The sequence below is a fragment of the Mustela putorius genome, unplaced genomic scaffold, assembly GCF_011764305.1.
Source record: "Mustela putorius furo isolate JIRA1106 unplaced genomic scaffold, ASM1176430v1.1 tig00003853_pilon_pilon_pilon, whole genome shotgun sequence".
Lineage (NCBI taxonomy): Eukaryota > Metazoa > Chordata > Mammalia > Carnivora > Mustelidae > Mustela > Mustela putorius.
The window spans coordinates 29,123,228-29,267,406 of NW_025422005.1; the positions used below are offsets into that span (position 1 = coordinate 29,123,228).

Sequence of the window (144,179 nt, forward strand, 5' to 3'; positions counted from 1 at the left end):
ACACCTTTGGAGTGGGGAGTCCTTCTCCCCTTCCTTGAGGGCAGAGTACCTGTACAAACTATTTGGAATTCTTCTGCGTGGGAGATTTATCTTTCCTCAATCCTTTATTAATTTTTTCAATCACTTATTTATATTGATAGAGATTCAACTGAGGTGACTTTGGTCCACACCTTGTCCCCTTAGGCTTTTCTGTGAGGTGATTTCATACATTTGTAATACTGTTAGTGTCTCTTGTCATAGTTTGCATTCCTTTCTGGTATCCCTGACTTAATAGTTGAGTTTTTTTTTAGGGGGGGGTGTTGGGGCAGAGAGAGAGGGAGAGAGAGAATCACAAGCAAGCTCCATGTCCTAGCGCGGAGCCCGAGCCAGGCTCAATCTTATTACCCCGAGATCATGATCTGAGCCAAAATCAAGAGTCTAATGCTTAACTGAATGAGCCAGGCAGGCATCCTTTAATAACTGAATTTTTTAAAAAAATGTTTGCATGCATTAGGTTTCATTCATCATGCTGTAAAGGTTGACAAGTGCACCATTACACTGTCACACCAGCTAGTCTCACTGCTCTGAAATACCCTCTGTGCTCCCACTGGCTCATGGCTTGCCCCTTCTCCCAAGCTCCCAAGGTTGCCCCTTCCAAGTGGCAACCACTGATCATTATATTATTTCAGTATTTTGCCTTTTCCAGATTGTCACAGAATTGAACTCATACAATACGTAGTCTTTTCATAGGGTCTACTTTGAGTTGTGTGTATTTGAGTTTCCATGCAATCTTTTTGTGGCTTGATAGCCCATTTCTTTTTTATTCTAAATTCTATTCTATTGTATGGATGTGCCACAGTTTGCTTACCCATTCACCTATTGAAGGACATCTTGGTTGCTTCCAGTGTTTGAAGGTTTTGAAGAAAACTGCTGTAAACTTCCATGTGCAAGTCTTTGTATAAATATACATTTTCAAATCAATTGGGTTAATCCCTTAGGAGTGTGCTTGTTGGTGTGCTTGTTGGTATAAGAAGGCGATGCTTAAGTTTGTAAGAGACTGCCAAACTGTCTTCCAAAGTGTACCATTTGACATTTCTACCATCAAAGGATGAGAGTTTGTTATTCCACATCCTCCTCAGCATTTGATGTTTTAGGTATGACTTTTTTTTTCTAAAAAATGTATAGTGGTATCTCATTGTTTTAATTTGCAATTCTCTGATGATAAATGATGCGAAACATATTTTTGTATGCTCATTTGCCATTTGTATTTCATCTTTGGTATGGTGTCTGTTCAGATCGGTTTCCCATTTTTATTTATTTATTTATTTATTATTTTTATTTTTACTTTTTATTTTGTTTAAGATTTTATTTATTTATTTGACAGGCAGAGATCACAAGTAGGCAGAGAGGCGGCAAATAGAGAGAGAGGTGGAAGCAGGCTTCCTGCTGAGCAGAGAGCCCAATTCAGGGCTTGATCCCAGGATCCTGGGATCATGACCCAAGCCAAAGGCAGAGACTTTAACCCACTGAGCCACCCAGGCGCCCCAGGTTTCCCATTTTTAAATGAGGTTGTTTGTTTTCTTATTGTTAAGTTTTAAGTGATCTTTGTATATTTTGGATCTATAGATACATGTGTTACAAATATTTTCTCTCAGTCTGTGGCTTGTCTTTTGATTGTCTTTAGAGTGTCTTTCACAGAGCAGAACACTTTAATTTTAGTAAAATTTAAGATTAATTTTGTCATTTGTTGGTCACCTTTTTGGTGTGGTATCTAAAATCCCATTGTCAAATCCAGTGTCACATAGATGTGGTTTGTCACGTAGATCTACGTTTTCCTCTAGAAATCTTATAGAATTACATTTTATATTTAGGTCTATGATTCATTTTGAGTTAATTTTTCTGAAAAATGTGAGATCTGAATCAAGATCTTTTTTTAAATTTGGAAATCCATTTGTTCTAGCACCGTTTATTGAAAAGGCAATCCTTTCTCCATTAAAATGCCTTTGTTCACTTTATCAAAGATTAGTTGGCTATAATTGTGTGGATTTATTTTTGGGCTCTCTATTCCTTTGATCTCTGTGTCTATTCTTCCCCCCCCCCCATCTCTGGGTCTATTCTTTTCTTTTTTTTAACACTATCCTGTCTTGATTAGTGTAGATTTATAGTAAGTTGTGAAATCAGGTAATTGTCAGTCCTACAGTTTTGTTCTTTATGTGTTGACCGTTCTTGGTCTTTTGCCTTTCCATAGACTTTCCAGCTCCACATTCTGATCTTGGCTTTGTCAATATCCATAAACTAGCTTTTTGGATATTGACTGGGACTGTGTTGCCTCCATACATGGAGTTGGGGAGAACTGACATCTTAATGATTTGGAGTCTTGCTATCCATAAATATGGAATATCTCTCCATTTGTTTAGATCTTGTTTGATTTCGTTCATCAGGATTTTATAGTTCTTCCTTATATAGATCCTATACATATTTTCTTAAGTTTATATCTAAATATTTAATTTTTTCATACTCATCAATGATATTGTGTTTTAAGTTTCAAATTCCAATTATTAATTGTTAGTATATAAAGAAGCCATTGATTTTTGTATATTAGCCTGTATCCAGCAAATTGTCATAATTACTTATTAGTTCCAGGTGTTTTTTGTTTGGTTCTTTGGAATTTTCCACCTAGGCAATCACGTCACCTACAAAAACAGGTAGTTTTCTTTCTTCTTTGCAAATCTGTACACCTTTCATTTCCTTCTTTGTCTTATTGTATGCATGAAGACTTCCAGTACAAATGGTAAGAGGGAACATATTCACCTTTTTCCCAATGTTAGGGAAAAATATTCAATTTTTTTTTGCCTTTAAGTTAATTTGGTTTGTATTTCTTAATCATATGTGAGCATACATTAATATATTTATAAGCCATTCATATTTCAATTTTTCTGAAAACACTAAGCTTTTAAGTTAAAAAATATTTCCATCTTCATTGAGATGTATGTATGTACATGATGTATGTATGGTTGACAAGTGAAAAATTGCATATATTTAAGAGGCACAACATGATGTTTTGATATATGTATACACTTATGAAATGATTAGCACAACGAAGCTGAATAATATATCCATCACTTCACATAGTCACCTTTTTTTTGTGTGTGGTGGTGTTGAGAACACTTATGATTACTCTCTTAGCAAATTTCAAGTATACAGCACATTATTATTTAACTATAGTCACCATGCTGTACATTAGGTCTCCAGCACTTATTCATCTTGTAACTGAATTTCTTTCTTTTTTTAAATAGCCATTTTTTATTATGTCTACTATTGAGATTTTGATCAGCATTGCATTGAACTTGTAGATTTATTGGGACCTTGACGATATCGTTATATGGTACATGAGCAAGATATTGCTCTCTGTTTATTCACTTATTTATTTATGTCTTACCTTGAATAAAATTAATCTTTTTACCGTTTAACAATATCTCCCCTTTGTCCCATTCCCCTGCCTGTGGTAATCACCATTATATTCTCTGTTACTATGAGTAAAACTTTTTTTTTTAAAGATATCACATATAAGTGGGATCCTGCTTTATTTGTCTCTCTGTGTCTGGCTTATTTCACTTAGCATAATGCCCTTCAGCTTCATCCATGTTGTTGCAAATGGCAGGATTTCCTTCTTTTTAAAGGGTAAATAATATTCCATTTTACACACACACACACATACATATGCACCACACTTTATCCATTCATCTGTTGATGAACACTTAGGTTGTTTTCATATCTTGGCTACTGTGAATAATGTAACACAATAGTGTAGATATCCCTCTGAGATAGTGATTTTATTTCTTTTGGATTTATACCCAGAAATGGGATTGCTGGATTATATGGTAGCTCTAATTTTAATTTTTTGAGGAACTTCCATACTCTTTTCCATAATGACTGTACTAATTTACACCTCCACTAACAGTGCATGAGGGTTCCTTTTTCCCCACATCCTCACCGACACCTATTATTTTCTGATTTTTTGATAATAGACATCCTAACAGATGTATGGTGATATCTCATTGTGGTTTTGGTTTCCATTTGCCTGATGATTAGTGATGTTGAGTATCTTTTCATACATGTTTGGTCATTTGTATGTCTTCTTTGGGAAAAAAGTGTCTATTCAGGTCTTTTGTCTATGTTTTCAATTGGGTAATTTATTTATTTTTTGCTGTTGAGTTGTATATGTCTCTCATATACTTTGGATATTAATCCCTTATCAGATACATGGTCTGCAAATGTTGTCTCTAGTTCCCTAGGTTGCCTTTTCATTTTGTTAATTGTTTCTCTTGCTGTGTAGAAAATTTTCAGTTTGATGTAGTCCCACTTATTTAATTTTGTTGCATGTGCTTTGGTGTCAAATCCAAAAAAATCATTGCCAAGACTATGTGTATCTGCTTATTTTCCTTTATGTTTTCTTCTAGGAATTTTATGATTTTGGGTCTTGTGCTTAAAACTAATCTATTTCAAGTTGATTTTGTGTATGTTGTAAGATAAAGGTTCTATTACATTCTTTTTCAGTTGGCTATCCAGCTTTCCCAACAGCATTCACTGAAGAGACAATCCTTTTCCTATTTTGTGTTCTTGGTGCTTTTGTTGAAAATTAGTTGGCCATATGTGCCTGGGTTTATTTCAGGGCTTTCTATTCTGTTCCACTTGTCTATGTGTTTGTTTTCATGCTGATACCATGCTGTTTGATTATTATCACTTTGTAATATAATTTGAAGTCAGGAAGAGTGATATGTCCAATATTTTGTTCCTCCTACTCAAGATTGCATTAGCTATTCAGGGTCTTTTGAGGTTTCATAATTTTAGAATTTTTTTCTATTTCTGTGAAAAATACCTTTTGAATTTTGGTAGGAATTGCATTAAATCTATACCTTGTTTTAACTAGAATGGATATTTAAAAAATATTAACTTTTAATTTGTGAACATAGATTTTTTAAAATTTAATTTGTCTTCAGTTTCTTTCATCAGTGTTTAATAGTTTTCAGTATACAGATCTTTTACCTCTTTGGAAAGGGAATGTTTTCTTCTTCTTTCTTCTTCTTCTTCTTTTTTTTTTTTGGTAGTTTGTTGTCTGTATATAGAGATGCAACTGATTATTTTTTGCTGATTTTCTATCTTTCAACTTTACTAAATTTATTTATTAGTTTTAATAGTTTATTTTGGTGGAGTATTTAGGATTATATATTTATAAGACCATGTTATCTGCAAAAGCAGCAATTTTATTTCTTCTTATCTGATTTGTATGGCAAGCATTATTAATTTCAAATAACCAGCTTTTGGCTGGTTGATTTTCTCTATTTTCCTGCTTTCAATTTCACTGATATTTGCTCTAATTATTACTTCTTTCCTTATGCTTGCTTTAGGCTTCAATTTCCCTTCTTTCTCTAATTTTCTAAGTTGGAAGCTTAGATTGTTGATGTTAAGATCTTTCTTCTTTCCTAATATATGTGTTCAAAATGCTATAAATTTCCCTCTAAGTGCTACTTTCACTGCGTACCACAATTTTTTATAATTTATACCTTCAGTTAGCTCAAAATGTTTTAAAATTTCTCTTGAGATCTCTTTTTTTAACCCATGTGTTATGCACAAGTGTATTGTTTAATTTCCAAGTTTTTTAAGATTTTCTACCTATCTTTCTGTTACTGATTTTTTGTTTAATTCCATTGTTGTATTATTGAAAGCAGACATTGTATCACTTCTATTCTTTTTGATTTAAGTTGTGTTTTATAGCCCAGCATGTGGTTTGTCTTGGTGAATGCTCCAAATGAGCCTGAGAAGAGTGTGTGTTCTGCTGTCATCAGATGAAGTAGTTGATAGATGTCGATTATTCCCAGTTGACTGATGCTGTTGAGTTCCACTGTGTCCTTACTGATATTCTGCCTGCTTGATCTGTCAGTTACTAAAAGAGCCTCCAACTATAATAATGGATATGTCTATTGTCCTTACAATTCTATTGGTTTTTGTCTCACATATTTTGGTTTGCTATTATTAGGTGCATACACATTAAGGACTATTAACATCCTTATTTTTTTAAGATTTAATTTATTTATTTGAAAGAGAGAGAGAGAGAGAGAGCGAGCATGAGGTGGGGGGGCAGAGGGAGAGAGAGAAGCAGACTCCCCACTGAGCAGGGAGCCCAATGTGGAGCTCAATTCCAAGACTCCAGGATCATGACCTGAGCCAAAGGCAGACACTTAACTCACTGAACCACCCAGGTGTCCCCCATCCTTCTAGTTTTAATTGAGCATTTTTATGATCCTATTTTGTCTCTTCTTTTAGCATATCAATCATATATTTTTTCTTTTTCTTTTCTTTCTTTCTTTTTCTTTTTATTTCTTTCTTTCTTTTTTTTTTTTTTTTGGTCTTTCAAACTTCTATTTAATGGCGTTGATCTACAATGGATTTTAGATCTTGTGAAAAGTACTGCACATATTCGTCAAAAGCATTTGTAAGGGCCAATTTAGCCAGAGCGATTTCATCTCGGTTAAACAGTGATTTTGTTGTTTATGCAGTAAAACTTAAACTGACCCTGACTGCACCCCCACCCCACCCCTCCTAGGGGAACTTACTTAAAAGCAAGTCCGGGAAACCAGTAAAATGTGGTCGACTGGTCCCTGATAACAGAGCCCAAATATAAGGACCGGTCAGGTCAGGTGGAGATAACAGAGTCCGAATGCAGGGATGAGTCAGGCTAGGTGGAGACATCCAATCAGTGGGGCACGAATACGGTCTCCCTAGCTACCAAGGAGTGTGGGCCCCGCCTTTTGGGCACCTTTTGAGTGCCAGTTCTGAGCAAGGTGATAGGCTAGTTCAAATAGCTACCTTGGGGTGAATTGTAATTCAGTTGGCCACCCGTGTGTGACCTAGCGTGACTGTGCAACTTTCTCTGTGTGTTGCAATCTCATTGGCCACCTGTTTGTGGCCAGGCTCAACTACATGGCCTTTTCTCCATAAAAGTTAGTCTGTGAGGCTGGGAGTCACTCGCTCTCTCAAGAGGCGGCCCCAAACACTCGGCTTGATTCTCGATGCTTGGCGCAAAATAAAGCTTTGCTTGACCTTCGCTTTGTATCAGTCCCGCTCCTTTGATCATGGACTCAACAGCAGTGATCCACTCTTCCAGCCTATCTGTTCCAGCTTTATTGCCTTCCACTATGCACTGTTTTTAAAGTTCTGTAATTCCATCCCCCACTGAAACTAGTTTAGAAGAGCCCCCGATCATGCTGTCTGCTTGAATGTTCCTGACACCCTCCTCTGGTTTGCTGTATCTGTCTCATCCTAAGGTTTCATATCCAGTAAGCTGGAATACCTGGCAGCAAGTACAGGGTTTTCTTTCTTTCTTTTTTTCTTTCTTTCCTTTTCCTTTCACTTCTTCACTTTCCCCTTCCTTCTCAGATCCAGAAAGATCAATGTCATTATTATCTTTACTATCTGTGTCTCCACTTCCTATGATGTCCTCCGCATTAGCAGGGCCATAGTTGTCCAAAGGTTTCTTCACTCCTGGAAGGCTGGCCTTTTCCTTTTTGTCAGACTTGATGTGATTCTATGAATGTATGGCAAGATACAAGTCAGTGAGTGTGGGGCTGGAGACCCCTTCAAATACTGCTGGTCTGTTTAGGACAGCACGCACCCCTTGATGTAGCTCCTGTCTGCCAGGTAGTTGTCGAACATCTGGAGGCTAGTGGGGCTTTTCCAGTCTCCAAAACCCCTGGCATCAGCTGATCTGGAACTGGGGGATAGTAAAGGAAAAGAAGAGTGCAGGTGGTCTGCTGATCGCTAAGAGGGGAAAAAAAAAAAAAAAACCAAAAACCCCTCAATCACCTTTCTTTAAAAAAAATTTCTTAGTGTTTTCCCCAGAGTTTGCAATAAACATTTATAACTAGCCTTCATTCACTCTCAGATAACACCATATTGCCTCATGGGTAGTAAAGTTACCCTTACAATAGAGTATTACCAGTTCCTTCCTCCTGTCTTTTGTTACACTGCTGTCATGTACTTCACTTATCCATGTACTATAATCACCTAATACATTGTTACTATTATTACTTGGAGGAAATGATAATCTATTGGCTCAGTTAACAATAAGAAAAACAAAGTACTCTATTTTACCTTCAATTATTCCTTTTTTGGTGATCTTTCATTTCCTGTATAGATCCAAATTTCTGACCTATGTCATTTTTCCTCTCACTGAAGACCTGTTGCAGAGGTGGCATATTGGTGAGGAAGTCTCTGAGGTTTTGTTTGTCTGAGAAAGTCTATTTCTTCTTCACTTTCGAAGGATAATTTCATTAGATATTGAATTCTGGGTCAAGGGTTTTTCTCTTTCAACAGTCTTGTCTGTCTGTCTGTCTATCTATTTATATATTTCTGAAAGAGAGAGCATGGGCAAGTGAGGGTAGGGGCCAATGGAGAGAGGGACTCCTAAGCAGGCTCCATGCTCAGTGCAGCGCCCAAGGTGGGGCTTCACGTCACAACCCTGAGATCATGAACTGAGCCAAAATCAAGAGTAAGACACTCAAGTGACTGAGTCACCCAGGAGCCCCTCTTTCAACAATTTAAATGTTTCCTTCCACTCTCTTTTAGCTTGCATGGTTTCTTGTTGTTGTTGTTGTTTTTTAAGATTTTTTTTCCAAATTAATCTCTACACCCAATGTGGGGCTCAAACTCACAACCCTAAGATCAAGAGTTGTATGCTTCACTGATTGAGCCAGCCAGGTGCCCCAAGCCTTCATGGTCTCTGATGAGAAGTTTAATGTAGCTTTATCCTTGCTCCTCTATAGGTAAAATGTTGTTGTTGTTTTCCTCTGTTGCTTTCAAGATTTTCTCTTTGTTGTTGGTTTTCTACGGTTTGAATATGATATGCTTAAGAATAGATTTTTTAGTATTTATCTTCCTTGGTGTTCTCTAAGCCTCCTGGGTCTGTCTTTTGGTGTCTGTCATCAATTTTTGAAAATCCCCTGGCCATTACTCCTTCAAATATTTCTTCTGCTCTGTCTCCGCTTTCTTCTCCTTCTCTTTTGGTATTCCAATTATATATTTGTTACACTTTTTATAAAATTGTTCCACAGATATTGGATATTTTGTTCTCTTTTCTCATTCTCCCACCCCCCCCCCCCGCCCCAGCCCCTTGCATTTTAGTTTGGGAAATGTCTACTGACATATTTTCAGTTTCAGTGATTTTTAGCTTGGCCATGTCCTTTCTACTGATGAGCCCATGAAAGACATTCTTTATTTCTATTACAATATTTTTTAAGACTATTTTTTAAGGGGCACCTGGATGGCTTAGTCAGTTGAGTATCTGGCTCTTGGTTTTTGGTTCAGATCATGATATCATTGGTTGTGGGATCAAGCCCTGCTAGGGCTCCATGTTCTGGGTGGCATCTCCCAGAGATTCTCTGCCTCTGCCCCTCCCACTGCTCATCTGCTCACAAGCTCTCTCTCTCTCTAAAAACAAATAAATATATATTTTAAAAATACTATTCTTAAAGAGAAATTTAATGTTTACAGCAAAATAAAGAGGAAAATACAGAGATTTCTCATTTATCTCCTTCTTGTACACATTCACAACCTCTCCTACTATCAGCATCCTCCACCAGAGTGGTACATTTGTTACAATGATGAACCTATATTGACACATCATAATGACCCAAACTCCAGACTTATCATTAAGTTTCACTCTTGGTGTTGCACATTCTGTGGGTTTAGACACATGTAAAATGACATGTTTTCACTATTTTTATATCATACAGACTATTTTCACTGTCTTAAAAATCCTCTACATTCTCCTTATTCACCACCTCCCTGCAATTCTTAGCAATTACTGATCTTTTTACTGTCTGCATAGTCTTGCCTATTCCAGAATGTCATGTAGTTGGAATCATATAATATGCAGCCTTTTCAGTGGGATTCTTTCAGTTAGTAAAGTGATTTAAGATTCCTCCTTGTCTGTTTTTGGCTCGATAGTTTATTATTGTTATTATTATTATTGTACTGAATGACATTTCATTGTCTGAAGGAACCATAGTTTATTTATCCAGTCATCCATTGAAGGACATCTTTGTTGCTTCCAAGTTTTGGTAATATGAAGTTTCAACTTTATTTATTTGTTTATTTATTTATAACTTTTTAAAATTCTTTTTAAAAAATTAATTAATTAATTAATTTTTAAAAATAAACATATAATGTATTTTTATCTCCAGGGGTACAGGTCTGTGAATCGCCAGGTTTACACACTTCACAGCACTCACCTTAGCACATACCCTCCCCAATGTCCATAACCCCACCCGTCTCTCTCAACCCCCCTCCCCCCAGCAACCCTCTGTTTTGTGAGATTAAGAATCACTTATGGTTTGTCTCCCTCCCAATCCCATCTTGTTTCATTTATTCTTCTCCTACCCCCTTAACCCTCCCATGTTGCATCTCCACTTCCTCATATCAGGGAGAGCATATGATAGTTGTCTTTTTCTGATTGACTTATTTCGCTAAGCATGATACCCTCTAGTTCCATCCACATCGTCGCAAATGGTAAGATTTCATTTCTTTTGATGGCTGCATAGTATTCCATTGTGTGTATATACCACATCTTCTTTATCCATTCATCTGTTGATGGACATCTAGGTTCTTTCCATAGTTTGGCTATTGTAGACATTGCTGCTATAAACATTCAGGTGCACGTGCCCCTTCGGATCACTAGGTTTGTATCTTTAGGGTAAATACCCAGTAGTGCAATTGCTGGGTCATAGGGTAGTTCTATTATCAGCATTTTGAGGAACCTCTATGCTGTTTTCCAGAGTGGTTGCACCAGCTTGCATTCCCACCAACAATATAGGAGGGTTCCCCTTTCTCCGCATCCTCACCAGCATCTGTCATTTCCTGACTTGTTAATTTTAGCCATTCTGACTGGTGTGAGGTGATATCTCATTGTGGTTTTGATTTGTATTTCCCTGATGCCGAGTGATGTGGAGCACTTTTTCACATGTCTGTTGGCCATCTGGATGTATTCTTTGCAGAAATGTCTGTTCATGTCTTCTGCCCATTTCTTGATTGGATTATTTGTTCTTTGGGTGTTGAGTTTGCTAAGTTCTTTATAGATTTTGGACACTAGCCCTTTATCTGATATGTCGTTTGCAAATATCTTCTCCCATTCTATCAGTTGTCTTTTGGTTTTGTTAACTGTTACCTTTGGTGTGCAAAAGCTTTTGATCTTGATGAAATCTCAGTAGTTCATTTTTGCTCTTGCTTCCCTTGCTTTTGGCGATGTTCCTAGGAAGAGGTTGCTGCAGCTGAGGTTGAAGAGGTTGCTGCCTGTGTTCTCCTCAAGGATTTTGATGGGTTCCTTTCTCACATTGAGGTCCTTCATCCATTTTGAGTCTATTTTCGTGTGTGGTGTAAGGAAATGGTCCAATTTCATTTTTCTGCATGTGGCTGTCCAATTTCCCCAACACCATTTATTGAAGAGACTGTCTTTTTTCCATTGGACATTCTTCCTGCTTTGTCAAAGATTAGTTGACCATAGAGTTGAGGGTCTATTTCTGGGCTCTCTATTCTGTTCCATTGATCTATGTGTCTGTTTTTGTGCCAGTACCATGCTGTCTTGATGATGACAGCTTTGTAATAGAGTTTGAAGTCCAGAATTGTGATGCCACCAACTTTGGCTTTCTTTTTCAATATTCCTTTGGCTATTTGGGGTCTTTTCTGGTTTCATATAAATTTTAGGATTATTTGTTCCATTTCTTTGAAAAAAAAAATGGATGGTATTTTGATAGGAATTGCATTAAATGTGTAGATTGCTTTAGGTAGAATAGACATTTTCACAATATTTGTTCTTCCAATCCAGGATCATGGAACATTTTTCCATTTCTTTGTGTCTTCCTCAGTTTCTTTCATGAGTACTTTATAGTTTTCTGGGTATAGATTCTTAGCCTCTTTGGTTAGGTTTATTCCTAGGTATCTTACAGTTTGGGGCGCAATTGTAAATGGGATTGATTCCTTAATTTCTCTTTCTTCTGTCTTGTTGGTGTAGAGAAATGCAACTGATTCTGTGCATTGATTTTATATCCTGACACTTTACTGAATTCCTGTACAAGTTCTAGCAGTTTTGGAGTGGAGTCTTTTGGGTTTTCCACATATAGTATCATATCATCTGTGAAGAGTGATAGTTTGACTACTTCTTTGCCAATTTGGATGCCTTTAATTTCCTTTTGTTGTCTGATTGCTGAAGGCTAGGACTTCTAGTACTATGTTGAATAGCAGTGGGGATAATGGACATCCCTGCCATGCTCCTGACCTTAGTGGAAAAGCTTTCAGTTTTTCTCCATTGAGAATGATATTTGCGGTGGGTTTTTCATAGATGGCTTTGATAATATTGAGGTATGTGCCCTCTATCTCTACACTTTGAAGAGTTTTGATCAGGAAGGGATGCTGTACTTTGTCAAATGCTTTTTCAGCATCTATTGAGAGTATCATGTGGTTCTTGTTCTTTCTTTTATTAATGTGTTGTATCACATTGATCGATTTGTGGATGTTGAACCAACCTTGCAGCCCTGGAATAAATCCCACTCGGTCGTGGTGAATAATCCTTTTAATATACTGTTGAATCCTATTGGCTAGTATTTTGGTGAGAATTTTCACAGCTTTGTTCATCAAGGATATTGGTCTGTAGTTCTCTTTTTTGATGGGATCCGTGTCTGGTTTTGGGATCAGGGTGATGCTGCCTCATAAAATGAGTTCGGAAGTTTTCCTTCCATTTCTATTTTTTGGAACAGTTTCAGGAGAATAGGAATTAGTTCTTTAAATGTTTGGTAGAATTCCCCTGGGAAGCCGTCTGGCCCTGGGCTTTTGTTTGTTTGGAGATTTTTTTTTTTTAAAGATTTTATTTATTTATTTGACAGACAGAGATCACAAGTAGGCAGAGAGGCAGGCAGAGAGAGAGGAGGAAACAGGCTCCCTGCAGAGCAGAGAGTCCCATGCAGGGCTCCATCCCAGGACCCTGAGATCATGACCCGAGCCGAAGGCAGAGGCTTTAACCCCCTGAGCCACTCAGGTGCCCCTGTTTGGAGATTTTTGATGACTGTTTCAATCTCCTTACTGGTTATGGGTCTGTTCAGGTTTTCTATTTCTTCCTGGTTCAGTTTTGGAAGTTCATATGTCTCTAGAAATGCATCCATTTCTTCCAGATTGTCAAATTTGTTGGCGTAGAGTTGCTCATACTATGTTCTTATAACTGTCTGTATTTCTTTGGTGTTAGTTGTGATCTCTCCTCTTTCATTCATGATTTTATTTATTTGGGTTTTTTCTCTTTTCTTTTTGATAAGTCTGGCCAGGGGTTTATCAATCTTATAAATTCTTTCAAAGAACCAGCTCCTAGTTTTGTTGATTTGTTCTATTTTTTTTGTTTGTTTCTATTTCATTGATTTCTGTGCTGATCTTTTATGATTTCTCTTCTCCTGCTGGGTTTAGGGTTTCTTTCTTGTTCTTTCTCGAGCTCCTTTTGGTGTAGGGTTAGGTTGTGTTCTTGAGACCTTTCTTGTTTCTTGAGAAAGGCTTGTATTGTTATATATTTTCCTCTCAGGACTGCCTTTGTTGTGTCCGACAGATTTTGAACCATTGTGTTTTCATTATCATTTGTTTCCATGAATTTTTTCAATTATTTTTTAATTTCCTGGTTGACCCATTCATTCTTTAGAAGGATGCTGTTTAGTCTCCATGTATTTGGATTTTTTTCAAATTTCCTTTTGATGTTGAGTTCTAGCTTCAGAGCATTGTGGTCTAAAATTATGCAGGGAATGATCCCAATCTTTTGATACCTGTTGAGACCTGATTTAGGACCCAGGATGTGATCTAGTCTGGAGAATGTTCCATGTGCACTAGAGAAGAATGTGTATTCTGTTCCTTTGGGATGAAATGTTCTGAATATATCTGTGATGTCCATCTGGTCCAGTGTGTCATTTAAGGCCTTTATTTCCTTGTTGATCTTTTGCTTGGATGATCTGTCCATTTCACTGAGGGGAGTGTTAAAGTCCCCTACTATTATTGTATTATTGTTGATGTGTTTCCTTGATTTTGTTATTAATTGGTTTATATAGTTGGCTGCTCCCACGTTAGAGGCATAGATATTTAAAATTGTTAGATGCTCTTGCTGGACAGAGCCTTTGAGTATGATAGAGTGTCCTTCCTCATCTCTTATTATAGTCTTTGGCTTAAAATCCATTTGATCTGATATAAGGATTGCCACTCCTGCTTTCTTCTGATGTCCATTAGCATGGTAAATTGTTTTCCACCCCCCCCTCACTTTAAATCTGGAGGTGTCTTTGGGTCTAAAATGAGTTTCTTGTCATATAGATGGGGTTTTTTTTTTAATCCATTCTGATACTCTGTGTCTTTTGATTGGGGCATTTAGCTCATTAACATTCTGGGTAACTATTGAGAGATATGAATTTAGTGCCACTGTATTGCCTATAAAGTGACTGTTACTGTATATTGTCCCTGTTCCTTTCTGATCTACACTTTTAGGCTCTCTCTTTGCTTAGAGGGCCCCTTTCAATATTTCCTGTAGAGCTGGTTTGGTGTTTGCAAATTCTTTCAGTTTTTGTTTGTCCTGGAAGCTTTTTATCTCTCCTTCTATTTTTCAATGATAGCCTAGCTGGATATAGTATTCTTGGCTGCATGTTTTTCTCATTTAGTGCACTGAATATATCATGCCAGCTCTTTCTGTCCTGCCAGGTCTCTGTGGATGTTTGCTGCTAATCTAATATTTTTACCATTCTATGTTACAGACTTCTTTTCCTGGGCTGTTTTCAGGATTTTCTCTTTGTCACTAAGACTAGTAAATTTTACTATTAGGTGACGGGGTGTGGACCTATTCTTGTTGATTTTGTGGGGGGATTCTCTGCACCTCCTGGATTTTGATGCTTGTTCCCTTTGCTATATTAGGGAAATTCTCTCCAATAATTCTCTCCAATATATCTTTTGCTCCCTCTCTCTTTATTCTTCTTCTGGAATCCCAATTATTCTAATGTTGTTTCATCTTATGGTGTCACTTATCTCTCGAATTCTCCCATCATGGTCCAGTAGCTGTTTGTCCCTCTTTTGCTCAGCTTCTTTATTCTGTCATTTGGTCTTCTATATCACTAATTCTTTCTTTTGCCTCATTTATCATAGCAGTGAGAGCCTCCATTTTTTTTTTTATTGCACCTCATTAATAGCTTTTTTGATTTCAACTTGGTTAGATTTTAGTTCTTTTATTTCTCCAGAGAGGGCTTTTATATCTCCCGAGAGGGTTTCTCTAGTATCTACCATGCCTTTTTCGAGCCTGGCTAGAACCTTGAGAATCATCATTCTGAACTCTAGATCTGACATATTACCAATGTTTGTATTTATTAGGTCCCTAGCCTTTGGTACTGCCTCTTCTTATTTTTTTTGTGGTGAATTTTTCCGTCTTGTCATTTTGTGCAGATAAGAGTATATGAAAGAACAAGTAAAATACTAAAAGGGTGGCAAAGACCCCAGGAAAATACGCTTTAACCAAATCAGAAGAGACCCCAAATCATGGGGGGGGGGAGAAAGGAGATAAAAAGAAGTTCAGAAAAAAAAAAGAAACAATTAAAAAAGAAAACAAATAAAGAAAAAATATAAAAAAGAAAAATATATATATATTAGATAAACTTTCAGAAAGTGGTTGATTTTCTGTTTCTTGAATTTCTGTTCTTCTTCTCTTCAATCTCCCATTGGATTTGTAGGTGTTTGCTATGTTTAGATAAGCTATCTAGTTGATCTCCTGCTACCTGATGTAGTCTCAGCCTACTACTTCTCTGCCATCTTGACTCCTCCCTCCACTTTTTTTTATTCTTTCATAGATTTTCTGTCTCTGCTTTCATTATCTATGTGCTTTTGCATACTGTCTACGTTTTCCTTGAGTCTTTAACATATTAATCATAGTTACTTTACATTCTCAGTCATAATTCTAAAATTTATGCCATATATGAGTCTGGTTCTGATGATTGCTTTGTCCATTCAAATCATACATTTTTTCTTCCTTTTTATTATGCCTTATAATTTTTTGTTGAAAGCATAACATGATGTATTTGATAACATGAACTGAGATAAATAGGCCTTAGTGTGAAGTTTTATGTTAATATGGCTAGGAGCTGTGTTTAATGTTTGTTATAGCTGTAAGTGTCAAAATCTTTAATTTTCTCTAGTATCCTTGTTTGTTAAGTTATCTTTTATCTTTGGGTTTTCCTAAAAACTCTCTTAAATAGAGTCTGGGTCTTATAGCTGTTTCATTTGTAATCCACTGTTAACCTCCTGGAGCCCTACTGATGTGGTGGTAAGGTGTTGGGGAGGAGGGGACATCTATAACCCTGCGAATAAATCTTAGTCTTTGGTGAACCTGTATCCCTGAGCTGTGACCTTCATAAATGATTCTTACGCCCATTTTTCCCTTTGGGTGAGACAGAAAGACTAGAGGGAGTTTGAGTTGGATAAATTCCCTTCTCCCACAACAAATAAAGTTCTTTGCCATTGACAGATAGGCCTTTGTTAGGGAGGATGCTCTGGAATTTATTTCAGAATGATTGCTGTTCCCTTCCTTCCCCTGCCAAAGACATGAGATTGTTGTTTTGACTCTTCAGCATGACAACTTGGAGGGGTTCCTGGAGGCAAGATGTACAGAAGTGCAAGGTGCCCTATGACTGTAGTTCTGAAGAGTTTCTCACTTCACTAGATTCCTTAATGAATCTAAAAAAAGTCATGATTTTCAATTTGTTCAGCTTTTATTTTTGTTGTAAGGTTGAGAGTTATGGCTTTATGTGTTGGAGATGAAACTTCAAGTCTCTAAGCATCCTTTTAATGAGTTGGGAAACTTCTAGTCTTTGTATGTCTAAAAAAGTCTTTTCTCCCCTTTCACTTTGAATGATCATTTATCTGGGTATAAAATTCAAGATTGCCAGATATTTTCAGTCAGCATTTTACAACTACCACTTTACCATCTTTTTGTTGTATATTATTGCTACTAAGAATTTTGCTATCTCTCCATGTATCATTTCTTTGTAAATTATCTGCCTTTTGGTAGTTTTAAAGATTTAATTTTTTCCTTGAAACTTTACACACCTTCTATAATATGTCTCTGTGTATAGAATTATCTTCAGTTGATCTATTTTTTATATAATGAATTATATATTCTTTAATTCTGAAATATTTTCAGTTCTGATATTTTCAAATGTTCCATTTCTATCATTTTCTTCATTCTCCTTTTATGAAGGCCATTAGACTAATATTAGCTTGTCAGTTCATTCTCCATGTTTCCACAAATCTATATACTCAAGTCATGTTCATTCTATGTACTTGGAATATTCTTAAGCATTATTTCCTACAAATTCTCTCTTTGTTTCTTTGTACATTCTGGAGTTTCCCCCATTTATACTCTTTTTGTCCATAAGGAAGATGTTCTATTGAGCCAAAATCTTCCTTCAGTCCCAGTGTCCTCTGAAAACACCTGTTCAAATCGGCCTTCAAAAATCCCTTGAAATATTTGAAGACCAAGATGCCAGCCTCCCTCTTTTTTAGGTTAAACACCACAGTTAAAGGTCAGTGTGAACATAAATGGGCCACAGTGAATACTACCTTTTACAATATGGTATTGGGAAATTTGAAAAGTAGATCGATATCTAAATTTTAATCAATAATCCTAGAAGTGTTCATTGGGAACCTGAGGAGCAGCTTGGAAAATTTCCCTGTGGTACATAAATTTATCTTATGTGTCTCATTTGGTTTCAGTCATTTATTAAACAATAATTTATTATATGTTCAGTTTGTATTAATTATCCTTCTGAGTGCAGGAGTCATGCCAGGGATCAAGACATGGTCCTCAGTTGTGTCAGGTTGAGATTGTGAGTGGGGGGGAAAGGGATGTGACTGTCCAGGCAGAGAGTACAGAGTGATAAGAGTGCCCAGAGAGCACTTGGAAGACCATTTTCAGATTCCCATGCAACATTTAGTAGCACTCCAATCATATTAAGTGGACCCAAGTGTAGCTTCAGGGACCATCCAGTGGAAGTTATTATACCTCATTATGGAGCTACAGAGGGTCAGGCTCAGCTCTTACAGCATTTAAGCCAGTTCTGATCAAGGACAGGCAGACTAAATAACTTCAGCCCACCAGCAAGTGAGTCCAAGATTTGCTCCATTGACTTCTGCCTCAGATGCTTGTTGATTCACTCACTTTGGTAGATTAATGACACCAATGGCTCCTAGTAATGGTCTTTCTGTATCCAAAACCTTTGCATTGTAACTTTGTAATCCCCTCCTACCCTGACTCCAGGCTTGGCCACATGACTTGCTAGGGCTAATGTGATGTTAGCAAACGTGATATGGGTAGAAGCTGGAAAAGTACCTGTAGATTTCCACATCTTCTCTTGTATCTCTGTCTTCCCTGTGATAACCAGACTATTCTATTCTGGAACCTTGTCCAAGACTAGCTCTCTCTTGTTTTGGTTTCTCTTGTATCTTGTCTTGACTCCTGTTGTTGGCATGAGAAGACACTTGGGTTTTCCTCATGGAGGGATGTGAGGGATACATGAAGGAGAGATGTGTTCCAGATGAGACCATCCTAGATCATCCAGCTCCCAGCTCACTTCCAGTTCACAGTCCCCAGCTGAGGTTAGTTAAGCTTGGCTCAGATTGGTAGAAAGCAGACTCAAATCAACAGAAATATCAACTGAACCTATAGGTTTATGAGTAATATTAGATAGCTGTTGTTTTAGACTACTAAGTTTTAGGATACCTTGTTATAGAGCAGTGCTAACTGATACAGAAATGGTAGTTATCTGATGCTCAATCATTCCATGAATCTTTGTGGAATACTTTGCTCTTGGGGGCTTATGGAAAGCTCTGCAAAGACTTTTTCTATTTGCTGCCATACTGGTCCTGTTGGAATGACCAAAATTCTACCTCCATGTCCTTGTCCAGAACTTTGTATCCCTGCTGGGACTGGAGATGCCCTAATACCCCAGTTGCTTGGCTGGGCCCCTGACCCCCAAGTTCTTTTCAACACCCCTCCCTTCCTTACTGGGTTCATTCTTTGAATGGATAAATTACTTACAATCCCTATACCTCACTTGGAGTGTATTTTTTTTTTTTTTTCACCTAACTGTCCACTACTTTGCCTCCCAATCAGGTTGGACCTATTTGGGTATGGACAGTGGCCTGAAGTATATGCCTGTTTATTGCCCTCCTTTGGACTCTGCATTCACAGCTGGATGAAGAATCATCTTCTGTGAGTTTGTTCCCTGTATGGTTTGCTAGGGCCGTTCTTTGAAGTACCATAGACTGTATGGCTTAAACAACAGAAATTCATTTTCTCATAATTCAGAAGGCTGGAAGTCTGGGATCAAAGTTTTGGCAGGGTTGGTTTCTTCTGAGGCTTCTCTTCTCAACTTTTAGATGGCCACCTTCTCCCTATGTCCTCACATGGTCTTCTCCCACTGTGTGTCAATGTCCAAATTTCCTCTTCCCAGAAAGACACCAATCTTATTGGATTCAGGCCCATCCTAGAGACTTCATTTTAACTTAGTTACCTCTTTACAGACCCGCTTTCCAAATATGGTCACATTCTGAAGTACCAGGGGTGAGGAATTCAACATGGGAATTTGGTGGGGTGGTACATAATTACCCTCTTAATAGCCACTATGCTCAAATCTAGCTTTCCTTGTCTCTCTCTGGCCTATGTGTTGGAGATCTGAGTTTGCTGGGCTTCCAGCCACCTGAGCTGTGGCAGTTAAGCTCCCATGTATGTGGAGCCCAACATAGAGTCTCTTGGCCATTGCAGTTTTGAGATGATAATGCCCAGTTTTCTCCTCTTTACATTGTTTTTACCTAATTGGTTCTTATGCTTGTTAGCAACAGTAGCTTTGACTAGAGTAGCTGATGGTTCAAATGATACCACCTTGCTGGCTGACATGAAAAAGTATAAGAGAATATGAACTGCTGAGACCAAGTCCATGGAGGGGCTTCCTGGGGGACATTTTATTCTGGATGCAGTAGCTGCTCTTCCTCCTTCAGCCTGTCAGAAGGCCAGAGCCAAGGCAGTGTGTGCCTGGAGGTGGTGCTGCAGGGAGAGCTGTGCCCAGCTCCTGAGGATCCACGGCATCTCTGATAGGAGGCAGACAACACCCAGGAGGCAGCAGAGTGTTACAGAAAGGGCTTTGGAATGAGGCAAGACTATGTTTGATCTTGACCGCGCCATTTACTATTGATGACCTAGAGCAAGCCATTGAACCTTTCTGGGCCTCAGTTTCCTTATCTGTAAAACAGGGAAAGTACCCCCTACCTCACAGGGCCAAGCACTGTGCCTGACCCTATCAGGGGTCCATATATGTGCTGACCAAAAAGGGATGACCCCAAGCTGGGAAACCAGGAGGGGCCCATCTGAAACTTTTTGAGGATAGTGACATATCACAGAATGGTTGAATAATATCAGTCTGAGAGCCTACCCAGGATTTCTCTTTCCTTAAGCTCCCCTCTATGTGCATGTACTTACATGTGTGTACACACACACACACACACACACACACACACACAGGATGCATACTAAACAAGTAAGCACCATCCCCAGTCCATGGACACACACCTGTGAATACACAGAGTACCACGTAGTACCACACAGAGACACCCACGCACATAGAAGCTTGTACAGCCCCAGTGGGTCCCTCTATTATAGATAGACACACATACACAAGTGTGTGCACAAAAATACACTCCCAGACCCCTTCACGGTAGCTGGTTTCCCTCTGTAAAATGGGACCCTGAGTTCCTCACCATACAGTCTCTGATATATATATCTTAATATTGGAGACCAGACCATAACATATATCTAAATATTGAGGACCCTATATTGAGTTGTCCCCCTCAATATATCTAAAATGAAATGTGAAGAGGGGGAAAAACCCCGCAGAGAATTGGAAGCCATACACACAGATTACAATCACCCAATGTTGCTGGTGGAGAAAAATGGATGTTGAGCATTGAATGTTAAAAATTGTGTTGAATTAGATAAGAAAATCCCGTGTAGACTTTGTTAATGATTCATAATCAGCTAATAAGCTCATCTTGAGGAGAATAATGATCCGTGGACCTGTTGGCTCGTTTATCACTGTGTTTTACAACATTGGCAAAGAAACTAATTAAATCCCCGCATCATTACAGAGAATCCCTTTTAATAGAGATACAATGATGCACTAGAGGCTACAGATTACACTGCAAATTGTACCAAGAGATTTTGGACAGCGGGTTTTAATTAACATGTGAGCCAGAAGCAGCTCGCTTAAATAATAACCAGTGCTGGAACCATCTGCACGGAGGAGTCAGGCTGTAGGAGGAGAAGAGGATGGAGGCCCAGGAGGCGAGGAGAGCAGGGTCTGGACCTGGAAGAGGTTTCAGAGTCGGGGCTAGGGGGAGAGGGGAGAAACCGAGATGGGGCTTGAGTCCAGGAGGGGAGGGGAAGCAAAAACTGGTGGGTATCAAGGTCAAGAATCAGAGTAGGTGAAGGAATGTAGCTGCTTCTGGGGAAGCCGGAGATGGGGATCTACACTGTGGCATGAGAGTCAGCAGGGTCACAGGAACTCTAGACAGGGTCTCCTGCTCCCCTCCCTGCCATTTTCCATTTGGACAAACAAAACCTAGAGAGATCACCATGGGCATCATGGACCACTGTCTGGATTCCAGCCCTTGGCAGTCGAATTAGCAAGTTGCTGAGAGCTGCCGTAAAGCAGGCAGGGTGGGCGCGTCTAGAGGGACCCGGCTCTCTAGCTTCTGCTGCAGAGCAGGGGATGCCTTAAGGGGCACAGCTCACAAGGCTTTGATAGCTGGAGTCCAAGGCTTTCCTCCTATGCTCTTCTGTAGCCAGCTTTCAAGGAAATGCTTCAGCCAGTGGGCAAGCAGACAGACAGAAGGACAAGTGGGCCAGAAGGCAGGTGAGTGAAGAAGAAAGCTATGAACTGTGCTTAGCCATGAGTCGCATGTACATTCTTGGAAATGAGTTCCTGGCAAACCCAGGGAGAACTTTATTACCTTAAGGCAAATGCTGGTACCCCAAGGAGGCCTAAACGGTTCTCCTGCAAGGGCTGGTCCTTCTGAGTTGGACTTCCTGAGGGCAGAGGCCCGTGTGGGGACTGCCTGGGTCACACAGCAACTGCTTTGCCTTAGTTTGAGCAACTTGTCATCCATTTTCCCTGGTAGTCCCCGAGTCTGGGTACTTTACTGTTCCCTCCTCCCTCAGAATCCAGGCTTTCCTTCCCAGGCTGAGGCTCAACACTGAGGTGGCCTGTGCCACAGGCGGCGTCTCGGACTTCAAAGAGGCTTTTCTGACAGCTGGGAGAAGATCAAGTGTCTGTGCAGGCGAGACGCGGGAAAGAATTCTCCCCAAGTTCATGTCCTTCTCTCTGAGAAAATAAGCTGAAGGCTTCCTCCTCTGAGGCTTGTATATTAGTATTTTTTTTTAAAGATCGGCAGCAAAATGATTCATAAAACCTTGGAAACAGATTTCTTGTAAAGCCTCAAAGAACAATGGCTCATTGTGTACCGAGACTCCCACCTGATATTCTGCCAAAGGCGTGATGCGGGCTCCTTCGAGATGGAGCTGCACCCAGCAGTCATTTCCCAGCCTGCTCTTCTCCTGGGGTTCCATGGCAACACCGCAGAGATCCCAGTACCTTCCAGCATTCCCCAGGCAGCATTCACCTTTGTGCCCAGGCCCCCGGACTGCCTCACGGCTGGAGTACTGTTCATCTACCAGAAGTCCTGCCAACACTGTGCACTTGGGCTTCCAAATTAGCACACACACCCCCCACCACGTGCCCACGTATGCACACGTGGGCACGTGTGTGCTCACACACGCATATGCACGCACATGCACACTCCTGCCCTCTTCCCACCCTGGAAGCTGGCGGTCAGAGCCACTGGCACTCCTCCTCTCCCCTCAGCCCCATCCAGGTCCGCCGTCCCAGGTCCCTCACGCTTCCTTTCTTTGTCTCCTCCCCATCCACAGGGTCCCCATTCCACAGTTACAGAGTAAACAGAAGTCAGATACCCTCTAGTTCTACCTCCTCCCTTTATAGACAAGGAGAGGGAGGTGCCTCTCAGAGAGGGAGGGGACCGTGATCATGAATGTCATCTTGGGGAACAGAGCAAGCACTCAAGTGTGGCGGGCATCATTCCACTGTGCAGAAGAGGGGCCACTGTCACCCTTTCAGCTGCCTCTTTGGGACTTCTCAAGGAAGCCTGCATAATTCCTTCCTCCCTGGTCTCTGCCTTCCATCCCACCCCCTCCTCAGATCCTTGGGCTCCCACGGGGAGCCTGCCGTCCCCCAACTCTGAAGCTACGAGAGCTTCCAGCTGCACGTATGGATGGTGCCAGTCCCAGGGACTTTGGATCTGGAAGGGACTTTCAAGGGTAGCTGATCCCGCCCACTCATTCTGATGGATGAGTAAAGTGAGGCTCTATGAGGTTGATTGGGGGTGAACAGAGGGACCTGTTGGGCCGGTGCTTCGGAAGACCAAGAAATGCTGCGGCCCACATCCAGGCTTTATCGTGCTTTTATTACAAAAGCTGCTACTGGCTTTGATCCACTGAGGCAGGCGAGGTGGCTGCTAGCTAAGCCTTGCCAACTTTCTTCCTTGTGTTGCCTGCCTATGGGCAACCTCTCCTTCCTCCCCCACAGGGCCCCGGGCCACCAAGCAATTCCAGGCAGGCAGCTGGGGCCCCACCTTGCAGTACAGGCTGGTGGCCTCATGGACTCTGGAGTCAGGCAGCCCGGGTTGAAGTCCCAGCTTCCTCTGCTAACTCTGCGCCAGTATAGCCGCTGTTACCAGTGCCGTGCTGGAGCTGGCCCATGAGGGGCGCTTGTTAGACTTGAGGAATTTTGTAAACCAGTGGTTAAATACAACCATTATTAAAAATTAAATGATATAAACTCATAATTAAATAAATTATGCTTAAAACAAAGGCCATAAACACTAAAACAAAATCATTTTCTAATTATTTTATTATCATCTCTATCCTAGAGTTAATACTCCAGAGGCTGGTTATATCTGCTGCATCTGTATGCTATGCAAAGTGCTAGCCCGTGCAATGGTGCGCTCCCTGCCTCTGCGCTCCCTACCTCTCATTCCCACTCCAGGATCTGGGATGTCAGGTTAGCAGCTTGCTGCTGTCCATGGTGGGAGCATGGAAGTCAGCAGACACCACAAATCTGGGCAGGCCCTCCCCATCCTCCAGGGCTTTCTCCCCCCTTCTCAACCCCCCTCCTCCCTCTCCTCCTCCTTCTCTTTCATCTTACTTTTTTTTGGAGAACCAGCCTCTAAACATTTACCAGCATGCCCCTACTTGTGTCTGACCCTCCCAGCAACCCTATAAACTTCAGGATTCTAGCTTTACAGAGTAGGAAACTCAGACTTGCAGCATCAAATGACATCTCCCAGGTGGAACTGGTAGGGCTAACAGCAGGGACGGATGGAGTTCACCCATGACTTGCAGCTCCCTGCTTGCTTCTGCCGGGGCTTCTGCCAAGACCAGAGTCAGGCCACCGAGACCCTCAATCTCCATGTTGTGGCTGAAGACCCTCTTCCATGTCTCTCCTCCCTTCAGCTTCCCAACCAGAAACTAGCCAGGGCCACTCCTATGCCTGCCCTCCTTCCTCCTATCCAGAGACTGAGCTGTCCTTCCTGCTCTGGCGTCCTGGCCAGTCCTGACACTTTGTCCTCCACTGTCCCCACCACCTCCCCGTCCATCTTGCTCTGCCCACCACCTCCTCCCTGTCTCACACATCCTCTCCCTCTCTCCTGGATGTTGCTTCTCAGATTAGGAGCAAACTGAACATTTTTCATCTAAAAATAAAACCTCCCTCCTTCAACCCAATGATTTTTTTGTTCTCCTTCTTTGCCTTTTTTCTCTTCTGTTCAGAGCCAGACTCTTGGAAGGGTATGCACTGGGTCCACTTCCTCACCTCCACAGATACTCTCCAACCACACCTGTCTTCACTCCCGCAGACACCAATCCCAGTAAGACCTCCATATTGGTTTATCTGAATCTACTGGCCATTTTCAGCGTCTCCAGGACCTCTCTGAGCCATCTGACACCTGACCACCTTCTCTTTTATTGAAACCCTCTTCTCATGTCCAGTGTTTCTGGATCTCCTTTGTCTTTCTGACTGGTCCTTCCAAAGCTCGTCTGCTTCAACCCTCAATACCTCTTCAGTGTTGGTGGTCCTTCAGTGTTGATGATCCTGTCCTCAGCTCTCTCTCTGTCTGATAACCACTCTCCCTGAGCACGCTCATTGTCCCCACCCTGTCCTGTGACCTCAGCCCCCACCAATGTTCTGATAACTTGACAGCTCAGGTTAATCTCTCAAGCTTCAGACCTATAGACCTGTCTAGGTAACTCCCGCCAAACACACAACTTAACACCCAGTAGTACTTGCTCAGTAAATGCTTGTTGAGTGAATGAAACACTGGAAGCGGGTAACCAACCCCAAGCCTGCTTCTCCTCATACCCACCATCCTCCCCTTTCCTCAGTGACCACAGCTCCCTCCTCAGACTTCTTTTCTGATGCTTCTAACATGGTCCTTTGTGTCTTTATCATCCTTATGAAAGCTTTTTCATCCTTATGAAACAAGGGGCTGTGAACTCTGGCTGGATACAGCTGAAGATATCACTATCTACATATTCCTCTCTAGGGGACTAGGATAGTTCCCAAGACATGATCAATGGTATTGGGTTTCTCTGGTGTCTACCTCAGATGATCCATTATAGGACCCCATCTCCCTGGGGAATAAGTCCATAAGATCCAAACCAAGAATGGGCCAAGGTGAGTCTAAACTTACAGGCTGAGATTTGGGGATGCTACTGTTCTAACAAGAGCTCAGGGCACTGGTCATGGAAACTGGTGGAAACTCTGACATACGCTGGAGGAAGACTGTGACTTGGGGGCACATGGGAGCCAATAATTCATGCCAGGAATACCCGATACTACAGCTAGTGAGGCAGCACATTTAACTCTGACCCCTGTCTTCTACGAGAAGGAAAAGGTTGCTTCTGGCTTCCTTTCCCGATCATAATGGTTTCAGGGAGTGAGAAGAACCCAGTGCTAGAGTAGGACCATGTTGTTAGTCACAGAACCAGCCTGAGGTCAGTCCTGAAATCCACTGACACACACTCCCCCACCCTCCACCAAATTCCCTCGTCTTCCCATCTCCTGTTCCATTCCTCTGAACCTTGTCTTCATCCTCAACAGGCCCTCCACTCCCCTGCTTCTCTTGATCTCTTCCTCTGTCCTCCTCCTCTGTGCTCCCAACCCTGACCCTGTTGTCAGCTTTTCCATCAAATGTCTCACCACCTTTCAGCAATTTTTATGCCCTTGGCTGCCCATCGCTCCCTGCTATTCCCGAACTCTGGGGAAACCATTCTGCTGGTTCTTTTCCTTCCTGAGCAGATCTTGACAGCCTTGCTGATTGAGTCTCCTGAAGATGGTCATTCGGATACCTGAGATGTCTAAGGAGGACCCTCCCTCCTCCTGTTATGCTGACTGACCCAGGGTTGAGAGCTCTAGTGTGGCTGCTCCAAATCTTCTCCACTCTCCTCTAGGCACTGATCCAAGATGAGCGAGTTCTCCTGGTTTTCTCAGAGAACAGGACAAGGAGAAATTGAAGCTCCTTCATTCCTCTCTTTTCTACTTCAGAAACACTGGGCATCTTCATTGCTCCCTCCTACCTAAGAGCCAGGTAAGGTCTGGCTCTTGTTCTGGGAATTCCCTCCTTCTCTTCCTGTTATTCTATCCTCACCCCTCTCCTGAAACATCTGAAACCTCACTCCATCAGTCACCTTCCCTTTCTTGCATTTCCAATTTTTCCCTTTCAGTTGACATCTTTCTAGAAACTTAGAAACGTGCTCAAGTCCTCCTGACCCCCCTGAATGACTGCTCTATCTCTCTCCATCATTCAACTTGTCACTGCTGCCACTTCCTCACCACCCACTCCTTCCTTCATCCTTGTGCAATCTGGCTTCCGCCCCCATTTCTCTATGGAAACTGCTCTTCTAATTTCTCAAGCAGCATCCTCATCACCAAACTGAATGTGTTCCTGGCCCACAGGAAGCACCGAGAAGGTGGGGACTCCCTCCAAGGATTGGCTTAGGCACTGGGAAAAGTCAAGACTGGTGAGGGACCATATCCAGCAGTGGAGTCACCTACAGGTATGTTGGTCTTCAAATAGCTGCCTTCTTGTGCCTTATACCCAGTGATCTTTGTGCGACCCTGTTAGGTAAAAAAATGGTCTCTCTCAGTAGTATCACACTCGTTCACTTTTCTCCAGGCTTAATACCTTCAATTCCTTAACATTTCCATAACCCACTCCTTTTACAGAACAATGCACAGGCTCCTCCCCATTCTCACTAGCCTCCTCTGATGAAAGATCTGATGGACCTACTAAACCAGTCCCTGCTCTTTCTGTAAAATACTGGTCAACAGCAGCTTCATCTACTAAAAAGTACGAGGTGTTCTTAAGCTATCTGTCATACTGACTCTGATCAGAAGCATGTAACAGTACATCCAACAAGTATGGTGTCTTGGTATAGAAAGATTATCTTTGCAATGAGTCTGTATGCAATTGGAAGTCACATACTTCTACTTTAAAAACATCCTGGAAATTAGGTTCTTTTTTCTTTCATTCACCTGCTTGGTGAGATATTACTGTAGTTCTACTTTTTGGTGCATTTTGTCTTCAATGGGTACTTGATAAATGTTGAATAAATGGATAAATGCATGAATGAGTGAATAAGTATTACAAATATCAGGTCTTTCTAGGTTTATCCTTAACCAATTCTCCCTTGATAATGATAAGAATATGCGTTGGGCCAATCTTTGGAAGTAACACATATGAAGATTTGTCCTTGATGAGTAGAAAAATTTGACAAGATCCAACAGTGCCTGAAAGGGTCACCACTTTGTGGACTGCAGTCCCCTGGGAGGACAATGCAAGGTAAGGAAGGGAGCTGGAGGCAGATCTGTGGAGACAGGATGTGTCCTGCCTGGATATTCTTCAATACTTCGAACCTCTAAAGGGTATCGTGGGGGAAGTTACAGTGCTGCCTGGAGCACTGGTCTGGTGCCCATCGGAGTGACCAGCCTCCTGTGGAATCCTGCTGCCTTCCTCCCATTGATTTGGCCGGGATCTTTATTGTCTGCTCAAATGTAATTAAAGAGTCCTCTGATGGTGCCAATTAAAGACTCGGAGGGACGGGAGCGGGTGCTCACGGCATCACATGGTGCGGCGCAGTGAAGCTGTAAACATCCATTAGCCATTACAGTTCTCATTAGTCCTTGAAAAACAACTCATTAGTGTCCATAGAACTGACAGGTAAATACAGCTAATGGGCTAAATCTATCAATAAATTCATTGTGTGCAAAATCAGGGTTTCTGTCATTGTGCTGCTTGCGGTGACTAATCAGAAGGTTAAATACTCCTCCTGCAAAAATATATATAAGTTGCAAAGCACTTAGCCTGATAGACTGTGAAAAAATGGCATGTGAGAAACTAATGAAGACATCAAAGGCTTTATTTATACGTAGGGTGGGTTCATTTCAAGTTCAGGTTGCTATGAACTGTCACAGCTGTTTAGCTGAGACTAAATTTTAGAAAGCATATTGATTTGTTTTAATTTAAACGGGGCAGTTTACAAAAGCTGCTTGAATCTGAAGTTATTCCAGAAATGATTGCTCAGTGCGTGGTGGTGGTGGTGGGGGGGATCTCAGCAGGCTCTGTTGCCCGCCTCCCCATAGGCCATCTCCAGAGGCTGCTCATCCTGCAGATGTTGGGGTGGAGGGTCTCAGCAGTGTAGGATAGAAGAGTTGGACATGCTTTTAGGTCTCATCTAGCCCAAGCTCCTCATGGGGCAGAGGGAAAACTGAGGCCAGGGAGGGCTGGCAATAGGCACAGGGTCATTCCGTGCACTGGTGGCAGGGACCAGGTCTCTGAGGCTTCCTTCTGCCTCTTGCTTCCTGTTTCTCTCCAGAGGAACCATGATGCTCCTGGGACAGACAGGGTCACCCAAAGATGAGGGCTATCTCCTTGGGCATTTGCTGTTCTTTCACGCCCTTGGCCTTCTCCAGCCCTGCTACTTTAACCCAGAGATGCTGCATCTTCCCATTTTCTGGATTCAGTTCAGCCTCTGTCCTTTGACTTCTGTACTTGGGGAAACAGTAGAAGCTCAGCTGCCTCCTTCCAGCCAAGGATCTACTATCTCCAGCTGTTCGTTTCCTGCACCTATGCCAAAATGTCCCCTTCTCACCTTGTTAGATGGAAGGGAGCTCTTCTCGATCTCAAAAGGATAAAACAGGAGAGGTTATAATCTGCTACCAGCAAGTTGTGTCTGACCTCTCTGCCCCAACCTGCAGGGTTTCTAAAATTTTCATTTGTAATCAGCATAAAACCTGGGAGATTTACATAAAATTTTGACTTTCCAGCTTCTTCTGGGAAATTGGAAGATCTGGCCGCACTGGGCTTGATTTCCAGCCTGGTTCAGGTCACTGGGGCTGATCGTTGGTTGCCCCTTTAGATGGGGCCGTGCTTTTCCAAACACCCTGCTGTCCTCTGGCCCGGGGGCTGCATTAGCACAGAACAGCATCTCCTCTGATGGTCACAGTGATGGTCATGCTGCTGTGTGCCACCACCCCTGCAGTGCAATGACTTCTGGATGGCCCTGGTTGCTCTGTGTCACCAGCTCCAGACTCAAACCCCAGGCAGGAGCAGCTAGGTGACTGTCCTGGCTCATCCTGTCTCTAGCTGGGATGTGGGCCTGTCTATGGTCCACATAGACCCTAGACCAGACTATGGAAGTGTCTACTTTATCTTCCTCACCCATTCCTTCAGCTTGCTTTGTCCCTTCCAGTTCATGCTTTATGTGGCTTCTTCTAAAGAAGCAAATCTGAGCACACAGCTTCCCTGCATAAAAGCCTTCAAGATCCTTTTGTTGTTTTAGAATAAAATCCAGAACCGTCACAATGTGGCCTGTGCAGCCCTGGCCCTGTGGCCTCCCTTACTCTGTGCATGCCCCTCTCCTCTGCCTCACTCCAGTCTCTGTGGCCCCTTTCAGTTCCTCTGAACAGTATTATTGGCTTCCCACTCCTGATGACCTGGGCATCTGCAGTTTCTTCCGACTGGAATGTTCTTCCCCAGACATTTGCCTGTCCAGCCCCTTCACTCTAACCTCCCAGCAGCCTCTTTCCTTTCCCTCAAAATTGCAAAACTTATCTTGGGGCCTCTATAGTTTCTGTTCCTTCTGCTTGGAATGCATTTCCATAGATCTTTCCATCGCCAGCTTCATCTCATCTGCCAGGTGCCAGCTTAAATATCATTTCAGAAAGGCTTTTTACACCAGCCCCTCCAACCCATCACTCTGCTTCAAGGTATGGAGTGTGATCTGAATTTACATCATTTACTTGTGGTGTCCTTGCCTATTTTCTTCCCCTTCATCATAAAATACAAGCTTCATGAGAGCAAGACTCCGTCTCTATTGTTTTCAGACATAGCTTCTGCACCTAGACAGGTGTCTGGCTCATAGATCTCTCCATGAAGAGCTGTCACCTGAACTGCATCAGAGAGTGAGAACATCTCCCATGTTGGAGAGGACTCAATTTCTCAGTTGCCATAAGGGCACTGGGGCCCAGAGAGGCAAACCTGATGTGACAATGAGCAAAGATGAAGCCAAGTCAAAGGGAACATGAAAAGAAACTCGACCTTACTAATAATCAGGGATATACAAACTAGAACAGCAGGATACGACTTTTGCCCCTCAGTCTGGCAAAACTAGTGTTGGTGAGGATCTAGGAAAATGGAAAGGTCAACGGCCGCCACCTTGGACAGCAACTCAGCAATCTCTAGGAAAACTGAAAATGCACACACTCTTGTCAGTGAGCAATTGTGTTCCTGTGCCTGACCTGGAGAAACCCAGGTGTGCACAAAGATGTTGTACAGATGTGCCTTCATTCCATGAATGTTTACTACACACCTACTATGTGTTCTACATACTGGGGATGGAAATGCAAGTAGCCCCTTCCTTCATACAGCTTACATTCGGCTTGGGGAGAGACAGGCAATCATCAATAAATGAGTAAATAAGTTAAAGTGTATGTCAGGGGCATCTGGGTGGCTCAGTGTGTTGGGTGTCTGCCTTTGCTCAGGTCATGATCTTGGGGTCCTGGGATTGAACCCTGCATCAGAGTCCCTGCTTAGTGGAGAGCTTGCTTCTCCCTCTCCCTCTGCAGCTACCACCACCGCCTCGCATTCCACCACTTGTGTTCTCTCTTATGCTCTATCTATAATAAATAAATAATATTTTTTTAAAAGTCTATGTCAGATAGTGTTAAGTGCTGTGGAGGAGAGTGAAGCCAGGTAAGGTGCAAAGGGAGCCCTGGGGGGACGGGGCTGCTGTTTTTTGGAAGGCCTTTCCAATGGAGAGACATCTGGGCAGAGTGAAGCATGTGGATATGTCTGCGTGTGGGGAAGGGAAATATGTTGGGCTGAGAGACTAGCCAGTGCAAAGGCCCTGAGGTGGAAATGGGTGTGGTGAGTTTGAGGAACAGAGACTAGGTCAGTGTAGCTGGAGCAGGGGAGGTAGAAGAGAGAAGGAAGAGTGGTTAAAGATGAAGTTGAGGGGTATGGGGCGCCTGGGTGGCTCAGTGGGTTAAAGCCTCTGTCTTGGCTCAGGTCATGATCCCAGGGTCCTGGGATCAAGCCCCACATCTGGCTGTCTGCTCAGCAGGGAGCCTGCTTCCTCCTCTCTCTCTCTGCCTGCCTCTCTGCCTATTTGTGATCTGTCTGTCAAATAAATAAATTAAAAAAAAAAAAAGATGTAGTTGAGGGGCAGCCAGAGCCCAGCTCATGTAGCCATTATCAGTTGCTGTAAGGATGTTGGCTTTTACTATGAATGCCATCAGAGGGTTTTGAGCAGAGCAACGACCTGATGTTACATTGTTTTATAAAAATCACTCTGGGGTGCCTGGATGGCTCAGTCATTAAGCATCTGCCTTTGGCTCAGGTCATGATCCCAGGGTCCTGGAATCAAGCCCCACATTGGGCTCTGTGCTCAGTGGGAAGCCTGCTTCTCCCTTTCCCACTCCACCGCTTGTGTTCCCTCTCTTGCTGTCTCTCTCTCTCAAATACATATTTTTAAAAATCTTGAAAGAAATAGATAAGGATCACTCCAGTCACTGTGGCCATGTTGAAAGGAGACTGGGGAGAGGGGCAAGGTAAGGGATCATAAGATTTAGACAAAGAGAAGACAGTGGAAAAGTATCCAGAGTTAATACTGGAGATGACAAGATTGGCTGAAAATTGGATATAGCATGGGAGGAAAAAGACAAATCCAGACTGACAACATGGATTTTGGTGTGAGCACCTGAAGAAGGGAACTGCCCTTTATGAGATGGGGGTAAGGGGGTGAGGGGGCAAAGACTGAAATCATCAGGATTTGGGGTGCATGAGAGGGTGGTGCATGTTACATTCAATAAGCCTGCTAGACATTCAGGCGAAGGTGGGAGAAGGCAGCTGGATGTCTGGGCTGACCTTGAGGGTGGAGGTCAGGTGGGTGGTGGCTATCTGGGAGTCTGCAGCATGTAGACAGTATTCAGAGCCTCAGGGACACATGAACCGCCCAGGGTATGAGTGTGGGCAGTGAAGAAAAGAAGTCTGAGGACTGAGTCCCAGGACCTGTCATCTTTTGGAGCTCAGGGACATCAAGGGAAATCGGAAAAGCAGATTGAGAAGAAATGGCCCTTCTTAGAACAAGGACCAAGATAGAGGGAAGGGAAAAGAGTTTCCAAGAAGGAGGTCACAATCCAATGTGCTAAGTGATAATGACAGTGAATGAGGATGGGACAGCAGACTGCTGCCCTCTGGATCTGGCCTCATGAGATCTTTGGCCGCCTGGCCAGGTGTTTTGGTGGTGTGGTGGGCAAGAGCCCGATGTCAGTGGGAGAAGGAGAAAACGTGGAGGGGCTAAGTAAAAGCAGCTTCTTGAGGAGTTTCGTTGTGAAGAGAGGCAGAGAAGTGGGGCGGTCATGGAACAGGATGTAGAGGGATGGAGTTTTTATTACTATTTTTTAAAAAATATTTTTAAAATTTATTTATTTGAGAGAGAGAGAATGAGAGAGAGCATGAGAAGAGGGTCGGTCAGAGGGAGAAGCAGACTTCCCACCAAGCCGGGAGCCCGACTTGAGACTCAATTCTGGGACTCCAGGATCAGCACCTGAGCTGAAGGCCATTACTCAACCAACTGAGCCACCCAGGTGTTCTTTATTGCCATTTTTTTAAGGAGGGAGAAATCATAACATGTTTGTTTGCTGGTGGGAACAATCCAGTAGGCGGGAAAGATATGGTGCAGCACTGAAGGGATAACTGCTGAATTATTTGTCCAGCAAAAAATTAGAAACAGCCTAAATGTCCATGATGGGAAAAATAGACAAATAGAATATGTTACATTCAAAATTATGAGATACTCTACAGCTGACTCATTGCCCGAAGGAACAAATTTTGATAGCAAAAAGGGGCCTCCATGGTATGCTTACTTAAGGATACTTGTGCCAGGATCTCTTGTACTTTAGACAGACCTTAACTCAGATCACACAGGTCCCTCTGTCTGCTCTCCCCAGACACCTTCATATGTCCCAGTAAGAACATGGTGGTTATCAGGCTATCTTGGAAGGTCTGTCTTCCTTCTTTTTGCCTTGGTCCAAAGACTCCTGTGTGACAGTGATGATGATGATGATGGTGATGTTGATAAAAAAAATAAAATTAAAATAGCAGGTACTGAGTATGGAGTATTTCATCCACTCCTTGACCTCATGGAGCTTACATTGTAGATGGACATTACCCAATCCCAACTATTTCTAATTTCAGTTACGGTGAATGCTATAGAGAATCCAAGAGGGGCCTGGCCCAATCTAGAAGGGCCAAGAAATGTTGTTTACATTGAAACCAGAAGAATGAGCATGCGTGTGACAGGCAAAGGTGGGGAGGGAAGAGAGGGAAAAGAGAGGAAGAGTGGTAAGCAGAAGGGAGAGCACCCCTCCCTCCATTGATTCAACAGTTGCTGAGTGTCAGCCGTATCCTCTGCAGACAAGGCTCAGATCCCTGCTTTCTTGGGGCTACTGTTCTAGCAGAGGGAGACAGGGAGTGAACACATAAATAATGCCCAATTTCAGTTGGTGATGGGTGCTGGGAAGATAATAAATCAGGATAACAGTGGTGGGGGGAGGGATTGGTAGAGTGCTTTGAAAAGATCTCAAGAGAGAGGTGACCTCTCACCTGAGACTGGTCAGACACATGTCCTAGGAGAGTGTCCCAAGCAGAGGAAACAGCAGACACCGAGAAGTGGGAAGTAATGTGTCATGTTGTGGGAACAGCAAGGCCAGTATGGCTAGGCCTATGAACAAGGAGGTGGGGCGGTGGTGGCGGGGGGGGCTGGTGAGATTGGGGTTATGGAGACCAGATCACAAAGGGCTTTGAAACAGTGTTTCAAGCTTCAGCAACCCTTGGTCTTAGCTGTGGATGCAAATAGAATATTTTTTGGAGAAAGTCCAGGAGCCCCAGGTCCTCAGTGAATAGGTGGGCTGTGGTTGATTTGGCTCACCTCAGCTGCAGAGGCAGAGTTTCCCAATGCACCCCTCCTCCAACCCCCACTTCCAGCCATATATCTTACCTTATCACTCCCGTCCGTTTAGCATGAGCCATATACTCCACTCCAGAGGAGAACTCTCACTTAATTAATTTTAGATTTAAAGCAACAAGAAGTCCTTATATTAAAAACGGAGTGGGGGGGAGAACAGCTTGTTAATTAAAATGTCAGTTAGGGTGTTCCTGGCGAAAACTATGATTAGTGGGTGTTTCCTTTGGTTACAAGCCCTTGTGCTTTGATATTTCATGTGTGAACATAAAGAACCTCACACATGTGCCCAACACCCAGGGACGGGCTACATTTCAAGGTGGTTTCCATGGGTCATTCTGTTCTGTGGACTCCAATGTCCCAGGCCTTCTGGGATTGTTCCCCACGCCTGTCTTTCAACCTCAGACCCCAAACCTCTAGCCTCAGAAGGGTTTTCTCCCACGCAGCCCCCTCTCTCTCACTGCATGCCATTCCCACCCATAGACTCCAGCTCTCTCTGTCTCTGGAAAACCTAGGCATTTAGGGATCAATGCTACCTTTTGCAACTCCTTACAAGATCTCCCGGGCAGAGAGACGCCTTCCCTTCCTTTGCACATTGCTTATATCTTTGTCAGGAAAGGAAAAAAAATTTGAGAAAGGAGTTATTTATGATTTATCTTATCCAGCTACCTTCCAAGAAGTGCTGGTCCTTTGTTGTGATCCATGATGGGGTTGGGGAGGCTGGACTGGCCAAACTGGGGGAGGCCGGTGTCAAATTTCTCTCCTTAAGCAAAGGAATCACAGCAGAAAAGAGCTGGGGGTGGACCTGTCAGTCTGGGAGGCTGACTGGGGGGGTGGGCTGGGGAGGGGCCTGTAGGGAGAAGAGGGAGCTGATGGCTGACAAAGTTTGGTGGGTTGTGTGGAGGGAATAAGTGTTTCCTGGGGGATTTTTGTTAAGTGTCATGCGTGGTGTGCTTTGTGAACCTCTCTTTTGTCTCCCGTGACATCTCTGATGAAACATGTGATTCACCGAGCCTCTGTGGAACTGGATTGAATCTGGAAGGGTAAGTTTCAAGAACCAAGAAGGGTCTGAGAATCACCCTCCTTGCCAACTAACATGTTAGTTTGTCACAGTGTCACCCTCCTTGCCAACTGACGTGTTAGTTTGTCACAGTGTCACAGATGCTGGCAGGACACAGGGGACTCTTGAATCAGACACAGGGGACTATGACTCATGATGGTAGCACTAGGCAGAGTGTCAGCATTCGTGCTGGGTCTCGAAGCTCTGATTCCCACAGGTGGACACAGGGAGATAGTTAACACCTGCAGCACAGGCAGTGGTTTCAATATAAAAGAGGAACCCCTCGCTGAGGGAACCCACATCTTTTATAATAAGCAGTAAACCTGGTTGAAAGGCACCCGGAAAGAGACATGTCTTTATTACACTGGACAACAAACAGACCTTTTCTGTGCTTAGAGAGAGACTATCTCTTGTTTCCAGGGCTCTTCACCATACAAACACAATTTTAAGGACAGTCCCAAACAAAGGTATTCGGAATATTTGCTTGCAAAATGTGCAGAAATGCAAGAGACCCATGGAGAATTGTCTGTCTCCCCAGGGCAAGAAGAAGTGCTGATCCCTGCTTCTTGGTGGGAGGAGGATGGGGCCAGAAGTTGTGTATGACCCCTAGTGACATCTGGGTCATGAGGTTTATAGTATGCTTTTGGAAAGAATTAGTTTGTTATATGCTGAATCAGTTAACCATTGCTACATAATAAACCTCCCAGAACTTGTGGCTTAGTATAAAAATTGCTTATTATTGCTTACAAATCTGAGTCATTTGGGAGGTACTATTGATTTGGCCTGGGCTGGGCCGATCTTGCTGTGCTTTCTTCTATCTCCTCAGGCCCAGCTGGGACACTGAGCAGACTTAGCATGTGGTCTTTCATGCCCTGACAAGGTTCCAAGACCGAGCACCTGGTTCCCAGTCTTCTTGAGGCTTAGGCATGGAACAGTCACATTCTCTTTTCCAAGGCAAATCTTAGGACAGCCCAGATTTATGGTATGAGAAATAGATTCTGTCTCATCTAAGAGTAAGTCCAAAGTCACTTTGCAAAGGCATATATATACAGAGAAAGGAGTAACTGGGACCACTTTTAGAGGCAATCTATCATTTACCTTCCTTACTGGACTCTGAGTGCCTAGCTGACAGGGATTATGTCCCATTTGTGTCTATGTCTTGGTGACTGGTCTGGGCTAAGCATAGAAAAGGCATCCATAATGTCTTTGAAGTCAGTAACTGATGTGTAATAGGACAGATGAATAATACATAATGAGGAGTTGTTCTCTCTGTGAACTAGATGGTCTGCCAGAGAGAGCCACAGGGGAAGTGCCCTGGCATCTGCTCCGCCACTAGGGTGTGCCTGGTTCTCTTGGTGTCTTCTCAACCCTGTTGCTGTCCTTAACCTGGGATTTCATCGTATCATGCCTGGTGTGCTCTGCAGTCTGGTTACTGTTCTGTCTGCCCTTCCTTCTGTCCACCACCTCATCTCTAGAGATCATTTAAAAATGCACACCTGACTGTCACATTTCCATTTAGATCTGTTGCTGACTCCCCAAAGCCTAGAATACTAGTTTCAGCTCTTTTGCCTGACATTCAAGGCTCTTCACTTGGGACTTGGATACTGCTCTTCCTTGTCACGTGTCCTATATTCTGGCCACTGCAGATCATCTGTAGATCTTGAACATGGAGACAACAGCCTCCTCAACTTGGGTCCCATCCATGCTGTCTGCTGTACTTACCTACATTCTCCCTCTTTGCTCAAATGTCACCTTGATCTTCCAGGGAGAGACACTGACTTATACTTTGTTCTCAGACCACACCATGGCACTTTCCCTGTCAAACAGATCTGGCTTTCTGGGGCAGGGCTTCTGTCTTTTCTGCATCTGAAGCTCCTTAAAGATAAATGTGCAAATGTGCCTTTCCCAGTTTCCTTAGGAACCCCACCCCACCATTGCAAGTCACCCTGAGCGCACAGTGGGGTCTCATGTAGAATTGAATCCCATAACATTTGCTGAGGTGAGATTTCAGAGAGAGGAAAAAAATAAAGGGAGGGATAGGAGGGGAGCACAGAGGAGGGAAGAGAAAAGGAGAGAGAGATTGCAGCTCCGGCACAGACACAGACCTCCAAAGCATCTGGTTCTGCCCAACCTGGAAATCTGCCCTGGGGCTCCTTGGGTCTTTCTGGAACAGGTCACAGCCTGTAGACTAAAGGCTTTCCACCCTGAGGCTCCTTTTGGGAGTGGAATGGACACTGCAGGGGGGTGGGTGAAGGAGTTCTTCCATTGTTTTGGGGTTTTTTGATCATTTTCATCTCTGTTACTAGCTTTATTTAATTTGTCACTTAATTACTGTTTACTAAGTGTGCTTGTTGCTAACATGTATTTATTTACTGTGCACTTTGTCTGATTTTAGCAGATTTCTTCCCATTTCTTTATATCTGTATTCTTTATTCTAATAATGCATGACCAAGTTAAAAAAATTTTTTTAAATAAATACAGAAGAAATAAAAATCTCTTGGTATTTTATTCTTCAGAGGTAACCACTATTAAGTTTGGTGCATATCCTTTCAGACTTTTAAAAAATGCTTATATAAATATATATATATGGATGTGACCCAAATATACCTAAGAAAGCTTTGAAGCTGGTCTCTGCCCAACAATGCATCCAAAATAACCCAGATCGGACCCCAGGAGCCTGAAGAGTAATGAGAGTCTTATAGTGCAGCGGCTTTGCATGGCTTTGCAAGAGCCAGTGTTAGACATCTCTCCTCCCCATGTGTCTTGCTCACTGCTGCTACTAAGATGCTTCTCGCTTCCTCCTACTCATCTCTTCTTTCTTTGGGCTCTGCCCTCTTGAACTCAGGGGCCTCTCATCGCGTAGAGCTCCCAGAAAGTGCTGCTCTTCTGTGACTGCTGTTCTTGTAAAATTCAGTCCTCCTGGAATTAAAAAAAAAAAAATTCACTACATCTCTTTATAGGATCATGGCATACACAATGTTGAGTTAGTGAAAGGGGCACCTGGTAGCTCAGTTAGTTATGGATCTGACTTTTGATTTCTGCTCAGATCAAGATCTCAGGGTCCTGGGTTTGAGCCCCAAGTTGGCTCTGTGCTCAGCGGGGAGTCTGCTTGAGATTCTCTCCCTCTCCCTCTGCCCATCCCCTGGCTCTCACTGGGGTTTTCTCACTCAAATAAATAAATAAATAAATAAATAAATAAATAAATAAAACCCCAACCTGAAACACATTGTTGAGTTAAACACCCCCTCATGGATACTTTCCCAGGCCTACCTTTTCATTTTAAAGTCTAGGATACAACTCCATTGAATGGATAGCCAGTAATTTATTTAACCAGTCTCTTGCTTCTAGACATGCTAGTGCCTTCTAGTTTTTACTACTAAAACCAATGCTGTCATGAACACCTCTATGACTTTGAAATTTTATGTCTTTTCTTTCTCTTCCACATAGCTCTAAGCCTACTCCAAATTTTATTGTTCTAGAGAAATGTCTGAAAAAGTACAGTTTGTATTTGGTTTTTGCCCCAAACACATTTCCATTGTCTTCCTTCTGGTTCCTTTAGGAAACTCCCCATTCACTCAATGTGATCTGGGGGACTGACATAATGTCCCAACCGTGGTACTAGAGGGTGAGGGAAAGGAGAGGTAGTCACATGACCAGCTGACCACTTAGAGTACCCCTTCCTTCTGACTTTGTTAAACCCATCAGTTTCCACTGTCCATGTCCACTGAACCTGTCCTAGCCCCAGGCTCATCATCTCTGCCCCTAGTCACTGCCACAGACTTTTCTCCAGTATTTGTGACTCTGGGATGAGGCAGCTGTCCTCCAACCTCAATGGCCACTCATTGTCCCTGACTGTCCTTCTCATGCCTAAAAGCCATCAGTGGTATAAATAAAGTTCTATCTCTTCAATCTGCCATGCAGAGCCTTCAGGACCTGGCTTCTTCTTACATCTCCAGCCCTGGGGCTCCCCACTCTCTTCAACACACACCAAAATTCCTGCAAGATTATATCACTCTCTAGTTTTTGAACATGCCCTGCATTTTCCAGATTCTATCCTTTGATCATGCACTTTATTCCACAAAAATCTCACCCCCAAACAATGTAGCTTTAGACTCCGGGTCCCCAACCTCCCCCAGGACCAATAGGAAGTAATTTCACCTTCCTGAGGGGATCCGTCAAGATGTAGATGACCTTCTAACATTTCTGCATTCCTCAGGGATCACTGGTTAAAAAGGAGCAGAATCCCATTCAGCCAGCTGAGATAAGGGTGGATGGTGGCTATTGTAACGACATGGACATCTCATGGAAACCAAACTCAGCCAGACCTCATGGGAATCAGAACTGGGACCTGGGAACCCAGGGATCTCAACCCATCAGGGGTTGAAAGCGACTCTCTCCATCTCTCAGTGGGTACCTGCCTTTCTGCATCTGCCCTCTCTTTGACTTAAATGAGCATGATGGCAGCTGATGTTCAATACTTGACCTCTCCCTGCCACGACTCTGAAAGTACTCCCATATTTGCATCCACCTACCCCAGGATATAACCCAGGGCTGGGCACATTGTGAGCAGGAAGAAGTATGCTAACATTTTATTTTATTTTTTTGCATGCTAACATTTTAGTACTTACCTGTGAGACATACAGGATTGGTTTATTTTATTTTATTCTTGTTTAATCCCTGAAACCCTCCCCACATGGGTACTATTATTCTGCCCATTTAACAGAGGAGGAAACTGAGACAGTACTTTGCCCAACTGACAGCCTAGCTTGTGAGAGGACAGGCACTTGACTCTAGGCCCCTTTGAATGAGTACATTACTTTCTTAGTCAACAGAAGAGATCTTGAAGTCATGTGCTCCAGGTTCTGGCCTCCAGAGCAGGAGCACAGAATCCCTTCCAGAGAGGAAGCCAGCTATTCCATCTTAAACGTCTCCAGGGGTCCCTACTTTCCCTCCAGCGATTTTATCCCCTTCCTCAAATATTAGACGCTTCTTCCTTGCATCTATTCATAACCTCTTGTGTTGATTTAAAAACCCTTTCTGCTTTCAGGTGTCCTCAGACATGAAACCAACTCCTAAGAATCACTTGTTCTTTTTCTGCTGCCTGTGCAGCAGACATTTAAGACTTCCAGTTGATAGATAAAAATCTCAAGGCCCAAGAAGGTAAAACAAATCACCTAAGGTCACACAGGACAGACATAGTGGGTCCGGAACTCGAACCTGGGATCTTGGAGTCTAAATGTTCCCTCTAGTCAGACACATCTCCCGTGGGATTTAAGGCTGTCTGATCTGTCTTGGGCCACTGAAGAAAGAGGCCTGGCTGCTCCCAAAGTGAGTAAGAAAAAGGGGAGTAAGCAGCAAGTTTGGGAGAGTGATGCGTGAGAGGGAAAGGGCTGTCTCCGAGGTGCAGGGAGGAGTGCGGGAAGGGAGGGGTCGTGGAGGTGACGAATCAGCCCAAAGAGTGGGAAGAATGAAGTAAAAACATGATGGTGAATGCCCAAACTTTTTACCATGGCCTGCAGTCTGGGTGGGTTATACTACCACGTCAGAACAATAAGCTGACACCAGGACCATCATGGGCAAACGGAGATGGAGGGTTAACCTGCCTAGAATGTTCTTCATGACCCGCCCCTTTCCAACCCACTCTGAACCTTTCCCCTCCTGCTCTCTGTTTTATTTACTATGCCTCAGCTCTACCTGGTCATCTGTGATGACCTGACCTCTACCTGACCTCAGCCTTCCTGGTCATCTGTGAAATTACTGGGTGTTGCTACCCCAGGACATGTGCACCTTCCTCTGTCTTTGATGCTTATCCCCCAGATCTTATGGCTGCTCCTCTTGTCATGCAGGTCCCAGTTCACATGTCATCTCCTAGAAGAGGCTTTTCTATCTTCCTAATATAAAGTAGTCCCTTACCCCCGAGACTCTCTATTCCAATTATTGCTTGCTGCATAATAAATAAACCCGACATTTAGTGGTTTACAATAACAATAATCCTCCCCCCCCCCTTTTTTTAATCTCCTACGGTTTCTGTGGGTCAGGAACTTGGGAGGGGCTTGGTAGGGCAGGCTGGCTCAGAATCTCTCACGCAGTTGCAGTAATGGTGCTTGCAGCTGGAAGAGTGGAGGGCTGGGGCAGCTGGAGGCTCTGTTTATGTAATCTGAAGGCATTGTCATGCAGTCTCTTGGAGAAGGCTAATTTGGGTTCCTTACAACATAGTACATCAGGACAGTTGGTCTATTCTCTGGACACTAGGGGCTTCAGGAGAAATGTTTTATACACAAGGTAGACACCGCAACATCATTTATGACTAGCCTTGGAAGTCACATGGCTTCCCTTCCGCCACATTCTGTGGGTTCCTAGTGAGACACAAGCCTTCCCAGATTCAGGGTTGGGAGGAATTAGACTCTATTTCCTCATGAGCTGTGGGAATGTTCTAGAAAGACACATGAGATCAGAGATATTATTGTGGTCATCTTTGGAAAATACAGCCTGTCCTACTGTTGTAGCACCCTGTGACACTTCATGCCTGAAATTGCCTTAATCATGTATTTTTGACTTATGATCTTAGTTATTACCTCCCCACTCCCACTCCACGAGAAAATAAGATCCATGGAGAAAGAGATTTTTCTGTCTGCTTCACCTCTTGTCTTCCTAGTGCCTGCCTTGTAAAAGGCACAAACACATCTCATTGAAGCAAATGAGTGAAATGCTACAGGGTATACCAGAAACCAGAGATGGCCTCCCAGGGTGCCTGAAGCTGTAGTTTGTGAGCAGTTACTCAAAAAGCGTCATTAGAAACTCTGAAACATATTTTCAGAATTGTTTTGTGAACATGAGTTCTCGGCTTCAGTTATCTGGGTGTCCCAGACCCCAGGCTCCACCACCCCTCAGTGGCCCAGTGGTCCCTGGTGTCAGGGCACACACATAGCAAGGACCCTTCTTCCCTTTTGAGGACCCCCCGGAGGGACCAGCATCCCCAGGTGTCTGCCACCACCTTAGTTTGCAAATACTTTCTGTCAGCTTAAGACACCAGTTTCTCAGGAATCCTGACTCAGGGGTAAGTGTCCATCTACCCTGGGCCCCAGACCCTCTGTGATCTCATTCCTGCTTACCTTGTTTACCTCTTTCTTTTAAACCAGAAAGAAAGATGCCTATTTTACTAGAGCTTTTCTACAAAGGCCATCTATGAACCCCACCCTGAACTCATCGAACAAATAGTTATTAATGGGTGTATTAGTCAAGGTTCCCTAGAGAAATAGAACCAGCAGAGTGTGAATGTGTGTGTGTGTGTATCTATATCTATATAAATCTATCTATCTATAAACATGTTTATAGATAGATAGATTTATATATAAATATATATATATATAAATATATAGATAGATATCTATATAAATAGATATCTATATATAAATATATAGATAGATCTCTATAAATAGATAGATCTCTTTATATATATAAATAGATATAAATAGATAGATATAGATACAGAGATATAGAGCTATACAGAGAGAGCTTTATTTTAAGGAATTGGCTCACATGATTTTAGAGGCATAGCAAGTCCAAAATCTACAATTGGACCATCAAACTGGAGACCTGGGGAGTTCCATTCTGGATCCAAAGGCCGTCTGCTGGGAGAATTCCCTCTTGCTCAGAGAAATCATTCTTTGTTCTATTAAGGCCTTCAACTGATTGGATGAAGCCCACTTATACTATGGAGGGTGATCTGCTTTACTCCAAATCTACCAACTTAAATGTTAATCTTATCCAAAAAACACTTTCACAGAAATATCCTGAACAATGTTTGCACTGTGGCCCAGCTAAACTGACACATAAAATCAACTATCACAATGACCAAAGCAAACAATAGAATTGAAAAAGACCCATTCTTTATGAAACTAGTCTCTCACAGCGAAACAAAATAACCACCTTAATGGTTCTTAAATATACATTCTATTGCATAATATTTCAGAGTCATGCCCTGGGGAACACTGATTTGGAGGCAGGTGGTCCGTAAGTCCTCCTGCTTATCCTGACGCTGGAATAACCCAGGCCATGTTGAAGCAAAGGTAGGAGAGAAGCGTATCGTTCATTGTGAAGTTTGGGAAAGAAGCTCTTCTGGATGGCTGGTTGTAGTCTGGCCCCAAGATGCCACTTTTACAAAAGTGTGGTAGAAGTGTAAATGGTAGGAGTGTAGAGGGTAGAGGAGGAGGTAGCAGGAGATGTGGCTGATTGTGAGGTTGGAGCCCGTCAAGGCAGTGTGTTGAGTGTTTAAGGCCACGGGTTTTAGAGCTGGACAAACTTAGAGCTCACTACAGAGTCAGATACTTAGAGGCGTCACAACTGTGGGCAAAGTCAGATAACTTCAGTGAGACCTGAGCTCTGTATCTGGGTGAAGGGATTGTTGTATTAGTCTCCTATTGCTGCTGTAACAAATTATCACAGACAGGGTGGCTTAAAGCCGCATAACTTTATTATCATGCCGTTTTGAAATCCAAAATGGGTCTCATGAGGCTAAAATCAATGTGTTGGCAGAGCTGTGTTCCTTCTAGAGGCTCTAGAGAAATCTTTCCTTGCCTTTTTCAGCTGTCCACACTTTTTGGCTTATGGAGGCATCACTCCAACCTCTGCTTCTATCATCCCATCTCCTTTCCTGACTCTGGCCCTTCTGCCTCCTTTTAGTAAGGGACATTACTCTGGGCCCACCCAGACAAGTGAGGATAACCTCCCCATCTCTAGATCCTCAACCTAAACACATTTTCAAAGTCCCTTTTGTCATGGGAGGTAATGCATATGCATATTTTGGAGATTAGGATGAAGATACCTTTGTGGGGGTATTACTCTGCCTACCACACCCACTTCCCATTAGAAAGATGAAAAGAAGTGATGAGTGTGAATGCCTGGCACATGGTACCTGCTAGATATGACAGATGTTACTATTCTTATAAAGAGTTCTGAATCTACAGCAAGAAGCTTGGGCCTCATCCTGAGAAGTATGGGGATAAATGGAGACCCACTTCCCTTAAAAATCTCCTGGATTTTAATCCTGGCAACAAACAATAGATAGGATTTGGGCCAGGATGGAACACAGGGAAGAGAAAGATACTAAATTTTAGTCTCTCTCTCTCTTTTTTTTCTTTCTTTTACAATGAGGTTCAGTCCCTTTAAGAATGACTTACTATCTCTTCCTAATATGTGCCAGACCACGCTGGGGAGGGAGGCTGCTGAGAAGGTGTTTGCAGAGTTTGTTCCTGACATTGACTTTCTGTAAGTGACACAGAAACTGGACATCCTCTGACCTACCCAGCCTCTTCCTTCTCTGGTTTCCCAACATTGCTTTGATTTTCAGTTTAACCAAATTTCCAGTCTTCCTTCTTTGCTGCATAGATGCTGCTTAGTGCTGTCCTATCTACCCAGAGTCTCCATGGACTAATAACCTGGCAGTGGGCATTTACAGGTTTGGGCTCCTCCACCTTCCAGTCGTACTCCCTGGGAGCTCTAACCAAGGGCACTCATTGCAAGAGTTAGCCTCCTGCATACAGACTTTGTACTGTAGCCAGTCACCAGATCAGCATCCGACATCACAGAGTCATAAGACTGCTCAAGATCACCCGTTACTGTCGCATGGAGCAGGGGATTTTAATCTAATCCCGAAGAAGAGCAACTTCTGAAACTGTAGGCAGGATTTGAGGAAGGGCTGTGCATTTTTTCCAGGAAGAAGAGTCATTGTTTTCATCAGATTCTCAAATGGATCTGTGAACCCCAGATGGATCTATTCATAAGCACAGAAAAACACATCATCACCTAAATCCGTGACCTCATTGATCTTTTGTAGTGGCTTCTACAGAAGGTTCAGGCAATCCTATGACCCAGCAGTGTCGAGCTGAACCAAATGTTGTTTCATGTTAGTTGGGACAGGCTCCTGCCTGCTCTGATTTTTGAGCAATATAATTGCCCAGCAGACTCAGAGCTTTCTCTTTTTTGCTGAGCTCTGCCACTCAGACCCACATTCATTATGTGGGGGCTTATACATGGAGGCCCCGGGAGAGAGGGATGGCTTGACTCCACTCCAGATGCACATGTTCCCCCTGGTCATGCCCTCTATTAGAGCATGGCTGGGCAGACCCCTCGGCCTTTCTCCAGGAATTTGAAGGGATCAGGATGAAGGCTGAAGCTTAGATTTTTGAGTAGAGGTAATTTCAGAAGGTGGAATCATAGCTTAAGGAACCCTCTGGAGAATTTTCCTGATGCAAAGCTAACAAGACATTGTGATAATTTCTCTGGAGCTGGCCTCATTCCAAGTTGGATTTTAAACGCAGATTATAAAGCAAACACCATCCCCCACAAGTATTAAAGGAGGGGAAAATAACAGAACGGGGGCTGCAAAAATGGTCTCTATTGTGGGACCAAAAGACGTCAATCATGCAGGCTGACAGGCGTCAGAGATTGACAGACAGGCCCTCGCTCCTGACTTCAGTTATCAAGGGGAATGGGAAAAGTGTCTGCAAGAACATGTTAAATTGCCAAAGTCATTACCAGTCACCAATTACCAAAGAAAAGATAACAAGGTGTATTTTAGAAAAATCGATGCAACAACATGCATTTCAATACAGCGAGTTTTTTAGAACTTTTGAAAACAAAACGAACTATTTAGGGAATACACAATGGTTTTCAGTGAATACCAAACACTGGGCTTTGTAAAGTCATCAATATTCACTTTAGATTTGGCTCTGCTGAAGGGGAGCAAAGATCAAGCAGTAAACTAATAGACTTCATTTTTTCCCCTCTAGTTTCACCCAAAGGACAACACGATGACTGGAAGTCCAGGTGGCTATCTTGTAAACTCCCCCAAAGAAAGACTGGCTGGTCATTAAAGATACCTTCTAAGGCTTTGGCATGGACAGAGCACAAGTCAGGTAGGCAGTGATCTGCTAAGGGGATGGGGGGAACTGTCTCATGGGACTCTTCCATACGACCCAGCAGAACTTCCTAAACACCTGCTCTGAGCCCTGCTGTGGGCTGGACCCTGGGGATGAAGAGACGAAGGACATAGTTCTTGCCCTATTGGATCTTTCAGCCTGGTTGGGGGTGGGGGAGCACATGACCTCAGTTAATTAGGGAACAAAGTGACTGATGAGTCACCAAAGAGAAGTATGTATGAAGTGCAACAAAGAAAAGAGAATGGGAGAGGCCATTGTAGTCTAGAAGAATTGGAGAAGGCAGTGGAGAGAAGGGAGAATTTGAGCTGATTCTTGGAGATTGAGGACATTGTCCTTTGGATGGAAACACCTGATAGGAGCACAGCAAGATGTAAGTGAAAACAGTGAGATGACAACAGGAGGGGCAGGTGAGCTTCATTGTAGCAAGCCTTAAATGACAGGCTGAGTGGTGGCCATTTTGTAGGCAAGGGGAGCCATTATAGGTTTTTGAGCCAGGGAGATAGAATGAGCAGAATTGTGTTTAAGGAGGCAGCTCAGCAATGGTGCAGTGGATGGCCCAGGGGATGGCATTGTGGAGGATTGCTGGAGTATATCTGACGAGAGGGGCTGAAGTCCTGACAAGGATGGAGAGGCAGCAGGAAAGACCCGAAGGACTACCATTATATTGCATGCATGAGCCCAAGAGGCCTCTCACTGATCTCTTCTTCCAGCAAGATTTCTCACTCCTCAGGGTCTGCCCAGGTACCATGGCCTCCTGCTGCCTATTCCCATCCACTGGTAGACAATCTCCCTCCTTCTCTGAGTTTCAAGGCTCTTTGTTGAGTTGCCCTTTATGGATGAATTACATAGAGTTGCCACAATAGTCCAAGTTAGCAGTTTTGCAAGAACAGAACCCTGTCATATGCATCTCTGTGCTTCTTCCAACAACAGTGCAGCACCCCCCTCACAGCAGAGGGAAAAATAAAAGAACAAAGAATCTCATGGTAATGATCAAGAAAGATCAGGGCTGTTGTAAACTCACCCAATAGGCCACTTGGATCCAATTACCAAAAAGGACCTTTTATGACTGGTTAAAATTAGACTTACAAAGCTTCTATGAGTGTGCAGTAGGGTAGGACCTGGACACAGTAGATTGGATACCGAGAGACAGAGAAAGAACTGCTGGTCTTGAAACACAGAAAGTAACCGGTGAGAAGCAGAGGCACTGACAGCATTGGAAGAAAGCAAATCCTTTCCATATGATTGGTAGGTGGCCTGGGCATATCGTTAGTTGTCTAAACAGGGACAATTTTGAGGGTGAAAGGGACACCATCTGTAGTTACTACATGACAGAGGCATAAATTGGGATTATCCCTGAAAGAATAGAATGTAGGGTTACCCTAATGATAGGTATTGCTGCTAGCTTGTCTCCCTGCTCCCCCAACCCATGGCTCCTTATATTTTATAGATGATGAGAACTTCCTCTCTTAGCCTCTCCTCCTCCACCTCTTCCCCAGGACTTACCTACATCTAGGTAATTTGGAATGAGGACGGAATGTGATTCACCCCTTCCAGGTTCCATCTCTTTTGGAGCATCTGTGCTCTGGGGCAACCCCCTCTTTCTCCATGATCAAGTTGAGGGGAAGGTCTGCACTTGAGGAAAAGGCTGAGATTGTCTAGAAGGCCAGTGATTGGAGAGGGAGGGATAGTAGGGAACTCCAGCTGACCTCTAACCTAAGCCTTTATTAACCTTAGCAAAGCTATGATCCCAGAATCTCTTTCTCAGTTGGTTCTATTCTCAGAACCGTGTGACTCTCACTCTCCCAAACCAAATAACCATCCTAAGCAGAGGCTGGGAATTTGCAGAATCTGATCTCCTACAAGGGTGTGGGGGGCCAGTGCAGAGAGGGACTGGACAGAACCCATGCTAGAGGATTCCTAGAATGTGAACAACACAAGAGAATGAAACATCTGGGAAGAACTTGTCTTCGTGTCCATATCTGAGTGTGAGTTTTTACCAGTTTATTTGGGGAAGGATGTGAAAATTAATGATCAGAACCCCACAATTTGTATGTATTTTTAAAATTAAATGTATTGAGGTAATAAATTACATGAGATAAATGAACCCATTTGAGTTTTGACAAAGGTCAATCATATGTAACCAGCACACTCTTCGATATATAGAACATTTCCATCTCCCCAAAAAGTGTCCTTGTGTCCCTTCTCAGCTAATCCTCCCCCCCAGATTTCCCTCCCCAGGCAACTGCTGGTGGGACTTCAACCATTATAGATTAGTTTTGTCTGTTCTAGAACATCATACACATGGATTCACATGCTAAGTTTTCTCTGTAGCATACCTTGTCAATGCTCATTTTTCCATTGCTGAGTAGTTCCATTGTATGGATGTACCAAATTTATCCCATCACCTGTTGATGGACATTTGGGTAGTTTCCAGTTTTAAGTTATTTTGAATAAAACTGCTATGAGTATTTGTGCACAAGTCTTTCTGTGGCCATGTATTTTTCTTAGGTAAGTATCTAGGCATTTCTGTGTCATATTATAAGTATATATTTAAATTTATAAGGGACTACAAAACTGTTTTCTAAAGGGGTTGTAAAATTTCATACCATCCCTCTGAACATATGAGAGTTCTGGGGCACCTGCGTGCTACAGTCAGTTAAACATCTGACTCTTGTCTTCAGCTCAGGTCATGAGTTCAAGCCCCATATTAGGCTCTGTGCTCAGAGCAGAGTCTGCTTAAGACTCTCTCCCTCACCTTCTACCCCTCCCCCCCTACACATGCATGCTCTCTCTCTCTCTTTCAAATAAATAAATCTTTTTTAAAAAGAACATATGAGCAGTGCCTGGGTGGCTCAGTGGGTTAAACCTCTGCCTTCAGCTCAGGTCATGATCTCAGGGTCCTGGGATCGAGCCCCACATCAGGGTCTCTGCTCAGCAGGCAGCCTGCTTCCCCTCGCCCCCTGCCTGCCTCTCTGCCTACTTGTGATCTCTGTCAAATAAATAAATAAAATCCTTAAAAACAAAAAGAACATATGAGAGTTCTAGTTACCCTCCACACTCACTGACACTTGGTACTGTCAGTCTGTTTTAGCCATTGTGGTAAGTATGAAGCACTACTTTACTGAGGTTCTTATTTGCATTTCCTTAATGACTCATGATGTTGAACACCTTTTTATGTGCTTATTGACCACATAAGTATCTTTTGTGAAACATCTGAAAAAATTTTTTACTCATTAAAAAAAATATATATATGTAGCTGTTAATTTTGTCAACTTGACTGACTTAAAGGATACCTAGTTAGCTGGTAAATATTATTTGAGGGTGTGTCTGTGAGGATGTTTCTGGAAGACATTAGTAGACTGAGTAGAGACATCTGTTCTCATCAATGTGGGCAGGAATTATCTAATAAATTGCAGGACTGAATGGAATAAAAAAGGGAAGAAAGGATGGAGGGAGTCTGTCTTTCTTCTTGAGCTGGGACATCCATCTTTTCTTGGTCTTGGATTTCCGAGCTTCTAATTCTTGGGTCTTTAGACTCCAGGACTTATACCAGTGGCCCCCTGGTTCTCAGTCCTTTGGATTCAGACTGAATTATAGCAATGGCTTTTTGGGTTCTCCAACTTCCAGGCTGTGGAGTTTCCTGGCTTCCATAACTGTGAGCCAATTCTTATAATCTCTCTCTCTCTCTGTCTATCCTATTGATTCTGTTTCTCTGGAGAACCCTAATACTATGAAACAAATAATATAAATATAATAAAAAGAACAAAATATGTTTTGCATTCTGTTTTATAGTTTATAGTTTTAAGCTGTATATTTAGAACCATGATCCATTCAAGTTAATTTTTTTTGTATGGTGTGATGTAGGGGTCAGGTTTGTTATTCCTTTTTCCATAAGGATACCCAGTTGTTTCATTATCATTTGTTGAAGGACCATCCTTTTCCCACTAACTCACTTTAGTATCTTTGTCAAAAATCGACTGAACATGTATAAGTCAGTTTCTTGACTCTATTTTTTCCAATGACTTATCTGTATATCCTTATGTGAATACCACATTTTCTTCATTGCTATAGCTTTGTAATATATCCTGAAATCAAGTATCAGTCCTCCAACTTCAGAACATCATGCCATATATATCATTTATGATTGTTGGAAATAAATGTACTTGAATTAACTGTGCAATAAACAGTTATTCTTTTCTAGTATGGGTTGTTCAATCACTCAGTCCAAAGGTCTGTGGTCTTCTGAGAATCATGAGTCAAAGTGCTCATCTGGATTTTCCAACAAATAAAGATCTGGTCTGGTGAGCTCTGCTTCCATAGCAGTCATGGTTCTAGTTTCAAACTAGATAACCAGCCTTCTTTATAGAATGTTGCTTTTTAACAGGGTGTGTTCCTGCCTAGATTTTCTCCCCTTCATACTAGCACTTACAAAAGCGTCAACATGTCTGTTGTCTGGTTTCTCTAGCTGTGAGGTGGTGGAAAAAATGCTGGGCTAGCTGGCTGCAAAAAGCTCATCTCTGGCATTCACCAGAGTGCTCCTTGGGATTATCACAAATGTCATGAAAAGACATAAATCAGAGAGTCACCTTCAGACTCACAAATGACCCACCTGCTAGGTAGGTCCAAGTGCCCAGTAGATCTGCTGGTCTCTAACCAGGAGTGGCTCTTGGACAAGGTCTGCTGGCTAACTGGATGGCAGATAACCCAGATAAATCTTCATCAGAACCTGAGTCAGGCATAAGCCGGGGACCACAGCACTATCATTCCATTCTGAGGGACTGCTTTCCCAAACAGCAGTTTGACTCCAACTGTCCAAGAGTCCTTGCTTCCACGCAGCTGGTGTGTTTAGCACAGCCTTCAACTTGGGCTGCAGTGTCAACTTGAAATCAAAAGAACTAGGTTCGAGTTCTGGCTCTGACACCTACTAGTAGTGATCCTGGGCAAAACACTTCACATTCCTAGAGTCTAGTTCTTCCCCTGTGGAATAGAGACTCTAATGTCTTCCTCACAGGGCTACTGTATGCATATGGAAATGTTTTATCAATATAACACACAGTGCAGGAATCTGTCTAAAGGATTATTATTACTGTTATTTCACCTTTTAGCCAAAGTATAGCTAAGAGAAGCATGAGGAACATCTGTGTTTCCTATAGGATAAAAAGTGCGTGTATTAGTTTCCTATGGCTGCTATAACAAATTACCATAAACTTGGTTATTTAAAGCAACAAAATTTATTTTCCTATAGTTCTGGAGGCTGGAAGTCCAAAATCAGTTTCAGTGGACTGAAAGCAAAGTGTTGGCAGGGCTGTAGTTCACCAGAAGCTCTGGGGAAGAATCTGTTTCTTGTATTTTCCAGCTGCTGGTGGAAACTGGCAGTCCCTTAGCTTGTGGCTGCATCTCTCCACTCTCTGTATCCTTTCTCCACCTCTCCACCTTTCTCAACCACCTCTCTTCTTCTGTGTCTACTTTTCCTCCACCTCTCTCTTATAAGAATGTTTGCAGTGGCATTCAGGGCCCATCCAGTTATCCAGTATAATTGCCTCATTTCAAGATACTTAATCACATCTGCAAAAACAACCACGTAGGTAACATTCACAGGTGCCAGGGATATATCCTGAGGCCATCAAGTCACCCACAGCAGTGTGTGTGAGTGTATGTGTGTGTGTGTGTGTGTGTGTGTGTGAGTGAGTGTAATCTGGAACAGGAAAGCACAGCACATTCTCTGTCACATTTGTACAGATCACCTTCCTTAACAAATCATCCTATAATGCAGTCTAAATGACCTTCATGAGAGCTTGCCTCAGATTCTTCCCAAACTTCTCCGGGGATGAATAACCCTTTTACAGATTCACAGCACCCCAGATTTACCAGACATTTTATTATTTATTTGGGCCAGGGGTCAGCTGACTATAGCCCAGGGCCAAATTTGGTTTCTGCCTGTTTCTCAGAGTTGTGTAGTTGGGACAGATACTATTTAGCTCTCAAAGCCTAAAGTACTTATTATCTGGCCCTTTAGAGAAAAACTGTGCTGGTTCTTGGCCTCAACCAATGCCTCCATACAGATGGGGAACAGAGGCCCAGAATGACAAGTGACTCGCTAAGACCCCCACAGTGACTCAGGAGCAGATTCAAGGTCTGTGAGTCTAGTGTTCTTGCCCAAGATGACACTGCTCCAGGGCTCCTGTCTGCCAGAACATCCCTGGGCATGGAGGGGGTAGAGCCCAGAGCCTCAGATGTGTGGTCCAGGCACATCCAAGACCCTATAAGGAAGACCTTTCAGCAGGGGCTGGTTCAGCTCCTAGAGGGAGTCAAGCAGATACTGGATATCTTTTCAGAGAGTCTTTCTCAACATGGTCCTTGGCAAATCAATGAATGGATTTTGAGGTGAAGAAATGATGTGATCAAGGTGGTTGAGGGTCCTAAGCTGGCCTAATGCTTTCTAGGCATACAGAACACTGGCAGCTTCAAGTTGGGGCAGCAAGAAGGGTCTCAGAGACCTGACCCAATCTTCATACCTCTGGCCCGAGGCCAATATAGGGTGTGTCCCCCAACTGGCCACCTTCTAGAAGGCCATAGGAAAACTTGAGCATTTTCAGAAACAGCTAAGTTGATGAAGCCCACCGTTGACTCTCAGAGAGGTGGAGAGGGACTGTGGGGCCTTTAATGATGACTAATTTGCAGCTTATTAATGCGGCGGTAATTAAGAATATTCATTTTATTAAAAGCCGTTTATTGTAATAGTGCATACAAATCTGGAGACCGGCATTGTGCTCACGTACCAATCGACATAGGTCTATTGTGGCTCTGCGGATGGCAGGTCGCTGCGTCACTAATTGTTAAGAGTTTAGGGTCTAATTTTAAACCCTTTTAATTCCATTTGAAATAATTGCCCTAATGAAATTCAAAGTACTCAGAAGCAGTCATGGAAAAGGTGGATGATGCCCCTCCCCTGCCCCCAGGGAGCCAGGCTTTGAAAGCTTCCGCAGGAGATGCACTTGTCCTGGGGCTATGCTGTGGCTGTTCTCCCTTCCCCTAGGAGAGGCTGTTAAAGTCTAGTGAGGACCTGACCTTGTCCGCAGTGCTGACTGCTGAGGGTGGGGAGGAGTGGCCTGGGTGGAGAGAGACTGCAGGAGGAGGATGCTGTCAAGATAAGTCATTTCTGCAAGCCACACAGGGGTGGGCTTTGCAGAGAACAGGAGGACCCCCCCACCCAGAGACAATGCCCTTTGTTCCCATGACATCATCCACTCCCTGGGACACACCTCAGAGCAGCTGAACCCAGAAGTCATGTTTGATATGACAAAACTCTTGTCAAGGGCTTCCTTCATGACAGACACTCTACAAGGCATTTTACTTGTATTACTCACCTAATCCCCCAGCCACCTCATGACATGGATTGCCCCACGTTCTCCATTCTATCAATTAGGTAACTGAGGCTGGGAGAGAATGAGTATCTTTTCAAAACTAACGGTTAAGTACAGAAGCAGACTTGAATTGAAGGGGTCTTCTTAGAAGGTGTCTGTGGTTTACAACTTGTAGAGGTGGGTCTGAGCCAGCATTGAGTCACTCAAGTATAGTGCTGACTCCTCTCCACCAATAGCAGTAGAAGGGGAAGTGTATATTAGAGAAAGGGAACAGCATGAGCAAAGTCTTGAGAGCTTGCAAGTCTTTGGCATCTGGTGGACAGACCCAAAGATGACCTCTGTGATCCCTTCCTCTAGTGTTCATGCCCTGAGAGTGGTTGAGACCTGGGACTTGTTTCTAAACAATAGGTTGTGGCAAAGGTGATAGGATGTCATTCCTGTTATTACACTATGTTTATAAGACTCTGTCTTAGGGCACCTGGGTGGCTCAGTTGGTTGTATCTGACTCTTGATTTCAGCTTAGGCTGTGATATCTGGGTCATGATGTTGAGCCGCATGTTGAACTCTGCACTGGGCATGGAGCCTACTTATGATTCTCCCTCCCCTTCTGCTTCTCCTTCATTCACACCTGCATGCTCTCTCTCTCTTCAAAAAGCAAAATACTCCATCTTGCTAGCAGTCTTTCTCTTTCTCTTCTGCTGGCTTTGAGAAAGACAGCACCCATGTTGCGAGCTGCCTATGAAGGGACCCATGTGTCTTCAGATGGCTCATCAGAGAAGAGTGTCTCTGTTTTGAGGAACTGGAGTCTGTTGACATCCTTAGTGAGCCTCAAAGTGGACACTTCCCCAGTCAAACTTCAAGATGAGAACACAGCCCAGCCTATACCTTGGTTACAACCTGGTGAGACTCTGAAGGAGAGACCCAACCAAATCATGCCTAGACTCCTGACCCACAGAAACTGTGAGATAATAAATTTATGTTGTTTTAAGCTGATGAATCTGTGGTAATGTGTTACTCATCAGTTACTATCAAGGCAACATCTAAAAAGAATGGCAGGAAAAGCAGAAAGGCTAGGATAATTTTCAATCTTTTTGCCCATCTGACACATCTCCCATGAGCAATGAACAAAGGCTACAAAGGGCCATAACATGAAGGGCCTTTTGGATCATGTTAAGAAGCTTGGGTGTCCTCCTATAGGATATAAATGAGGTGGAGTATTAGGTGGGCATGGAATGGTCAGGTCTGTATTAGAGAAGGATCGCTCTGGAGACCAGAGTCTAGGGTGGGTTGGAGGCAGGAAGACCTGGTAGGCTATTGCAATAGCTTAGGCAAGAGATGATAAGACCTTGAACAAAGAGAGAAGCATTGAAAATAGAAAAGAAGGTAACTTGTGCTTTATAGGCAGAAAGTAAGATAATATTTCTTCTACTCTTAGAGATCTTCAGGAAAGGAAATATTCCATTTCCCATTTTCCTTGTGCCCAACACTAACAAAAACAACTTCATTAACTTGGTTTCAACATCACCTTATTGGTGATACTGTTATAAACAGTATCTTTGTTTTGTGGTGTCCTTCCTTTCCCAAGCACATTATGTGATAGTCTCACATTCTTGGGGGGCAGCTGGAGCTGCTTTCATTTTTCAGAGCCCAGCGAATGCCATGAAATCACTCCTGTAGTGTTTTTCTGGTCAAATGCCACTTATTATGTGATCTGCCGCCACCTAAATGATTTAGTATTTCCCCTCTTCTGCAGAGAACTTATTGTGACTTTAATAAGATCTTGCAAAATGAATGGTGAGTGCAAAGACAGAAATCTTGGCCCTTCATCATCTCTCCATTCTTTCAACATTATTGACACTAGGCATAGAGTCTACCAGAGGTAAATAAGAAATAACCTTACCTTCAAGGCATTCACAATCTATTGAGAAAGACAAATGTGTGAAGCAAAGTTCACAGCAAAAGATTCCTGTACTAGAGGCATGCACTGAATGGTCTGGGATTCCCAAAGAAAGGATTGATATATTACTTAGGTTAAGGGATTTTCCAAGCAAAAGGGTTCAGATAATACAAACAATGCACAGGAGCATGAAAAGCCCAATAGCACTGGAAATGAATACACACAGGATTCAAGCTGGGAGGGAAGGACAGTTAGGGACCTGAAGTTGGAGAAGTCAGCAGGGTTTGGATAACATAAGACCTCACGTGTCTAAGAGGCTTGGACTGTATTTTATAGGCAGGAGAAGAAGCAGGGAAAGGATGTGGTCAGAGCTTCAACTTGGTAAGTTTTACACTGTGCACTGTGGTCTTATCTTACAAATAGGTCCTCTTTAGGGTTCTCCATCTCATTGAATGATGCCAAGTCTAACATTAACCCAAGACATACCTTCTTCCTCCAATCACCAAGCCCCATCCATATTACCTCCTCAGTATCTCTCAATTTTGTTCACTTCTCAACTCCACTGCCACTGGAGTCCCAAGCACAACCATCTCCCACCTTCCTGAAGAGCCTCTTGACTATTCTCACTGAATCCACTCAACACTTCTTCAAACCCATTCTCCATAACCAGACCATTCTTTTCTATAAGCAGTAAAATTTATCTACAGTGAACTGCATGGATTCTAACTATATAAGTGGATGAGTTTTTAAAATATAATTTGATGAGTTTTGACAAACATATGTACCTATGTACCCACCACCCCAATCAAGATAGAAGATCTATTCATCACTAAAAGCCTCCCATGATTTTCCCATCCAATCTCTACCCACACGTAGACACTGCTATGATTTCCATTACCAGAGATTAATTTTTTATCAGGATTCTTCTGCCAGCATGTCTTCTAGGTTCATCCATATGGTAATAGGTATCAGTAATTTAATGTTATTGCTGGGTATTATTCAATTGTGGAAATATACTACAATTTATCAACTTACTTGTTAATGAATGTTTGGGGTTATTATGAGTAAGGACTTTTACATAGGGCTTTTAGAAAAGATTGTGTGTTCATTTCTCTGGGGTAACTACCTAATATCTGGATCATGTAGTAAGTGTATGTTTACTGCTGAGCAATTCCCCATTTTACATTCCTACCAGCGATATGGAGAATTGCAACATCTCCACATCCTTGCCAACACTTAGTATTTTCTGCCTTTTTAATGCTAGTCATTTAGAGGGTGTAGAGTCACCACATCGTGGCTTTAATATAATTTCTTAATGACTCATAATATCGATCAGCTTTTCATGTGCTTATACTCATTCTCCTATGTTAGTCTGTGAGGTGTATATTCAAGTATTGTGCTCATTTTTAGAGTTGTTTGGTTTTCTTCTTATTGATTCCTAAGACTTCTCCATATAGCATGACAGACATACGTACTAAGAATGTTTTCTTCTAGTCTGTGGCTTATTTTTCATCTTAGAAATAGCCAAGAAGAAGTTTAAATTTTTGATGAAGTCTAATTTATCAATTTTTTATGATTAGTTCTTTTTATATGCTAAGAAATATTTGCCTACTCCAGTGTTACAAAGATTGCCCCCGTGTTTTCTTTTAGACAATTCAGTATTTAGCTATAGCATTTAGGTTTATTATCAACTCAACCTAATTTCTGCGTATGGTGTGAGATAGGAGTTGAAGTTCTACATCTTCATTTTTTTTTCTTTTTTGCCTGCTTCTGGTACTATTTGTTGAGAACACTTTTATTTCCATATTTAATTGTCTGTATGTTTTTGTTAAAATTAAAATAACTGTATATTGAAGGGGTCTATTTTGGGTTTCTCTATTCTGTTCTGTTGACCTAATTGTCTGTCCCTATCTCCATACTCTACCATCTTGATTAGTGTAGCTTTATAAGCTTTTTATGCCTTAAAATCAGGGAAAGTCCCCCAACCATGTTCTTTATTTCAAGATTCTAGATCTGCAATTTCATATATATTTTAGAATCAACTTGTCAATTTCTCTTTTTTTTTAATGATCTATTGAATTCATGATTAAGATTGCTTTATATCTATAGCTATTTGAGGGATAAATACATTTACAACATTGAGACTTCCAATCCATAAATGTGATAGATTTCTTCATTTATTTAAATCTTTCTTATCTTCTTTCCTTTAATATTTTGTGTTTTCTTTTTCCTTTTTTGGGGGGAGGGAGGGGCAGAGGGAGAGTGAGAGTCTCCAGCAGGCTCCAGCCCATTCTGGAGTTCGACATGGGGCTCCACTTACATTCCTGAGATCATGACCTGAGCAGAAATCAAGAATCAGACACTTAACTGACGGAGCCACTCAGCCGCTCCAACATTTTATGTTTTCAATGTAAAGGGCTTGTACTTTTGTTAAATGTACTTTTAAGTATTAGATGTGTCTGTGCTATTATAAATGAATTTTTTTTTAGTTCTTTGCTGTTAGTATCTGGAAATACAATTGATTTGTGTATATTAACTTATATACTAGCAATCTTGCTAAATTAATCTATTAGTTTGAGTAGATTTAAAATTTTTATTTCTTAGAGTTTATATGTAAATAGTCATTCCATTAGTGAATAAAGACAACGTTGCTTCCTTTCCAATATTTATTTCTCTTTCTTCTTAACTGTATGGGCTAGAACCCCCAGTACAATGTTGCATAGACATAGTGAGAGCAGACTTCTTTACATTATTTCCTAGATTTGGTGGAAATTGTTCAGTATTTCACGCACTAAATGTGGTGTTTGTTGTAAGGTTTTGTTGTTGTCATTACTGCTGCTGTTGTGTATGAAGCTCTTTACCAAACTGAGGAAGTTTCCTGTGAGCTGAATGAGTGCTGAATTTCTCAAGTGATTTTTCTGCATCTATTGTTTTTCTCCTTTATTTTTGTAATGTGGTAAATTAACATTGATTTTCAAATGTCCCATCAATCTTGCATTCCTGGCCGATGATGCAGAACCCTTTTTATATATTTCCAGATTCTATTTTTTTATTCAGGATTTTTGTACCCATGTTTATAAAAAAAATATATTGGTCTATGGCATTCTTTTCTTGTGATAGCATTGTCTGGCTTCGTACCAGCTGGCTTTATAAAATGAGTTGAGGATTGCCCCATCCTCTATTTTCTGAAAGAATTTGTGTAGGATTGATGTTATTTATTCCTTAAATGTTTACTAGAACTCACCAGGGAAATCAGCTGGGTCTAGAGTTTTCTTTATAGGAAGTCTTTTATTATAAATTCAAATTATTTAATAAACAAAGACCTATTCCAAGTATCTACTTATTCTTGTGTCAATGTTGAAAAGTTGCATTTGTATATGTGTTTAAGAAATTTGTCCATTTTAATGAAGCCATCTAACTACTGGCAAAATATTGCTTTATTTTTCTTTTAGTATCTATAGATTTATAGTGATAGCTCTTTTGATCCTGAATCATGTTCTCTCTCTCTCTCTCTCACACTCTGAATCTCTCTTTTGATCAGTTTTGCTAGGGCGTTATTCAATTTTTTCAATCTTTCCAAAGAATGAATTTTGATTTTGTTAATTTTTCTCACTTCTTTGTTTTTTTGCTATTTCACTTATTTCCACTCTTATATTATTTCCTTCCTTTAAAAAAGAAATTTCCCTTCTTTTCCTAGCTTCTGAAGCAGAAAGTTAGATCATTTATTTAAAAACTTTCTTCTTTTCCCATATAGGAATTTAAATACACACACACACTCGCACATACACGCATACACACACAGGTGCCAATCAGCACTGCTTAGACTACATCCCACAGGTTTTGATATGTATATTTTTATTAACACTCAGTTCAAAGTATTTTACAATTTCCTTTGTGATTTCTTTGATGCATTGGTCATAAGAAGTACGTTGTTTAATTCCTAATTATCCAAAGTTTTTCCAAGACTTCAGTGTTACTGATTTTTACGTCCACTATTTTTTTAAAGATTTTATTTATTTATTGGAAAGAGAGGTAGATCACAAGTAGGCAGAGAGACAGGCAGAGAGAGAGAGAGGGGAAAGCAGGCTCCCTGCTGAGCAGGGAGCCCAATGCCGGGCTCCATCCCAGGACCCTGAGATCATGACCTGAGCCGAAGTCAGAGGCTTAACCCACTGAGGTATCTAGGCGCCCCTTTTATGTCCACTATTACCAGAAAACACACTCTGTGCGTTTTCAATCTTTTGAAATTTATAAGAACATATTTTATAGTCCAGTACATGGCCTATCTATCCCTGTGAGCATTCCATGTGCACTTAAAAAGAATGTACATTCTTCTAGTGTTGGGTATAATGTTCTATAGTGAATGAGATAGATTGGTTGATAGTGTTGTTCAAATCTTCTCTATCCTTATTTATTTTTTATCTGTTGTTTTATTAATTAGTGAGAGAGTAAGGATGCTAGCCAATGTTTGCTCCATTTCTTTTGAGAATCCATTAATAGATACACATTTAGGATACTCGTGTCTTTCTAATGATTCAACTCTTTTATCATTATGAAATATCTCTCTTTATCTCTCATAATATTCCTTATCTTGAAGCCTAATTTGTCTAGTATTAATATAGCCACACAGCTTTTCATATGCTCACTGTTTACATAAGGAAGAACACACTATATCTTTTCCTCTGTCCTTTTCCTGTCAACTTATCTGAATCTTCACATTTAAAATGCATTTTTGTGTGTGTGGACAGAAAATAGTTGGGTTTTGCAGTTTTATCCAGTCTGATAATCACTAGACTTCAGGTTTTTAATAGCTGTACAAAGAGGGGCTTCAACCAGCTGATTGCAGACTAGCCTTTCAGCTCCTGTCTCTATGACTCCAATCAACTGCGCAAAAGACCCTGGGACCTTCCTTAAGTAAGGGACCTACTTGTCACTTGGCTGGCCCCTTCTTGGAGCCAGGACTCCAGATAGAATTATCCTGAGTGAGTTGAGGTGGGGTAGGTGGTGTTGATTGTTGCAAGTGCGTAAAACACCAGGTGGACCTTTGACCACCTCCTCTGTGCGTCTCCTGTCCTGCTTTAATAAGGCTTCTCTTCAGAGCCATCTTCCCTTAACTGCTGTTTTCTTGTGGTTGAGATTTTGCCACTTGGGAAAAATATCTTCAGGGGAACTGTTTCTCTTCTCTGTCTCCTCCTTTGCTCCCAGTCCTGCCAAAGCATACAGAATTGCTTTGAATAGCCTGCTAGAGGATTTCTTTCAAGGATTTCAAGGAAAGAGAAATGACAGCAGGAAGAAGAAACTAGAATGTACGGAGGGCCTCCCATGCCTTAGATCTGTATTGTGAAGCGTCTCAACAACCTTGTGAGGTGATGCTTTCATTGTCCCCATTTTGCAGACAAGGAAACCGAGCTCAGAGTGAATAAATAACTTGTCAAAGTCACTGTAGTTAGCACTACAGTGTAGTGTGCCTACAGGGTAGTACCCGCAATTTAAGGCAAGCAGTCCCCATCCCCGCTGTACGGATGCGGATCCTGATTAGTCTAGCAATCCACGGGTGGCTTTCTCGGGAGTCAATGATTGCTCCGGGGATGGACAGGTCAACTTAGTTGGCTCGGTCAGACTGAAAGGAAGGATTTACATCTAGGGAGAGGGGCTCACTTCCCCTTCTGCTAGATGTGAACCAGGAAACTCATATTCCTTGCCAGGGGAGTGGGGAGACCAGCACTGGGATAAAGCAGAGTGGAGAGAGAAAGACGACTTAGATCTTTGGTGATATTCATTCATCCATCCACCACTACTCCTTTCCTGCAGCCTGCATCAGCATTAGTGTTCCTGGGTGAAGCAATACATTTTCCTGTTGGTTAAGCCAGTTTCAGTGGCTTTCTACATTTCTTTTTTTTTTTTTTTTTTTTTAAGATTTTATTTATTTATCTGACAGAGAGAGATCACAAGTAGGCAGAGAGAGAGAGGAGGAAGCAGGCTCCCTGCTGAGCAGAGAGCCCGATGGGGGACTTGATTCCAGGACCCTGAGATCATGACCTGAGCCGAAGGCAGTGGCTTAACCCACTGAGCCATCCAGGCGCCCAAGCTTTCTACGTTTCTTGAATGAGGGCATCCTCACCGGAAAAGTCACCCAACAAGTAAGCAGGTGGACGCGGGATCCAAAGCTGGGTATGTCCAGCTCCAGAGCCAAAGCTCTTAACTGCTCAGCTCTAGACGTTCTCTCTTCTAGTGGAGTTGCTGACCCTGTCTTACAGATGAGAAAGCTGAAGTGTAAAAAGGGGAAGTGATTTGTCCGGGGTCACAGAGCAAGCAAGCGGCTCACCCTGGCTCAGAACTCATGTTTATCTGACTGCAAAGCCCACGCTCTCTGCACGCCTCCGGTGGCTTCCCACTCTTCTGGCTGCCACCCTTCTGTACCTCTGACTCCAAACAGAGGCCTCTCCGTCACCAAATAATGTGATCAAATCAAACCTTCTTTCCATACAATTAGAAAACATAACAGGTTACAGCAAAAAATGCAAAAACCTCCAAAGCCGCTCAAAGCTAATTAATTTCTATTACTAGTGAGAGAAGAACCACTTAACATGTCTTTTCTTATTCAAATTACCATTGACGGCACCTGCTTTTTTATTCTTGGGAAATCCTGCTACAATGCGGGTAAATTATGTAAGACTGTAGAATTTATGAAGATAAGGCAATTAGCATTACAAAACCGAGTCCGGGTTACAATTTCTGGGGAACAGAAAGAGTTATGATGCTCCCTTAAATGGCCCAGTGAAGTCTCACAGATTGAGTTAATCCTTGTGGTAGTCAGGAAAATTGAAGGCTAAACGGCGCCATGATGGTGGGTAATTAATTGTCTGGGCCCTTTGGTGATGGGGCTGTCTGTGCTGAGGAGGAGGCGGCCAGGGTTCTGCCTATTCCTTCTAGAAGGAAAAGGGACGAAACAGGGAGGGATTCTGGGGTCGGGAGGCAGGGAGGGGAAGAACTCCCTTCTGAGGTTCCTGATCATTTGGGTCAAGCAGGGTCCAGCCCTGCAGGACCACCCTCCCATATGTTTTCCCCAAATCTCCATCCTTCCCTGCAGCCCCAGCCCCCAACACAGCTGCCATGACTGTGGAGGCAGCTGCCACCGAGCAGGTGCTTCCTTGGAGTGTTTCGATGCTGCTCAGATTTTGTGTCTGAGCTGGGAGGACTCTTGGAGACATGGTGGATTACCAAGTGTACTTGACTTAATAACCACAGAGAGGGGGTGGGGTAGAATGGTGGTGTGCGTCCTTGGAAACTGTGTGCAAAATTGTGTGTGTGTGTGTGTGTCCTTTTCTGCAGAAGGGTCTGTAGCTTCCATTAATTCTGGACAAGTTTTAGGCTTCCCTAACCCCAGGCTAGAGTTGGAACTGTATTATATAGTTGGAGAGGCTGAGGCTGAGACAAGCAGTTTTCCCACCACCCACCTAGCTGCTTAGCATTTGCCTCTTGCTGGTTTCCCACTGTTAGGCCCACCAAGAACCCACTATTTCCAAAGTTAAGACTGGGGCTATAGCATGTGCCTTCTGGGTCTCTTGTTATAATGTCACCTGTCTCCTTTTCAGACAGTCCCTTTGGCTGGGTCAGGTTTTAAGCAGGTCTCTGCTTCCTCTGGGAGGATGCAACCCTTGGGGGCGGGGGGGTTGCACCATTTGGCAAGCTTAGCAAGCAGCACTCAGACTGGATTCCAGGCCCTACTGGTCACCTTGACTTGTGCCTTTGTGCAGTGTACAACCTATGCAACCATACATAACTTGTTCTCAAATTCTTTACCCTAGGGGTTGAGTCACTGACTGTTACTGGCTTTTTCTCCTGGCAAGGACTAGAGCATACTCTAGGCAGGCCTGGCCAGGGGAGGAGCCAACTTGGGGTCCAAGAGACCATTAATTAGAAACAGAAATTTCTTTATGGTGGGGCAGAAGCATCAAGTGTAACACTTATCTCTAGCTGACTTCAGAGCTGTATCAGGCCCAGCCAGAAATGCCCAGTCAGAAAGAAGAGCGAGCCCAGAAATCTTGAGATGAGAAACACACAGGTGTACTTGAAGAATAGTATGTAGGCTCAAGCACTCCAGGGCCACAGAAAAACAGTGATTGTGGGGGAAATTGGTCAGCAAGAGAATGGTGTCCAGGTCTGTGAGGCATTACAGGCCACTGCAAAGACTTTTTTTCCCCCCACTCTGAATGAGTTGAGATGGGAAGCATTGAAAGATTTTGAACAGAGGAATGACAGAATCTGATCTGACTTTTTAAAGGAATCATGGTGGCTGCTATTTGGGGAGTAGGTTTCTGGGAGAAGGATAGAAGCAGGGAGATAGTGAGGAGCTTTTGAAACTATCCAGATGAGAGATACTGTGGCTTGAATTGAATGGAAACTGTAACTATTGTTGGGTCCCCCCCAAATTGGGTACCCCAATAATGGGTCCGTGATTAAAGGAGCGAGACTGATACAAAGCGAAGGTCAAGCAAAGCTTTATTTCACGCCAAGCATCAGGAATCATACCAACCGTCAAACAGACTGGTTGGGGCTGCCCCTCCAGAGAGGACGACCCCTCCCTGCTTTCCAGACTAACTTTTAGAGAAGCAAAGGCCATGTGGTTGGGCCTGGCCACACACAGGTGGCCAATGAGTTTCACACAGGAAACTCCACAGTGATGCTAGGTGACAAATTGAATTACAGTTTACCCTAGTACACATTTGAACCAGCCTATCACACCTTGGTTAGGATTGGTGCCAAAAGGCTCCCAAAGGGCGGGGGCCCATACTCCATGGTAGCTAGGAGACAGTATGAGCCCCCCACTGATTGAATACCTCCACCTGGCCGGACCCACCCTTGTACTTGGACTTTGTTACCTGGGACTGGTTTCCCGGACTTGCTTTTAAGTAAGTTCCCCTGGACTGGGGGGGGCAAGGTCAATTTAAGCTTTACAGCAAAATGGCAGTTCAACCGGGATGGGCCTGCTCTGGCTGAATAGGCCCTTACACTATGAAGATATAATTGTATTTGGGAAACATTTTTATTTTGTCCTTTTAAAAAAAAAAAAATTGAAGAATAGTGATAGGATGTATTTTTAAGGTAGAGCCAACAGGATTTGATAACATATTGAACGTAAGCTATTAGAGAAGAAAGGGGCGCCCTGGGTGGCTCAGTGGGTTGAGCCGCTGCCTTCGGCTCAGGTCATGATCTCGGGGTCCTGGGATCGAGCCCCGTGTCGGGCTCTCTTTGCTCGGCAGGGAGCCTGCTTCCTCCTCTCTCTCTGCCTGCCTCTCTGCCTGCTTGTCATCTCTCTCTGTCAAATAAATAAATAAAATCTTTAAAAAAAAAAAAAAAAGAAAGGAGTTAAGAATGCACTAAGGGTGGCCTTGCAAAATGGAAGAGAATTCAAATGGGCCCAAATGTGTCTGAAAGCCTGGAAAAACAGACGTACTCGGTCTCTTTTTCATGGTTCTGATTCCAGGCCCAAGTCCTTCCTTCTATACCCTTCCCCACCAGGTCTGCCCAGAACTGCTGCTCTTGACTCCCTTCTAGAGTATCATCCTGGCTTTTTCTGTTAAACTGTTGCTTAGTACCAGAATGTTGGATGCTACCCCTCTATCCACCCATCCATCCATCATCAAATGTGAGAACCTATGATGTGCAAGACATTGATCTAGGTGCAGGAGTTAAAACAGCGACCAGGACAGCCATCGTTGCTGCCCTCAGTGCTTAAGCTTCCTCTGGACATTCATGCTAAGAAAGCATCTATCTACCAATTTATCTGTTTACCTAGTTCCATGCCATTTGTAATTTAACCTGCTAATCAATCATTCAGGGGAGACCTGGGCGGCTCTTGGTTTTACATCTCCTACCCCCTGTCATGTCTTTGACAACCAGGTGCTCAGTTACTGTAATAACTGGGAGAATTGGAAGCCCTCAGAGAAATGCCTCTTAGGCACAGAATTGTTTCCAACCCTCTTCATAAACCACAGATTCCATGGGTTTCTGCAGAAGGCTGAGGAAGACAATTGAGAACACCAGTGGAACTCTTACCAACTACTCATCTGTGTTATCTTGGAACCCCAACTAGCATGACCCAGGCTACTGTGCTGATAAAGGGTGTTGGGGCCTAGAACTTGACCCATCTGTGAGAGAGAGGCCATGGCTAGGAAGAGCCAAGTGCAAGTTCTAAAAGGCAGTCCAATCAGTCAAATCGTAGTAGTGGGAAGAGAATTCTATTCAGGTAGGCAATACCCAGTACCACTGAGTTAGAAAACTGAGGCATACTGCCATTCTCTAAGAACAAGGTCTGACTGTCCAGAATCTCTGATGAGGACATCTGTTGGCAGTCAGGGAATGCCTACGTGGTAATGGGAACATTCACGCATGGTTTTGGACTGCTCCTGGGTTTGGGACTTCAAAGTTCCTTCTGAACCAACGTCACTCCACACACCAAGCATTTGGGCATGATTATCCCTCATTATATAAACCACAAAGCAGGTGCTTTGAGAGCTAGGGCAGAGTTGCAAGTCTTCCTGGTCTTTAGTCAAATCCTTCAAGTGGTTTTTTCTGCCAAAGGGAATCCTGGAGGCCATACTGCTTTGCCCTGGGATCTGGACAGCCTTGGATCCACAAAAGGTGGAAACTGGAAATGAGCCCAAAAGCCATCCTCAAGTCCTGAGGCCTAACTGTGTGCCAGGCTCTCCAGTGACTACATTGATACAGCATCTCCTTCAATCCTCTGCATGAGGTAAGGACCATTACCCTTGTCTCCCACTATATGGGGAAACGCAGGGGCTTGGAGAGGTAACACAGCACTGTCCACTCTCCCCCTGGAATCCATGGACATGGATTTGAATCTTGGTCCCACCACTTACAGGGGAAAGTTGAGAAAAATCTCTGACGTTCAACTTCCTCAATTCCTCAATTTCTTAGGATAGGCTAAGAATGCCACTTCAGAGGATTGTGGTGGGGATTAGAATGACTTAGAATATGGAAAGTATCTGGCATATAGTAGGCATCAATCTACATTTGTGTCTACCTGCCCCTCGTGGATTCTGGGGAACCCAAACCATGGGAGTGTTGAGGAGGGAGAAGGTATTCTTACCCAAGTGATTCAGTATTTGAAGGGGCTGGGTGGCAGGGCTCATGCGAAAGGGGTGGGTAGCATGTAGGACTGCCAGATTTAGCAAATTAAAATATAGGATGCCCAGTTAAATTTTAATTTAATTTTAATTTCAGATGAACAACAGATAATTTATTAGGTAAGTATGTCCCAACTGGCACACCTATATTTTATATTGAAAAAAAAAAAAAAAGTGGGCTGCAAACCAGATTGGGACGGATAAACTGGTCTCCTAGAGCCAGCTGCTTGGTTTCGGGTGCCTAAGGTGGGATGCTGGAGGAACAGGGCAGGACCTGCAGGCCCCATCCCCTCAAGGTGCTGTGTTGGGCCTGAGGGCTTCACAAAAGAGTAATTGACTAGTTAATTATCATCAGTTAGAAGCTCTGCTGCAGGCCTTTTTAGCATAGAAGTGATTCTAGTTCTTAAAAGGATTTGCAGACTTGAACAAATGCCTTCCCTAATCAGTACAAATTGTTCCTTTAAGCAGGAGAGAGCTGTGAGTCTGTACTTTCTCCTTCCAGTTAATGAGTAGTCAGCATCATTTCTGGGCGTTTGGACTCTCGCTCTTCCCTCTGGGGTGCATGGTGATGGTGGAGAAAGTGGGGCTGGCATTAGGGTGGTTGAGAGGACCTCTGGAGTGCCCTGGCCCATTGGTAGGCTCAGGACTAGAGGCAGCTGGACTCAAGCAGAGGTCCTGCCTTTATAAACTGTGTGCCAAAGGACAAGTTCTTAATTCCTTTGGACACAACTTTCTCCCCTGTAAATGTGAATAATGATCAGTACTGCCCTACTTCACAGAACTGACCTGACTGTCAAAAAGGAGAATGTGGGGATGCCTGGGTGGCTCGGTGGGTTAAAGCCTCTGCTTTCAGTTTCAAGTCATGATCCCAGGGTTCTGGGATGGAGCTCCGCATCGGGCTCTCTGCTCAGTGGGGAGCCTGCTTCCCTTCCTCTCTCTCTCTGCCTGCCTCTCTGCCTACTTGTGATCTCTCTCTGTCAAATAAATAAATAAAATCTTTTTTTTTTTTTTTTTAAAGGAGAATGTGTGTGATCATGGCCTCTCTGGTGGAGAAGCCGCCATCCTCGCCACAATCCTGAGTCCCCACTCCCTCATTGTCCTCATTCCCAAAACTTAGAGAAGCAGACTTGCACCCAAGCCACCCAGAATGGAACACCAAACCCCAACCAGCGAAAGCTGGAACCCAGCTGATCGTATATTTATATTCTTCCTGTCCTTCCCCTGTGTTGTGCTCAAGTATCCATGGCTCATTGGGGTTTGTCCCTTTGGGTCCCATCTCAGTGTAGGGGCAGAAATACATGATAATTGTGTTGGAGCTGTTCTGACTTTCTCCAGTTTCCAGCTTTGTCATCAGGATGTGCTTTCCCATTCTTTTGCCCCAGGCCGAGCTCAGCCTTGCCCACTGCCAGCAGCCCCTCACTCCCGCCTGATTTCGGCCATGCCTTTTTTTTTTTTTTTTTTTTTTTAAATCTGCATCCCTTTACTTAGGCAAATGGCAGAGGCAAGGGAGGCTAAAGTTTCTGAAACAATCCTGAGCCTAAGAGGATCCCTTCTCATCGGAGAGGCTGGAATCCTTGCAACACTGATAGGCTTGCTTTGAAGCTTGCTGACCACGGTTGTTATGTTATGGGACCCCAGTGAGACTCCTGGGTGGCCCAGAGTGACAGCCAGTTCTCTTGGATCTGTTTCAGCAAAAAGGAGAAAGGGGAGGGTGTGCAGGAAGCTTCTGCATTAGGATAGATACCCTTGTTCTCTCAAAGAGAGAGGACATTTGACCAAGGACTTAAAGTTGTTCTGAATCTGATAGAGTGTAAATTACAGAGCATCCTAAGAAAATTCATAAATTAACTCATTTAATTCCAGTTGAGAACAGGACAAAGGGAAATCCAGAAGGGGATGGCTTCTCGCTCCTGCAACTCAAGCACTGCTTCAGACCTATTCAGAGGTCTTAGTAGTAGTTGGCCTTCCACCTACAGAGACGGCAAGTGAAGCAAAGGAGTTCAGGAGGCTAGCTTCACCTGGGCAGAGCCCTCCTGGTTCACACCCACTGTTGTACCAGAGCCCTTGGCCAGATTATGATGCTGAGTTTCCCTGTTTTCCAGATTTGGAAACCCAGGCCCCGGAGATCATTTCGGTTAGTGAACAGCAGAGCTGGCTCCAGAACTGGGTGCTTACCCAACTACACCAAGGCTGCCTCCTCAGGATCCATTAATATCTTCAGGCTCTTCTTGATGCATGATCACTGGCTTGACTTCATTTTAAATAATAAGCTTTTACTGAAAAGAAGGCTTCCCCCCGAGGCTCAGCAGGCCCCTGGGGTTATTGGGATGAAGAGTCTACTGAAAATTATCCAGTGCCTACGGAGCAAGGACACTGGATAGGGCATTTTCACAAACATTTCATATTTGGTGTGGCTGTAGTTACCCCCACTTTACAGACGGGCTTTGGAGAGGCCAGGGAAACTTCTCTCAACGGTTGTGTGAAAGGTAAGTGACTAAGCCAGAACTCAGAGCTACTTTTTGTTTCCCCTTCTTCCCACCCAAGTAACTCTGAGTGCCAGAAAGCCAGACATTATCTTAAGAAATACTTACTTACCTATTAGAGGAACAACGAGATTTTGCACATCCAGAAAAATCTAAAATCTTATTGTGGCCCATGAGGCTCTGCTGTACCGTTCCAGATGCATCTCTTATCCCCCCTTTTTTTTTTCTCATGCAAGGATATTCTGGTGGCTCCAAATTTCTTCCTGACCTCCCTTAAGTATTGGACACTTGCAATACAGGCTTTCCCTGGGATTCCCTTTCTCTGAAATATTTGTATGGGTGGCTCCTTCTCATAGTTGTCAATTCACATGACAGCTTCTGCAGGGAGTCGTCCCCCCCACCCCCCGCATCTATATTGGTGCACCTATCCTAAATTGTCAATTAGGCTATTACCCAGTCTTATTTTTTAAGATTTTCTTATTATCTGAAATCATCTTACTAATTTTTCACTTGCTCACTGTGTGTCTCCCTTACTAGGATTTCCTTGTCTACCTTGACACCTGCTCTGTTCTGGCGCCTCAAATAGCACCTAACAGGCGGTAGGTGCCCGGAAACGATTTGTTGAAAAATGACTGAAGGCAAAGAGACTTTCTGTCTTGTAACAGTGTTATTCCTGATCTCCATCCTGACCAGTGCTATTCTTAGCGATGAAACTTTTTTTTTCTTTCTTAACAAATCTCATTAAAATCATCCCTACCTCCAAAGTAGCCATCGCTTTAAGAGGATGGTTTAAACAAGGCCAGAAGGTGAAGGTGCAGGGCAGCGTGGATTACCCACAATGCCGTCTTCCGCTGGCCTGGAAGCAGGGGGGGAATGTGTACATAGGTGAGGGGTGGGTAGGGGGAGCCTCAGCAAGATCCGTCTGGCTTTCCGCAATAATGTAAAAAGAAAACTTTCAAATACCACAATTTGCAAATGAAGACCTTTAAAATAATGGGATGGCAGCTCCGGAATGGGATTATTAGGATAATGCGATGTTTAAGTGGGCGCTTTCCCTCTCAAGGACCTGCCTGAATTCTGCTGAGCTCATTCCACGAGAGACCTCAGAGAGATCAGTTATGACTTTTATTAAAGTCAAACCAATACCTGTATTCGCAGCCGCCTGGAGGAAATTTCTTTCTGTAACTCTGATTGAAGTTTAATGGGAACTACACAAAGAAAATTTACTTAACCTCCTCACCCATCTCTTCCACAGTGGAAGTCTGTTCATCACGTGCTCTGCTCCCAGGAGACACTATCCAAGATAGCACTTCTCAATTTCATAATATTTTTCAGAGTAAAAGAGGGAAGACAGATGCAGACCCCAACTACGCTAGAGTACCATGTAGTCGACGTCTGATTTCACTTACAGGAACAATGCAAGGCGTTTTCTCAAGGGTTTGCTCATTCGTATTTTACAGATGACAGAATAAAAGGCATATGAACTACTAAGAAATTATGTAACATGCATCATGCATGTGAAAGTATATGGATATGGAGCTCTGGCTGATATGCTCCTGATTGGTTCATGCTGCTGGTCAACCTCTGCTCCCAGCACTTGGGGCAACACAGGCACCTGTTCTTACACTGGAAATAAAATCTGTGAGTGGCACCTATCATTTCAGGGAGACCCAGACATCATATTATTAACATCTGTGGGTCTGTAGCATTTTATAGATGGAAAGTACTGAAAAGCCCCCCTTTTCTTATGAAATTTACACATGTACAAAACACAGGTTTAAGTTTGTATAAAAACCTAAATGTTCAATTTGTATCAAATATTAAATAGTGAATTATCTATGTGAACATCATTTAAGTCAAGGGATAGGATGTTTTAAGCACCCAAAACCCACTATGAACCCATCCCTGGTCACTGTTGCTTCTTGCTTTCTGACTTTTAACATAATTGCCTATTTGCTTGATTTGACAGCATTTCTATAGATGATATAGTTAAGTTTTACCAAATCGAACACCATACAAGACGCACTCCTTTGCATCTGGTTTCTTTGGCTCAACATTTTGTTTTTAAGGTTTACTCATAAATCTTAAAGAATGTTCTTCTATGTAGACAGAGATGATTTGACTTGCTGGCTTGGTATTCGACTGGTACATATACCACAATTAACTTTTTGAGTTTCCTGTTAATGGACATTTGGGTTTGGGTTTGTGTTGGTTCCGGTTTGGGGCTATTGCAAATAACAGGCAACAATATTCTTGTATCCACATTTTGGTGCACACCTGTATGAGTTTCTCTAGCGAGTTGTCAAGCTGTGATCCTTGGGCTAGTTCTGGCCTGTCACTTGTTTTTATAAAGCTTTATTGGAATACAGGCATGCCCATTTGTCTACATACTGTCTATGGCTCTTTTTATGCTCTGAATGCAGAGTTGGGTAGTTACAGCACAGACCACAGGGCCTGCAGAGCTGATGGTATTTACTATCTGGCCCTTTTCAGAAAAACTTTGTAGACCCCTGCTCTAGGACATAGGCTTATGAGGAAATTGTATGATTATAGGGTTTGCCAGACTTTCAACCATACCAGATACTGCCAGGTTGTTTTTTTTTCCCCCCCAGCAAACTTCTTTTTCTAATTTTTAGTATCTTATTATGAAAATAATATTTCAAAGTTTACTACTGCATATTCAAGATGCAGTATTACCGCACAGCTTCAGAGTTTTATCAAAAAGGATGAAAAACTACTAATTATTCTAACTACACTCCCTGCTAAATCTCAAACATGGCTGAACACTGAATGAAAAATAAGACTTATTTATGTAACCATTCATGGTCCACTGGTTGTTTCAAATCCTGCAGTAGAAAGTCCTTATCATCTGACCCCTTGTTTGGAGGGACTGCAAACCCCTTCCTATTCTAGCGTACTTTCTGTATTTCAGATGACTGCTATTACAATTTTGTCATGTCTTCGAGGGGCCTATATAAACTTATTTACAACTATGCAAGCCATTTGACCCAGCGGCCATCCAGTTTGAATGCACAAGTCTTCAGTTATAAAGGATTAAAGAAATACCATGTGTTTTTAGGATTTGAGTCAAAGAGCCTCCTTTGTTCACTGATCTTTTTCTGGCCATCTTTAGAAGTCTCTGCTTTGTCATCAATGGCAGCTTCTTCAGTCTGCTGGTATTCCAACACCAGATCATCCTGTCACTTTCTACTTTTGTGAATTCCACCCCACCCATCTCTTCTCCTATAAACCAGTGAAGGAAGCCCTGGTGACCATCACAGGAAACTGCTCCCATATGAGTTTTTTTTAAAATTTATAAATAATGACGCTATTGCCCATAAGCATGAATGCCAGCTCAAGGCCCCAAGAAGGGATTTCTCATATGACCACCGATGCCACCTTGATGCTATTGGGTAACCATTCCACAAACTAGCTTCGTTCTTGTTCTCGGTGATCAGCATCTGCTCTTCTACCTCTTCTGTGGACACTTGGCCCTGGAAGATAGTGATTACGGTGAGGCAGGCCTCATGTCTCTGCTCATGTGCTACTGACATATACTTAATGTGGAATATTTCCTGAGTGAATTCTGGCTCTGTGAGGGTCTGGTACTGCCAACTGCCTTTAGCTCTCAACAATGCAATGTTGGCATGAAGTGTTGGTCTTCTTTCATTAAAAGAAATGGAGAGGCAGGCAAGCTCAAGCTAGCATGGCAACTTGATCATCATTAGGGACTCAGACCTCTTTCATCTTTCTGCTTCTCCATCCTCAGCCAAGGAATCCACCTTAAATTGGGGCTTTAGCCATCAACTGCACTCCAAGTGGCAGTTAAGGGTGTAGGGAGGGCGAACAAGAGTATCCTGGCTGCCTTCCCCCTTTTAAAGTGTTTTCTGGGAAGTTCTACCCCAAAACCTCCACTTACATCTCTTAGCTCAGGACTTAAATTGAGGCTATTCCCACTGTAAAGGGAGGTGGGAAATGTAGTCTCTTTGTTATGCTATTATGATATTGAATATGACCAAGAAGTGGGGAGCAGAGTTTGGATGGGAAGATCACAGTTTCCACCAAACGGAGGGATGTCTCAGCATCCAGGGCAAGAGCCCAGCTGGACCCACAGCTTGGATCAGTGATGTTAGGAGTCTCCTCTCCAGGGGACACATAGTACTTGCTTTGTGCTCCTTTTCTACTCACCTGCTTTCTGTGATGCCTGTGGTTTCTGTTCCCTATAACTTCAGCATGCATGGTATATTTATTACATGTAGAATCAACTCTAAGTTCACCTGTTCATTTCAACTGGAGTTCCCACAACTGCAGACCAGGTGCTGACTCTTACTTAAATTCTGGAGTAAGATGGTTTAGTTGGCCCATGGCTGGCCTTGGGGCAAGGCCAGCTCTGGTCTAAATATGTGTTTGGGAAAGGGAAAGGCGAGAACATGCAGAACATGGAGCAGCTCTTTGGAGGTCAGGGGGACTCTCTCAAAGGGGCTTGGGGCAAGGCAAATGATGACACATTCTTGTTGTGTATGTTTGGTGGCAGTGATTGTTAGAGGTTTGATAGTATTCTGCCTGACTCCTCCACACAGTGGAGACACACAGTCATTTTAGGATTGCCAGCAGGAAGTTTACCTAGAGTTAATTTTAGATTTTAAAATTGGTGGGACTTGGAAACTTCCACTTGGAGGATCATGAAAATATCTGTTTCTAGAGGGGAACAAGATTTTTTTTTTTGAGAAGACCCTTATTTCATACTGTAAAGAGCCAGTAAGGGCAATCCTTGCAGTCTATACTCAAAACCACAAAACCACCTTGCAGATGTAAGGTTAGTAGGTGTGCCCCACTGTTCTTAGGTAAGCTCAGAACCAGGGACATGGTCCAAAGGTACTCTGAGATGTTGACTGTTCCATATGGTGCTATAGATCAGCAGGTCTTTAGCAGGACCAGGCCCTTGTGGAGAGATCATTTCTTCTAGAAATAAATTTTAAAAGGACTACCCAGTTATGTCTTCACTCATTTCCTGGGAGATGTCTGTGTGTCTTTTTCAAATATATGTTATTGAGATTATAAGCCTATATTCAACAAGGGGTATGCCTGATATTCTTTTCATCTCATACCAGAAGTGAAAGACTGTGAAGTAGAACTGGAGTGGATTTGGTGTAATCTTTGAGAAACATACTGTTGACTGTGTGATGGCCTGACATTGACCTGGGGATGGAGGTGGGGTATTTGGTCTGTAAGAGACAGATGTTCTCACTGTCAGTCTTCCAGGAAGGAAATGAAGTGTACCTTGGAATATGGTAAGAAGGACCTCATAGTCTTTCAAGGACTTGCTGTCCATGGAGAGGGACACAGTCAATAGGGCCTCTTCTCTGGCCCAGCAACACGTGGTAGTTCTGAAGGGAGAAGCAAAGGTGGCCAGGAATGACCTCAGGGTAGAGCACAATGGATGGAACGTAGAAATAGATCTATCTGATATCCAGTTCTTATTTCCTCTTTTCTTCTGTTAGCTTTATACACCCCCACATCTGCCTACTGCCACACCCCCTTATTGTGCAGAATGTTCTTTGGGGGAATGAATGGAAGGTTTTGTAACCAGGCTTGGAGCAAAACAGTAACAAACAACCCAGAGCAGCATAGAGAAAGAGCTACAGAACAGAAAAGACGACCAGAGAGAAACCTCCAGGAAAAGGTAACAATCAATAACTACTATTATTTAAATATCTTTAGGGGTGCCTGGGTGGCTCCATGGGTTGAGCCTCTGCCTTCAGCTCAGATCATGGTCTCGGGGTCCTGGGATCAAGCCCCGAATCGGGCTCTCTGCTCGGCGAGAAGCCTGTTTCCCCAACCCCTCTCTGCCTGCTTCTCTGCCCACTTGTGATCTCTGTCCATCAAATAAATAAATAAAATCTTTTTAAAAAAATATATCTTTAAAAGATAATTGACTATTTAAAGGAAAAATAATAATGATGCATCGTGAGGTATGGTGTTGAAGCTGGATCTCTGACTAGAGTAGTACAAAAGCTGGAGTAGAGACGTAGAAGTGTGTTGCAAGTTTCTTATACTATGTGTGTAGGAGTATCCTTATTGAAGGTTGAATGTACTGAGTTAATGATATATACCATAAATTCAAAAGCAACTACTAATATAGCACAACAAAGAGCTATAGCTAATAATCCAACAAGAGATAAAGAGAATCAGAAAAATAAACCCAATTAATTCAAAAGAAGATAGAAAAAAACCAAAGAAACAAAGAACAGCTGGGACAAAAAGAAAGCAAAATAGAAGGTTGATTTAAACCCAATCATGTAAATAAATACGACAAATTTATAAATAATCTATATAATCCAATTAAAAGGCATGGATTATCAAACTATAGTATAAAACAAGTCTGCCCATAAGAAACCCACTTTATATATAGACACAAGTGGGTTAAAAGTAAAAGGATAGACATAGGTACACAATGCTAACACTAAAGAAAGTTAGAGTGCCTATATTAATATCAAAGTAGATTTCAGGGTAGAAAATATTACCAGAAATAAAGAGTATTATTTCATAATCACAAAAGGCAATTTATCAGGAAGACAACATCCTAAATGTTTACGCACCTAATAACAGAGCAACAAAATATATGAAGTGAAAACTGATAGAACTTAAAGAGAAATAAATAAATCCACAATGATAGTCAAAGATTTCAGTACTCCTCTCTCAAAAGTTGTTAGAACAATAGGTGGAAAATCAATACAAATATAGAAGGTTTGAACAGCACTATCAACCAACTTACTGACATTAATAGAACATTCCATCCAATAACAGAGGAATATATATTCTTTTTAAGTATACATGGAACATTTGCCATGAAAGACCATATTCTAGACCATAAAACAAGTCTCAATACTTTCAAAGAATGCATGTCATCAAAGTATGTTTTCAGATCACAAATGTATTAAATTAGAAATCAGTAACAGAAAGATACATAGAAAATCTCTAAATATTTGGAAGTTAACACAATTTAAATAACCTATATCTCAAAGGAAAAACAACAACAACAAAAAAGAAGTTAGAAAGTGTTTTGGCCTAAATATAAGTGAAAACATACCATACCACAATTATGGGATGCCCCTAAAGCTTGAGGGAAATTTATAACATTAAATTCCTATCTTAAAAAGAAGAATAGTCTCAAATCAATGGCCTCAGCTTACACATTAAGAAACTAGATAACAGGCAACTAGGGGCTCAGTTGGTTAAGTGGTTACTTTCAGCTCAGGTCATGATCTCTGTTCTGGGATCAAGCCCTGAGACAGGTTCCTTGCTCAGCAGGGAGTCTGCTTCTCCTTCTCCCTCTACCCACCCTCTCCACTCATACTCTCTCTCTCTCTCTCAAATAAATAAATAAATAAATAAATAAAATTTTTTAAAAAAAGAAACTAGATAATAAAGAGTAAATGAAACCCAAATGAAACAGGAGAAAATAAATAATAAAAACCAGAGTGGAATCCAATAAAAAACCAGAAAACAATAAAAAATAACAATCAAACTGAGAGCTGGTTTCTTGAGATCTTAAAATTGATAAATCTCTAGCCAGACTGATCGGAGAGAGAGAGAGAAGACACACCCTCACTGATTATTAGGAAAATGCAAATTTAAAACTGTAATAAGATACTCTATACATCTATTGGACTGTCTAAAAAGAATAACTATTACTGGCAAAGTGGTAGAACAACTGAACCTCTTATGCTGTTGAGGGGAAAGTAATAAAATGGTAGAACCGTTTTGAAAACAGTTGGCAGTTCCTTAAAGGTTAAACATTCATCTACCATATAACCTGCCCTTTCCATTGTAGGCACTAAACAGAAACGAAAGCGTATGTCCATACAAAGAATCATGTATAAATGTTCACAACACCTTTATTTGTAATAGCTAAAACCTGGAAACAACACAAATGTCCATCAACAGGTGAATGAATAGACAAATTGTTGTATAGTCATAGAGCAGAATACAGTCAGTAATAAAGCATAAAATTTTGATACATGCAAGACTAGAAATGAATCTCACAATGATTTTATTGAATGAAAGCATCCAGACAACAAAAACAGTATACATATTTATATAAAATTCTAAAAATGAAAACTAAATTATAGTGACAGAAAGCAGATCAATGATTGCCTGGGCAAGGAGAGACAGATAAAGGGGTTCTGGAGGGGAATGGGGAAAGTTTGGGGTGTGGCAGATATGTTTATTTTCAGGACTGTGGTGATAATTTCACAGGAGTATGCATGGGGCAAAACTTACCAAATCATGTATTATAAACATGTGTCATTTATTGTATGACAGGGATACCTCAATAAAGCTGCTAAATGCATGAAACTATCAGAAAAGATCAAGATTTGAAGAACCAAAGAGAACCTAAAAATAAAATACAAGAATCAGTGAACAAGAAGACAGAACTGAAGATATCATCTGGATGGCAACAGAAATAATCAATGGAAGAACCGGATATAAAGATAGAATATATTAAAGAAAATTTAGATAAAATGAGCATATTCTTAGAAAACATAACTTATCAAGAGGTAGAAAACCCAAAGAGTCCCATAATCATCAAAACAAATTTGAATAGTTAGAAGTCTTCCCATAAAGGAAACTTCAGATCCGTAGGGTTTTATCATGAGTTCTACAAAACATTCAAGGGAACAAATATTCCAATCTTACATACATATTCCAAAGCACCAAAAATGGAGTAGTTTCTACCTGCTTTATGAAGTTAGCATCCTGATGATATCCATACGTAACAAAGACAGTATGAGGAAGTAAACTATATATCATTCTCTTTCATGAACCACAGCTGCAAAAATCTTAAAGCATCAGCCAGTGGCGTCCAGCAATGTGTCTAAATAATAATACATCTGACAAACTGAGTTGATTCCAGGAATTCAAGGTTAGTTTAACACATGGAAACTTGAGTAGCTAGGAAAATCCATTTTTGTCCTCCTTCTTCTGGTTGTCATGTGGACGTATGTGCTAAACCATGAAGTGACCTTGGGAGGAAAGCCATGCTCTAAGGATTGCAAAGCAGAAAGACAGGAACCTAAATTCCTGATGGCATCAAGGAACCTCCATACCAGCCTGGACTACCAACCTTCTGACTTCTTACTTACGAAAGAGAAATAAAGTTCTATCTTGTTTAAAGTATTATCATGCTTTTAAATAATATAAATATAAATACATATGTGTGTGCATTGTGTGTGCACATGCACACACACATACACACACACATCATTTACATTAGCAGAAGCAAATCCTAGTGAATTCTGACACCTGTAGCAGATTAGCGGAGGTGAGAGATGTCAGGAAAGGCTTCACACAGGGCATAATATTTGAGCTGGGATTTGAAGAATGAATAAAATATTACCAGATATAAAGAATTATAAACAGGAAAGCATTCTAGACATAACAATAGTGTGGAAAAGTACAAGGAGTGAAAAAGCATGGCTTGCTCGGAAAAATAGCAAGATGAGTGTAATGTGTGTATTTGTTGAATATTCAGTTTGGGACTTAGGCCTGGGCTAGGTCTGGGACTGAATTCAACTGGAGGGGAGAAGGGTCACTTTATAGCTCCATTACATGCAAACCAGCACCTCTGGGGGAAGGCAGTGACCTTTTGCAGGAGCTGTGTGAGTAAACACATATTAGCCAGGCAGGACACAACCCAATGAGGGGCAGTGAGACCTTGACTCACAAGAAGGTTATTTGAGCTCAAGTCTTTGCCTTTAGAGTAGAGAATGTGCTTCAGACAAAAGTGGCCACATAATCCTTTTCCCAGTGGCTCTGCACAGGTGATCATGACTAAGCTCCCTGAACCTTCCATCAGTGGAGCACAGTCCCCAAACAATACAGTTGCTGAAAAAGGAATTCTCTGTAGAGGAAAGGGAAAAGGGGTCTTTGCCTGCACATCTGGTGATTCCGTCACCTGACCATTTTTTTTTCCTTAAAAATCAGGAAGCTTTAGAGAAAGTCAGACCCTATGGCATATAATAGCACAATGCCATACACATTCCCATTTTCCTTCGTTGGTTGTGGTATATTATTAATAGTGCCCCCTATTACTCCCAAAAGGACTCTACTTTTTTTTTTCTTGTTTTCTTGTTTTTGTTTTTGTTTTTGTTTTTTAGAGAGACAGAGAGAAAGAGCACATGTGGAGGGGGAGGGCCAGAGGGAGGGGGAAAGAGACTCTCAAGCAGGCTCCATGCTTAGCACAGAACCTGTCCCAGGGCTTTATCTCATGAACCTGAGATCATGGACCTGAACCAAAATCGAGTCAGACATTTAACTGACTGAGCCACCCGGACATCCCAAGATATCCTACTTTGGATAAAAAGTTTTATGATCCTCCTACTCACTTGTGTAAGGACTGTGTAGTTTATAAAGGAATTGTTACACCTTTGCTATTGCTTTCAGTCATTTGGAGAAAAAAAACCCATTACCTATTCCTTTTTTCCCAAATAAATTTGGGGATCAGAAAGAGACTTTTGGGGATGTTTTCATTGATCCTATTGTTTCAGACAGAGACAATCAAGAGGGAGGAAAATGCTTCTATGGCATACTAAGACAAGTGTTAATTTCATAAAGAATAGGGTCAAAGTTGTAACAGGAGGAGCGTGCATTTCTCAGATGAGACTAGGCTGTGTGGTCTTTGGAAGAAAAGTGAAACTTGCTACATGAAGATGTGACTGCCTTTGGTGATTCAAACTAAAACTAGCCACTAGAAATGGAATTATGGTTGTAATATCCCTTTTCCCCTGTGCTTTTCCATCACCCAGACAATCAGAGGACAGGAGCCCCAGTCCTTCCATTGGTACCAGAAGGAACCCAAATGGGGGACACCACTCTTTTGGACTCTCCCACCAATAGTGGCTTAAGTTGAAGGGGTCTGAGTCTGGAAACACAAGCTGTACAGGGATTATTAACCCATTTTCTAGCTGGAGATATTGGCACTGAGGAAATCAGTTGACTTGCTTGAATTACAGAACTTATAAATGGCAGAAGTGGAGTTTGAACTTAGGAGATTCTTTAATGAAAAAAGAGCTAAAGGCGCTCCTCGTTCCTGGGAGGAAACCCATGGCCTGAGATGCAGCAGGAAGAACTAGGAATTTTAGCCTGAATATAAAGGAGCCTTGGAGGCACAGGATATGATCTCTGTCATCAAACCCCTGATGGATTGCCACATGGGAAAGAAATTATCCTATATAGGTTGGACCCAGAGAGTGAAGCAAGGACTAATGAAGGAAGATAAAAGGAAGCAAATGCCAATTCAACATCAGTTCAACAAGAGAAGGAAACTAACATTTCCTGAATATCTATCTATGCCAGGCATTTTACATGTGTACTCTTGTTTAATTCTCACACAGAGGGAAAAGAACCTGTGAAGTAGATATTATCCTCATTTAAAAAATGAGGAACCAGGAGACTTCCAAGTTAGGGTAATGGTAGGGTAGTTCGTATTGTGCTAATTATCTTACCCATACTAATTATAAACTCTGGACAAAATAGAAAGAAAGTTAACCGTTTGAAGGTACTGGAAAATGGCTAAAGTCAGGCAGAAACTAGAGGCAATTTGACTCTTGAAAGAAGGGAACCACACTGGGTAATACCCATTTATCCAGCGTCTCATTTGAGGGCAGTCCCCAGTCTATGCAGTGCACTGGGGCACTTCTGAGAAAGCTCACGCAGAAAGTTCCTGTTGTATTAGCTCAAGGAGTCAGAAAATGAACCTTGAGCCTGCCAGGGCAGTTGGAAATTGAAGGGGGGGAGATTCTAGAAAGAAAGGAGCCATAGTGAGAGGAACCCCCAGAGCTGCATATACATACCATTCTTATCCTTGGCTGACACCCTAGGGCATGTAGGGCATGTGGGTAAGTGGGTAAATAGAGACTCAGTAAGTACCTCAAGCTTTCCACTGAAACCTCAGGAGGGCTACCTCCTGGGATTAAATACTACATCCCAGGATTAAGGCACTTATCCTAGTACCAAGGGAAAAACCCAAACAGACTTGCTCTAAAGACTGAAGCCAAGCTTTCACAAGACCAAGGAAATGCAGTGGTAATTTTTCTACTTACTAGGACAAAACTCAATGTTCTTCAGAGAAAAATAACAGAATGCAGAGTTCTGTATACATAATTATATTTTTAAAAACTGCTATATATGTGAAGAAGCAGAAAAATATAACCCAATGAAGAGAAGAATTAGATGACAAAAACAAAGTGACAAATGAGGCAGATACTGAAATTAGCCAAAGAGAATATTAAAATAACTGTGAGAAATATGATAAGCAATCTATAAGAAAAGGTGTGTCAATGTGTGAAAAGAGGGGGGATTTGAGAAGACATACGAATACTGTGAAAAAGAATGAGAAGGAAATTCTAGAACTGAAAAATACGGTACCTGAAGTCTAAAAATCTTTTATTAGAAAATATTACAGTAGCTTGGATAAAGAAGAAGACAGAATCAATGAACTGGAAGGTAGTTCAATAGAAATCATCCAAACTGAAGCACAGAGGGCGAAAAGGGTTGGAAAACAATGAACAGAACCTCATTGATTTGTGAGATAGCATTAAGTGGATGGACAGATGAGAAGCAGCAATCCCAGAAGGAGAGGAATGAAGGAAGAGGGCAGAAAAAGTTTATGAAGAAATACTGGTCAAATATTTTCCAAATCTGATCAAAAAAGAAACCCACAGATCCAGAAAGTTCATCACCTCTCAAGCAAAATAAATACAAAGAAATCACACATGGGGACATCAAAGTTAAATACCTGAAAAACACAAATAGACAGAAAAATCTTAAAAGCAGCCAGAGGTAGCTGATTTCTCATCATAAACAAATAAAGCCAGAAGACATCATCAAAATGCTAAAATAAAAACAAAACAAAACAAAACCACAACAACAACAACAACAAAAACCCCTACCAATGTAAAATTCTATATCAAGTGAAAATACCTTACAAAAATGAAGGTAAAATAATTTCAGATAAATGAAAGGCAAGATAATATATCATTAGAAGACCCAACTGTGAGAAATGCTAAAGAATGTTCTTGAAACTGAAGAAAAATGACACATTTCATATGGAAATTCAGATCTACAGGAAAGAATAAAGGGCACTGGAGATGGTAACTATGTGGAAAAATAGAAAAGAAAAATGTTCGTTCTTTGTTTAGATATTGAAAAAGTGAACTGACGAGACTTCCAGTTCTGGCCAAGATGGAATAACAAGGCTGCATTTAGCCTCCCATCTGAAACAAACAAACAAACAAACAAACACTGAACAAAATGTATGAAACGATGACTCTGAAGACATTGGACATTATTCAATGAAGAATAGTGATCCCTAAGTGACAGGAAACAAATACTTCCCTATTATTGATACCTATTTACTGCCTGAAGTTTCTAGGCAATGGTGCAGGAAGACAGAAACAGGGAATAGCCTCACCACTTTCCTGAGTTGAGGAGGCTGAAATGGACATCCAGGGAAACAAAAGCATCTAGAATTCTCCACTCAGGGTATTGAAGACTTAAGCTGCACACAGAGAGAACTTCAGAAATCTTCAGACATTCCCCTTGAGCATTTCATTAAATAATCATCAGCATATGTATGTGAAAAGTTGTCTGAAACCAAGAAAAGAATTACCCAAAAAGGTGAGATGGAACAGTGATTGCAATGCACATTGGTTGGAAATAGTGCCCATTCCCAACACTCAGAGAGAAACACTTCATTAAGTCCTGACATCAGTTAGAGTACAAGTAAAGTCTTGCCTCAGTAGTGGGAAATATTAATTGTAAGCTAAATGCTGGCTGCTCTGGTCCCACCTAACTGAGCTTAAAAGTAAGAACCGAAAGGATTAAGCTGTTTCCAAGTAATTTAACCACATTCTAAAACAAACTTAAGAATACCTTTAGGACTATAAAATTATTCAGCACAATTCAGAATACCTCATGTCCAGTAAAATAATTGTCAGGTACACAAGGACCAGGAAAATAAAATTCATAATGAAGAAGAAAACCAATCAAGAATAACTCAGAAATGATACAAATTATAGAATTAACAGACATGTTCTTTAATACAGTTATTAGGACTGTATTCCACTAATCAAAAAGAAAAAAAAAAGCTAAGCAACTGCATTCATTTCCAAGTAAATTTCACCACACACACACACACACACACACACACACACACATTATAAGGGATAAAGATGGTCATTTCATAATGATAAAAAGGTTAATTCATAAGGACATAAAAATCTGAAACGTTTATAACCTATCATCTTCAAAATAAAAAAGGAGAAATAGATAAATCCACAATTATAGTTAATGATTTCAATTCTTCTGTCAATAACTGATAGAACAAGTAGACAAAAATTCAGTAAAGATATAAAAGACTTGAACAACACTATCACCAGATTTGACCCATTTAACATTTTTAGAACACTTCACTCAACAACAGCAAAATGCACATTTTTTTTTTCAAGCACACATAAAACATTTACCAAGACAGAACATAAAATGTCTATGTCTGGGCCATAAATTGTGTTTCAGTACATTAAAAATGATTCAGGTCATACAAAGTATGATCTGTGACCATAAATGGAATTATGTTAGGAATCAATACCAGAAAGATATCTAGAAAATTTCCCAATATTTGGAAACCCTATGTATCACAGTTCTAAACAACTCTTGGGTCATAAAAGTAATCAAAAAACAAATTAGAAAGCATTTTTGAACTGAATTAAAATGAAAACACAGAATTTTGAAATAATGTGGAATACAGCTAAAGTAGTACTGAGAGGAAAATTTATACTATATGAGAAAAGAGGAAAGATATCAAATTAATAATTCTAAGAAACTATAATAAAAAGAGTATGTGAAACTCAAAGTAAGCAGTAAATACAGAAATGATAAATATCTGGGTTGAAATTAATAAAATAGAAAAAAGAAAACAATAGAGAAAATTGATGTAACCAAGAACGAGGTCTTTGAGAACATCACTAAGATTGTGAAACCTCTTACAGGCTACTCAGGAGAAAAGAGAGACAGAAAGAGACAGAGAATGAGGATACAAATTATCCACATTAGGAATTAGAGAGGTGCTATCACTATGGAGGCTACAGATTTCAAAAGTGTAGTAAAATAATATTAAGAATAAATTTTTGCCAATAAATTCTAAAATTGGGGAGATGGACAAATTTCTTAAATGGCTCAATCTATCAAATTTCATGCAAGAAGAAACTGGTAATGTTAATTGACCTGTATTTACTAGAGAAATTGAATTTATAACTAAAAACCTTCTCACAAAGAAAACTCCTGGCCCAGATAATTTCACTGGTGAATTACAATAAACAACTTAGAAAGAAAAAAAACCCCAATTCTCTGTAAACTTTTCCTGAAAGGTAAAAGCACTCCCCACTCATTCTATGAGGCCAGTGTTATTCTGATACCAAAATAGACCAATATTAAGGAAAGAACACTAGAGATCAAATTCCATCACGAGTATAGATACAAAAAAATTTATTTTTAAATATTTTATTTATTTGGGGGGAGGGGAGGGCAGAGGGAAAGGGAGAAAGAGTCTAAAGCTGAGTGTGGAGTCCGACGTGGGACTGGACCCACATCCCTGAGATCACAACCTGAGCCAAAACCAAGATTTTTTGGGTGCTTAACCAACTGCACCACCCAGTCCTCCCAATGCAAAAATTTTTAACAAAATTTTGACAAATCAAATGCAGAAAGATATAAAAGTGATAATAAATCATGATGAAGTAGAAATTAATCCCTAGAATACAAATTTTAGTTTGACATTATCAAATCAATAGATGTAATTCACCATAATAGATTAAAGATGCTATGATTTTTCTCAGTAGTTACAGAAAAAGCATTTTATAAAATTTAGCCTCCATTTTAGATAAAAACTGTCACAGACTAAGAATATAAGGGAACTTTCCCAACCTGATGAAGGGCTTCTGAGAATATACAAAAGTTAACATCATACTTCATGATGAAAAACTGAATATCTTCTAAGATCATGAAAAAAGCAAGGATGTCTACTCTCACTATCTCTGTTTAACATTGCAGTAGTACCAGCTAGTGCAATTAGGCAAGAAAAAGATATGAAAGCATCCAGAATGAAAAGGAAGAAATAAAAATGTCTTTATTCATAGAAGACATAATTGACTGTGTGCAAAATTCTATGGAATATAAAAACAAAGACCTAGAACTAATGAGTAGCAGGATTGCAAGTTACAATATATTTCATACAATATAATTACCCAATATACAATAATCGTGTACAATTATACAACATATAATCAATATATCAGCATATCAGCATAATCAGTATAATTCAATATATCAGCAACACAAAATTGGAAATTGAAGTTTAAAGCACTTACATTGCTTTAAAAATAAGAAACAGGGATAAATCTGACAGAGTATGATCTGTATACTTGAAAATCACAAATCACATTTGAGAAAAATTAAAGAAGATATAAATAACTGGATAGATATGCCATGTTCACATATTAGAAAATTTTATATTATTAAGAGTTATGATCTCCCCAAGTGGATTTATAGATTCAACTGAGTCCTTATCAAAATTCTATCAGCCTTTGTTTTTTCTGTGGAAATCGACAGAGTCCATAATTCGTATGGAACTGCAAAAGACATAGAATCGCCAAAAGAACTTTCGAAATGAAAAACAATGTAGAAGGACTGATGACCTGATTGCAAAACTTATTATAAAGATATTATAATAAAGATAATGTGGTGTTTGCTTCAAGACAGATAAATAAATAAATGGGACAGAATAGAGAGTTCAGAAATAAACCCTTGCATAATTTAGCCAATTGATTTCCAATAGAAGTACAAAAGCAATTTAGTGGAGAAAGGATAGCTTTTTAATAACTTGGACAACTGGATAGCGATATGCAAATAAAAAAATACTTTAGGGGGTCAAAGTCAGTCTAAGAGAGGCAGTGACAGGGCAGTCTAACTGTATTACGATGTAGGAAACAAACCCCACTGAGGACAGGAGAGGTTCTGACCTAAGTAACTTTTTGAATTGAGTCTGTACAGACTAAAGGTAACACAAACAAACAACCTGTAAATAAACACTGTACTCTAGTTGATAAAGTTGTTTCCCATGGGGCTATGCATTCACAATGCTGTATGAGCACACAATGCTCTAAGCTTGCAGGATGGAACTGAACAATTAGTGAATGAATGGGAGATGGTAGGAGTCAAGTTTCTCCTTGTGGGAATGAGAGGTTACAAGTAAGCAAAGGGAGAGAAGGCTAACATGGATTATAGTAGATACATGAAGTAATTAATCATTAATAAGTAAGTAAAACATGAATTCATGCTTTGATGAATATAGGTATAAATGCTTACATACAGAAATATATAGAGAACCTGGAAACAAGGAGTCACTGGTAGCAATGACCACATCTAATGACCCAATTTTACTTTCTAATATCATTCTCCAATAAAAGGAACAAGGGCTCTTTAGGGAAATGGTTGATTTTAGGACTGGAGCAGAAAATATATAAGATGATCCTAGAGTGAGGCACCTGGGTGGCTCAGTAGGTTAAGTGTCTGCCTTCGGCTCAGGTTGGGATCCCAGGGTCCTGGGATCGAGTCCCACATCAGGCTCTTTGTTCAGCGGGGAGCCTGCTTCTCCTTCTGCCTCTCCCCCACTCATGTGCATTAGCATGCATGCACTCTTGCTCTTTCTGACAAATAAATAAAATCTTAAAAAAAAAAAAAAAAAGGTGATCCTAGAGTATCTCATAGTGTTACAAAGGAAGGGAGAGCTCAAGAAAGCAAAAGTGAAAACACAGTGATAGGGGTATGTCAAAGGGGCACTGGAGTTCCAGTGGCCAAAACGGGAGTTAGGCAAGCAATCAAATAAAGTAGTACTGGATTATAACCCAGAGTGTACAGCAAATATCCTTGAGTCCATACTGACTTGAAGAAATGGTCAAATAAATTAATAGATGGAGCAGAAGAAACAAATCTCCCATGCAAAAGAATTCCAAATAAATTGTGCAGTTACTCTGTTTTCCAAAGTTGCTGGTGCATGACTCCCCACAGATAGGCCCTGGGGAGTGGTTGAAAGAATCTGGGCTTTTAACATCAAATAATTATGAGTGGGAGACCCACCTCTGATCCTGGTTGGCTGTGTGATCCCAGACATTACCTTTTCTAAACCTAGGTTTTTTATTTGCAAAATGGGGATAATAGGGCCGCCTGGGTGGCTCAGAGGGTTAAGCCTCTGCCTTCGGCTCAGGTCATGATCTCAGGGTCTTGGGATGGAGCCACACAGGGAGCCTGCTTCCTCCTCCTCTCTCTCTGCCTGCCTCTCTGCCTACTTGTGATCTCTGTCTGTCAAATAAATAAATAAAATCTTTAAAAAAAAAAAAAAGGGAATAATAGTACCACTTTAGCTCCCTGTCAGAGTCACTGTGTAGACTGAATGTCTCTACGGTTTTCAGAATGGTGCTTGGAACATAGTACTCTATAAATTACAGTATTGTTCTTTTTTTAAGTTTGTGTGTTCATCTGTTCCAGCTGCCATAACAAGATTACAGAGACTGGGTGGTTTGAACAACCGAAATTTATTTTCTCACCATTTTGAAGGCTGGAAAAGTGCAAATCATGGCCCAGCCGGGTTCTGTTTCTGGTGAGAGTACTCTTCCGGCCTTGCAGATGGCTGCTTTGTCCTCAGGTGGCCCTTCCTTGGTCTGTGCATGGGACAGAGATCTCTTTCTATTCTAAAAGGCCACCAATCCCATCTGACTCTAAGGCCCCACCCTTATAATCTCCTTTAAACTTAATTACCTCCTAAAGGCCCCATCTCCAAATATAGTCACATTGGGGGTTAGCCCTTAGACTTAGGAATTTTAGTGGGGGGGGGCACAATTCAGTCCATAGTAGGTAGTTTGAGATACAGAATAGGATGACTTAAATTCTCATTCTAGCTTTGCTGCTTGCTACTGTGCTGGGAAAATCTCTGAAGTTCCTCAGGTTTTTTTTTTTTTTTTTTTTTCCCATTTAAAAAAAAATTAAGGTATTATTTTTATCCAATAAAATTCACACATTTAAAAATACCGTTAAGTGAGCTTTTTTTAAGCAAAAAAAAAAGGGGGGGGTTTTATTTTAGAACAGTTTCGGATTTACAGAAAAATTATAAGATAGTACAGAGAGTTCCCAGATACTCTGCACCCAGTCTCCCTATTATTAACATCTTAAATTAGTATGGTACATTTGTTATCATTAATGAACGCATACTGACATATCACTAGTTAAAGTTCATACTTTATGTGGATTTCCTCCACTTTTTACATGACATCCTTTTTCTGCTCCAGGGCCCCATCCAGGATACCACATTATATTTTAGTCATCTGTTTCCTTGGGCTCCTGTTAGCTATGACAGTTTCTCAGATTCCCCTTGTTTTTGATTGATCTTGACAGTTTGGGGGGGCACTAGTTGGGTACAATGTCCTTCACTGGGATTTTTCTGATGTTTTTCTCATAATTTCACTGTGCTTATGGGTCTTAGGGCTGAAGACCACAAAAGAGAAGTGCCATTCTCATCACACCACATCAAGGGTACGTACTATCAACATGACCGATCACTGGTGCTGTTGACCTTGGTCACTTGGCTGTGTTGGCCAGTTTCTCCAAGTTACCCTCCCCTCCCCCTTTCCACACTGCATTCTTTGGAAGGAAATCACTATGCACGGCCCATACTTAAGGGGTCTACCTCCTTGAGAAAAAGGGTCTCCATAAATTATTGGGAATCCTGCATGCAGAATTTGTCTCTTCTGCCCTATTTATTTATTCATTCAATATTTGTTTATATCAGCACAGACAGAAATGTATTTTATTTGGGGGGGTTATAATCCAATATTATTGTAATGTATTCTGTTGCTCTAATTGTCCCAGCTTTGGTCATTGGGAGCTCATTCAGATTGGCTCCTGTTTCCTTTTGACATGGTCCCATCATTCTTCTTACCTTTGTTTTTCTCTCTCTCTCTCTTTGTCTCTTTTAGATCTTCTTCACTTGCTATTACTATAAGGTGTCCTAGGCTTATCTTGCATTTTCCTAGAATCAGCAATTTGTCTAAGGAACCCTAGTTCTCTTTAATGGAGAGTAGTATATAGAAACCAAGATCTGGACACCAAATGTCATTTCTGTTACTGGAACGCCACTACTTCAAGGCTTTGAGTAAGTGGGGAGAAGAGACGGTGCACTTTGAACTGAGGCCTGGAGGATGAGAAGCAGCCGTCACTTTAGACCCTACCAGAGAGCTCCAGGCAGAAGAATTACTAGTAGAAAAGATATAAGGAACAAGCGTGGCTCATCAGAGAGAGAAAAAGAGGGCCAGAGAGGCTGGAGCAGATTGGAAGAGAGGCGGGGGAGGTGAGGGTGGGGAATGGCCTGAACATAGTGGGGTTTGCAAACTAGAGGAGGCATCTGCATTTTCCTCATAGAGAAATGGAAGCCACTGAATGTTTTAAAACAGACTTGATACCAGTTGATTTGGATAGGATAATATAGCATGGTCCAGCTGAGCAGCCTGAGGAGTTGAGTTGAGACATGGTGATCCTGAACGAGTCCCTAAGCATTTGACTAGCAAAGCCTTTATCCTGCCTTAGCTGAGACCAGCAGTTGGATGGATTCATGGGGTACTAGATTTCAGGGTGGACCCTGGTGTGGACAAGCTTATAAAAGCTTGGGCACGTTTTAGCACACTTGAGTTTTGCAACCATTATTTGCAGCACTTGAATATTTATAATAATATTTTATTTGGGGGCACCTGGGTGGCTCAGTCAGTTAAGCGTCTGCCCTGGGATCAGGTCATGATCCCGGGGTCCTGGGATCGAACCCTGTGTGAGACTGGGAGCCTGCTTCTCCGTCTCCCTCTGCCTGCCACTCCCCTTGCTTCTGTTCTCCCCCTTCTCTCTGTCAAATAAATAAATAAAACCTTTAAAAATAAAAATAATATTTTATTTATTATGTATCTCTTGATACATGAGGAAATAAGGCTTTTGAAATAAGAATTAAGTAGTAAGAGACTTACCCTAGGCCATATATAACGGGCAAGTACAATACCGGATCTTGAACCCAGAACTTTAATCACCTAGTCTGAGTTCTTTTCACTGTACCAAAGCCGTTCAGTAAGTAAGTATATGTATATATATGTGTGTGTGAGTGTGTGTGTAATTTATATATATTTATACATATATATTTATATATATTTTTAATAACTGAATTTATCACCTTACGCTGGAGAAGAGAAGGGGACTTATAACTGGCACTTGGAGTGATTTCACACTTAGAATCTGATTAAAGGACAAAAGAGAGCAAAGGATTCTGTGTAGTCATGCTGAGTGAAGGAGGAGGAAAAACGGGGGAGTGTAATAACACAGTCCTCTAGAGAAGAGAGTGATACTAAAAGGAGACAGGGCACCTGGGTGGCTCAGTGAGTTAAGTCTCTACTTTCGGCTCAGGTCATGACCTCAGGGTCCTGGGATGGAGCCCTGCATCGAATCAGGCTCTCTGCTCAGCAGGGAGCCTGCTTTCCACTCTCTCTCTCTGCCTTCCTCTCTGCCTACTTGTGACCATTCTCTCTGTGTCAAATAAATAAATAAAATCTTTAAAAAAAAATAAAATAAAATAAAAGGAAACTAGTGATCCCAGGAAAAATGGGCACAAGCAGTCTCCCAGTTGATGGCAGGGCTGGGGCAGGGAGAGTACAAGGTGAACCTGGAACTTATTGTGCCAAAGAGCAAAGAGGTACTCCATTAACACAATGATGGGGCCGTTACGGAAGTAAACCAAGACCACCCAAGTGAGACCAAGCAAAGTCTAGTTATGCAGAGCTTACGATAGCATGGGAGTCAGCCACCCCACATGTGTTTTGGTAGAGGCTCAAAGGCAGGCCCAAGAATGGAAAAAAACTTCATAGTGGGGGGAAAGGGAAGCCTTCAGGTATGCCCTGATTGGAGGCTGTTGGCATGGGAGGAACTGTAGGTGGACTAAATAGAAACAGGGCATCCTGTGTAATTGGTTAGTGGGCATATTTTGTTCTCTGGTAGGTCCTAAATTGGCAGCAGGGAAAAAAATTAGGGAAACTGGCAGTTATTAGTCAAGTCCTGGTCACTTGGGGCTGATTGTTGCAGAGGATAATGATTGGTTTCCTAGATGCTTGCTAGAGATAGTAATCTGACTTTTTAAGGATCTTATAGTTCTAGAGATAACAGATTAGCTTTCTAGGCTAGAAGCTGCAGATCATGGGTCAGAGTTCTATTTTTAATCATAGTCTGGCCATTGTTCGATTTATCTCTTCATCTCTCAGTAAGGTAAAAGAGACATAGGAGCCAACCTACAAGAGTCCCCACTGGTCAGTTTTAGGATAATTTAGGTATTAAAATGATTAATAACAGTAATGGAATATAAAACTCATTGAATGAAAAAAAATCAATAAATTCACAGATACAAAACAAGAAACCAAAGATAAATAAAGTGGTGGGGGGAGGGGAGGGAAATTTTTCCTTACAGTGGAATGCCAACTACAAAGTATACAGGGGATGAAAGAGCAAGAAATTCAACATTCTGCAATAACTAGTTCAGGTAAAAATCATTAATGGATGTAAGTCTTTCATCGGGTATGGGGGGGTCTAGATCAGAGTACCTCACCACAGACCACCTGCTAAATACAAAAGAAAAGAAATCCCTGTACAGTGGGGGAGCCTACGGGGTTTCACCCTAACTGAATGATTGAAGTGGACATCACCAATGGTGGGTCCAGATGAAGGATGTGTGTGTGTGTTCATCAGAGTTATTCTTAGAAATTTTCTGTGGGTTTGAAAATTTCCAAAATAAAAGGGTAAAAATATGCAAAAGAAAAATAAAAGGAAGTGGTGGTCAACCGTGCTGAAGATTGCGGACAAGTCACAGAAGACGCAAGGACTGGGTTTAGCAATATGGCGCACCCTGGTGACCAGCAGGAAGTCCTGGAGGAGGGGTGGGGCAGGGGTTCAGTCAGCAGGGACTGAAGGGAACTCACACTGAGGGAGTGGAGAAAGCAGCTTGAAACGTGCCTTTTAAACGTGCCTTTTTTTTTTTTTTTTTTTTTTTTTAGCACATCTAGGTTAGAACTGAAGGAAACTAGTGGACGGCTTCTGTTACGCTCTTTTCATTCTATTGTAATCATTAACTAGCATTGAGGACTCTTTAAAACCAGTCTGGCTCAGATTTAGTCCTGGAACTGAGTAAAAAATCCTTTCTTCCTGAATACTTCACTCCTTCCATGAACACTGGATTTGAAGTCGATTTTGTGTCAGAAGCTCATATGATCTTCTCCCACAGCTGACCGAGTTCTCTAAAGCCCCTAGGGGTTTCTTGCCACCCAGTTTCTGGCCCCTCCCTCTCTTAGTTCACAAAGAAACCAATAAAGCACCTGTAGCCCCAAGGCATCTGGACCACAGCCCCGAGATCCCCCAGGAGTGCCTGCCAATTCCACGAAGTTCTGTCTGGTTAAACACTTCTTCACCTCTTCTATCTTCCTCTTCATCGGCATGAATTAATTTAAGATTTTGTCTTTCTTATTCATTGTCGAAATCTGCATCCTCTGCCAAACCATTAAGTACCACCTCCTTTTGATACAGAGCCTAGAATTTCAAGCCATTAAATTATAAGTTCATACATACCTATTGCATGTAAGGAACAGAGTCTTCCAAACAGATCATTTAAAATATACCTACTGACCCACATGAACCATAACAGGGTGCTATCATGATTTCTTCACATGTCAGTTCAACAAGTTTTTCTTTAAGCTAATTCCAGGAATTGATGATGTTCTTCCAATAGGATTTACTGCAAAGAACCATGGCTTTCTTAATTTAATCCAGTCTCCAAATCTTTATGGTTTTGCTATATATGATCAGAAAATGTTAAGAAAGACTCCAGATACACACGCTCCTCAAATCTCAAGTAATACTACCTGCTTTGAAGGTCATGAGTTTGAAATATCAACTCATTCTTAACTCGCAACGGACCTGCCATGTCATTTTATTCTACCCACTTTTCAGATGAGAAGACAGAGACTCAGAGAGATGAAGCCTTTCTGGTCCCAAAGGATTAAAGACCCAGGATTTAAAATCTGTGCTTTTCTCACTATGTCAAGCTGCCTTTGCAAAAAGATTTACTTCCTTTGGTTGCCCAAAGGAACAAGAACTCAGTAAGGCTTTCAAACATCTTGCTGATTTTTTTTTTTTTTAAAGTAAAGACTCAGATATGAACTCACCATACATAAGAGGGATGTTACAGAGAGGGTGCATGTGAAGCTAATCTTTGTAAATTGAATCACACTGTAAATGCACTGGCTATTTAAATAATTCCTGAAGCAAATCATTTTGTATTTGTGAATCTGGATTTTCATCTGTGTATCCTGTTTGCCTGCTGCAGAAATTACCTGTTCTCAACTATCCCGAAATGGATGCAGAGACCATCACTCAGAAGCAGGGAATAGAATTGTATTTCAAGGGAGGGTCACTGCCCCACAGAAAGCACTCAAGATAACAGACAAAGGAAGTCCAGCTCACAAGTAGCTTCAGTTGAGCGTGGCTTGTGTATATGATATATTCTCTTTGAATATAGAGGGTGAGGCTTCCAGAAACAGTGATGGAGGCGGAGAGGGCAGGAAAGGGGAGAGAACTGCCAGGACAGAAAGAAAGGGAGTGAGACGGAAGGAATAGGAAGCGAGGATGAGAGATTCCGAGAGGGAGTGCCAGGCAAAGCTTATGAGGATTAGGAGGAGGTAGAAAAGAGCAGGGAGAAAGGAGAGGACAAGGATGGGGAAGTGGAGCAGGGGGGGGCGGGGTGGTGGGAAGAGAGCCTCTGTGGCACGGCTCCTCGCTGTGCCGCCTGTGCTCAATCTGGTACTCTGTCCAGAGCCCCCGTGCTCCCTACTTCAGCTGTTCCCCTCTCCCATGAACCTGGTTTCAGGGCACAGCTAGCCTTAGAAAGATTCAGGACCTAGGACCCCTCCCACCTCCCAGTTCTTTTCTGCCCTAACTAAGGCTTCTTGCTATCATGGAGGATAGGGGCTGCTACTCACTCCCATCCCTGGGGAGGCTGCTGCTAAGCCATCTCTCCCAGAAAGTCCCCAGTCTCTCCCTGAGACTTGAGACCTCAAGGCAGATTCCTGTGTGTATGACCAGTAAGGACAAAGCTTGGAGAGCTTGTCTTCAGGCCTCTGATGAGCAGCCTTGAGGCACAAACCCCTTCTGTACAGCTCTAGAGGCCAGAAATAGGACCAATGATTAGGGGCCCTAAAGATTTGGGTATAAGAAAGACCTTTTCAATCAGCCTGCTTTAAGATGGAATCCACTGTCTCCAGAAGGGGTGAGTTCCCCGTCACGGGATGTATGTAATCATGCCAACAGAAGCTGGATACCAAACCTACCTTCAATTGAGCTGAATGACTCAAGATTTCTCCTGTGACTCTGATTTCTCCTAAAGCCCTTGAAAAATAGCTTTTAAATCCATCATTACCCATGAAACCTTGCCCTATTTATGTGATTAGAAGAGTCTTCCCTTCACATCAAGTTCAAGGAGCAAGTTAATCCAAGTCCTAGTCACATGATCACAAATTCTGAGTCACTGGGTTTTGAATTAGTGGGGTTTCCCAGGGGAATTCAAATGTTCTACCCAGGAGACACAGAAAAGAAGGTTCGCGCCTTCTGTGGGAACACAGCCCAGAGAAAGACGAGGAGATGGCAGGCAGCTGCCTCCTGTGCATTCCAATAGGCCCGCTGCTGCACAGAATCTCAATGTTCCAGCCCCAAACAGTTGGAGCAGACTGAATTTCAGGAAAGGGATGAAGCAGAACTGCCAGTCACCCAGACAATCCGACATTGGTGGGGGCGGTTTCTCTGGGGCATGTGCCAAGATCGGGGTTGCCCTGACCCTTCCAGGAGCTTTCTGTCAAAGTCATTGTTTCCATAAGACCTGTCCTGATGCTTCCTCTTCTGCCCCTGGCAACATTCAGGGCTCATGGCTCACACCACACTTCAAGTCTAAGTGATTCGAGGCACAGAAGCCATGTGATGGGCATTAATACCTGGGTTGGAAACACTGCATGAAGTTCCAGGGGACCAAAGTCAGCAGGGCTTTTCTCCTGGTTCCTAGGATGTTCTCAGTACTTTCCGATCTGGCCAGTTTGGGATTATTTTTAGGTCTTTGCTTTCTCCCCCTCAACACCCATAAACAGCCCTACTTACCCTGTTGCTGGGTTGCCTGATTCTTGTTCTCAGTGCTGCCATATGTCCCACTCTTATCCACTGGGTTGGATAACCCTCCCACTGGGGTTCCAGCCCCTTTGGGTTTCACCCTGCCCTGTGCCTCCAAAAGGAGCTCTCTGCCCATCTGGGTCCTGAGCTCGGCCTTTTGTGCAGTCCTTTTCCAGTGTCAGACCCTGCACCGACCCTCTGTTTCTGTCCCCAAGCACACTGAGAACTCCGTGACCACAGACACTGTGTTTCATCCATCTTTGGATCCCTAGCCTCTATAGCAGTAACCAGCAGTTAAGAGGTGCTCAGTAAAAAAAAAAAAAAAAAAAAAAAAAAAAAAAAAAAAAAAAAAAAAAAATCATCAAATTAAAATCGAATTGAAAGTCAAGGGAAAATGAATGCTTTATTCCACAATGGGAGATTTTAGCAGAGAAGGCTTGGGAAAATCAGGGGACCTGAGAAATTTATTGGTTACCATCTCTCTCTCCCTCTCCTACACAATAATTGATTAGATCTTATCATTACTTCTTAAAATGGCCTTTGGGAATGGCCCAGCAGAGGCCAATGCCCTGGTCCAGCTGGACGCAGCAGCTGCGGCTTAGGGCAGAACAATCATCCTACTGCATCTACTTCGGAGTCTCCTCTGGGATTGCCCAGAATTACCCTCCTGGATGTGGGCATTGTTGGCTGGCAATATCCAACCACCATCTTGCCTTTGGGACCCCTCACTGCATCCAGGTGTTAGGGGAGCAGGGTGGAGGGAGCCTGATGCTCTGTTATTTATTTGTCCTGTATACATGATTTCATTCTAATTTTGATTTCCACCTGCTGGGTGACCCCCACAAATGAGCAGGAGATTGCTATGTTGCTGCATATCACACTGAATTTGGCCAACTTCCGAAATACCCTCCAGTAGATGCCTTCTTGCAAGTCACCAGGTCTTTTGTCATTACATCCCTTCCAGTGAGCAGCCCTGGGTTTCTTCTATTCAGTAGTCCTCTCACTTCCCCACATAAAACAAAATCCATACAATCCCTGTGGAGACTGGTGTGGATGCAGTTAAATAGCCTTTCATCATTGACTTCCAACCCCTTTTCAATGCACAAATCTGACTTAGGACAGAATAATATATTGCAAGCCACACCAGCTTGAGAAATGTTCGTTGGGTGCCTACAATGTGCTGAACCCTGTGCCAGGAACTGGAGACAGCTGATTTAGGGCCTGACTTTCTGTTGCGTGTATCTCAGAGTCCAGGAGCTAGATTAAAGCAGCATTAAGCATAGGGAGAACATGAGTGCTATTCATCTAGGACTTGGAGTAAGCTCATCACTCTAAGTTTTTCATTCAGTAAAAACTCTTCCTACTAGCCTGGCATGAGGTACTAGAGAAATAAAGATGAATAAGATGATTCCTGTTCCCAAGGAGGTCACCATCTCGGGGTAGAAGAGACAGACAAATAAAGAGGGGACTGCAGTAGCCTATGATGTATGCTATGATAGAGGGAAATGTGAGGTCTAAGGGACCCCACCTGACACAGACCAGGGGAGAGGAGGCAGATGTGAGAGAAAGCTTCCCAGTGTGTGTGATGTTTGAGCCGAATCTTGAGGAATGAATTAGAGCTTGCCAAGGGGTATAGGCAAGCAACATACAAGCAGCACATGCAAAATCACAAGGAGAGGAAGCTGGTCAGTCAAGAATGCTAATTAATGGAACATCTGAGAGAAGGAATAGGAGAGATGCATCTTGTGAGGGAGACAAGGGTGAAATTATAAGGAGTTTCTTAGGTTAGCTAAGGAATCAGTCTATTGTCCTAAAGTGCTGGCATCCAGGAGATCAGCTTGAAGGCTTTTGTTACAAGCCTGAAGAGAAATGATGAGGAACCAAACAAAAGGAGTAGCTGGGAGAATAGAGGCAAGGTGGTTCCAAGACACCTTTTGAAGGTTAAATCTGCAGGACTTGATGAGGCATTGAAAATAGGAGGGAAAGAGAGAAGGATGGAATCAAAGATTGCACCCATGTCTCTGGCTCAAGTGAAAGGCAGATTACAAAAGATTATAGAATAGTACCGATAATATGACAAGTATAATAATAGCAGTAACAATAATAAAATAGTATTTAAAAGAATCACTAAGGTGGGGGACTTGGGAGTAGAGCTATAAAACTTCTAAAAAAAAAAAAGGCAGGAAAAAGCAATGGAGGAAAAATGTCATATGGAGGACAAAAAGGAAATGAAATGAAAAATCAAAGATATTTCCAAAGGTGCATATAGAATATAACAGAAGCAATAATCAAATACATAATTTTTAAAAATGAAAAGAAGAATAAAAGCCCAAGCTTTCTGAGCCAAAATCAAATCGAATATGTAAATCAAAAAGATTCACCAAGTTATAAATAAAACTAAACAAAAGGAAGAATAGTAAAATCTCTCAGCACAGTTGTATTTTTGATTATTTATTCCTGTATTTCTAATAGCTTCTTGCTCTATATTTTTGGATGTAAAGTTATCTTGTGCCTTTATCTTGAAATTATACTTCCATGGTAAAGTGTACATTTTGTCAATAAAATGCAAGTTTTCCAGCTCTTACTAGCATGTGGAAACAAATGACACCATAATTTTACCAGCTCTTATTCCTAACCACATGAAGGATCTATAGACTTCCTTGGTTCCTCTCTGTTTTATTTAGGAGTCCCTGGGGGACTGGCACTCACATTTGCTTATTAACAAGTTCTCTCCTGCAGAATATCCTCTTTGTACCACCCAGCACCCATTTAAGAGCTCCATATCCTCCAGGGCCATAATTTCCCATCAGGATTCTATTGAATTCTAATTCTATTCTATCTATTCTATTCTATCTAATTCTATTCTATTAGAATTAATTCTAATTCTATTCTATCAGAATTCATCAGAAATCTATCCTTAATAGAATTCATGTCCACCTAGTGACTCTGCCCTTCTTCTAGGCTCACTCATGAGCCTAGGGTCACTCACTCTAGGGTCTACTTTTCTTATAACACTTTTACCTGTTTGTGGTGTCAAGGTAATGCTGATCTTATAAAATGAGTTGGGAGGTGCTACCCTACCTCATTTTTTTTTAGTTGGTGGAGGATTGTGTTTGGTTAAAAAAAAAAAAAAAAAAAAAAAGCCATCATTAAAGCCATCCAGGACTGGAGTTTTCTTTGTGGGAAGATTTTGAAATTATGTATTCTATTTCTTGAGTATATGGGGCAATGCAGATTTTCCCTTTATTCTTCAGTCAGTTTTCAATTTCTGTCTTTCAAAGAATTGTCCATTTCAGTTAGGTTGTTGAATGTATAGGTATAACACTGTTGCAATATCTTCTTCTCCCTAAAGTTCTGTAGGATCTGTAGGGATGTACTCTTTCTTGATCATTTGTGTCCTCCCTCTTTTATTCTTGATTAGTCTAGCTAAAGGCTTGTCAATTTTTTAAAAGATTTTGTTTATTTATTTGACAGATAGAGATCACAAGTAGGCAGAGAGGCAGGCAGAGAGAGAGAGAGAAAGAGAGAGAGGAGGAAGCAGGCTCCCCGCTGAGTAGAGAGAGCCCCATGTGGGGCTCGATCCCAGACCCTGGGATCATGACCTGAGCTGAAGGTAGAGGCTTTAAACCCACTGAACCACCCAAGCACCCAGAGTTTTGTCAGTTTTGTTGACCTTTTGAAATAACCAGCTATTGGTTTCACTGATTCTCTCTACTGTTTATTTTCTATTTTACTGAGCTCCACTCTTTAGTTTCCCTACTTCTGCTTATCTTAGATTCAATTTGTTTTTCTTTTTCTAGCTTCTAGCTTTTCATGGAACCATGATCTACAAGACACATCCAGACAGAAATCTGGAATAACTGTAGGGCTTACCTTGCTTGTTCCCCTTCTCTAAAGAATCACAGCATGGCAGTACCATTGTCCAATGCTTGAAAAGAATTATTTCATATCCTTTGTCTAGATCCCTATACAGTGAGAAGGAAGGAGGGAGTTGACCTCAGTTGCTCTATTATGGCTACAAGTGGAAGTTCCACAGCCCCTCTTCCAGGCATGTATGGTATACAACCATGAATTTATTTGTTAAGCACCCCCTGTTTTATGCTGTGCACCAATGACAACATGCTGGAGCCCTTGTGATGCCAGATTGCACTTCTCTCTTAGATTGCTGTAACAGCTTTTTAAATACCTATTTTCTCTGCAGACTTACTCATTCCATGCTATCAGAATACTACTTTGGAAACACCAATCATATTGCATGGTATTCAATGCAAAGTTGAAGTGAATGGATGGCCCTCTCCACTTTTTATGTTAACACTCTGTTATAAGGATCTCAAGGACACACTGATGGCTTTTTATTTTTTTAAGCTATGTTTTAGGAAAGTAATCATTTAAGTTTTTAATTGTAGTTTCCATGCTTTGCATAAGACTTAGATTAGAAAAATAACAAGAGAGTGGACCAAAAGGCAAATCCCAATAATAGATACCACATTGTCCTAAGACATGTTTCTTCTGGGGCGCCTAGGTGGCTCAGCGGGTTAAGCCGCTGCCTTTGACTCAGGTCATGATCTCAGGGTCCTGGGATTGAGTCCTGCATTGGGCTCTCTGCTCAGCAGGGAGCCTGTTTCCCCCTCTGTCTCTGCCTGCTTCTCTGCCTACTTGTGATCTCTCTCTCTCTGTCAAATAAATAAATAAAATCTTTTTTTTTTTTTTTTTTTTTTTTTTTTTAAGAAATGCTTCTTCTGATAAGTATTATTTCCTTCCCAGGTCACATTCATTGTACTTGGTTTCTTTACCCCCAGTCATGAGGCCCCTAGAATCTTAGGCAAAAAGAATTTTGGTACAGAAAGGCCTATCATCTCCTAAGATATGTGTAGCTGTATCTCACCTGTTACAGTGTACACAGCTTGAGTTCTCTCCTGGGAGACCCTCAGCCTTAGTTCATATCTCAAAAGAAATGGCCAGAAATTTCTGAGTCCTACTCAGGCTAAAGCTGGGATTCCCTCTCGATGAAGGACATGAATTAAACTTTGCCCAGCTAATGCTGTAGTCCTTGATTTCTGTTTGTCTGAAGCATCTGCGCACCCCTTTTTAAAAAAATTTTTTTTCCCCAGACTTTTAGTTTATTGTCTTATAGATATAGTTGATTTTTTTTTTTTTTTGAGAGAGAGAGAGAGAGAGCAGCAAAGAAGGGCAGAGAGAGACTCTTAAGTCTAACACAAGGTTCAGTCTCACCACCCTAAGATCATGACCCGAACCATAATCAAGAGTTGGACACTTAAGTGACTGAGCTACCCAGGTGCCCTGAGTATAAATGAATTTTATTTTTATAAAATCTGAAAGTCTTTGTATTTAATAGGGGAATTTGATACATTTCTACACATTGTTATAACTAGCCATTTTGTTTTCTCTTGTCATCTTGTAGTAACTGTCTTGTTTCCTTTTTTACCTGTCTACTGGTAGATGAATTCTATTTTCTTTGCATTTATTTCTCCAGCGTATTAGAAGATAAATGTTGGTGCCAACCCCACTATTTATAACCTTGACATTTTTCAAAAATAATTCCTAATTTACATTCTTTTAATTATCAGAATCAAGTGTGGATTGGAATCCTCCGAGATCTTTTTATTGAAGATAAATAGTTAAGCATACTTTTACTTTCTTCTTTCAACTCCATGCTGCATCTTTTTTTTTTTTTAAACTTGGGTTTTCATGGTGGATTACCATATCCTATTATTCTCATTTTATATCATATAAAACTTTTTTTTTTCAAGATAAATGTTAGAAATTTGGGGGATAGCTAAGCTTTTGCAGTTGTTTAGATTTATCCTCATTATTCTGGTTTCATTGTTCTCTCCTAGACCTTTTACCTTTTAGAGCATGACTCCTCCATCTTTGAGCCCTTAATTTCATTTATATCTGTTTCTTCTGTGGCACACGTATGGATGCTTTTTGCTTAACATTTATGGCAGAGACTGTTAGTTGCCTACTCATTCTCTGCTTCTTCCTTCTTAATAGAAACCTGATTTTTTTTGGAGGGATAGAATGAATACTGCCAAACAAAAACAACAACAACAACAACAACAACAAAAACCCACCACATTCTTTTTCTTTTGCATACAGGAGGACTAATGAAATAAAAGCAGAAGTTTAAGGCAAGGCTACTAGAAAAGCTTGAAGTAGCTGGCTTAGTTGAAATGTGCATTCTTTTAGCCTTTGTCTCCTTTTTCCTGGAATGAAAACATAATGGCTGCAGCTCTAGCATCCATCTTGTGACCATGAGGTCATTTTGAGGATGCAAGCCACACTGAGGATGACAGAACAGAAGAATGGAAGGAGACTGGGTCTCTATGATGCTATTATGCCACTGCTGACCCGGAATTGCTTATCACTAATCTTCATGTTACATGAAACACACAAACAAACAAACAAGCAAAAACAAAACAAAAAAACCTCCTCCATCTTGCTTTAGCCATTCTTATTTGGGGCTTCTCTTTTTAGCAGCTAGCACACAATTCCTAGCTTTATAGCAAAGAATGGGAGGAGAACATTTCAGATTGAAAAAACAAAAGCAAAAACATGGAAGTGTGAAAATACAGTGAGGTCAGAGAATAACAAAAAGTCCAGTGTGACTGGAATCCAGGATATGTGTTAAGATTCAGAGGGCATCAAAAACCTAAGTAGGAGGGCATGTCCCAAATGTATTCCCCTCAAAGAAGCAGGATAAAATCGAAATCACATTATCCTGGCATTCAAAGCCCTTCATCACTTGGTTGCCAGTTTTCCAGGCTTAATGACCACTTCTCCCATACCTGACATTGCAGACACATGGAATTGCTGGAATTCTGGAATTTTTCATCTTCATGTCCTGGTACTTGCTTTTCCCTTTCCCCACCCCTCTGTCTGACTAGTGTGTGATCAGAGCTTTAGACAAAGCCCAAGATTATCCCTGCCCCTGTCCCATGGATCAGCTGCAGCCCTCCTTCTCTGACTTCCCACAGCTTTCCATTACTACCTCTATGAGACATCTTACACCCTACTTAGGGACTTGCTTATCTGCCTCTACTCTGAGATCACCAGCTTCTAAAGGTAAGAACGCTCTCATATTTAATTACTGTGCTCACCAGATAGCAGACAGCCTACTACATACCAAGTCCTCAATAGGTCATTGTTGATTGGATAAATGATTGAATGAACCAATGGGATGGAGAGCTTTGATGGCAGGTTAAGGAATTCAGACTTTATCCTTCAAGCCATGGGGGCAGCGGAATGAAATGGGAGGCATATGTGTGGTTTTGGAATTCTGCTCCAGGGGCCAGGACGAGGGAGGGACAGGAAGCCAGGAAACCCTAGGAGTGGGAAGACTTGTCAGGAGGCTTAGCTCAGGCAGCTCCCAGCGAGGGTCCGTGCCCTGTCCTGAAATGGTTAAGGTGGTCAAGGCACACGCCTCTGCAGAGGAGAAATTTCCCTGTCCTTGCCTAAGTGAATGGCTGGGATTAAAGTGACAGCCCACCTTAGTGATGGCGGCATAATTGGTTGTTCAGCTCTGTCCTTGTCAGAGCGCTGACAGTTCTGCAGATGTCCTGCTCGGCTCTCCAAAGGTTAGCCTCAGCTGGTGCGGCTGTTCATTAATCATTCCTCCCTGACAGGCCTCGGTGCAGCCCACAGCTGCCACACCAGCCCCCACAGTCCCCGCCCCACCCAGCCGGGCTGGAGGCAGCCTGCACTCCGCTCCCCCAGGGGGCTGGTCCCCACATGGGGAGACAGGCGGTCTGTGTCCTCTCCACCCCGCCTGCTCCTCTGCTGAGCGAGAAACACTGATAACGGAATTTCCCTGGGTTCCTCCTTCCCAGAACTAGGGTCTGAATCACCTTACAAGCTATCCTGACATCCTTGACTTTATCTGTTCTTCTCCTCCACTCTCGCAGAAGCTTCTTACTGAGATGAGGGCAGTCCTAGCCCAAGAGTTCCAGAAAGACAAGAAGGCCAATGGATTTGGGCTGCTGGAAAGGTGCGGAGCCTGGCTTAGGACCTGTATCCTGGACAGGGTATGCATTGCATCCATCCTGTGAAGCTTATGAACCACTATTTATGACTTAAAACAGAACATGTATATCTGCGCATATGCTGGTTCTAGCCCAGGGACATTAAGGAAAAGACTACCCTTTTGGTCCCTGGGGCAGAATAACCTGGCAGCAGGCTGAGGAATCTGATTTCCTGGGTTCCAAAGAGGCCAGTTCCTCTGGGGCTCTCTCCCTTACTCTTTCCCTACCAAAGTCAACATGGGGGACCATGCCAAGATGGTGGATGGGATTCTAGTCAGAGCAAAGAGGTTGATGATAGGGTTGGAGGTCCAGGTGGAGGGAAAAGAGAACAGGGAAGAGAAGGCTTGCTTGGGACTGAGCGGAAATTACAGTCTGGGTCAGGAAATGTGGTCAGCGTGGAGGGTGAGGTTGCTGTTGGGAGACCATGTGATAGGGCTGATTAGAAAAAAATCATTTCCCACCCCCAGAACAAGAGTGTAGAATGCATCTCTAAGCATCCCCTTCCAGGCTCCAAAATGCCTCAAGACCTCCTCTCACTTTCCTTTCTTTTTTTCCAGGCCCTAATTTTGGCACTGTACCTCAATTCTCCCTTCTCCCTCTGCTGCCCTGTTGGAGGTCCGGAATGGATCAGACCTTGCTCTCCAGGCAACCAGACCCAGGATTAGGAATTCTGCCGTGGTTCCCTGCCCAGCCTTCCTTCAAGAGTAAAAGCATGTTCCCAAGGCCTGGGTCTCAGCGACAGGCTGCCCGTCGGCATGTGCACAATGCAGGAGTCATCATTTCCCCCCATTGATTAGCTGTCCACCCGCAAAGTTTCCAGAGGAGCAAACAAGGACACTGGGAGATTAGCATTCAGCCAGTCTTTTGGACTCCAAACCACAAACACCTGCATTTTCACATCCAAAGACCCTACGGACCGTCGGCCCAGAAACCAAGAGAGTCCAAACTGAGCTTCCTGGAACTCCCACACCCAGATAAATAAAAGACCTTCCCCCAATGCTTCCAACGACAATGGCCACCTCCCACCTTACCTAGCACCTTTTTACCCCATCATTCTGCTTCATCTTCCCAGTAGCTTCTGGAGGGAGGTAAGACCATCCCCATTTTATGCTAGAGAAAATGAAGGTTTTAAGAGGCTACATGTCTTGCCCAAGAACACACAGCTAGGATCCAGGCATAGATATGCTCAAAGCCAAGCCCTGTGACTTTGCAAGTTTTATCTCCTTCCTTTTCATCCTACCGCTATGGATGGGCTTGCTCTGACCCCACGCCAGGCAGGGTTCCTTGAGGATGGCATTCTTGGCCTCCGGGGCCCCCTGCTTCTTTTTTGTGGGTACTGTCCTGCACCTTCTAAGATGTTTAACAGCATCCCTGGCTTCAACTGACCAGATGCCAGTAGCATCCCCTGGACCAGCTGTGACACCAAAAATGTCTCCTGACATCGCTAGGTGTCCCCAGGACGACAATATCCCCTCCAGTGGAGAACTGCTGCTTACGTCTTCCCATTCTGTGGCACTCTCTACATGCTGTAGAATGCTGTCTACCTGAAGCCAGGAGCTGTCTTCCATGTGTGGCCAGAGATCCCCCACTACGTGAGGAGAAGTCAAGAAACATAGCAAGGTTGGACACCTCGGGAAGACCACTAGCTGTGATAATGCAAAATGAAAAGGGCATTTCTGGAGACAGGAATGGCAGCAGATCCTTGGATCAGGCAGCAGATCCAAGCCTCCATCTATCCAGCTGTCCACTAGTCCCTCCCTCTTCCATCCTCTCTATGTCCCTCCACTCATTCTGCCAGTATCCCCTGATAGAGGGCCCACGGAGGCATCATGTGGGAGGAAAAGTCACCACGATGCCTTGCACAGCACTGTGTGGTGGTTGCCGGAGTCCCAGCCCGGCCACCATAGTACAGGTCTTCAACGGACCTCTGAGCTTTAGTTTCCTGAAACTAAAGATAATAATATAATAATACAGTCCTTGCAGGACCTCCATGAGGACATAATGAGCTCCTGTACGTGGAAAGTGTTTTGTATGCTATACAAATGTTAACTATTAGAATAGGGGAATGTTGGACAAGTGCAAAAATAACTATAATATCAGGCAGTAAGTGTTAAAAGATACAATCAAATATGAGCAAAGGAGTTGAACAAGGAATTCCCAGAAAAAGTGCAAATGGCCAATAAATAGAAAAAGATGTTCAAATTCACCAGTATTTAGGAAAATGCAAGTTAAAACGATAAAGCGCCATTTGTCACACAGATAGGCAGAAACGTAAAATCCTTATGTTTAACATCTAAAACGTGGTGGCAGGGTAAGGGCGCAGGCAGCCCCTTACTTCACGGTTGAGCCAAACCACCACCTCCTTTCTGGTAGAAACTACAAGAATTACACATGACATATCTTTTGACCCAGAAGCCACATGTTTGTGACCCTTTCCCGCAGAAACATAAGCACCAGTGTAAACAAAGATAGGTATAGGATGAATGAAGCCATAGAATGAATTTATATTTATTCAGATAGAAGTGAACTGGCCTGATGGAATGTCCACAATATGTTGTTGGGGTTGGTTTTTTTTTTCCCCCCCTAAGGTGATCGTGTATTTATCTATGGGATGATCCCATTCAAAAGTTAGAAGAAAAACCCTTTCCGTATATGAGTATATGAATGAATATGTTAGTGTGGGCACATCTGGAAGGCCCTGGAAGTTGCAGGCAAAACAAAGCATCAGTTACCCAAAGGAATACAAGGGTTAGGGAGACACAGGGGAGGAGAACAGGAAAAATACTAACTTTTTCCCTTCTATGTTTCTGTCTTGTTTGGCTTGTTAGAGTGAGCATTTCCCTTTTGTAATGTGAAAGAAAGCTCCCAGGGTTCTAATGAAGGGAGAGAGAAGGGATATGAGAGCCCAGAACGGGGGAGCTCTTCCGCCATGGGGAAGGCGGTTGGGGGAGGCGGGGGGCTGGACTTGAAAGGATGAGTCTGCTGAGCATCTTCCAGAATGGGGGAAGTAGAGAATCAGGACTGAGTTGAGGAAGGAGAATGGTTCCAAACGTTAGGCCATGGATGAGCTCGCACGAGTGCTCGGGAACCGGGTGAACCATCGGTCCGGCTGGGCTGGGCTTAGTCACAGACAGCAACCCCGAATGGCTGGCCAGCAACCAGCCGTGGGGGCTGCAGAGTCAAGGACAAGGCAAAGCTATGGTCATCCTGAGCTCCATCGAGCCTACACAGTGAATGACCAGCTGATTTCTCCACCCAGCAGCCCCTCCGAGGAAGCTTTTCCTGCATCCCCCACTGGTGCTGAAGGAGAGGAGAAAAGAATTGCAAAGCCAGTTGGAAAACCTTCCTACTTTGTCTTTACTATTAAAGAAATGCAAAGGTGATGAATTAGGCAAATTGGTTGATGTCAAGTTGTATCCATCAGAATGATTCAGAGCCGGGAATGAGTAATAGTAATGGAGAATAGCTGTTACTAAGAGTAACCAAATTAGCATTATCGAAAAAGACAAAGGAGAAGCAGGCGGCCAGCAGGCCCCCCATCTCTGAGCCTGCCCCTGCATCTGCATATCCCAGCTCCTGCACAGAGGCCCACCCTGACCTGGGAGGCTGCTCCCCGCCTGCAGGGCTCCCTGTGGGGATGGGGCTTCAGCAAGATCAAAGGATGTTCACATCTATTTTCTGATTTGATCGAACTCTAAGCAGGCCAGGGACACTAACTCCATGTCTTAGGAGGGACATGGAAGCTCAGCAAACTGGGAAGGTCTGCCCCATGCCATGGTCATGTGGCTGGAGGTGCCAAAAAATCTAGCTTTTAAACTCAGGACTCAGGAATCTGAATTTAGGACCCAAGTCCCTGTATTTGTTATGGGAACTCCATTAAAAAAATTCTCTACTTTTCTGTAGAGGCATTAGCAGTGACACATAGGAAGTAGATGGTGAGTGGGAAGGTGGAAGAGGATGATGAGAAAGGCCTCTAGGTCCTGCCCATGGTCAGAAGGGCTCTGCCCAGGTACTTGCTTAGCAGTTTTGACCTCTCTGGTCTTTTGACCTTGAGGAGTCCTGCTCTGTTCTATGTGATCCCAGCACAACCAGTTACAGTTGACTGGCCCAGGGATAGCCACCAAAGATGACCAAAGCCAGATTCCTTTCGTATCAGAACTTAAACAGGGAACAAGGAGGGTGCCCGTTGTTAGCCCAGCCATGGTGGGTAGCTAGATTTATTCCTTTCCTAGGGCAGCTGCAGCAAAGGACTGCAAACTGGGTGGCTTAAAACAATGAAAACGTGGGATGCCTGCGTGGCTTGGTCGGTTAAGTGCCTGCTTTAAGCTCAAGTCATGATCCCAGGGTCCTGGGTTCGAGTCCTGCATCAGATGCCCTGCTTATCGCAGAGCCTGCTTCTCCCTCTGCCTGCCCCACCCCCTGCCTGTGCTCTCTCTCTCTGACAACTAAATAAATAAATCTTTAAAAAACAAAACGCTAAAAACTCCTTTTCTTGGGGTGTCTGGGTGGCTTAGTCGGTAAGCATCTGCCTTCGGCTCCAGTCATGATCCCAGAGTCCTGGGATGGAGCCCAACATTGAGCTCCCTGCTTGGCAGAGAGCCTGCTTCTCTCTCTCCCACTCTCCCTGCTTGCGTTCTCTCTCTTGCTGTGTCTCTCTCTCTGTCAAATAAATAAATAAAATCTTTAAAAAACAACAGCAAAAGAAGAAACTTTCCTCTATCAGGTCTGGAGGCTCGAAGTTGAAAATCAAGATGTCAGCAGAGCCAGGCTCCCTTAGAAGGCTGGAGAGACGTATCCCTCCGTGTCTCCGAGCGGCTGGTGGTTGCTGGCAAGCCTTAGCATTCTTTGGCTTCGGACTACATTACTCCAATTTCTGCCGCTGTCCTCACATGTTCATCTTCCCTCCAAGGGTTCTGTGTGTGTCTCTGACTTTTTTTTACAAGGACACCCATGACTGAACGGAGGGCCCGCCCCAATCCAGCGTGACTCATTGTCCTTGAGCATATCAGCAAAGACTCTACTTACAAGGAGGGCACATTCGCGGGTATCGGGGCTTAGGACTACAACCTATCTATAGGGAGGCAGGGCACAGCGTATCCCACAACATTCATCGCACAACACTGGGCCACGATAATAAGATCGACCAGGCCCAGGGACAGATGTCTCCACGGCCCCCAGAGACCCCTTCACCTTACAATTCCCTCCCACTCCAGCCCCAGGGAGGCTGACGGTCGCCATATGGGTTCCTGTGAGAACCTACTTTTGAGTTCAAATATTCCACTGCCAGTCTCTTCCACAACTTCTCCCTGTTTTTGTGTGATGACGTGATAAAAGTTATTCCTTACCACCAAAATGCACCATAAATAAAACTGACTTTCATGTTTATTTTGCTCCCACAAAGGGGCTCAATTTTGTCATTTAAAACTCTAAAAGAAATAAGATGCTTCAGAGACTCCTTTCATTGGAAAATGGAACATTGCTCCAATGGGCAGGCCCAGCCTAGTCATGGTGATAAGTTTTTTTGTTTCCTGGGTTTGTTTTGTTTTGTTTTTGTTTTGGGGGTCTTTTTTGTTTTTGGTTTTTATTTGTTGTTTTTTTTTTTTTTTTTTGCTGAAACAGCCACATCTTGTCCCTGGGATAAACTGAGTATACCCAAGATACCCTGAGGAGACCTGAATTAGAAACACTGATGCATCCTTAAGAGGACTTAGGTTAGACCCTAAAGAAATCAGACCAGGAAACACGGCATTCTTTTAGCAAGCCATGGGAAAAAAAAAAGCTGCCTCCAGTGGGGCTGGCCTGCCTGAGTCATCGCTGTGTGGGAAGGCCTGGGGTCAGCTGTCCCAACCGGCTGGGGTTTTGAATTTCTCTGCAAAGACACACTTCATGCAAGTCACACAGCCCCCAAAGGGACCGCTGGGGTCAGAATGGCAGCTCTGTTCCTTCTCCCTTCTCCCTCCTCCCTAGTCGTCCTCTCAGGCAGAGACCTCTCAGGCACCCCTCTGTTCTCCCAAGGGGCAGAGACCCTGGGGGATGGTGCTAGTGTAAATGGGCTGACCGAGTGTGACAAGATGGAGGGACAGGAGGCCCTTGCTCTCTGCAATGATCAGCCCTTATGAATGTGCAAATTATATCAGTCCCAGAGCGTGGCATGGTCTACTGAAAAGACCCAGGGGTGTGTGTGTGTGTGTGTGTGTGTGTGTGGTGTGGAGACAAAAGGCTGTCAAGAATTACACAGCTTGGAGGCCCACAAAACCCTCTCTATGAGGTCCTTCCCCAACGTCATGAGGCTCTCCCAGCCCCGCGAGCACCCCAAGGTACCCAGCCCCCACCCCACTTCCTGGAAAAATCCCGAATCCAGCAGGAGCGGCCACCCCCCACGCACTCGCCTTATATGAGCTCTGTGCTTTGGTGGACAAGACAGGTGCCAATGACAGCACTTACCCCTTTACAGCATACAACAGCAAAGTACAGACAACAGCCTGGGTAAGGAGGAAATCAGAGACGCGAATGGAGGACTGTCACACCTCCTGTGTGTTTTTAAGGCACTGGCCATCCTCACTTGTCCCTCAGCCTGTCTGCCTCTACTCAAAGAGGACTAATCCTGAGCTCAGGCAGAAGGAACTTCAGAAGCTCTAGTCAATGCTTGGGACTCAGCACTAGTGTGGTTGTGTGAGTCAGACCTTGACTTTATTTCCCTGTTTTTAGCCACTTCCGTAGTCCACCATAGTCCAGTCTTAGAACTGTGATCTAACTTGTTTTTCTCTCTCTCCCAGAGAGTGTGGTCCTGGCGAAATTCAGATCAGAAGCCACCTGACAACAAACCTTCCTTCTACCCGCAGAGGGGGTCTGGAGGGATGAGGAGGAGGGGCCGTGGCCAGCCCTTCCCCCTCCGCCAGTCCCGCTACGGTGAGCCGGTATACATCCTGCTATAGGAGACAAACAGACTACGTGATATGTGGCCAGGACAAAGGTGACTTGTCCCTCCTGCTCATTTCGGACCCTTCCTCTCAGAGGAATCCAGCACTGAACACTCAACAGCTGGTTGTCAGAATGTTCCCCAGGATGGGAATAAACAGAAAACCCTGTGCTGTTAGTCCAAGGCTTCTGGACCTAGAAGGGCCAGGAAAATCATTCAGTCCGAGCTGCCTTTTTATAGATGGGAAAACCAAGCCCCGCCTGCAATTCTGGCCTGCGGGGAGGTAAGATCAGAGGCAGAAACATTCCTCAGCTGCACGTGCTGAGAGCTACTCTAGACCAAGCGTTAGACATACAGCCTAGGCTCTTAGGGAGGACCATGTCTAGACCTTGTCTAGGGAGGGCAGACCAAAGCAAAAATACCATCCGGCTGAGGATGCCTGGGCTGGTGGGGCAGCACGTGGTGGGCTATGGGAGCGAGAACAGGCCTCTACTCTCTGGAGAACCCAAGGAGATTGATAGGGCCAAGGATCGCGGTTAGCACTAGGGCCAAGGATCGCAGTTGGCACCGTCAACACCATGTTTGTCCAGCTTGAGGGATGAATACGGTCATTTCACCATTTCACTTCTGACACTAAACCAAACCAAACCTGATAACAGATTGAATCAGAGAATTCCTTATGAAAACTGCATAGTGAACAGTCTGAAATTGATGACATATAAATAGGAAAAGGCTTTATTTTTCTCCAGCCACTGCTTTCAAACATGCTCTTTTGGGTTCTTATCCCCTATCTTGTGATACTGACTCGGGCAGAACTCAGAGCTATCCTCTCCCTGACAGACATGAGAACATTTTCTCTTTGGTAATTGAGACTTATTTGCAGGTATTGAAAAATCCCAAACTATTCAAATCAAAACCACCTAAATTGAAACTTCAATCTTACCTATGACTCAAAGTTTCTACCCCTCATCATGCTCAAGTTCACTCCTGGGTCTGAGAAAGAATACTGACCATGGAGAAGGGGGTGTGGTCTGCTGGTCATGGAAGGGGTGTGGTCTAGTCTTCCACTTCTTCCTCTTTCTTTTCTCCTGATACTCTTGGCAATTCTAGAATCAGGGCAGAAGATGGGGATTAGAAAGAAAGAGCCAAAGTCTTTTTTTTTTTAATGGTTTTAAAAATTTATTTATTTATTTATTTATTTATTTATTCATCAGAATGGGGGGGAGAGAGCGAGCACACAAGCCAGGGGGAGTGGCAGGCAGAAAGAGAAGCAGGCTCCCAGATGAGCAAGGAGTTTGATGCGGGACTTGATTGCAGGACTCTGGGATCATGACTGGAACCGAAGGCAAACGCTTGACTGAGCCACCCAGGCATCCTGGAAAGAGCAGAAGTGTTATCCTTAACTTAACTGGTGCTATCTTCTCTCTCAGTGAAGGCCGTTGACACTGATGCCCTTGATGTGATAGGCCTTCAAGTACTGGCTCTCTCATTGGGAGGTTCCTTCTGGGATCTCTATCCTGAATAGTCTCCTGACATGAGTAAGGTGCCCCCTGGCTGACCTCTTATAATCCCCCTTCCGCCCCAGGACCTCTACTGATGGAGTCCCCTTGCCTAGCCCATAGAGTGTCTCCATCACCTAAGAAGACCTAAGCCCCCTATCCGCCCTAGCATTCACTTCCCTTGTGAGATATTTGCATGTCCTCGCCATGCTACCACAAAATGTGCAGGCTGACCGTCCTTTGACCTACCTTTGGCCTCACACATGACTCCAACGACCACTTTCAGAATCTTCCAGGCAGCAGTTTTTGCATTCGTGTACATTCCAGGGGATGCGTGCCAAGCCCTCCAAGAGCTCTCCCACCGCGCTCCTCTCCCGGGCATCACCGGGTAGGCTTGGAAGTTTCTGCAGCTTGGCAGTCATCCGGCTGGAGAGTGAAATGCCTGTTTGCACTTTTGCTGGCACCTCAGGCTCTGAGTAATTCTCTTGGAATTACTGTCACTTGGCTTTGGGTAAGGGGAACACTTGCGCTTCTCATCTTTACCGAGGGGCAGGGAAGGGAATGGCGCGGCTCTTCTCACAAAGCCAGCCGCTCGATATTCCTCCAAATTCCTTCCTTCAAGGAGCTCCAGTTCTTCCATCTACATGGCTGGAGATGGACAATAGGGAAAAGACTGGGGACCAGCTCAGCCCTCTTTCAGGAAACTGCGGGCAGGGCACGTGGCAGCTGCGGTTCCCATCTTCAGTGCTTTGGTCAGCATTTCGAGACAGCTGGAAGGTAATTTCCACACCCTAGGTCAGTTACGTTATTGCTTTCATTGATGAGAGTCATCGGTTTAATCCCTAGACTTGAGAATTCATTCATCCCATTTCCCTCATGTCACAGACGACTGCCTGAGGTCCAGAAAGAGGAAGAAGTTGACCAAACATGGGTCAGGACAGATCTAGGACTACCCCGAGACCCTGACCTGAGACCTGTGTTCTACCAGCTTCTATTCCCTGCTCATTGCCACTAGACCAGTGAGTCACCTCTCTGTGGAAGGGGTGTCCAGAATGATCTTCGGTTTACTCAAAGTCAAGACTTCTGGAAAAGCCCAAGGCCTGGAGCTATGGAGCCGACTGTGGGGAGACTGGGGGGCAGGGAGTGGATCTCTGGCTCCAGGAAAGGGAGCAAAAAGCTAATGCCAGGCAGGTCAAGAGCCCTGAAGGAAAAATGTGACAGTAATTAAGGAGGAAGCTGGCCTTCTCGTCCTGGGTCATGACCACTCCCTACAGTCTCTGTCGAGGTCACTTGAAGCGGAAGATTGTATCCGGCCAGAGACTGGAGGCACAAACCCAGTAAAGTGTTCAGGACAGCTTTATTTAATTCCCCGTCCATATGGAAATGCCCTCCACTGAATGGTTTGGAAGCCACAATTGCATTAGCCGTCTGGAGCTCCCATAAGCTCAATCAAGCCATAATCAAGGATCTTCTGTGATTGTCCATTATCTGCCTCTCAGCCAGAGAGGCACGTTCTTGGGGGAAAGTGATCAGAGAGCTGCGTTCCTAGTACTAATTACATGCTAGCCTGCATCTGTGTCCCTCCCGTGGCTGTCAGGAGTCATTGTGGATGGCCCGGGGACATCACACCCGCTTCTGTGCAGGTGACCCTGAGCAGGATCGGAGCCCAGAATAGAGTCTACACAGCAGCTCAGTCTGAATATGGTTTACCAGGCAGACAAGGTCTCACTGGTTTAAATGTGGCTGTATGTTCTACATTTGAAAGCACTCCCGGTGCTCAGGAAGGGGCTACTGCTGGGTCAGCAGATAATTCACAGCAGGAGCCCAGAGAACATCTGGAGACAGAGCAAAAACAACCAGATGGGCACCTCGTGGGAAAGTCAAGGGTGGAGAGGAGGCAGAAACACCAGCCGCCCTGGGCAAACAAAAGGCCATCCTTTGGGGATAGGGACAGGGGCGAATGGAGACTAAGCCCCCACGCCATCTGACTTCAGCTGACTTCTAGCAACATTCTCACACTTGCTGCATCATCCAAATGGGCTCCTTTGGTCCTGCACTTTCCCACCTCTCTGCCTGGTTGCTCTCTTGGCCTCTACTCAGCAATCCTTTAATTGGATTCACTTGAAGGTCTAGCTTCTAAAGCCAGGCTGCTATAAAGCCTTCCATGTTCACCCAAGCTCGTGTGGTCTTTCCCTCTGCTTCACTTTTTTGTTTTTTTTTGTTTTTTGTTTTTGTTTTTTTTAAGACACAAAGTGTTACAGACACGGCTGATGTCCTCTTAGCATAGCTATTAGGAGAACATAAAGCTAATAAGTGACCCTGGAGCTACATTCTCTGGGTTTAAATCCCAGTTCTGCCGCTAACTAGCCAGGTGTTCATGACCAAGTTGCTTAACCCTTCTGTGCCTCAGTTTCCAAATCTGTAACATGGATGTGGAATGTGGTCATGAAAATTTAGCAAGTTAACAGATGTAAGGGTCTTAGGAAATGCTTGACGGCCACAGTCAATATTCAATAAACACCAGCTGTTCCCTGTCTTCCATCCCTAGACCTATTTCTCAATGCTCCTTTCCCGCCCCTAATGTAGTCAACCGTATCATGGATTGAGTAGACACGCTCTTAGTCCCTGCTTGATACTTCTACTTCTGTATGTATATATCCATGAAAATATATAGTGTTTTTTGTGTGTGTGTGCTCTTTTAATTCATATAATAGCATATTGGTTAGTATCCTGTGAGTCGCACATAGAGAAAGCCCGGCTCTAACTGAGGATTTCCTAGCTCCTGTAACTGAAATGTTTAGCTGCAAGAAGGATTTCAAGGTTGATTTGATTTAGCAATTCAACAGTGTCATCAAGGACCCAATCTCTTTTGTCTCCTGGCTCTTCTTGCTCTAGCTTCAGGTTCATCCCAGGGCCGACTCCTCCTCCTCCTCCTCCTCCTCACAATGAGATGACTGCCATCCACTCTGGGATGGTCTGCCTCCTTGTCGGCATCCAGGGAGAGAGGGGGTCCGTCAGGAAGTGCTTTCAGATGAGGAAGCTTCTTCCCCAGGAGCCCCAACAAACTTCTGCTCATTTCTCATGGCCGAAAATGGTCCATGCCGCTGGCCCTGCACAAGATGTTATAGCCACGGGGTGGGATTATATCCATCAGCCTTGGCCCAGGACATATCCTGCACTGTAAGAGGAGGATAGAGTCAGTCTCTTTCAAAGCACACAGGCTGCACAGTTGCCGTGGATATCTATACAAAATTATATCCAGAGAAGGGAAAGGTGCAGGGGTGGCAACAAGGCCCTCTACAAATGGTATCTGATACTTGCTAGCCAAGTGTATGTGGTACCGCATCTTGCTTTTCTCACTCAGGGTTTTGTTTTTGAGATGCACCCATTTGATACAAAGAGATCTAGTTCATTCTTTAATGCTATCATATGAGTAAGCCACCAGTACTTGGCCATTTTCCCATTGATGGATATTTTAGTGGTTGCCTCTGCAAACACGAGCATGCGTTTTCTTATGGACCATCCCAATCATCTCTGTGTCTGCCTCTGGCTCCTTCTCTGGTGGTGGAGCCCACGGGAGTGCTCAACCAGCATTTATGAAATGGATGAACACATGAATGTATGCATGAATGAGTGAATACTTACTTCTCGTTTCCCCAACTGTCAGCTATTGAAATAGTCATTACAGGTTGTGGTCATGGAACCCTGCAATGCTAGAGTTCAAACGGGAGCTTTAATTTCCAGAGGAGAAACAAAAGTTCAGAGAGGGGAAATGGCTGGCCTGAAGATACCCTGCACGGTCTGGGTCAGAACTGGGACTCGAACCCTAGGCCACTGACTCCGGCCAGGCTCTTCACTCCAGTCTATCCCCTTCTCCCTCCCCAGGCCACTCAGTTGCCCCTTTATCCAGCTTCTTCTACTCTTTATGATCTGTTCCACAATATCACCTGTGAATTAAGTGTAGCTGTGTGTGTGTGTTTCTCTCCCTGACAAGTATGGAAGCTCTCACAGGCAAGGCTCAGTCTGATAGATCTGTATCAGCCAAAAACAAGCTGAGTCTAAATATACCCCAGGCTTTCCTCAACAAAACCCCTCCTGAAGGACAATGGCACAGAGTCACAGAACCTCTAGCAAGAGGAGCCACCAAAGATGTTCTAGTCCAATTCCCTGTTAAGGATTACAGCACATGCCTTCTAGCTCCTTCTTGGCCACTCCAGCAATAAGGCACTTATAACCTCCCCCAGTGACCACTGTGTTTTTAGATAGATCTGTTCAAAACTTCACCTGCCTCTAACAGCTACCTAGGACTGTCACCCAGCCTTTTGGAGCCATTGGGAATAAAGCCAAATCCATTTCCTCTGTGTAAGTCTTTCAGATACTGGAGGGAGCCCGAACCTGCTCTTCCTCAGGGGAAGAAAATCCCCAGTTCCAAAATCCAGCCCACATAGAATGGGTTCTACACACACACACACACACACACACCCACTTTGGTTTGATGGTGTTCTTGATAGATGGGTGTCCAGGCACCAGGACAGGACCCCCTCCCAGTGACCTGAATAACTTGTACTCATCCTTGTGTATCCCCAGCCATCACATCCGCTGGGGAATCTTTTTTGAATTCCCAAGTCTGGGTTAGGTGCTCTTATAGGTACCCTCCCAGGATCCTGCAATGAATCATTCCTATCCTAGTAATCATCACCCCACATTCCACAGTCTGTGTTCTTGTGTATGCCCCTCATGATTGGGATCTCCATGATGGTGAGAATAAAGTCTATTGTGTCTACCACTTCATCCCCAGAACCCAGCACATTGCTTGGCAACCTGAATTCACTCAATGCATATTTATTAAATAAATTAATGAGAGAGATCATTTTAAAATGGAAGACAGAGTGAAAGAAAAAAATAAACAAAGAAATCATTTGCAAAGGGGAGTAGGAAAAAAAATTAAAAAGGAAAAGAAAAAAATATGATTTGATTTGTGAAAAAGCAAGGAATCATCCCTTCCCTGCCTCCAACCTCAGTCTGCCTAGCCATGAAGTCTGAAATTCGTTTGGCTTGAAGGCATTCCACAGTCTCTCATACTGTCAGCTGCTCCTGAACTTACAGACAACTCACTCCCGGAGGCCTTTCCCTGGAACAGCTGGTCTTTTCACTTGCTGCTGGGAAAGCCAGAGCAAGAGTAAGACAAAGAGTGGTGGGAGGTGTGTTGATATGCTAGGTGTATAGGAAGCCATAAGATAACAGGGAGCATTGACCCAGAGCACTGATTTTACTTGAAAATTTGGATGGAGAGGAGGGGGAACAATATGAAACAATTTTAATATTAAAATAAAATTTTATATATAGAGAGTAGAATACAAAATCGGTATTCCTTTTAAAGTTAAAACATAAAACCTCAAGGAAATTTCATGTACAAGATGAAACCCCAATTCATTCATTCATTCATTCATTCATTCAATTTTCTGTAAAATTCCTCTATGCCAGACACTGGAGATTTAGCAGTGAGCAAAGCAAATAAAAGTCATTGCTTCATGGAGCTTACATTTTAGCGATGGGAGATAGACAACAAAAAAATTCAAAAAATATATGGTATGTTAGATGCTAAGAGGTATGAAGAAAAATAAACCATGGAAGGAAAGGGAATGGGAACATTGGCAGAAATGTGTGAATGAGTGTGCATGGGAGATGACATTTGGGGAATACACAAGGAAGGGAGGAAAGCACCGGAGGTGTATAAGGGAGGAGCAAGGCTGGGGAGGAGTGAAGAGGAGGTCAGCTTAAACCTGGTAAGTTTCAGGGAATGGGGAAAGTCCAGGTGGGATCCAGAAAATGTGGGAAAATATGGAGGTCAGGAAACAAGTAAAGGTTGAGTTTGAGATAGAAATTTGGGGGTGCCTGAGTGGCTCAATGGGTTAAGCCTCTGCCTTTGACTCAGGTCATGATCTCAGGGTCCTGGGATCAAGTTCTCCGCTTAGCGGGGAGCCTGCCTCCCTCTTTCTCTCTGCCTGTTTCTCCGTCTATTTGTGATCTCTCTCTCCTTGTCAAATAAATAAATAAAATCTTTTTTTTTTTTTTTAAGAAATTTGAAGTTGTCAGCAGAGAGGATACAGCTAAACCACAAGAGTAAGTGAGCTTTTTAAAATAATCGATCTCTATTGGGTGCTTGGGTGGCTCAGTCAGTGAAGCATTGCTCTTTGGCTTAGGTCATGATCCCAGGGCCCTGGGATCAAGTCCTGTGTTGGACTCTGTGCTCAGTGGGGAGTTGGCTTGAGGATTATCTCTCTCCCTCTGCTCTGCCCTCCTTCTCACATTTTCTCTCTCAAATTGATAAATAAATCTATATAATAAATATATAAACTACCTACCTATCCACTGGGTCTGGCACATGCCTATGTTTTTTTGGTCTAATAACTGGCTGGAGTATTAGGTTTAAGAGCTTAGGTTCTGGCATCAGACTACCTGGATCCAAGATCCTGCTCAGCCTTTACTAACGAGATGAATTTGAGCACGTTAACTTCACTCCTCTGTGCCTCCATTCACCTATCTATAATAATTATACATGTTATATAGAGTTGTTGTAAGGATTTGATTAGTAAATTCATTTTAGGTAATTAGAAAAGTATCTGGCTCTGCAAATGTTAGTGTTGCTATCATGGTTATGATTGTGATTGTGATTATTGGGTGTTTACCTGGGAGCAAATGTTTTCCAGGTTGCCCAGTCCCTGCAGAACCATTTGGTTTATTTAAATTGCCTGCCAGGTCCTTGTGACAGCTGATGTGGAAAGAGGAAAAGGACAGAGATTGAGGGTTGATTTTAATTGGTGGGGGCCAAAACAAGAACCTATTCTCAACCTTGAGACTTCATCCATTTAGGAATGTGTTGGTATATGGTGTGAGGCAGGGAACCAACTTAATGTGTTTCCCAAAGGGCATGGCAGTCATCACAACATCACACACGGAATCATCCATATTTCTTCACTGTTTTTAAATGTCACTTTTATAATACCTGCATATTTTTTATATACTTAAGCTCATAACTGGATTGTCTGCTCATTTCTATTGATCTGTTTATGGACTCCTGCAACAGTAGTACAACTCCATGAGGAAAGGATGTTATTTGATACCATCACTGTATTCACAGAGTAGGTATTCAAATATTCATTGAGATAAATACATTATTATTAATACACTATTATACTTCTAGAATTTTAAAATACATTTGCTTGGGAAAGTCCCACCTTTTTAATTCTACTTTTACAAAACACTCTGGGCTAGATTTGTGCTTTTATTCCCCTGAAAGGAACCAAGAGTGAGGAAGGGGAATCAGCAGAAGATGAGGCCAGAGAGGTAGCAGGGGAAAAGTTATAAAGGGTCTTGTACCCAAGTCAAGAAGGTTAGATTCCACTCTCTAAGGCATCAAACAGTTGTAGGCAGAATAGAAATGGTCAGATAGATGAGTTCAGTAGATCCCTCTGTGGGCCCTGGGATGGGTGAATTTCAGGAGGCAAGACTGGAGATATAGTGCAGGAAGTGTTGCTAAATGGACTTGACAGTCACTTAGAAGGTAGAATCAACAGGCTACAAAATCTGATCTAGTTAGGGAGATGGAGAGAAGGTGGAAGGAAATGAGGATGATCTTCAGTTGTTTGGCTTGGGTGACTGGGTGAAGAGTGTCACCCCTTATGCACTAGGGACTGGAGAAGGACTGGGCTGGGTAAATGCACAATTCTGCTGTGAACGTGGTAAGTTCAAGGCATCCATGGGTCTTGTTTAGAATGCAGTTTAGTAGGTGGCTCTGTGGCGCAATGGATAGCGCATTGGACTTCTAGTGACGATAGAATGCAGTTTAGAATATAGACAAGAAAGCTGGAGATAAGGTGTTTTCAGGTCATTAGAAGTTGAAAACCTACATGAGATGACACAGCCAGGACCATGTGCTGTCCAAAGATTAACGGTGTGGAGACCATTTAAAAATTTTTTTTGAGTGCTCACTAGCAACAGAACTAAGTGCTTCATATTTATCCTATTAATTATCATAGGCACTGTTGTTACTTTTGTTTTGGTAATGAAGAAACTGAAGTTGAGTTTAAATAACTTTCCCGGTGTCACACAGCTAATAAGAGACAGGTCTGTTTCAACATAAAGTTCATGCTCTCAACCACTAGAGCTAGTCTTTTACTGAAGACAGCATCCCACAGACCTATTCTCACCCCAGCTCTTGGCCTCCAGCTGCTGTTTCACTGGGTCTGCAGCAGTGGATTTATTTCGTAGGTGTGGAGATGAACTCCCAGCCCAAGGGGGAGCTACTCCTACCCCTTATTTAAGCAGTCATAGACCCAAAGTCTTGAAGTCAACAGAAAGTTGCTGTGTGATCCAAACCAATTCACAGGGCTCTGGGGAGGAAGCGGTTTCCTTACCAGCTAGCTCTCTGCCTCATCACCCTTACGCAGCTTGGGCCTCTTGGAGCTCTTCAGAAATAAGAGCTGGTCAGAAGGGGACAGACAGTCTAGAGAGTCACCCTCTTCTCCCACTGACCCTCAGCCACCTGCCTCACAAATGTTAGAGAATCAGCCCCAAGCATCCAACCTATTCTCTCTTGCATTATATTTAATAAATGCAAATGCATGATTAATATTTTCCTCTACTGATTCTGATTTCATTCTGTTAGTGATTATACTGATGGCAACAGTTGAGGGGATTAAAAATCCCATTTAATTCGTGTTAGATTTTTTTTTTAACTTTGCTGATAAATTTTAAATGTCAAGTGCTTTGGCGTCTTCCACAAGCTGCAGAGGCCAAATGAGGAGGGCAACAGTAGCAGGGAGCTTGGAAATAGCTCAGAGAAAGTAGGAACTCAACCAGATGACCTATCTCTCACCCAATCCATGAACACAGAGCACAGAGCTTGACTTGGGACAGTGCTCAGCTAGCCATGGCTCCCGAAGCCCTAATGTTAACCATATCTTTTCCACTTAATGATTCACAATAATGAAGGCACTAGGGAGACTTTGCAATATAAAGAAACTCCCTAGAGAACCCTCTTGTAAGGCAAATAGTCACCCCTTGGTTGATCTTTTTTATGAGTTTAGTGTGCTTTTTTACAACTGAGTAAAGCAGTGCAGGTAGATAAAACCCCACAATTTTCTCAGTCACTTCCACACCCTTCCCTTTCCACCCCAAATTCTACCTGTTTCTCACCATATGATGAAAATTCTTTGAGATGAGCTCAGACCCTCCACATACTTCCCAAATGGCCCCACTCTGGAGTTCTACTATTGAGGGTCAATATAACAAGTGAGTACCTGAGAAATTAGTTTTGTTTTCTTTTTTTACTTGCACACAGATCCAGAGCGCAGCCCCTGTTCATTGTACTGATGATGGATCCACCCAGAGAAAAGGTGATTTGCCAAAACACATGCTAATTCAGACTCATTCAGCCCCAAGGTGGCCCCCCCCCCCCCGAAAGAGTGGGTCTGAATTAGTGGAGTCCCACCTCAGAGCTTCCCCTGCTTCCTAGTATCGTCTTCTTTCTTCAGCCACTGGGATAGCCCTGCTTGTTTCCTGAGGCTTTTTGCTGCCCACTCTCAGTGTCCATGGCTTATGGGCTGTGGGCTGCCAGTCACTCGGGACACAGCCCATTGAGGGGGTGAAGTGGTTCCATCAATTGTCACTAACAATGCTCTGGGGCTAAAATTTCCATAATCAGACCTTGACCCTCCTCCCAATTAAAGACCTCCCACTCCCCTGAATACCAGGAGCCTTTTGTAGTAGGTCTTCTTCCACCAGCATCATCCCCGATTTTGTCATATTTCATACCGCGATTCATTGCTCACGGGGTCTGGTCCCCAGTATTGTACTGGAAGTCCCTTGGGGCGAAAGTGTGTTTTCTCCTCTCTTCCCTACTTTCTATACAACACCCCTCTTATCACCACATTTTGCTGTTTGGGACTTCAGCGCACAACACAGTCACCTGTATAGATTAAACAAACAAATATGATCAGACTTCGTTCCAGACCACTGAGCTAGAATTTCCCCAGGTAAGACAGGCACCCTTCTTACAGAGAGCTCCCCAGGGGATTCTGATGCAACCTTTAGGTGAAGAAACTTTGCCCTGGAGCATGACGGGCTCAGAAAGAAGGAAAAAAGAGGAAGACAAAGAGAAAAAGAAGATACACAAAATAACCTAGACGAAATGAGTCTTAATCTCCGCATGCTCCCGACTTTATTTCACATGCCTGTCCTTGATCAGGTGTAGGATCTGCTTCTTCTCTTGTCCCTTGACCACTCATTCTCTACAAAAATCCAAGAATCTCTGCTGGACACAAACTGGAGCATGTCATTGCTCCCCTTAAGCCCGCTCAATAGTGGCCATTGCATTCAGAATGAAATATTCCTTTCCACGACCTTACCAAGTTCTTACCATGGTCTTACCACTTAGATGGCCCCCACCCATGGCATCAACGTCATCATATACCATTCTCCCCCTTTCTTACTATGCTCCAGCCACAGCAGCCCAGGTAGTCCTTGAACCTGCTGTTCTTCGTAGTGTGCCTTGTGCTTCCTATGCAGTCTTAGAGCACTTGCTTTGGAATTTTCTGTCCCTAGTTATTCACACCATCAGTTCCTGCTCATATTCCAGTAGCGGCTTTAATTCCATCTTCTCAGGTAGGGTCTCCACCCCCTACTAGAGAAGCAAGCCTCCCACTAGCTATCACAATACCCTGTTCTACTGCCTCCATAACACTTCTCACTTTCTGAAACTATCTTACTTATTGAGTTGTTTGTTATTTGTCTGTAACTATCTGTCTCCCATCAACAAGGGGTAAGTTCTAGGAGAGCAGATAGCCTACCTGTCACATGCATTGTTATATTCCATTGGATGCCTTGCACAATGCCAGGCACATGGGTAGGGGCTTGATAAAATGCTGCTTGGATGAATGATTTACGTAGTTCTTATTGTTAAATATGACCTACTTTACAATATTTCATTCAATAATGCTTCCAGGGACTTATGGTGAAAAGTGGAATTTTTTTCATATTTAAATTGCGAGGGAAAAAACACATAATTTTGCTAATTTCAACTGTATATGTTGTTAACCAATATTTCTAAGTAGAAGTCCTAACTTTAATTAGTAGACAAACCTGTCTATAATTAGTATATCAATTATATGCAAATTAAACTGCCAATATCCTTGAATACATTTCGTCCCCTTCAGCAACTGAAACTTTCTGGCCCCACCATGTAATTTTATTTATGGGACTATTTTGTTTAACAGCCTCTTAATTCATAAAGAGTGTAAAAATAAATATCAGCCTTGCACCAGATAAATTATCACACACCCCAAATCACTGAAAACCCCGTTATTAAGTGGTAGAATCACCTCTGTACATGCAACAAGTGAGGGACAGATTAGCCACGAAGCCAAATCACACATCAGAACATAAAGCTGTTTTGAGGCCATCATTTTAATCTTGAAAACTTCTAGCACCTTCTTGAGATATTGGGGGTAGCATTGAGAATGACTTCTTAAAGAATGACATCAAATCATGAGGAGGGAGATAACCTGAATTTAAGTTCAGCTCTCACCAACTGGAACAAACCTCCTAGCTCTGGAGGGCCAGGGATTAACCGAAGATAATCCTTGGAGCTTGCAGACCTCCAAACCTGGAGGAGTGAGCAATGGGCAAAGAGAAGAAAGTGATTTCCCAAAGAGAGTCCAAATCAGAGGGCATCATGACATAACTTTATGTCAAAGGGATACTTGATGTTTATAGCAATATTATTCACATTAGCCAAGAAGTGGAAGCAACCCAGATGTCCATCAGCGGATAAATGGACAAGCAAAATTTTGGTATACATACAATGGAATATTATTTGGCTTTAAAAAGGAAGGAAATTCTGGAACGTGCTATGATATGGGTGAATCTTGAGGACATTATGCTAAATGAAATATGCTAGTCACAGAAATACTGCATAATTCCTCTTATATGAGGTATCTAAAATTGTCAAATTCATAGAAACAGAAAGTACAATGGTAGTTGCCAAGAGCTGAGGAGTTAGGAAAATGAGGAGCTAATGTTTAATGGGTATAGAGTTTCAATTCTTCAAGATGAAAAAGTTCTGGAGATCTGTTGCATTCACAACAGTGTGAATGTCCTTAACGCTAGTGAACTGCACACTTAAAAAAGTAGAGACAGTAAATTTTATATTATGGGTTTGTTTTTTTTTTAACCACAATTAAATAAAAAAATAATTATATGTTGCGAGTAACTCTAAATATAAGGAAAACCAGGGGCACCGGGGTGGGTCAGTGGGTTAAAGCCTCTGCCTTCGGCTCTGGTCATGATCCCAAGGTCCTGGGGTGGAGCCCCACATCGGGCTCTCAGCAGGGAGCCTGCTTCCTCCTCTCTCTCTCTCTGCCTGCCTGTGATCTCTGTCAAATAAATAAATAAAATCTTAAAAAAAAAAATAAGGAAAACCAACCATAACAAATCAGTACACTGGGCACTATCGTAAAACTATTTAGATTTTTCAACTTCCAGGAGAAATATTTGTTCTTTTGATTCCTACCAATACTTTAGTTATGACAGCTTTTCTCAACCTGGTCACATAGTTGGCAGAAGTTGTTCTCATCTGGGGTCCCAAAATCCTATTGGAAAAGCTTAGAGACATTGTGTTTGTACTTATTTTGTGTGTGTCCAAGAAAATTCTTGATTTTAAAAAGCCTACTAGAGGTGCCTGGGTGGCTCAGTGGGTTAAAGCCTCTGCCTCCGGCCCAGGTCATGATCCCAGGGTTCTGGGATCGAGCCCCACATTGGGCTCTCTGCTCAGCAGGGAGCCTGCTTTCTCCTCTCTCTCTCTGCCTGCCTCTCTGCCTACTGGTGATCTCTGTCTGCCAAATAAATAAATAAATAAATAAATACCTACTAGTTTTTAAAAATGAAAAGAAAATGTAATAGCGTTAAAATTATGAAAACAAAACCTTACACACTCTCTCTCCCCCTATATGACAACTATTCCCAATTTGCGTATTAACCCTTCTGATCCTCATCCAAATGCAGACATCTTTTTATGTCATTGTGGTCATGGTGTGCATATCATTTTGCATGTGCGCTATTATGCTGAGACAGTTTTCTAACTTCTACATTTTCACTGAAACTGTCATTTTTAATTGCTGTGTGATACTCCATTGAGTTCATGTCCATAATGAACTTGGCTATTACACTATTTTTGAGCACTTGTTTCTGTTCTACCAATACAGATAAAACAGCCTGGATATTTAAGCTACTTTTAATGTGCTCAGTGTTTTAAATGATCATTGTCAGAGAACAAAATTACCATGTACACAGAGCTGAAAGGGCCAAGGGGGTAAAAACCCTGTTCCTCACTGAGGAAGACTGAACCTATATACTGAGCACCTCTTCATGCCCCAATTGTATCTTTCAGCAAGTTCATGACCCCACATCGTTCCAAGTAGGCTTTTCTGTGGCATTTATCCAAATGGCAGGAGCAACATGCTTCTGTTTAAATCACACATACAGGAATGTTTCAGTGTTCAATTAGTAAATTATTCAACTATGCTAGATTCTGGCTAACTCTGGGGACCAGAGGTTCCATTTGTAGTGCTTACTTAGCTATTTATTCCTTTTGGTACAAAGAGTCAATTTTATTCAATCACAATGAGGCTTTAGCATATGATGTTCCCCTCTGCCATGAAGCCTCCCTTACTGGGTTGACTCCTAATCATCTTTCACATCTCAGGACAAAATATCACTGCCTTACTGACCCAACCAGGTCAGTCTTCTCTCCCCCACTCCTGGTGACATGTTCTCATCATTCCTGAATTGTCCCTTCCTTACACTGCTTGTAACCACATATACTAATGAAAGTATTTAATGTCTGTCTCCCCCTTGAGATGTAAGCTCTAGGAGGTCAGGGACTGTATCCGTTTTGCTTCCTGTATCCCAGTGTCTAGCTAGTGGATAGTAGGTGTTCAGTAATATTTGTTGAGTGGATTAAATGTCATCAGGGACAGCCATGAGCCATTAGGTTAAGAAAGGAGGAGAAAGGAGGAACCAAGAGTCAAGGTTTAGCAATCTGAACATGATCCACTTCTCCGCATTCAGGGAAAACTTTGGAATGATTTTAACAACCAATAAACCAAAAACTTCACCAAAACTTTTTTTTTTCCCCTAAAAGTAGTCTGGAGTGTTATTGCTCAGGTTTTCCTCTCTTCTCTACTTTTTCATGATGCAGAGATGCTAAAAATGCAAGATGTTGAAGGCACATGTCCACTTCTGTTTAACATTTATTTGTCAAATCTTCTTAAAGGATGGTACTCTCTCAGAAGGCAAGGTTTACTTCTTCCCTACCTCTTATTTTGCATGTGCGCTATTATGCTGAGACAGTTTTCTAACTTCTACATTTTCACTGAAACTGTCATTTTTAATTGCTGTGTGATACTCCATTGAGTTCATGTTGAAGAGGTAATACATACTCAATAATCATTGCTTCTTTTATCCTAAAATTCATATGGAATCCCAGGAGACACCAAATAGCCAAAATAATGTTGAAAAAGAACAAAATTGGAGGTCTCACATTTCCTGATTTTAAAACTGACTACCAAGCTACAGTAATCAAAACAGTGTGGTACTGGCATAAAACAGACATACAGAACATTGGAATGGAATTGAAAGCCCAGAAATAAACCCTGGCATGAATGGTCAAATGATTTTCAACAAGGGTACTGAGACTAGTCAATGGAGAAAGCATCATCTCTTCAACCAGTGGTGTTGAAAAGGTTGGATACCCCCAAGCAAAGGAATGAAATTGGGCTTTTACCTGAGGCCGTCTTATGCAGAAAGTAACTCAAAATGGATTGAAGACCTAAACACAAGAACTAACACTGTAGAATTCCTAGAAGGGGAAAAGTTTCATGACATTGGATCTGGCCATGACACCAAAACACAGTCAACAAAAGAAAAACAAATAAATTGAACTTCATCAAAATCAAACACTTCCATTCCATCAAAAGATACAAGCAATGAAAGAAAAAGGGAACCCATGAAATGGAAGAAAATATTTGTAAGTCATATATCTGAAAAGGGTTAAAGTCCATAATATAAAGAACCCCTGCAACTCAACAACAATAAAATAAACAATCTTTCTAAAGGTTGTTTTTAAAATGTGTTTTTAAAATGATTTTAAAATGTGCAAAGGACTTCAACAGATATTTCTCCCAAGATCTATAATCGGCCAACAAGCACATGAAAGGATGTTCAACAACACTAATCAAGAGGGAAATGCAAATCAAAACCACAAGGAGATACCACTTAACATCCGTTAAGATGGCTACTATTAAAGACGAAACAAAACCCCCAAAAACAGAAAAACAAAAACCAAACAAACACCCAGAAGCTATCAAGTGTTGGAAAAGATGTGGAGAAACTAGAACACTTGGGTACTACTGGTGGGACTGTAAGAGGGTATGGCCACCGTGGAAAACATTAGGGCAGGCACGCAAAAACTTAAAAGGAGAATTAGCATATGATCCTGCAATCCTGATTCTGGGGGTACACTCAAAGGATTGAAAGCCCGGACGCAAACATGTATTTATACGCTCATGTTCACAGCAGCATTATTCACAAAAACGGAAAGTGGAAGCAAGACAACATCCATCGACAGATGCCTGGATAAACTAAACACAGTACACAGAGGCAATGCAATATTATTGTCGTAGAGAGGAAAGAAATTAACAACCACCACAACTGTCACTTTTGAGGGGACACTACTCAAGGACCTTTGGTCTCACACCCAGCTCACCTCAGACTTATTTCTTCTTGCTGAGCTGCAGCCCCCAGTTCTAACCTGGCACCTCCCATGGCTGGGATCCTCTGACCTTTCATGTCCTGGCAATGACTTCTCCACATTTGGGCAGTGCCCGCCTGAATTTCTGACTCAGCCCTCGTCTCAGCAATTCTCTCAGGCAATTCTCTCTCCTTCAACTCCATGGCCAACGCTTCTGCTGCCCCTTCCCCATCCCAAGGAGCAACCCTCGCTTTTGAACAGTGACCATGCCGAAGGGGAACTAACCCTTGCAGCTCCCCAGCAGGTCCTGTCAATCTGATTTTGAAACGACAGAGGCGGCTGGCTGACGTGGTCCAGGGTGGCACTGGCCCACCAAGATCAAGGGAGGAGGAAAGGATCTTCTGAATGTGAGCACATTCACAGACCCAGAGGACAGAGAGGTATTTAAAGTAAACTGGAACAAACCCGCAACATCAGGTGCGTTCTGCCTTCAAAAATAGCTGGCAGTTAGAAAGGGTTATTTACATACTGATTTCATGCTAACTTTGTAATGGAATGTGCTGCCTGCTTGCCTGAGACCTAACAACTGTCATCATAATTTTTTCTAAAAATACAGTCAGAGAAAAACACTCAGTGAACCCTCCACTGGAAAGTGGCTGCGAAAGGCCCCAGATCCCAGACCTACTTGATAGACCACCGCCAAGGGTAGGCTTACTGAACAGCCGAAGTGGAGGGAACATTTCTCAGGCACAGCTGGCCCTTCGTCCTTCCAGCCAGCTTGCACTACCTATTATTTTATTATTTTTTTAAAATGTCATTCTAGAAAACCCTTCTTGTTCTAGGGTAAGGGAGATGCCTTCCCCTATAGAGCAGCCTTGATGGAAACTCCAGCTGGCCCCTGATCAGAAATACTGGATGACAGACACGTTGCCCGAGTCAGTCCACCAGCGCCAATGAGTGCCCCATTTTGGGGGCATTCCTCGCTCAGACTCAGCAACCCGCCACCCTCTCCCTGCGCCCCCCCCCCGCCCTCTGAACCACCCCCCACAAGTCCTTGTCTATGGAGGCTACAGGACTAATGCTCAGCTGGGCTGTCATCACTCTCTAATGCAATATTAGCAATTTAAATGCCTCTTTGCCAGGCCTGGTGGATCCGATTTGGTTGTGATCCCCGGCATATGGATGGCATATTTGCTGCGAGCTGGGTGAGACAAGTCCCTGAAGGCCCGCCACCGGTCCCCACAGCCCCGTCCCATCCCCAGCCTCTCCCCAGCAGGCAGGCAGTCGTGTGAGCAGTTACATCGGCCAGAGCCAGCCGTCACTGCTGCCCACTTTGTCTCCAGCCGGGCCCCCACGGCTGGGGACAAATCTTTCATTCATGAAGAGTAGCTTGTTAGGCCAACTCCGGGACTCTAAAGCCACTTAATTAAATTGTGGAAAGTCGCTTGGCCCTGGTGGGAAATTTGCACACAAAGGCGGGGTGTCTGGCATTCCCTTTGCCAACAGGCTCCACAACAAAACCATGACCTTACCCGCTCCCCCCCTGCCCCCCCTTCCCCTCCACTCTCAGCACCCCCTCATTAGAGGGCGTTTGTTAAGGGATGTTTTCCCAGCGATTCCCTGACAGGCCTTTCATTCCTCCCTCGGCAATCAAGGGCGGCAAGTACAGGCTGAGAGCCCTCCAAGGCCTGATTGCTGAAAGAATTTCCAAAAGTAAAGAGTGTAAACAGGTACATTGAAAAAGCCTCTTTTGAACAATTATGTAAACATTCCAAACACTATTTGAAAACTTTCACAGTGGAATTGTCAGATCGGAGCATTCTTGTTTAATGGTGAGAGCACAATGGCTGCTCTGGGGGGCCATCTCAGCTCCCGGCAGACACCCCGCCAACCCCCCTTGCCCAGAGAGATGGCTCAGGGGGCCATGCAGGCGCTGCAGAGAAAGAAGTCATGAGTTTCACTGTTGGGCCAACAGCATCTTTCTGCGTGTGTTCTCGCTCCCTTGGCTCCCAGAGCAATCTCCTGGGAACGGGGTGGGTGCGGTCTTTCTTCTTATTAGGTTTCTCCAGGACCTGGTCCAGTGCTCTGCACTCAGGCTTGATAATCCCAGGTGCAAAATATATTCCTAGATTTACTTCTGTCTCATTTAAGGTTTTCTTCAAAACACCAAGTGATCATTCGTGATACCAGCCAGAGCTGGTGGCCACGTTCCCTTCACCATAGGATTGGTTCCTCTGGGCTTGCCTTTCTTGCCTGCCCACGCTAGCGTGCTGTCCTCTTTTCTGTGCAGCCCAGATTCTCACAATTCACGAATAGCAGCACCAATGACCCTGACTGTGTTATAAGGGGCTTGGAAGAGTTTAGACCATATGAGCGAAACACCCTATTTCCTATTTCCTGGAGACCCTGAGATTTCAGATGACTGTTCATACACATCCTTCCTGGAAACAGCAGAGCCGGTCTCCAATCATTCGGTCCATCCGGCCCGAGATCTCCAAGCCTTTCAGGGTTTACCTGAATAAGAGCTGTGGACCTGGAGACTGGGGCATGGCTTATTTTTATTTTTGTATTTTAAAATTTGTTTAATAGCCTAACTGTTCAATAAAGGGGATGGAATCTCAGCACAGTGAAGTCTTACAAATGTGTCATATGAAGGCCAGGTGAAGTCACAGGAACTATTATGAAAATAAAGTAGCAAATCAGGCTACAAAATCGTATTTGTACTATATTGGGAAAAAAGAAAAAAACTGTGTCTGCGTGTAGCGAGGCACTGGAAAGGGGCATGGCAGAATGAAAACCCTTATTCTGGGGAGTGAGAGAACCAGCATGTTTTACTTTGCAAGCCTATCTTTAATGTCATCACATTGTGTTGTCAAGGTAGGGTCTGGGAATGCTGGAAAGCACCTGTGTACATATAAGGTTGAACATAAAAGGCCACCCCAGTAACCCGCAGAGAGATGTACACACCAGCCCGCAGCACTGTGCATCCTTACCAAGGATGTGGATCAGAGCTTCAGAGTACATTCGTCAGGTCTAAAGAAGGAGCTAAAGCTTGCCTGCTTGCTGAGTCCCCAGGAGGCAGAAACAGAATCACAACTACAAGATAAATCAGATGGTAGAATTGGTGAAGCTCAACAGGGTCAGTTGCAGAGCAGGAACCAGAGAAAAAAATCACCTCTCTCCATTTTTATGGAGCTCCCTGGATACAGAAGGGCTCAAAGAATGTGACTAGGCCTGCCTCCAGGTTTCTTCCATTTGACTAACGTCAACATTTATTATGCATCTACTCTGTGCCAGGGCCGGTGTTATGTGCTAGGCATACAAAGTCGCAGGATAATTTTGATCCCCAAAAGTTAATTCACAAATCAGGTGAGGAACCAGTATCTTTAAACACATGCACGAGTAAGTGGGATTTGGCCAAGGGTGCCAAGACAATTCGATGGTCAAAAATAGTTTTTTAACAAATGATGCTGGGAAGCTAGATATCCACATGCAAAAGAGTGAATCTGGACCCCTACCTCACATCATATACAAAAATTACCTTGAAATAAATCAGACATAAACATAAGAGCTAAACCTATAAAACTCGTAGAAGAAACCATAAATGTAAATCTCTATGACCTTGGATGAGGCAATGGCTTCTTAGCTACAACAGTAAAAATTACAAACAACAAAAGGAAAAGATAAATTGGACTTGATCAGAATCAGAAACTTTTGTGCTGCAAAGGACACCATCAACAAAGTAAAAAAACAACCCACAGAATGGATGGAAATATTTGTAAATCTTATAACTGATAAAGGTCTAGTACCTAGAATATATAAAGAGCCCTTACAACTCAACAACAAGAAGACAAATAACCCGATTTCAAAAAACATTTCTACAAAGATCTACAAATGACCAGTAAGCAAAGGAAAAGATGCTCAACATCATTAGTCATTAAGGAAATGCAAATCAAAACCACAGTGAGATGGCACTTCACAACCTTCAGGATGGTTATCATCAAAAAGTCGGATGATGAAAAGTGCTAGAGAAATTAGAACCCTCATCCATTGCTGGTAGAAATGTAAAATGGCACAGCTGTTACAGAACAGTTTGGTGGTTCCTCAAAAAAGTTAGAGCTTATCATATGATCTAGCAATTGCGCCCAGGAGAATTAAAAACATCTCCACACAAAAACTTGTACATAAATGTCTCCAGCACCATTAATTATAATATCCAAAAAAGTGTAAAACAACCCAAATATCCATCAGCTGATGATGAACAGATAAACTCAATGTGGTCTAGCCATTCAATGGAACGTTATTCAACCATAAACACCAATGAAATAGTAATGCGGGCTCTGAGCCAGACACAAAAGGCCGCGTATGGTATCTTCTAGTTCTACGAAATGCACAGAACAGGCAAATCCATAGAAACAAAATAGATAGCAGTTGCCTGGTGCAGGGGAGGGGGTGACCGCTGAAGGATACAAGGCTTCTCTTTAGGGTGAAGGAAAAGTGCTTTGTCCTTAGAAAGCAGTGCCAGTTACACAACTTTGTGATTACACTAAACACCACAGAATTTTTTACTTTCAAAGAATGAATTTTATGGTATGTGAATTATACCTCAAAGTTTTTTTTTTTTTTTCTGTTTTTTGTTTTCTTAAGTGCATATGAAAGGTTCTGTAAACTCTACAACCCCGCACACAATAAAATTTCTGTAGCAGGAGCAAGAGGTCCTAGGTATTTCATGGAACTCCAGAATGCCCATCTACCTAACTCTCCAGGCCCCTCTCAGGGTTCCTGCTGGCAGTTCCCCAGGATGGGCTGACTGCAGGTGCTGGGCCAAGGGCTCAGGGTGCCTAACCAGGGCGTCTGTGTGTCCCTGGTTTTCCTGTATTTGCTGGGACATGTCAGTTCTAGATCCGCTGAGCCCCTTCAGGGGGGGCGGATGGGGAAACTACAAATAAGCCTGCATGGAAAGCCAGCACAGACAAGGAGGCCAAATGCACTGAGTCAGAAGCATGGGGCTCAGTCCAGAATTCCAGGAACCGGGTAATGACCAGGGACCGCCCCTTCCTCCCCTCCCTTCCCGTCCCCCTGCAAGCGCGCATGTGCACATACACCACTGATTAATTTCATCAGATTTGGCCAGATTGTACCTTGGGATTCCAAGGAAAGTTTCTTTCCCTCATTCTGTGGTCCCACAATAGCAACCAGAGTGCGCAAGAGCCCTATACCCCAAGCACAGCCCTGCTAGAGAAGAACTCTGTTTCCTGGGACATACCTGTTGCTTGACTGTCTTGGGGTCACAGGAGCTGGATCTGGTGTCAGATTGCTTCTAGGACATGGGGCCACCAATGTCCCACTGGCTTCCTGAGCCATATCCCTGAATCCTACTTGGAAATGGACCCTGGTTCTCTGTATGGACTACTGCTGTGGCTAGATCCAGGACCCAACCTAGGTTGCAGATCAGCCCAAGGATCCCAACTGTCTTTAGACACAGTCTTCTGAGTTCTAGCTTGGGGTGGTCAGAGTGGCTGGGACCCGGTGTTCAAGGAGTGACCTGGGCTTCAGACCATTCCTACATTCAGATATTCTGCTTGAGCTCTACAAGTCTACACGATCAGGCCTCAGGCTGCCTCTGACATCACCCCCACCTCTCCCACCTTCCTTCATTCCATTTGGGTCACACATACCTCTTGCGGGTCCTTGAGCAGAACAAGCGTGCTCCTGTTTTGGGACCTTTGCACCTGCTCTTCTCTGGTTTGAACCATTTTCTCCCAGGTCATCTGGCTGGCTGCCTTACCTCACTTCATTTAGCTCTTTGCTCAAAGGTGACTTCCTTACAGGAATCTCCTTAGGCCGTCTTTTACAAAGTAGCAGTCCTGTCCCACTGTATCCCTATACCCTGCTTTATTTTTCTTTTTCTCCGTGCTTTGTGTCTGCAAGATCCCTCCAGAGTGGAAACACCATGAAGACTGGACTTTGTTTAGTTTACTGGTGTATCCTCACACCTCAGAGCACCTGGCACCCAGCTGACACCGTACCTCTGTGTTAAATAAACAAATGAATGAACAAATGAATATATTATCCCCTTCAGACCCCCTGGCAGCTCTGTGAGAAAGGCAAACTATGAACTTTGTTTTAGCTCTGAGAAATTCAAGGTACAAAGGTCATAAATGATTTGTCTGTGTTCACAGAGATTTGGGGGTAAGAGAGGGCCTTGGGCATCTCTTCCTGACTCCAGACATCCCTCCTGCTGCGAGGAGAATCCTCCATGTGGAGGCCTTCTGTAGGTTTAGGGAAGAGCAGCATAGCCCATGAGGCCAGCCTAGGGTCGGGGCAGGGGGAGCAGGTCTAAAGGGCCAGGAGGACAGGCAATCGTGGGAGGAACTCAGAAATCTCTTCAGGAGACCCTGGGTGTGCCTTCCACCCTGGCAAAGCCCTTTCTAGAGACTTCTCTGGATGCTGCTGGGAGCCTGCTCTGTCTTGCTGGTTCTCAGGTAGGCCGGTCTTCAGAAATTCCTGGGCTGGAAGCTGGAAGAAAGCCTGTGTTCTAGACCTGGCCTCTGCACCACATAACACTTAGGACAGCTGGGCAGGGTGTCTGTCCTACTGCCTTAGAAAGGGGAGGAACTGCAGGTGTGCAGCAAGTTGCAAATGACCATGTCATATAATGTCGCCCGCTTTCATTTGAGGGGGGTGACGGAGACAAAGAGCACTGGGTCGGGAGTTTTGAATTCTCACTGGAGTTCTGGTGCTCAGAAGCTCCATGATGGACTGTCCTCATGGCTCTGAGCCTTGATTTTCTCATCCATTCAATGGAGCTAATAAACCCCGCCTTACAGTGATGCTGTGGGGATCTGGGGACCTGCTCATTGTCCGCTGAAGGTCAATACAGTCTGTGAGAGCGGGATACATTTTGTGCACGTGGCAAACCCAGGAAATCACATGAATGAGGAACAAGAAACTAAACTACCCCGTCAAACTTGAGAACATTCCCTTTGTGTTCCCCCGTTTTCTCATCTGCGAAGTGGAGGTAATATTAGGACCTATTGCCTAGGATTACTGAAAAATAAACTCAACGGAAAGTGCCCTGTCTGGCCTCAGGAGAGCTCTTAGTGGAGGTCGGTTAGTATTGTTGTTGCTATTATTATGAATGTCACGTATCAGCATTATATCCGAGAAATAATGAAGTATTAACTAGGAGGTGTTGAGTAATGTTGATTTTCTTTTCTTTCTTTTTTTTTTTTTTTAAGATTTTATTTACGTATTTGACAGAGAGACAGCAAGAGAGGGAGCACAAGCAGCGGGAGTAGGAGAGGGAGAAGCAGGTTTCTGCTGAGCAGGGACCCTGATGCGGGGATCGATCCCAGGACCCTGGGACCATGACCTGAGCCAACGGCAGACGCTAAGTGACTGAGCCACCCAGGTGTCCCTGCAATGTTGATTTTCCATTCCACATCTACTCTCCATCACAGGGTCCCTGTCAAGGGGGAATGACTCCCTTGTCATTTCAACTCCCTCCCTGAACATGCATCTCAGGCAAAAAAAAAAAAAAAAAAGAAAGAGAGAGAAAAAAGAAAGAAAGAAAGAAAAAGCTTCAGCTCTCATACACAAAAACCATTAAAGAGGTAAAATATTATACTGCCTTTCCATGACAAGGAAAGTTAGCTAATTTACATCTCTGTGTGAATTAGTAAGGAAGTAGGAAGCTGTGAAATAATTGGTTTAATAAAAATTACTAACCTATGAGGTGCCCAACCTAGAAATTCCAGTGGCCCTTGCAGGAAGAGACCAATTTCTACACCCACAGGTTGCTTTTAACTATAGAAGAGGGACAGATATAATCTTCGTGCATCAAGAGGTAGAGGGGGGGTCGGGGATGCAGATATGAGGAGACAGACTGTAGTTCAATATTAAAAAAGCACTTTCCAGGGTGCCTGGGTGGCTCAGTGGGTTAAAGCCTCTGCCTTTGGCTCAGGTCATGATCCTGGAGTCCTGGGATCGAGGGAGCCTGCTTCCTCTCTCTGCCTGCCTCTCTGCCTACTTGTGATCTCTGTCAAATAAATAAAAAAAATCTTAAAAAAAAAAAAGCACTTTCCACCAAAAGAGCTGTCTGGAGATGAAATAGTCTGACTGGGGAGGAAGGGTGTTTCCTGTTCCTGGATGGGATCACAGGGAGGCCCCCGCTGCAGAGGAGAGTAATTTGTGGGGAAAGATCCTAGGTACATTACTTTTAAGGCCCCTTCTGAGTCTAAGACTCTGTGACTCTCTAAGCATATGAATTGCTGAGATAGGAGATGGGAAGGCATGCTGGTCTGACCCTCAGACCATGATTCTGTGCACAGAAAACCCAAAGGGCTCCACAGTTGCCCGTGGCCATCTCCACTGCACCAGCCAAGGGACTACAAAGACCTCTTTCCTTCCACCTCCACTCCTGGGATAACAGCCCCTTCAGTCTCTCCCAGCCACCACCATAACCAGCACGCACTCCCACCAGTGAACTGGCCACAGGTGAGGACGACTAAGAGGACCACAGTCTTGCTGCTCAGCTCCACCTGGCACAGTTTCATTCATTCAGCAAATGCCCCTCTTTCCTGCAGACACTGTGCTGGGTGCTGGGGATACTGAGGCAAGGAATAAGTATGGTCCCTGTCCTCAGGAAACCTATAGGACAGTGATGCATTCATAGAAATCAATGAATGTTATTATACACTGTAAGAAGCAGTGAAGGGTATACGCCAAGAGAGGTGTCTAATCTAAATTGGAGAGGCCCCCTAGAGGAGAGGACACAGGCTGAATTTCAGAGATTACAGAGAAGTAGCCAGATTCGTGCTGTCCAACAGAATTTTCTCCAATGATGGCGATGTTCTACCACCTACCAAAATAGTAGTAGTCCCTAGCTTCATGGGTCTATGGAGCCCTTGAAATGCAGCTGGTGTGACCAAGGGACTGAATTTTTTTTTAGTCTTATTAATATTAAAATGTGGCAAGATTGGACAGGACAGATAGGCAAACAGTACGAGAAGGTCATAGATGCCATGGTAATAGAATTTCAAGGGAGTGGGGTTAGGGACAAGGCCATGGGGAGCAGGTGTGTAGGGTCAACAGGAGAGAAGGCAAAGGAGCCCTAGAGAAGGCTGACATTTAAAGGGTGAACCAAGAAAATCGGAGATGCAAAAAGAAATCTAGATTTGTGTCACCAAAACAGGCAAGGGAGAGTTTCTAAGGAGGAATAGTCAAGAATGTCAAATGCCATAAGCACTCAAAAGACGACAGTGAATCTGGCAATTAGGAGACCGGAGATAGGGCGAGGGGGAGATTTAATGAGGTGTGGGGGGGGGGCTTTACATCTGGATTTGGCAACTCAGGCCTGTTCCTCCTGGAGATATCCTGCTCCCCAGAGACCTGGGACCCTGTGTTTTTTTTAAACCGACTCGTGTTTTTCAGCCTTTTGGAGTCACAAATGCCTTTGACAATCTAATGAAAAGTAGGCCTCTCGGCTCCAGAAAAAATTCACCCGCATATAAAATGTTGCATCTCATTTCAGGGATCTCCTAAAGCTCAGCTGTGAACCCCCTGGTTGGAAAAAGTCTAAATTAGTTCTTATTTGCTGAGTTCCGGCTGCAGATAACTGAGTTATGACCAAATCATCTGCTTCGCGGGAATGTAAACTTAGCAACCTAGTTCCTCCATCCCCAGGGGTCCCCCAGCCTCCGCTCAAGCCGGGTCCATTCACATTTCCGGGTTTATTGTCCTGCTGCCTGTCAATCAACTCCAAACCCTCACGCACATTAGCATGTCTAAAGCCCCCCTCGGCAGCTTCGGCCTTGAGATGTGTAACTAGTGTTTCCCAGGGTCCTCAGCCTTGGAGACAAAGGGGTCACAAATGCAGTTATAAAACCCCTGCCACTCCCCCACAATGCCAGTGGGGCTGAGTGGGCTGTGTTCCTGCCTCTCAATCTTGCCCCAGCCCCAGTGTTGGCGCCTTCCCTTCCCATCACAAGTCTTGGCTCACAGATCCTTTATGGCCCACTCTTCTAGTTCTTGAACATACCTAGGAATAGCTGAATTAGCTGAAGTTTCAAGCCTTGTCCCAGTTTAAAACCCAGATATGGTTTGGGCCTTTCCTAAAGAAGGAACATGACATAAATGTGGGTTTTTTTTTTTTTTTTTTTTCAGGAGAAAGGAGAGAGAACAGGTGGACACAGGGAAGGGAAGGAAGGAAGAAAGGAAATCTCATCTTGCCTCCGTATCTCAGATTCTTAAATCAATCTTCGTTGTAAAACCGACCAGAGTAGGATACAACAGTTGCTAACACTCACTTCCGCTAGGACCACTACAGCTAACTGTGACAATAATAATAATAGTAATAGTGATAAAACAATCGCTTCTCATGTCACTGTTCTTAAAATGATTTCTCCTAAGTGCCTCCTGGCTGGAGGATTGTCCCCTGGGAGAGCTCAAGCGAATGGGGATCCCAAGCAACCTTCTGCTTGGCTACTGTTCCCGAAAGCTGGGGAAAGCCAGCAAACTTTCCCACGAACCCACCCCAAACACGTTCTCATGTTAATTCCAGAATGCTGTCTGTTACAACTTACAGTACATCAATACAGGATGGAGCTCCCCAGACGGCGCTGGCTGTTCTGAGCGGCAATGAGTACGATATGGCCCTTTAGATTTCACAGACACCCTGTCCAAGTACAAACACACACTCACACACGCACAGACACACACGCGCACACCCATCAGCAGGCTGCGTCGTGCGTGCAGTCAGAAGCCGTGTGGGAAATGTGCAATCACACCTCGCTTTCAGAGGCAGTGAAATCTTTCTTGGTTTGGGAACTGCAACAGTTTGCATGTAGAAAGGGGCACAGGAGGTTTTCCAAGCACCCTGCGTGGAGTTTGGTACACTGGCACCGTTTACCTAATTTCCACTTCGCCAGATCCTTTCTGGAGCAACCCCCACCCCGCCCCCAGCACAGCCTGGAGAAGGCTCTCAACAGAGCATCACATACACGTGGTTCTTGTCAGTTTTCTCAAAGATAATGTATTGGTTCACTCAGTATTTGACAGTTTATACTGATTATTTATATTTCTCATCTCATTTGCTTCTCCCAGAGTCATGGGGAGGCTTCCCAAACAGGAATTATTGCCCCTCTTCTAAGGGGAAGGAATGTCAAGTGCAAAGAGGTCAAATGACTTGTTCAAGGTCAATGTGGCAATACGGGTTAACAGGGAAAATCATGTTAACACCTGTTGAAAACAAACAATAAAGCGGCCTTTATTCAATGCTATTGCAATAGGAGCGAGAGGTAGGACTTAACCCCAAACACAGCAAAGGTAGCTGGGGCTTTATAGCCAAGGAGCAGAGCCAGGGAGCCAGTGGGTGGGAAATCACTAAGAGGAATTAATGGTAGGGCTTACCTGGCAAGCTGGGGAAACTTGATCTGCTATGAAGGGTGGAGAATCTCTCTAGATTGACTTTGCAGGCTTCTTGCAAAACTTTAGCTATTTAGGGACAGACATGGAAAGCCAAGGTCAAGACCTACTTGAAAAGAAGACTCAGAGAAGCCTGAAGAAAGTTTGCTCAAGGAGAGTCTTTGTCATAAGTGGCAGTCTGAGACCAAAACCTTGGCTCTGAGGTTGGGACCTTTCCCCTGACCTGCCTTGTAAAAATCATCCTCTCCACTTATCCCTACATTTATTAATAACTTTATAGCACATCAAGTCACGGACAGAATCCCACATAACATTTCATTCTGCTCCTTGAATTAATACTATGTAATGTTTTCAATTTATTGATTACAACTTTTCTGTCCTTCCAACTCTAAGAATTAAGAAACTATTAGTTAGAAATAAATGTTTATCTTAAAGCAATACTGATTGATAAAATATCATTGGGGAGCAAATGATGGTGTACCCCAGATTATGGTTCTTGAATCCTGCAGCCTTGAGCGGCTCTTTTCCAGGAAACGAGAGAGATGGGCAACCTCGTGGGCTTTAGAGTCCCAGTGCTGAGGCTAGAATCCCAGCTCCACTGCTGCCTCACTGTGTGATTGGGGACAAGACCCCTGACGGCAATTAGTCGGTTTCCTCATCGGTCAAATGGGAAGAATAGTAGGACGCTGTCATGGGGGTTGTGAGGATTGAAGTGTTCTATTAAAGGCACAGAGTGCAGTGCCCTTCAAATAGTGCTCCAGAGCCATCAGCTGCTAGGATCTTAGTGTCCTTACCTGTAAAGTGGGGAGAACGGTACCTCTGTCATGGGAGCGTTATGATAATTGATGCTTTTTAGCCTGTGGATGGGTCACATGTGATAAGGTTACTACTAAGCACTAAGAGAGTGGACTGAACTGGCTGTTTGACCTGGGAATAGTGAGCTATTCCAGGACCCCCAAGGGGATCTATGACTGCTACTCATTGAGATCTAAGTGGGGAGAATATGGGACGAGCGGAGGGCCTCTTCTGGTTCTGGGCGGAGAAGTGGCACAGTGGCAGGTGTGGTTCTACATGGTAGGAAATATGACCCTGTTCCCCAGGTGGAGATCCAGAGCTCCCTGCGGGGAGGGCTGCCTCCCCCCCCCCCTGTCAGCCAGCAGCTGGATGTGGATTATTTAGGATAAGCTCAGAAAGGATCTTCACTCCCCTCCTGGGACTGGAGGATTATTAGGTTAAACCATATGAAATTGCCAATATTCAACTGCAACCTGCAAGAACAGCAACCTCATGTGATTCCATATCCTGTTAACCTCTGGTGTCTGTACCACTCGTTCGAGGACAGGTGCCATAATCCAGTGATTTGCTGGCTCCCTCTTTCATTCTACACACATTTACTACCGTCTAATGTGTAGGCTGGTGTGCGTAGAGTGAAGGGACAACCAGAGTCCCTCTCTTCCGACTGCCCGAGTTCTGGACCAATTGAAAGAGTTGTAGTCAGGGTGTGTGTGTGTGCGTGTATGTGTGTGTGTATGACTGAAATGTTGGCTTTCCTACTGATAAGCTTGGTTCTGGAGGATGGGACTCATCTCCAGTGATGATGGGCTTTCTGATATTGAACCCCTGTGTTGGGTGGATGACCCCACTCAGTCACAAGGACGGCTGAAAAACTGTCGCCCTGGCCTTTACTGCTCGGGCTGCCTGTGAGCAGGTTCTCCGCTGAGACAGCTCCCAGAATGAGGCGGTGGAAAGAGGCTGAGCGGTAAGCCAGGTTCCTCCTCCAAACTCACCAATCAGTTCATCACCCTCCAGCCTACTGACAAAGTGAGTGACATCAATTTAAGGCAAGGGTATGACTTGCCATCCTTCCCCATGGAAACTATGCCAACAAATAGTAACAACCGGAAAAAAAAAAAAAAAGACACACACACACACACACACACACACACACACACCTCAACTTACTAAAGACCTGCATGCATGCAGGAGACTTTACTAAAGGTTTGACATCATGGAAATGGGTGTATAGCTCAATTATTTGTTACAATTATAATAAATTATAATTTGTTACTAAAAATCTTTTTCTTAATTGACTGCCACTTAATTCCATTGGCCTGTTTCCCCTCCCCCACCCTCCCCCTGCCTTCTGCCCTCTCCCTGTCTTCTCTGCTTTTCACATCCTGCCAACACCCCCACCTCCCTTTCTCCTATTTTATGATGTAGAAAATTAGAGGTTCTTATCAACCTCTACTCCCCAATTTCAGTTGAAACATTTCCTTGCATATTTTTTCTGTCTCCAGAGGATGTACCTCTTTTTTTTCCCCCTTAAGAATTTATTTATTCATTTGACAGAGAGAGAGAAAGAGAGATCACAAGTAGATAGAGACTCAGGCAGAAAGAGAGGAGAGAAGCAGGCTCCCTGGGGAGCCCGATATGGGGCTGGATCCCAGGACCCTGAGACCAGGACCTGAGCCAAAGGCAGAGGTTTAATCCAGGTACCCCAGAGGATGTACCTCTTTCTGTAACACAGAAGAAGCTAGCTAAAGAGAACATAAATACTTCTTGCTGAAAACTCTAGATTGCCTTATTACCCCCGTCCTTCCTGCCACAGAATAAAAACCTAAAAAAAATTCAATTATGCCTATAGGTGATAGGTGTGGAATTTCCCCCCAAAATGTCTTTTCCTAACATAATTATTGTAAGTCTTAATCTAGTGAGGTTTAGCATTGGAAGACCCAACACCCCAACTTCTGTTCTCTGAAGTTAAGGCTCACACATTAAGCTTTGCAATCCAGGCATAGGTTAGTCTCAGTCCGAATTACTGACTGCCATTCCCCCTCCCTCCTCTTAAGAGATAATGAGGAAAAGCTAAGAAATTAAGAGAAATCGCCAAATAAAGGGATCCTTTCTAGTAATCAGCTTTTAGGAATTACGACTTCTTTCCCAATGATTAATCGTGCATATGACAGATGTGGGAAGAAATGTAAATTTAAAGAAAAGTACATTTTGATAGAATTCTAAAAACCTATTAGACGCATGCAATCAACAGTACAATTCTCCTCGATGGTCATCTGTAATCCTAAGTATCAGGTTCATGAAATGTGGAATTTGAGAGATGCTTTAGAAATCGTCCGGTGTTCCCTCCTTGTTAAGACCTAGTCCTAATGGCTCACCCAAGGCCATCCAGGGAGTGAGAGGCAAAGCAGGGACTAGACCCGAGGTTTCCTCCTCTCCCCATCCTCTGCCCTCCCTTTTCCATTCCTGTTGTCAGGTTCTACTTTGAAAACCACCAGAATATCTGAGCAGAGACCGGGATTTTCCTCTTGCCTCATGGCCAAAGATAATGAAATTCTAATCAGCATAATATAAAGACACCTAGGAATAAAACCCTACAAACTGCTTGGAGCAGATGAACTTGGAAATTTGAAATGCATTCCTCCCATCTATCCAAGCAGCTCTGCACTGCCTCTGGAGACAGCCATTCCTGCCCTGCTGATGTGAGAAGCAGCTCTATGCTAAGACCTCCTACCTCCTTCCAGCAGGACCACCAGCCCACCCCTCTCAATGTATCACCCTCTTCACACCTGCTGTAGGGGGGGCACCGTTTACACTTCTTTAGTGAAGTGTGAACACCAGTTCTCCTTTCAGCAGCACCTCAGTGGGACCCCTGTGCGGGAGGCAATGTGCTTCCTCCCCTTCTTATTGGACCATGCAGAATAGAAGCACAACACAGCAAGCATCACACAAGCTTCCTTGGTTGTTTCGATTGAAGTCCAATTCTCACGCCCTTAAAATAATTTTTAGCTTTTTTTTTAGGTTTTTAAAAATTTATTTGAGAGAGAGAGAGTTGGGGGAGAGGCCGGGGCGGGGAGGGACAAGCAAACTCTAGGCTGAGTGTGGAGCCTGAAGTGGGGCTTGATCCCACGACCCCAAGATCATGGCCTGAGCTGAAATCAAGAGTGGCAACAAACTGAGCCACTCAGGTGCCCCAAATTTTGACTTCTTCTATGAGCTCATTTGTATATTTGCTCTCGGAGATAGAACATGTAGGGAGCAAAAGTGAGACCCGATGACTACATTCATGCATATCCTGTCAAGAGTCTACGTGACCCAAATGCCTTCAGATGCCTCTCATTCAACCTTGGAATCAGGGCCAAAAGTTATTCTTTTTGTATTAGAAGAGGGGAAATAAAGGCAGAATGAGGAGGGGCGTTCTGCCTGTGGCAACTCCCACAGAGTGGGAACATGAAAGCCTGTATTGGAAGCCCAGAGTTCTGTTCCCAATCCAGTCCCCCAGAATGAAGAGACTTCTCCTCCGCACCTGGTGTCCCCAGACATTGGCTCTGCTGTTACCATGACTTGGGGAGGAGGGGGACAGGGATGGAGGAGGGTGTCACAGACAGTTGTCAAAGGGATAAAGAGTTATACTTTGGGAACAAACACCTTGACTTTGCTGAGGCATAAACTTCACAGCGGGAAACCATTATTTCAGTGACAAAGCTTTGTTCAGTTGACATTATCTCTTAATTA

The 144,179-nt window shown here is 43.0% G+C and overlaps 1 pseudogene; it reads right to left on the reverse strand.

Annotated features, from left to right (window-relative positions):
* Positions 1–6,398: 6,398 nt before the first annotated feature.
* On the reverse strand, positions 6,399–112,839 carry LOC101693701 (annotated as a pseudogene).
* Positions 112,840–144,179: the final 31,340 nt, after the last annotated feature.